We start from the raw sequence: 144,179 nt of genomic DNA, 5'->3' as shown, positions 1-144,179 counted from the left end.
TTACAAATTATTAAAATGGACTCCTAGGGCACCTGGGTTGCTCAGTCAGTTGAGCGTCCAACTCTTGGTGTCAACTCAGATCATGAGCTCATGGTTCGTGAGTTCAAGCACTGTCAGTGCAGAGCTGGAGTGGAATTCTGTCTCTCCCTCCCTCTCTTTCTGCCCTCCCCCGCTCACTCTCTCTTTCAAAACTAAATTAACATTAAAAAAAACTTTTAAAAAATAAAATAAAATGACTTTATACTGGCGCCTGGCTGGCTCAGTCAGTTGAGTACCCAACTCTTGATTTCAGTTCAGGTTATGATCTCATGGTTCATGAGATCAAGCCCCACATTGGGCTATGTGCTGACAGTTTGATGCCAGCTTAAGATTCTCTCTCCCCCTCTCTCTCTGCCCCTCCCCTACTTGCACACATGCACTCTCTCTCAAAATAAATAAATAAACTTTGATGGGGCGCCTGGGTGGCGCAGTCGGTTAAGCGTCCGACTTCAGCCAGGTCACGATCTCACGGTCCGTGAGTTCGAGCCCCGCGTCAGGCTCTGGGCTGATGGCTCAGAGCCTGGAGCCTGTTTCCGATTCTGTGTCTCCCTCTCTCTCTGCCCCTCCCCCGTTCATGCTCTGTCTCTCTCTGTCCCAAAAATAAATAAACGTTCAAAAAAAAATTAAAAAATAACTAACTAAATAAATAAATAAATAAATAAACTTTGAAATAAAAAATAAAGTAAAATAGGGGGACCTGGGTACTCAGTCGGTTAAGCATCCAACTTTGGCTCAGGTCATGGTTTCACAGTTCATGAGTTCAAGCCCTCCATTGGGCTCTTTGCTGTCAGCATGGAACCTGGAGCCTGCTTGAGATCCTCTGTCTCCCTCTCTCTCTCTCTCTGCCCCTACCCCACTTGCTCTTGCACACTGTCTCTAAAAAATAAACATTAATAATAATAATAATAATAGATAAAATAAAATGGGTTTATACATTTAGAGGTATAAACTTACTTTATTTACAAGGTAAATAAGTCATGGGGATGAAAAGTACAGTATAGAGATTATAGTCAGTAAGATGGGAGTGGTGTTGTTTAATGACAGAAGATGACTACACTTATGGTGAGCACTGAGTAATGTATAGAATTGTTGAGTCATTATGTTGTATACCTGAAACTAATATAATAATGTATGTTAATTATACTTCAATAAAAATGAATAAATAAGTAAAAGAATTATGTTAGACTCTTAACAATGATAGGTAGATACACACATACATAAAAAGATACATAGATACATAAATACATAAGTAAATAGATAAAATGGCTTTCTACATACACCATAATCCAAATCCATGGGAGTAAGCTAAAAATTAAAAGGGAATTATTATTTGTTTATAGTGAGGACCAGCATTGAGCTGGATGTTCAGTGAGATCTGTTACCTCAATAAAATTTTACAAGCCACAATGACACAGGTGGTTGCCCCACTCTATATCCCTTCTACAGCTGAGAAAACTGAGGTTTCTTGGCTTAAGTAATTTTTCCCCAAGTCACACAACTTGTAAGAGGTGAAGTTTGGGATTGCCTAGCTAGGTTTATTTGACTCCACAACTCGTTAAAACATGATTCGCTATACTTGCAATTTTGTTTGTGAGTTTTCATTGTTAGTTGGAGCCTAGCACAATCCATGAAACACAATCCATCCAAAAACATGGTTTTTGGGGAACGAATGTTGACTCTATAATCCGTGATCAAACTGGTTCACCAGAAACCCACAGCAGCTAGAATAGTGCCTAGCACACAGTAAATGGCCCATAAATATCTGTTGTTAGTAGACTACTCCCCCAACATATTAGCCCAACATGCTGCTACAGCTAAAAGGACCAACAGGTTCAAATGTTTGGTCTAGAAGGATACCGGAAACCATGAATAAAGCAGAAATAGCATATCCTTAACACAACAGGCTATGTGCTATTCACCATGCATTGTGGCTGGCCCTGCGAGGCTTTATCTCCCTCCACTCTCTACCTGCATAGAGAAGTGAAGGAACTGGAGAAAATTCAGAGTTGAAAGTGCTTTTGTGAGTGAACAACCTTAGACTATGGACTCTTCAGGGATCCTGGGTGGCTCAGGCAGTTAAGCGTCCGACTCTTGATTTCGGCTCAGGTCATGATCTCACGATGGTGGAATCAAGCCCCACATCAGGCTCCACACTGGGCATGGAGCCTGCTTAAGAAACTCTACCTCTCCTTCTGCCCCTCTCCTCATTCACACTCTCCTTCTCCCCACCCCCCCCAAAAAAAGACTATGGACTCTTCAGTCTCCAATGCTCTCTTCTCAGTCATCATTGTCTCAGCCAATCAACAGAGTTGCTACTTTTTCAATCCATGGTTTGTCTCTAGTCAGAAAGCTACCAGATGATCTCCAAGGCAATGTTTGTGTTCAAACATTCCAAAAAGCTAAGCTGAAAAAAGGCAATTGTGCTTGACATGACACTTACACTGATTCAAATATACACTGAATTAGATCACCACAATCTAATTTTAGAATATTTCCAATGTCCCTCAAAGAAACCCTATACACATTTGGAGTCTTCCTGGTCCCTGTTTAGCCATCCCCTTCTCCAGGCATGGATTTGTATAGATGATAGATAGCTAGCAAGCTAGATAGAGATTCATTTATTACATATATGTGTTATGTATGTAATGTACTACATGTATAATTTGTTATGTATACACTACCTATATATTATATATTATATATTATATATTATATATTATATATATACACAGTTGACAAACAACATGGGGGTTAGGGGTACTCATCACCCACTCAATAAAAAAATCTGGGTATAACTTTTGACTCCCTCAAAACTTAACCACTGATAGCCTGTTGACCAAAAGCCTTACTGATAACATAAACAATTGATTAACACATATTTTATATATTATATATTATATACTGAATTCTTACACTAAAGTAAGCTAGAGAAAATAAAATGTTGTTAGGAAAAGCATAAAGAAGAGAAAGTACATTTAGAGTACTATACTGTATCGAAAAAAAATCCATGTGTGAGTGGATCTGCCCAATTCAATCTTGTGTTCTTCAAGGGTCAACCCTATATTTTCCAGAGAAACAAAGTCAATAGTATATATGGAATGATGTAGAATATATGATATTTACATATATAAGGATATATATTATATGGCATATACAAGGATATATATCCAACATATTGAAATATACATTATATGAAACATATATTAAGATGTAGATGTTTCTCCAACTGGTAATATTTCTCTGAAGAACTCTGGCTAATATACCAATCTTTCCCCTGAACTGATTCATTGTCTGATTCCTGTGTCTTAGGCTGGATTTCTCAGGAAAGACTTCTGGGACTCAGATATATGTGGGCAAGTCAAGGAAGCAGCATACCTTGCTCAGGCAGCTTTCTTGGTCTGACATCAATTCCCAGAGAGCGACTTCCCTGTGAGTTATCAGCAACATTCCTGGCAGCTTGGAGAATGAGGGCCCTGTCTTGAAGGGGGAAATTGGGCAGCATACGACAGCATCCACTCTACCTTAAATGTTCCCATGTTCGCCAAATCAATGTGAAATTTGAAGATGTTTTGACTAAATCAATCGAGAGATAAAAGTCATCCTTTGTAGTCTGTGAAGAGGTCTTCCTTAGCTGTCTAAGAGCTCTAGCAAGCAAAGCTGAACAAGAAACAAAGAAAATTCGTCCTTGCTAAGGGACAAAAGAATTGTACAGCAACTGGCAAGGGCACGGAGAAGCTAGTGTTTAGATATTAAAAGAAAATCTTTACTTACACAAAACACTGGCAGTCAAAATGGAGTCTCACACACAAACACAGGCAGGCTGACAGACTGACAGAAAGACCAGTCGTTCTCAAGGCAAACATCTTAAGTTACAGCAGCTCTTGGCTTATTTATTTTCCCCATTAGGTAGTGCATTCAAAGGACCTTCATGTGATACACTGAAGATCAAAGTACATTTTTTCAGAGGAGAAAAAAAAAAAACCCAGAAAGGACCAACTATTCCAAATATACATATGTTCTGAGTTGTGAATATTTTCCATCCTTTGTTGTAGGAAAATAAGTTGAAGACAGGAAAGAACTAGGTGATAGAATCAATTGTGTACATATCTTTGTCAAGAGAGGACGACGCCAGATTCAGCACAATGTGAGCCTGTCTGGAAGCCGAAGCTTTCAGAATGTAAAATAATCAGTGACTCCCTTGCTGGCTATATCGTCTGCTGCTATTACATTTGAGACATTTGTAAAAGTCAATTTTCTTTTAAAGAAAAACAATAGCATATTGTGATTTCTAGATACCAAAGCATTTTCATGGTCTCAACCTTTTCTTTTTTTAGCCACACACAAGAGCTTTTTCTTGCAGAAAGTCCTATTTCCCCTTCTATTTCAAATATAGTATAGATTAAAGGGCCTCTTCTACATTACACTCGTGCTCCCACGAAAAGAAAAATCACACATTACATTCTTGAAAATTCCCCAATAGAAAAGTATTCTAATGTACATTTAGCAGCACAGTTCAACACATATTGATTATTGGCCTTCTGTGTGTCAGATATTACGGTAGGCACTGAGGCTATACTCATTGGCTAAGACACAGTTCTTTTACATATATATATACACACATTTATTTATTTATTTATTTAGAGGGTGGGGAGGGGCAGAGGAAGAGGGAGAAAATCCCAAGAAGTCTCCAAGCTGTCAGCGCAAAGCTCGACGCAGGGCTCAAACTCGTGAACTGTGAGATCATGACCTAAGTCAAAATCAAGAGTCAGGCACTCAACGGACTGAGCCACCCAGGTGCCCCAAGATACAGTTCTTACTTTCAAAACATGAGGAAGACAGGCAGCCCCAATGCTTGGTGGGAAGTTTCAAGATAGCACATAAAGGACCGCTCTCATGACGCCGTGGAAGCCGCCTGCCCGGTCCTGGGGAGGGAGTTAGAGGACAAGGTAAGGTTTCATGGAAGAAATGGCACATGAGCCTAGTCTTAGAGGCTGAGCAGCAGTGATGCATGGGATTCATGAAGCAGGGATGCATGAAGAATCCCAGGAAGGACCTTCTAGGTTTGGGGAATTGTAACCACAGGCCCCTCCTTGTTACTGTCGTTCAAAGAAAGGACAGGGTGGGAGGAGGTGAACTGGAGATGTGGGCAGAAGACAATCGTGGAGGGCTTTGAATGCCACATTAAGGAGCTTAGAGTCATTAAAGAGGATCACAGCCAGATCTGCTTTTAAACCAGTCCTTCAGGCAGCCGCACGGAGGAAGAATTTAAAGGATACAATACAGAATCAGAGAGACCAGCAAGGTAGTTCTTACAGTCCAGGCAAGAGATGGTGAGAGCCAACCAACTTCATTAGGCAGGGGCACTTGGGAGCCAGACAAAAGGGCAAATGTGACAACAATTTTCGAAGCATTAGGAGGACTGGATTACTGACAGGTTTCAGGAGTGAGGGACAGGGAGAAATTAAGGGTGGTTCCCAGGTCTCCGGATTGGGCAACTGGGTGGAAGGATGGATGCACAGGCTGTTGGACAGTCAGAATTCAAGGGAGTAGATAACAGAACAAAAGGATAAGGAGTTTGATTCTAGGTATCTTGAATTTGAGGAATAGTTAGATGTAGATGTGTCTAAATCTTTAAAGAGAAGTCTGAGCTGAGCATGAACTTGGGACTCATTCTCATTTTCAAGCATTTTAAGGGTATGGATTTTTGTCTATTGTTATGTGTTTTATTCACTGCTCTATAACCAGCCCCTGGACCAGTGCACACCATAAGTAACTATCAGGTGAACAGCAGTAAGTTTATGGGAGTGAGGGAATTGTTTAGGTAGAAATGCAGACTAATAAGTCGCCAGAGGACACACATGGTCACATTGAAACAGATATTCATTGGGCATCTCCACTTCTCACACTGCCAACACCAACTTTATATTTCTTTTTTTTTTTTCAACGTTTTTTATTTATTTTTGGGACAGAGAGAGACAGAGCATGAACGGGGGAGGGGCAGAGAGAGAGGGAGACACAGAATCGGAAACAGGCTCCAGGCTCCGAGCCATCAGCCCAGAGCCTGATGCAGGGCTCGAACTCCCGGACCACGAGATCGTGACCTGGCTGAAGTCGGACGCTTAACCGACTGCGCCACCCAGGCGCCCCTATATTTCAAGTTTAGAAGAAACTACAAAGGAATTGCCAGTTAAAATTACACATCATAATTTCAGTGCTTACTGGGGCACCTGGGTGGCTCAGTCATTTGGGCGTCTGACTCTTGATTTCAGCTCAGGTCATGATCCCACGGTCATGGGATTCAGCCCCACATTGGGCTCATGGAGCCTGATTAAGATTCTCTCTCCCTCTCCTCTGCCCCTCCCCACATGCTCTCCCCTGCCCGCACACGCACACACACTCTCTCTCAAAATTAAAATTAATAAAAAATTTTAAAAAATAATTTCAGGGGCGCCTGGGTGGCGCAGTCGGTTAAGCGTCCGACTTCAGCCAGGTCACGATCTCGCGGTCCGTGAGTTCGAGCCCCGCGTCAGGCTCTGGGCTGATGGCTCAGAGCCTGGAGCCTGTTTCCGATTCTGTGTCTCCCTCTCTCTGCCCCTCCCCCATTCATGCCCTGTCTCTCTCTGTCCCAAAAATAAATAAACGTTGAAAAAAAATTTTAAAAAATAATAATAATTTCAGTACTTCCCGTCATGCAATTACTTCCAGAGTACTAAAGCACAAGAAAAGCGTTTTCTTAATCTACAGTGGGGAGACAAATCCATTTTATGTATTTCAACTGATATTTATGAGCTAACGTGGATATTACAAATGGATGAGAAATGCACACAAGCCCTTGCAAACACAAACTCCTAGTGTTTCATCTAATTTTTAAAAACTTGGAAAGAACAAATTATATAATAATAAAAATGAACAGTTTGGTTTCCAGATCTATGTATTCGTGCCAGCTCAAGAAATCTACTTAGGTGGCACCTGGGTGGCTCAGTTGGTTAAGCGTCTGATTCTTGGTTTTGATCTCCATTTCGTGAGTTCGAGCCCCGCGTCAGGCTCTGTGCTGGCAGCGTAGGGCCTACTTGGGATTCTCTCTCTCCCTCTCTCTCAGCCCCTCCCCAACTTGTGTGCACACTCTCTCTCTCTCTCTCAAAATAAATAAATAAACTTAAAAAAAAAAAACCTCCATTTAGAAGACTCAAATGCACTTCAAAATTATTATGTTGAAGAGCGAATTTATGATCTTGCCCCCAACTCCTGGTGAATGGCACCATCGTGCATGCAGAAACACAAGTCAGAAAACTGGGAGCCATCTCCCACACCTCCCTCCCTCCTGCTTGTCATAGCTACACTATCCCCAAGTCCTGTCAGCTTCACATCTTACCTACCTCTAGAACCAAGTCACTTTCTCCCCCGTCACTCCACGCTACTCCAAGGAACTGCCATCTGCCCCCTGGACTTCCCCCACAGCCTAGTAATTCTCCATCCCTCCCTGTATTGTCTCTGACCTTCCCTCCCGCCACCCCGATGTATTTGGTGCCAATCTGAGTATTTCTGTTTTTTCAAAACACAAACCTGTCACATTTCCCTCCTATATGAAGCCCTTCATTGGCTTCCCAAGGCTCACCCAATAAGGACAGATCTCCTTAAATGACTTAGAAAGCCTTCAAAACACAGCCTCAGCCTCTCTCTCCAATCTCAACTGGCCCACTGCCCACACTTGCTCTGGACTCAGACTTTCCTTCAGAATCTAATTACACCATCCCCCTCCTACCCCAGGGTCTTTGCACTTGCTATTCTCTCCATTTGGAACATTCTCAGCCCCCACTCTGTAACCTAACCCATTTGGGCCTTGGTAACCCTACTCTCCTTCATGTCTCAGCACAAACATTCCTTCCTCAGCCTAGGTCAGATTCCACTATTAGGGGATTTCACGGAACTCTACTGCTATTCGTCAGAACACGTGTCACTTTATAACTATACACATTCTTCACTATATAATTATACATTCATTTGTTTAATTAAATAATATCTGTTTGTTGGACCATAAGTCTTATGTCTGTTTCTATTTTTTTAAATTTTTTTAAATGTTTATTTATTTTTGAGAGAGAGCGAGCACGTGAGCACGAGAAGGGCAGAGAGAGAGGGAGACACAGAATCTGAAGCAGTCTCCAAGCTCTGAGCTGTCAGCACAGAGCCCCACGCGGGGCTTGAACCCACGGATCATGAGATCATGACCTGAGCCGAAGTCGGACATTTAACCAACTGAGCCACCCAGAAGCCTTCATATCAGTTTCTTGAACCCTATTATACACCCAGCTCCTAGGTCAGTGCTTGGTACATAGTAGCTGCTAATAAATATCCACTGAAGTAATAAATGCATGAATGAGTAGGTCTGTGCATTTTTCTCTACAATGTCTACTTTGGATATTTGGGAGGATTGGGAATTATTAACCAAAAAATATCTCCCAAAACATAAGTACCACATGTTTTTGCACCTACCTCAGTTATTATACAAGCTATGACCACACCTATTCCTTGACAAAAACATTTATTTATTGGTGATTCATCTGATTTAACCTTTCAAGTTGAAGTGAAAAACTAGATCAATACTCATGTAAGAATGTCAGAGTCCCTCCCCTTAAACATTCTGTCACTAAAAAGACGGAATCAATGAGAAATGGCAAATCAAAAGCTAATTCATTCCCTCCTTTACCATAATACATAATATGGACACTTTTTAAAGTCAAAATAAAACAAAAATATTTTTTAATGTTGCTTTGAACAATCCATATAACTTTATGGAAAGTTAATCAGGATATTGCTGGTTAAATATAGAATTTTAAAAGTGTTAGGCAAGCTTTGTAAATATGTTTTAAAGAACCCATACCTTAGTCAGTGTTTCACATGGTTGTTTTCTCAGCCATAGTGGGAGCAGGACTCACTGATCTTTTTATTGCCAAGGGCTCAGGCCCACATGCTCACCACCCACTAGCAATAAATGCTCCTGGAATAAATAACTGCCAGTTTCAAAACTTTCATTAAATGCTTCCTCTTTTTTCAAAAATAACTAGAAGGCATTCAGTTCAAAACAGTGTCCAGAGATTGAATCTTCAGTGTTTATATTTATTATTTTTCCTATCTTCCTCAAAAAAAAAAAAGATACTGTGTTTAATCAGAGAGAGAGTTGTGATGTTTTTCGCACCACCTTCTAAGGTCAAAGCTGCCTGACAACAGATAACTCTGTCGCAAGGTAAGAAAGATGGCAAATCGAACATCAAGAATTACTATGTCAAGAGAACAAATCTGGAAGAGATGGGTAGTCTTTTCACTGCAGCAGCCCCTGGAGAGTTGCCCTTTAGATCAGTTGTGCTAATTAAGAAGAAGAAAAAAAAAAACAATTTATGACTCAATTGTTTAAAAGGCCTCAAATTCTGCTGGCAAGAAGGTTTCTTGTAGAAATTTGGGGACCTGGACCTGTATAAATAGGCATGACTGAGTCCAACATTGACAACGAAAGTCTTTCCTCATGTTCAAGGTGAATGTCTTAATGTATGTTTCCCCAGAAGCAACTCTGAGGAAGGATTTGGGTACAAATAGCTTATTTAGGAGTGGCAAGTGGAGAAGTGCAGTAGAGAGAAACAGAAGGGAAGACAGCCAACAAAAGGTCCATTATCAAGAAAGTCATCCCTGTGTATTACTGGAACTCAGTCCCACTGGGGAATTCCAGAGCCAGGCAGATTCTAATTTATTCCAGTCAAAAGGCAGGAGATCTGGGGTATGTATACACCAGTCTGACCTTACTAGAAGGCTACCTCCAGAGTTGTTCATTCCTCAGCTTCTCCAGCCTGCTGTGAGGGCAACAGAGCAGGTTTGGTGGCCAGAGGAAGCCCTCTGGCAGAGATAATGCAGCTACCAACAGTTGGATTGGGCTAGCATGTGCTACTGGGGTAGGGACAGAGGATAGAGCAGGGGCACCCGTTCATAGCATCTGCCACGCTGTTGAATGGTACAGAAATAATTCCTATGCCTTGAGTGCTTGCTCTGGGCAGAGTCCTTTACATTTATGATTTCGTTTTCCAAAGCACAGCAGCCCTGGGAGGTAGATATTATGATAATTTTACAACTAAAGGGAGAGGGTAGGAACGTCTCCAAGGTCATGCACTAATGTACCGCTCCAAAGTCTAAGTTCCGAACCACTACCCTATGCTGGAAGGATTATCCCTGCACCTCAATAAATATACACATACCACCCATTCCTACACCGTGGAATTCACGCAAGACCAGAGTATCCTTCCTAACCGTCGGGCCATTGCACTCTTTGCCTTTACTGGTTCTTTCACGTTGGCATCGAGAGCTGTGCCAATTATTCAACAGTCAGTTGACCAAATACAGGACAACTTTGTGCAGGGTAGCGGAGCTCTATGGGCCTTTCACTGAAACTTCCAAATGAACATTCCGTGTGGCCAAGTGCTCAGCGAGAAAGAAGGTCTAATGAATCTGCATGGCGTATGACTAAAAGCAGCGCCTGAACCACCCGAGCTTGAATACAATTATAAGGGGGTCGTCCCAGTGCTCAGGGCACAAAGTAACTGTTATCTGAAGTTGGAAAGGAATTTCCTGAAATAGCTGGTAATTGTACAATGAATCACATCATAAATGCTTCCTATCCCCCAGTCCCTGATCATGACGACAAAATTGGACCAGTTAGGGCACTGATCTAGACCATGAAATTATTTTCAGAGGCTTTCCCTCCAACAGAGAAAAATCCATGTACCTAAAATAGCCTCCCTTTAATAGACTGTTACAGTAATAAAGGGGTTTATTTGATGGAACTTGCTGTGTATACTCAAAGTGAATTTGAACCAACCAAATTTCCATCCTCCTGAGAAAGTATGATAATAACTTCCTATGCATTTATGCATTAAAGTCATAGCATTTTTATTTTGTTTTGGGAAAAAAGTTGAATTATTCAGAAGTTATACTTCTAACTTCTCAGAATCCTCACTTTTTCTTTTATAATTGCTTAAAGAATCTACCTAAATTCTTTGACTCTATGGAAAGCCCACTACTAAGAAAAAAATAATAATCTGTCCCATAATCCTTTTTAAAACTACAAAACTATTAAAAAACAACTAAAAAGGTAATCGCATCCAATACAAGATCAAATGTTTAGGAGAAGCAGGAGCTAGGAGCTCAGCTGACACAAGGAATCTTCCAGGTTCTGCCTGATGCTGTTAACTTTCTCTGTCATGCAAAGTTTCTACCACGGTTTGCATTCTCTGGAGGCCAAAAAAAAAAAAAAAGTGTGAACGGAGCCCACTGTTTGCGACAATTAATTACTAGAAGTGTTACTGTAGAAAGGCATCTGGAACAACTTGAAAATCAAATTAGATCATGAAACATTAGGGTCTTCTGAATTCCAGCTGATAAGGAGTCCCCTGAGATCACCTCTTCTAGAGGGAATTTGGTTTGTTCTTTTAACATAGACGTTGTAAAAAGGCCAGTGTGTAGTAGCATGAAAGAACATTTTAGCTACCCTTGGGAGGAAACCACCAAAACGTGGCCTTAGGAATGACTGTTTCATAAATGCAGTGGTGGGGACTCCTGAGGTCTCTGTGATGTCCTCTCCCATTTAACCAACGACCATCTCCTTTTCTCCCAGCCACAGCAGGCTTCCTTTAGAGACACACTCTTCTGAATACTAATTCAAACACACTGTGGTTCATGCTCATATGTAAAGGATGCCCTTTCTCTACTAAAATGTTCTCCTCCATAAAGCAGTGGAATAGCTCTAATTTTGAGACGAACTGGCTAGGCTTCACATGAAATAATAACTCCTAACTCATAAAAACTCAATCAGAAAAATAAATGTGGATGAAGAGTTTGTGGTATAGGGAAAATCGCGAGGTATTGGCATCGCCATCATCAATGTTGTCGTCTTGATTGTGACTTGTGCCAGCCAAATACATCACCTGTGCATATCAGCACAGATGTGGCCATAAAAGCACTAGGCTGTGCTAAAAAAGATGCTAAGAAATAAGAGACTCATTTTTTTAAAAAATGAGTGAGGGTAAAGCTGCAGTTTATCTCATACCTAAAGAAAAGCAACTCCCTATCTTCAAGCTCAGCAGATAAAAGATAACGCAAAAAATTAGAAACTATGTACATTGATATGGAAAGGAATATTTAAAATTTTTTTAATGTACAAGATAGAGCAGAAGTTTGATACATTACCTTTTGTATAAAAAGGGGGCATATATGTATACAGGCTTAATTATATTTAAAAAAATCCGGAGCCCCTGGGTGGCTCAGTCAGTCACCTGACTTCAGCTCAGGTCGTGATCTCACAGTTCATGGGTTCAAGCCCCACATTGGGCTCTGTGCTGACAGCTCAGAGACTGGAGCCTGCTTCAGATTCTGTGCCTCCCTTTCTCTATGCCCCTCCCCCGCTTGCGCTCTGTCTCTCTCTCTGTCTCTAAAAAGTAAGCATTAATAATAATAATAAAAATAAAAATAAAAAATTTTTAAGAGATAAAATCCTAAAATGACGTCTGCCTCTGCAGGTAATTTGGAGAATTTGAAGTCAAGAGTAGAACAAGGACACTTTTCATTCTCTCTATATACCCTTTCATGCTGCTTGGCTTTTTATCGTGTCCATATATCTCTTCTTTTTAAATACTGAATGTTTGGAAATGTACAGCCTGTTTAGAAAGCAGGAGCAGAGGGGTGTCTGGGAGCATCAGTTGGTTAGGCATCCAACTCTTGATGTTGGCTCAGGTCATGATCTCATGGTTCGGTTCTTGAGCTCAAGCACCGAGTCGGGCTCTCTGATGACATCATGGAGACTGCTTGGGAATCTCTCTGCCCCTCCCCCCCCCCCAAATAGATAAACTTAAAAAAAAAAGAAATTCCTTATTATAAAAAAAAAAGAAAGCAGGAGCAGAGAAGCAGAAAATCCAACCTCACACATGTTAGAGTTCCAAAAATTACACAGATTAGAAAGAATAAGTGGCATGGAATTAGTATTCATCTTAGGGAAAATTAAGACCTTGATAAGACACTAATTTGGGAGGGTTGGTGAGAGGCAGAATACTGGTTCCCCACATCCTAATCCTGAGATTAATAATTGATTAATATGTTACGTTACCTGGAAAAAAGAGACATTGCCAATGTAATTAAGTTAAGGGTCTGGAGATGGCGAGTTTATCTCTTGGGTGGGTGAGTGATGGGAGAATGAAGCTTAACCCTGCAGGGAAACTCTGGGCACCAAACACAAGCCTCGGAATTATCCAACCCAAGCTGAAATAGCGGGGTGTTGATGCACCGTCCTCCGGCATTCTGTCTGAAACAGACGCCGCTTTGATCTGCTACGTGGGTGGGGGTGAGGGTGGGGTTTGATTCCTGGGCGCTGTGGGGCAGTGTGGGTTTGGTTCCTGGGAGGGAGAAGAATCTTCAGGCACAGTACTATGATCTGTTTCTACTCACAACACTTCTGATACAAAATGTGTGCGGTTTCCCCGCCAAGCAAGTCTCTCATTCTCCATGGACACTAACTGGGTGTCCTACAAGTTGATTCAGTTTTGACCCTAACTACCCAGAATTAGCACAGACCCCACAGGTTAAGGGCCCAGCCCCACAGGATTGCTCCCCACTTCAGAAGCCAACCACAAGTAGTGGGTCCCCAGGTCATGCACACCTTTGTGAGGGGTTCCTACAGCCCTATCCTCAATTTGTTATAATGACTCTCAGGACCCAGGAAACTGTTTTACTTACTGTTTCCAATTTATTATAAAGAATAAAAATGAACAGCCAGGTGAAGAGGTACATATGGAAAGGTCCAGAAGGGTCTGGAGTACGGGCGTTTCTATTCCCATGGAGTTGGCACATGGATATGTTCACCAACTCAGAAGCTCCCCAAACCCCCACACTTAGGGGTTTTGTAGAGCTTCCATCACATAGGCACATTTGATTACATCACTGACAGTTGGTGAGTGAACTCAGTCCCCAGTCCCTCTCCTCTCCTCGCAGGCTGTAAAAAGTTACTGATACAAATGAAGGCAGGGAGGCGGGTGGTCCAAAACTTCCAGCCTTCTGATCACAGGGTTGGTTCCTCTGGCAACCAGCCCCCTCCCTAATGCCCTCCTGGGGCCCACGGAGAGTCAGCTCATTAGCATAAACTCAGGTGTGACTGAATGGGGCTTATTATAAGACATTCTTCTCACCACTGTCACTCAGAAAATTCCAAGCGTTCTAAAAGCTCTTGTGCAAAGTCCAAATATGCTCCAGTACAATATCACACGCAGAGATGCAGATTCTAGCAGCTGGAAACTGAAGAACACGCTGATGAGTCATGGAGGTACGACGGAGCACTGCTGGCAACGACTCTTTAAAAATTTTTTTTTAATGTTTATTTATTTTTGAGAGAGAGAGCGCACGCGTGCACTTTTGCGCACGAGCAGGGAGCAACAGAGAGAAAGGGAGACAGAGAATTCGAAGCAGGCTCCATATTGTCAGTACAAAGCTGGATGCGGGGCTCGAAACCACAAACCATGAGATCGTGACCTGAGTCGAAAGCAAGAGTTGAGCACTTAACGGACTGAGCCACCCAGCCTCCCCTCCTGGCATCCATTTCTGAGGTCAATGTAGTGACCTACCAACCATCACTGGGTGTCTCTGGCAGATACCTGTGGATGGTTCCTAACATTTCTGGGGCTGCATCTGACCAGGAGCTTTGTTTATGCTTTTACAAGTTGTGACAGCGGGATCCGTGGAAAGCAACACAGGAAATAAAAGAGTTAAAAAAAAAGGGTGAATGTTGAGGCCAGAACAGCAGTGGCAAACACGAGGTCCCTGTGCTGTCATCCCACTCATAGAAAACACTACTGATCAGTTATGTCACTCTCCTCTTTGACCTGAACTGACTCAAAGTACTCTTCAACATCAGATGATTGGAAGCCACTCACAGACTATCAAATTTGGCTCTTAAATTTTTAGCTACAAACTTACCTAAAACAACACACACGTATTATTTTATTGTCTGTAGATTAGAAGTCTAACTCAAGTCTCACGGGGCTAAAATTTAGTGTCAGCAGGGTTGTGTTTCTTTCTCTAGACTCTGGAGAAAATCTGTTTACCTGCCTTCTCCAGCTCTTGGAAGCTGCCCATAATCCTTGACTTGTGGCCCCTTCCTCCAAAGCCAGCAATGGCAGGTGAGGTCCTTCCCAAATGGCATTTGACCTCTTCTGTCCCCCTCTTCTGCTTTTAAAGACTCCAGTTTGGACCCACCCATCCAAAAAATCCAGGATAAACTCCCCATCTCAAGGCCCTAACTTAATTACATTAGCAATGTCTCTTTTTTCCAGAGAATGTAACATATTCACAAGTTCACAGAATTAGTATATGGACCTCTTCGGGGAACCAATATTCTCCCACAAAATCCTCCCCCCCCCAGTGGTGTTTTATCAGTGTCTTAAGTTTTCTTAAAATGAATCCAGATTCTATGCCATCTCACTTATTCTTTCTAATCTTCATAATTTTTGGAACTCTAACGTTCATAAAGTGGCACAAAATTTTTACCAAAGCTGTTCTGGGTGAGTAGGCAGAAATACTCTAAAGGTTTGTTAGCTATACATTGTGAAGACTAATTCAAATCGTAAAGTCATCTAAGTGTTTGAAGTCGACAGAACTCCCTCAAATAATGCAGATTGGATCAGAATCTATCTTCTAAAATCAGCTTTATTATGGGGCGCCTGGGTGGCTCAGTTGGTTAAGCATCCGACTTCAGCTCAGGTCACGATCTTGCGTTTTGCCAGTTCGAGCCCCGTGCTGGGCTCTGGCTGACAGCTAGGAGACTGCAGCTGCTTCAGTTTCTGTATCTCCCTGTGTCTCTGCCCCTCCCCTGCTCATGCTCTGTCTCTCTCTACCTCTCAAAAATAGATAAATGTTAAAAAAAAATTTAAAGAAAATAAAATAAATAAAAAACAAAATTAGCTTTATTATGGAGGAACTGACACCAGCAAACACTGGCTCGACCAAAACTCATATTGATGAACATGTAAATATCTTTGAGCGTACAAAGAGATATTCGCACACCCATGTTCATGTAAGTGTGATCAGTAATAGCCCAAAGGTAGAAGCACCCCAAGTGTCCATCAGTGGATGCATGGATAAACAAAATGTGGTAAATCCATACAATGGAATACCATTCAGCCTTAAAAAGGTATGAAATTATCACAGGTTACAACACAGATGAACCTTGAGGATATTACGTTAAGTGAGATAAGCCAGTCACAAAAGAACAAATACCGTTTGATTCCACTTAGATGGGATACCTAGAAGAGCCAAATTCGTAGAGACAAGAAGTCAAATGGTGGTATCTAGGGACTTGGAGGAGAGGGGATAAGGAGTTAGTGTTTCATGGGCACAGAGTTTCTGTTTCACAAGATGAAAAGAGCTCTGGGGATGGATGGTGTGATAGTCGCGCGTCAGTGTGAATGTACTTCATGCCACTGAACCAAATACTTAAAAACGGCTAAAATGGCACGTTTTAGGTTATGTGTACTTTACCACACTTTTAACAATGAAGATCTTTAAAAAGTGTTTAAATATCTGTAAGCCTAATTGTTTTAAAAATTGTTTACAAAACGGTTGCAAGGTTTCCCATGATAATATGAGAATACAGAAAAGTTCTTTCCTACGAGCAGACGCTTTTCAGCAACGCAGAAACTGGAGAGTGAGATTTACATACACTTCCAATGCCTAACAGTCTGGAGAAAAGCTATTACCGCATTGCCTCCACCAACTCCTTTGTCCTTTGCACAGGAAGTTACAAAGCCCCAGAAAGTCCTAGAGTTTTGTTTTATTTTGTTTTGTTTTAACCTACAGGCTCTGTGGTGCAATACCCAGGCAGCGATTATTGGTGTCTGGGCATGAGCACAGGTGAGAAAGTACGTCACCCAGGGGAAGCACCTGGGGTTAGGGCTTCCAGTCAGTGAGCAGGCACTGAGTTAGACAAGGCTGTGGATGGACATTGATAGGAAGGTGCTGGCAGCTAGGCTGGGCATTCACCTTCCTTCAGAAAGTGATGGGACCGATTGAAGGTTTTTGGCATAGGGCTTGCTTGAAAAACCTGTGCCTGAGGAATGGGATTTTGTCATCATGCATGAGAACCAGCTGGAAGACTATTATAATAGTCGTTGGAGAAGTCCTGAGTGCCGGGGGGCCAAGAGGCACCTATGAGGGAAGAGAATGAGCATGAGCTAAAGGACAGCGGGAGGGGTGGTGGGGTGGAGGGAGCCATGCGACTGCTTGAATGGGGGTAGGGAGTAAGCCGGCCAAGAGAAAAGAATAAAAACAGGAGTGTACATAGAGTGCCAGGCATGGACGGACATTGATGCCTTTTGGGTGGGGGATGGGATGGAGAGGAGTGATATTTTGGCTAGAGCATGACAACTGAGATAGAGATTATAAAAGTCCTGAGTTATAAAGGAATTGAAGGACCAGAACGTGTGGCCATACAGCACCCACACCCCTGCGTGACCAAACTCTGTCTGCTGGAGCTCAGTAGCTGCCGGTCCTTCTGGACAGGACGCAGCAGTTTGCAACACTATCACTCCCTAGTGTTTCCCCTAGAGAAGCTTGTGTTTCTCTGTCCACTTAATTTATTATATTTTTTACCACTCAAAAATATTTGATTTTTTGGGTTAAAATATGTCTTTTTCCCCCCCTCTTGTTGACTGAATTTCCTACTTCTCTTAAAAGAGCTTCCTTGATGGGGCACCTGGGTGGCTCAGTCAGTTGGGCATCTGACTTCGGCTCAGGTCATGATCTCGTGGTCAGCGAGTTCGAGCCCCGCGTCAGGCTCTGTGCTGACAGCTCAGAGCCTGGAGCTTGTTTCAGATTCTGTGTCTCCCTCTCTCTCTCTGACCCTCCCCTGTTCATGCTGTCTCTCCCTGTCTCAAAAATAAAATAAACATTAAAAAAAAAAAAAGAGCTTCCTTGGGGCGCCTGGGTGGCTCAGTCGGTTAAGCACTGGACTTGAGCTCAGGTCATGATCTCATGGCTCAGGAGTTGAAGCCCGGCATTGGGCTCTGTGCTACTGTCCCTACCTACCAGCTCCTGGTAACCACTGTTCTGCTCTGTTTCTAGGAGTTCCACTGTTATTTATTTATTTTTTTAGATTCCACATATAAGTGCTACTATGCAGTTTTTGTCTTTCTTTGGCTATTTTACTTAGGATAATGCCTTCAAGATCTGCCTATGTCCCGCATAGCAAGATTTCTTTCTTCTTAATTTTTTTTTTTTTTTTTTTTTTTTTTTAGAGAGAGAGCATAAGTGGGGCTGGGGGTAGAAGGATAGAGAGACAGACAGACAGACAGACAGAATCTCAAGCAGGCTCCATGCTCTGTGCAGACCCAGATGCAGGGCTCAATCCCACAACCTTGGGATCATGCATGACCTGAGCAGAAATCAAGAGTTGGACACTCAACGGACTGAAACACCCAGGCACCACTTTTATTTTATTATTTTATTTTATTTTATTTTATTTTATTTTATTTTATTTTATGTAGAGAGAGATTTCCTTCTTTTTAAAAGCTGAATAATAATACTCCATTGCTTATATATATACCACATTTTCCTGATACATTCATCCATTAACAGATATTTAGGCTGTTTCCATACTTTGGCTATTGTGAATTATGCTGTAACAACCATGGGGATAGCACAGATGTCTCTTCAAGATAGTGATTTCATTTCCTTTGGACATATACCTAGAAGTAGGATTGCTGGATTATATGGTAGTTCTACCTTTAATTCCTTGAGGAATCCCCACACTACTTTCCACAGTGGCTGCACTAGCTTGCATTCCCACCAACAGTGCCCGAAGGTTGCATTTTCTCCCCATCCTCTTCAGCACTTGTTATGTCTTGCCTTTTTGAAAATAGCCATCCCAACCCCTCACACATAGGTGATATCTCATTGTGGTTCTGATTTTCATTTCAACAGGTACAAATTTTACATGCTTAAACAAATGTTTAATGTTTATTTTATTTATTTTGAGAGAGAAAGAGAGTGCACATACACAGGTGAGCAAGGGGGGGTGGGCAGAGAGAGAAGGAGAGAGGACCCCAAGCATGCACGGCACTGTCTGCCAAGCCCGATGTAGGGCTTAAACTCAAGAACTGTGAGATCGTGACCTGAGTCCAAATCAAGAGTCGGACACTTAACCGACTGAGCTACCTAGGTGCCCCTAAATTTTGCATGCTTAAAAAAATGTTTTTAGGGGTGCCTGGGTGGCTCAGTCGGTTGAACATTCGACTTCGGCTCAGGTCATGATCTTGTGGATCGTGAGTTTGAGCCCCACATCAGGCTCTGTGCTGACAGCTCAGGGTCTGGAGCCTGCTTCACATTCTGTGTCTCCCTCTCTGCCCCTCCCCCACTTGCACTCTGTCTCTCTCTCCAAAATAAATAAACATTAACAAAAAAATTTTTTAACGGTTTTAAATTTCTGCCACTTGCTCATGCAAAGTTTTAAAACATGGTAACTAGGAAGAATTTTAAGAAATCATCATTTAAACATCTTGAAGAGACCATTATTTAAACCTTACTCAGAGTCATTTTAGGCATAAAAGCTGACATTAAAAGTGGTATTCATGGAAGGCAGTCCAGGTTTCTCAGTCAAACATTGAAAAGGTTTCATTTGGAAGTTTTATACAAATTTCATATATAATGTTTTCCCTAAATTTTTATTTATTTATCTAGTTACTTATCTTTGTTATAATTGCATAACATAAAAAGATGTAAAAATTCCAAGCCCCCCACAGATAGGTGCCTTCACATCTCCGCCAGTTTATTCCATTGTGTTGTACCAATTCTTTCTATGTGCATCATGGCATAAAAACGTTGGAAAGCACTAGAAACACCAGAAAAGAGAGTATCAAGAAGTGATTGGTGGGGCCAGATAGAATTGTATGTCTGCAGAAGAGGTGGGGGGCAGGGATATGAGTGGAACACTCAGTGGTGGGTGGGCTGGTAGCCTGTTTCAAATCATGAAGGTTAAACAGAAGTGTTCACCTGTATAAGCAAATAATGAACTGCAATCCATAAGCTGCTTTCTCCTTGGCTTCCTCCAGGCCAATGCTTGTTTGTAACTGAATATTTCTTAAGCAGTCTGTCTATCATTTTACCCATAGCTAAGTCACTTCTTAATAAAACATCCTATCAACATGCAAATTCACAAGGGAAGAGAGTTGAGGTCGCCATTTTATGGATTTTTACTATTACTCACATTTAGAACCCCTCATAGTGTTTATAGTAAATTAATAACATTGCCTTACATACAAAGAATAACTGAAATGTCATTGTAAGATGATCGCATCAAAGAGTTGGTTGACTTATATAATGCAGCGTGTTTTTTTTTAATCCAGGTTTGAGCCCATAAAGTGCCATCAACTACACACATTTCCTGACTTTCAGCTTGTATAGCCTCATTCCCCTGGAAAAGATTGCTTGGGTTTCTAGTCTTTACCTAGGGTATCATGTTGATACAGGAAAAGCATGAAGGTGGTAGCTCAGAGCTTAGCCAAGTCGGGGTCCAGAAATAAGGACTTCTAAGAATAGGGTTTTCTTTCAGGTGCTTCTGGCTCTCCCCCTCCCCCACCCCCCAAGAATGCCCTTTTTCTCTTCCTTTGACCCGGTCAATAACCCTCTTCCTTTTCTCAGCATCCCCCTCCCTAGACCCTGCCCTCTCAGGAGACAGGGCTCAGACTCACATTCCCTGTGCTCCTGGGTCCTACACCAGTCATGTTATTCTACAGTTAATTGTTCTTCTTCATACCCTGTTCTGCTATGAGTTTGTCTAGGACCAGGATAATGTCTTTTTTTTAATGTTTTTATTATGAAATAGATCATGCATTCGAAAGTATATTTGTCACCTGTATGTACATTTTAAAGAACAATAATAAAATGAAATTTTTTTACAATTTCTTTCAGTAGGCTCCATGCCCAAGGTGGGACTTGAACTCACTCACGACCCTGAGATCAAGAGTCGTGTGCTCTACTGACTGAGGCAGGTAAGCACCCCAAAGTGAATCATTTTTGAAGCTTCCCAATCCCTTTGCCTCCTGCACCCCTAGAGGTAACCACTTCCCTGAGAGGGTTTGTCAAGCTCTTGCTTTTCTAGGTACTACCTGGTTTTGACCTTTGTATAAATGGAATTTATGTATGCATTTTTATGAGAATTGCATCTGACCTAGGTATTTCACCCAAGATAACGTTTGTAAGATTCATCCTTGTTGCTCTAAGGTAGATAGGTCTCGTTTATTTTCACCTCTTGGTAGAATTCCATTGTGTGATTTCTCCATAGTTTACCTTTTCTACTTTGATGGACATTTTAGTCATGTCCATTTTATGCTATCACAAACGATGATGCTATGAACATTCTTTTTTTTTTTTTTTAATTTTTTTTTTCAACGTTTATTTATCTTTGGGACAGAGAGAGACAGAGCATGAACGGGGGAGGGGCAGAGAGAGAGGGAGACACAGAATCGGAAACAGGCTCCAGGCTCTGAGCCAGCAGCCCAGAGCCTGACGTGGGGCTCGAACTCCCGGACCGCGAGATCGTGACCTGGCTGAAGTCGGACGCTTAACCGACTGCGCCACCCAGGCGCCCCACTATGAACATTCTTGAATGCACCTCCAGGGCCTCATCTTTCTCGTAGAGATATATCTAGGAATGGGATTCAATCTTTCTAGGGGATGCCAAATTATTTTCCAAAAGCAATTTTCCAGCCTGCACTCCAACCAGTGGTGCCCCAAAGTTCCCACTATTCACAGTCTTGGTTAAACTTGATATGGTCAGACTTTTAATTTTTTGACCAATCTGATGGATATGAGATAGTATTTCATGGCGTTTTTAAGGAAGATGGCTTTTTCATTCCCCAATTCCCAGCACCCAACAGAAGACTCTGCAGCAGGAGCTCACAAATCTGTTATCTGATGAATCAACAGCAACAATGCAAGGTGACAAGTGCCAGTAGAGACGAGAATGTTAAGAACATATTTGTAAATCTTTCTGCGTATCAGGATCACCCAGGTATCCTTTTATTTTCTCATTGACATTTTATATGAAAAACTTCAAATATACAGCAAAATTGGAAGGATTTTACAGTGAATACCCAACCTGGATCCTACCATTAGCATTTTACCACACTTTCTCTAAGGAGTTTCTTTTGAAGAATGTCGCTTCCCCAGGGCTGAGACTCTGATTCTATAGCTCTGGGATGGGAGCAAAGAATCTCGTTTTGTTTCTTCGTTTCTGTTTTTAAACTCCCCAGGTGATTCTGATGAGCAGCCAGCCTTAGAAACCACTGCCTGAAGGAACTTGCAGCAATAAATAAAGAAGACAGATTTATAATTAGCCTAACAGGGCTCATTCTTTGTGGGGGGATTAGAGTTCTGCTGTGTGCCTAAAGCCATTTTCCTAGACCACCAGCATTCCTCGGAAATGTGTCACCCCATGTCAGATTGGCGGAGGTGTGTGCAGGTTCCTGGGAAGTGGTGGGTCAGGTCCTCCTCGCCCCAGAAGCCAAAAAGCACCCAGGTCCTGTCCACCCTGTTCCCCTCTCTGATAGTTGCAGGAACTTGCCCTTCAGATCCAAGCCAGCTCCTTTCAACGTTTGGGTGTTTTTAGGGGCTGAACTATATACCCCCCAAATTCCTGTGTTGAAGCTCTAACCAGTACCCCAGAATGAGACTGTGTTTGGAGTTAAGGTCTTTAAAGAGGTAATTAAATTAAAATGAGGTCCCGTATGATGGGTCCCAATCCAATATGACTGATGTCTTCACAAGAAGAGGAAATTTGGGCACAGACACGCACAGAGGGAAGACTACGTGATGACCTAAGAAGACGCCAAAGAGAAAGGCCCCAAAGAAACCAACCTGGACAAGACATTGATATTGGACTTCCAGCCTCTGGGACTGCGAGAAGATAAATCTGTTGTTTAAGCCACCCAGTCTGTGGTACTTGGTTATGGCAGCCCTAGCAATCTGATACAGGTGTAGATGGGAAGGCTCCAAGCGTGGGGTCAGATGGCAGGGCAGGCAGACCCAGGCTCCCACTCCCTTCTCCCACAAAACAGGCCTCCATCAACAACTGGCCATGGTTGCAGGAGAAGGTGCCACTGGCCCCAGGGCCCTCCCCACGGGGCTGCTGGGAAACAGAACGTACCTTCACTCCAGGCCCTTGTTCCTCAGAGGGGTCTACCCCACAAACACAAGGAGGAGAACTGTCTATACGTAGGAGGGGTCTTCAGAGCTACCAACAGTCCCGCCTGCGGCTGACTGGCCCCCCAGAGCACAGCACCGTGACAGGGCTCAAGAACGTTTCACCCCTTACACCTCAACCCTTCCCCCTGAAAGCTCACCCACACGGAGCCTTGATTCACACAAACTCACTCACAGCGTGAAAAATGAACTGTGGCTCATGCCCCCAGATTTTGAAGCATGTAGCTTAGGTAAATGCATTTCGGTTCTGTGCCTCTTCCCACCAGTCTCAATCATGACAAATGATGAATTCTGAGTAGCAATAATGCCAATTGTGTAAAACAGCCCTTTGTGTCAGACAGAGGCTGTTTGTTTGTTTGTTTGTTTGTTTTGTATATACCACATTTAATATCTCTTTTAGTCTTCCTAGGTACAGTTAGAACCTCATGGTAACTTTTCGGACCTGCTTGATTGCAATCAGCTGTTTCTCCTGGCCCTGACCCACCAGCCACCACCGTCACCCTCCCCACCAGCCAGCCTGGCCACACCTGCCTCCCACAGTTTAAAAATCTCCTTTGGCAGTTCATTTCTTACCACATTCTCCCTTGGCAAGGCTTGTACCCTGCAGGTCTTGTACATAGGGGATTGTCATCAGGAGTCCTAAGTGGACTCTCTACACGAGCCCTACATGAGCCTCTCCACTCAGTAATGGGGTCCCCTGGAGCCTTTGGTTTCACACTTTGCAGATCTCACCCCACCCCTTTTGTTTCTAAACTGTTTGTTTGGATTCTTCTATTCTGCAATCCCGTTTTACTTCTTGTTGCTGTTTAAACAATTCTCCTTTTACTATTTCAGCATACTCAGCACTGCTATTCAATTGCTCACTCGGTCTCCTAATTCTAACCAACACCTTTAAATATTCCTTACTCCTCCAGGCTTCAAAGCCCCCCGCTCTTCAAGTTGGCTTGGCTGTGGGTATCTTCCTGACAGGAAGGAGGCAGAAGGTGGGGGTGGCTTATTTCAGAATTGGGATCCCTACACTGAACAAAATTGCTTTTTATGAGAGCTTGATCTGTCTATCCAGGATCAAAGAATGGCTGCACCTGAGGTGACTGTGTGCAAGAGTGGTGGATAGCTTCTTAGATATGGACAAATGTTTCTTCTGAACCCTCAATCAGTCATCTGAAGCATTCCAGTCGCTGGAGGTTGCTCTGAGGGAGGGATTGAGTGAACATGTTTGGCACCCACTTTTAGCGGGAGCCAGGAAAGAGGGGAACACACAGTGAAGAATGTGTCTGGGAGCACCTGGGTGGCTCAGTCAGTTAAATGTCCGACTCTTGATTTGGGCTCAGGTCATGATCTCAGTTTGTGTGATCGAGCCCTGTGTTGGGCTCTGCACTGACAGTGTGGAGCCTGCTTGAGATTCTCTCTCTCCCTCTCACCCTGCCCCTTTCCTTCTCTCTCTCTCTCAAAATAAATAAATTTTTAAAAAGTTACAATGCAGGCATTAAAAACTAAAGAATATGTCTGTGTGCATACATATGTGTGTGTGTGTGTGTGTGTGTGTGTGTGTGTGTGTAAGTAACAAGGTTAACAACTTAATCTCAAGTAGCGACAGATAGTCACAAAGGCAGAGCCAGGGATGACCTTGCCCATCAACAGATTTGATTACGCCCATGTGATTTGTTTCAGACCTGTTTCAAGAAGTCCCTCTGTTATCTCCTCTTTTGATGTGTCCTTAATGTTCCCTCTGGTCCTGCCTTAATGCCCTCAAATCTCCAACTTTAGAATTACTTCTCTGGATATAGGACCACAAGTCCAAGTTAACTTGCAAAAATATTGCCTAGTAGCCTTGTCAACCATTAACACCTTGATGCCAATTGGCTTATCAGACTCACAGGCTAGAGCTGAACTCTGTTGCCTGGAAGCCTTGTCAGTCATTGACACCTCCATACCAAGTGGGTTATCAGACTGGACAGTGCTAGAGCTGGTTTTGCAGGAAGGGATGGGGCACAAACAACTTTAGAAGGGTGGAGGCAGCTGTTTGGTGACAAAGAGCCTGCCCTGGTGGGGAGTCTCAGAGAAATGCCAGAAGGTAACAACATATGGGGCTCTGGGCCCTGCAGAACACACATATTTCAGACTTGATGATTTAACATTTCTAGCATCTAGGAGTAGAGGGAAGAGGGGGGCAGCACCGAGATTATTTTCAAAGGCTGATTTCAGAGGAAGGAAAAGACGGGCAGGGAGTTCTCCTGCTCTTGGGAGAAAGGATTTCCAGTGAGTTCCCTCCTTGCTGACCTTTTAGGTTCCAACACCACAGGCTTTCTCTCCCTGTTTCTTTACATCACCACTGGCCAATTCGAACTATTTACACTCAAACTGTCTTTGCTCCAATTATAAAGCATTTGACTGAAATAGAACATAATATGAACACATTCAGTATGAACTAATGGATGTAAGACCACAAAATCTGGGTAGCTCTGTAATCTCCCTGTTCTGCACTATAAAGGGGGACAGGAGGCTCACGCAGCTTCAGGGCTCTTCCCTGCACAGACCCCGTCCAAAGCCAAGGACTGTTATTTTGTGTTTGTAATTTTGAGTCCCTAAAGAAGCACCCCCCATCCCAAACTGCATAAGCTCAGGCCCCACCAAACGTGGACCCACCCCTGATTATCAGACTTGGCCACATGCTCAAGGACCATGTGGCCAAGTGTGCTTGCTGAGGGTGGGGAGAGGGGCTCATTTTAATGAGGAAAGGCAAACTTCACAAGGTCTGCTGGAATTTCTCTGCAAAATTAGCATACCTAGTGACTTGATATTGTGGACCTTTTAAATATCCTTTGCTAAGCTGTTTCTCTTTTTTCTTATTCCCCACCCCCCTTTCTCTTTCAAATTCTAGACTACTCTATTTGGGGACATATTTATATCTTCCTCTTCCTCACCCCACCCAAGTTTATAGGAGGTTCTGAATAGAGTCTTTTGATATGACACCAAAATGTAGTGTTTCCGAGTGAAACGTTGGTGGGTTTGTTTTTCCAATTATTATGACTCTTAGGATTCCTGCTCAGCTTGGATAAATGGATAATATCTATTTAAGACCATTTTTTACTTAAGTCAATTGGTATGAAGTGACTTTCTGGACCAGCCTAATTCACAGGGCTGCCCAGCATTCCAATGCTTAATTACCTAGTGCGTCTCAAACAGAAGCACTCTGGAAACTTAAATAACCCTGTTAAAGAATGGAATATCATCTTTGGGACAAGGAGACTTGTCCTAGGGACCTAGGGACCTAGGAGACAACTGTGACTCCTAGGTTGGTTGTATGCTTTTTTTTTTTTTTTTAATAACACCACACACACACACACACACACACACACACACACACACAAACACACACCCCTCCCTAATCACACTGTCAGCCCAGAATGAGGTGAGAAAAGGCTGGTTTTACCTAAAGGGCAGCTAGTTAACTCTTTATATTTTCAAGAAATTATCTTACCCTCCCCCTCATCTGTAATTCATCTATATTCATAATGTGGACCATTTAAAATAGCACCTTTCATCTGTGTGTGAAACACAAGTGTAGCCTGCAGGTTTGAGCAGATGAAATGTTAAACACTGTAGCAGGGTCTCTCCGGAATAGGACTTTCCATTTAGGGCAAGAGGCTGAGAGCCCTTCCGCATGGAGGCACTTCCGTCTAACCCCATCACCCAAGCTTGCCTCGTTTGGGAAAGCAGCGTGGGTGGGAGCATTTGGGTGGCATACCCCAAAAACCACAGTAATTGGAAGGGGAAAAAAGCAAATATCAATTAGTAATTCCTCAGCCAGCTACCAATCTTGGTTTCCAAGGGACTCCACCTTGGGCTCTTCAGAAGCAGCAGCTTCCCAGGGACCTCGGACAGAAACGACGCGAATCTACATACATCTTGGTGCGCTGAACATTTCCCCAAGGGAGGCTCTTGTTATCTGCCCGGCTTCCCTGGCTCTCTGCCTCCCTGTCAGCCTGTGGGCCTGTCAACCAGAATGATCCCAGCTTCTCAGGGCTTCCGTGGGAATGCGAGCAGGAAACGGCTTTGAGAATTGAGGACAGGCAAGGTGGTGGTGTTCGGCCGCGCTCTGGGCACCCCGCATTTCCCGGAGCGCTGGGGATGCTGCAGTGAGCTTCCCCGCTCCCCTAGCAACCCCCGCCCCCGGGTTCGGGCAAGTGGCTAAAAGTTAGCAAATAAGGTGGGGGTGGGGGCAGAGCACAAGGTGGGGAAGGCGAGGTGGCGAGCCGAGACCCCCCGCCCAGCGGCCCCCCGCAGACAGGGCCGCGGGGGGCGGGGAGGGGGCGGCCGGGGCTCGCAGGAGCTCGCGCGGCTGGGCGCCTCCCAGGAAGGCGGGGAGGGGAGCGCCTGTTTACCCAGGAGGGCTGTGCTGATAGCACGTTCCTCGAGTTTACTTTGCTTTCCTTGAGTTTATTGTAAAGGGGTAAAGTTTTCGGATCTGTCACGTGACCCTGACAGGTCCTGCCTATGGCGCGGCAGACCACCCACGCCGAGGGCCATGGAACTGCTTAATAGAAACAGGCTTGTAATTGTGAGTCCGCGCTGCACTCCGCCGAAAGCCTCCGGCGGCCCAGCGCGCCGGGGTTTTTACACTTTCCGTTCCTTTTGTAAAGACGGAGGAGGAGGAGGAGAAGACGAAGACGAAGACGAAGAAAAAGACGACGACAGGGAAGACAAAGAGACCCGCAGCGACAAGGCTAGGGGGAGACGAGGGAAGACGGGGAGAAGACGGAGGAGCGGAGGACCAGGAAAGGGGGGCGAGGGGAAAAAAGGAATTGATGTGAAATCCAAGCCCAGCGTCCGCGCCATCGGCACCCGCGCTCCGGGCAGGGCTTGACGGCCGGCTATGGTGAGTGCAGCCGGCGCGGCCGCCGCCGCCGCCACCGCCGCCTTGCCCTCGCGCCGCGTGCTTCCCCGGGGCCGCGGGGTTGCGGGGCCGGGCGCCCCGCGCGGCGGACAGAGGGCAGGGCGCCGGGCGGCAGGGTGGGGGGCGGCGCGCCGGGGCCGCGGGGCTGGGTGGGCTGCGCCGCCGGGGCGCGGGAGCGCCGGTCCGCGTCTCCACGCTCGCTCGCTCGCTCCGGGCCCCCGCCCCCCGAGGCCGGCCCCGCAGAGCGGGGCGGGGGCCGACGGCCACGGCGGGCCTGGCCGGAGAACGGCTCCGGGGGGAGTTCTCACGGAGGGGGTCGCCTGGGATCCCATTTTCACGCTTGAAAGGGTCGCCACCTTGGCTTCCGCTCCGCAGCCTGCTGGTGGCTCCCGACTCGCCAGCGGAGGCAGAGCTGGGTCGGAAGGGCTGGTGCGGAGAGTGACAGCGCCGGGGGGAGGGTGCGGGCCGGGAGCGCGCGCGCACCGGACCTAGTCCTCTCGTCTCGGAGGCGCTGGTGGAGACCTGCTGGAGGGCACGGGCGCACGCTCCCGCACCCACACCCGGACGCCTGGAGTGCGACACCCTGGGCTAGGAGAGAAGCACCTTAAAATCCCGGAGCTCACACATTCCCCCCTCCTTCCGCCGTAGGTGGGAAAAAGGGCCAGAGGTGCTTTTCTGAGTTCAGGAAGGGGGCACGGGTGGGAGAGAGGTACGTGTTGACTCTTGCGCCCACGGAATCGGGCGTTCTGGTGCCTGCCACCCATTAGAGAGGTCGCCGGCTAGCCGGGTGCTGAGTGTGGCCTCAGGGGAGTCCTGAAGTGGGGTGGGCTGATTCAAACCCCTTTAGACCCGATGCCACACTGGGCCCACAGGACCTCCAGAGACTGTACCTCTGGGATGACATGTGCTATGCCTCCAGGTATTTAAGTTCATGCTAAAAACGACTCCTAGTGTGTGGATGAGCAATCAGTCCAAAGTTTTCAGATGTCAATTTACAACACCTAAGAAGAACCATATGGATTGTTGTCTATGGAAGACACCCAGAGACCAATCTTTTCCTAGACCTGGGAGAGAAGACTACTTTCTTCCGCTTTTACCCTCCCCGGGGAGGGGAAATCTAAAAGGACTAGACAGAAATAAAGACCCACAATGGGTGGCTCTAAATTTTAATAATTGTGTAACTGAGGTCTTGAACTACAATAGTGCTTTTTCAGGACTATTGCATTCTGTGTGTGTTCCGTTTTTGTTTTGTTTTTCCTCCAGTAGTTCAACATGCAATTAATTGCCTCCACAAAGAAAGACAATGCTTTTTGGTGTTATCCTTTGTTACTGTAACTTATTATTTCTGGGTGGTACCTCAGGATAAATTGTTGCCCCAGGTGCATTGTGCACCCATGTTGTAAAACAAGGGGCTTTCAATTGAGTTTGTGTGTGTTCAGTTGTCACCCAGCTTCCTTCCACAAGGCTGTAAAATGCCTTTGAGTCCAAGACCTTTTTATATTAAAATGTTGAATCAAGGTGGACACCAATAGACCCATTCTCAATTTGGGGTATTAGCTTCATTTCAAACTCACTGTGAGAAGTGTATCTAATTTCTGGTTATAATCTAGTCCTAATCTAACAAGCTATTTGAATAGGAGTTCACACCATTTGGAATGATTTTGTGAGGGGGGGGAGGCTGTTTTTACAAATTGTCTTCAACTTTCTACAGATAGCAGCAAAACACTATGGATTAAAATATCTGTCTTCCCTGTTTTTATCCTCATTCCTCTCTCTCTCTCTCTCTCTCTCTCTCTCTCTCTCTCTCACACACACACACACACACACACACACCTTTTATTTTCTCCCGCCTCTGCCACAGTGTATAAAGCCCTATTGAGACATGTAGGCGTGATGTGTAAACCGGATTAGCAGTATGAAAGAAAGACACACAATAAGCTGGAATTGTTTTACTTCCCTTTCATTTCTCATGCCTATATCTCTAATAAATTTGTTGCTCCAGCAGTGGGTCAAAGGGATCATGTTGCTCAGCTTCTTTTTCATGCAAGACCCAATGGCAGAGATCACTGAAATGAATGGTGTGCCTTCTGCCAAATGCAAAGCTTGATACAGATATATTAGATGGGGAGATAGAGATGAGGCAAGAGAGAGATGGAGAAAAAAATGTTCAAAGTCTGGGTCTTTCCAGAATACATCTCTATCCACTGGAGCAATGTGGGTAAGAAGATACTTGAGAAGGGGGGAATCAATACAAGGATCAATGCTGTGTTTTCTTTCAAGTTCATTGTAGGCTCTGGACATTTTCTCTGCTGCATAAAGTCTAATTCCCCTTTTCAAACTAGTATTTGAACCTGGAGTAATAAATGTGGATATTTCTGGGATCTTCTCAGGACATCTCCCCTCTGCCACCCCACCCCAGGCTCACTACAGACTCAAAAAATGCCAGTGTTCCTGGGTTTGTGCTGTAGACCCCTCATTTACTCCTTTGTGGAATTGGGAGCAGCTTCCCATTAAAGGAGATCAGGGGTAATTAGCAGCATTATTTTGACAAGTTGGCTAGAGCTGTTCCCTTTCCTCCAGTCCTGGGGAGGGGGGAATAGGGGAGGAAACAGAAGGTAGAAGGGGAAGGGGAGGGGAGTCATACTTAGGGGTTTCACATTCTGTGGCTGCTGAGTCTTTTTTTTCACTCCCACCCCTGAAACCTTTTAGACTCATTTTCTACCATCACCTTTTAAATAAATACAAAAACTGCCAATGAGAAAATAATAAGGCATTCTTAGGGAGCCAAGAAAATGTGGTGGATGGTGGCATACTTGCTCAAATAGAATAGACTAGTTATCCAAGGTACCTGCTTTGAACTGTTCAGGCTCTGGCCCATCACTCACATCTTGCACCCTGGGCTCCCCACCCAGAAACAGACATTACATCAAATCCCCAGTTCCTCTCCCCATCCCAGCCTCTCAACAGGCATACTGTGGGACTTAATATAATACTTGCACTTCTTTGCATTTGAAAAGAATATTAAACTCAGGCAAAATTATAACATGGCCCAGAGATCAATTGACTGGAATACATTTACCCCTTTATTCATTTCTACTCTGCAAAAACTAGCTAAATCACACTAGATTTTAAAGACCCATTTAGTTGCATCTGAGTAACCAGTGAAAAGTCAAATCTCACTATGGTTTCTCATTACTCAGCCAAGTCCACAATTGCTTATCATTGCAATGTCCAGATACAAAGGGCAGATATTTCATTTCCCAGTGTTATCACTTGGATAATTGGATGTCAATTTTGAGATGTGTGTGGTGTGGCCATGGATATTTGAAGTATTGGAATGGAGAAGGGAAAATATGAAGGATTCAGATTTTAAAAGTTTAAGAATATCTGTTTGAAAACTACAGACTCCTATGAAGTCTTGGATAGCGATGGGGAGACCCAAATGACAATTGATAGATTGAGACGATACATTCCCCTTTACTTGGAAAGGGGAAAGACAGCACTCAACTGTTGCTCCAAAGAGGGCCAGCAACTCCTGCTGGTTGAAAAGGCCCCAAGCTCTCACTTATCTGGTAACTCTCAGGAGGGGAGCCACCCTGCAGAAAGGCCAAAAGGGACTGTCTTCCTAGCAGACACCTTCCCAGGCCTGGCTGCTTCAGCCAGCCTCATTTCAGGTCTGGAGAATCCTTATGGCTAGTTGAAGTTAACAAACCCGGTGTGGCACAGCAGTCCCCTGCACAGGGCATGCATATTAAAGCCGACAACGCTTACAAATGTAAATAAGGGCAGATTGATTAGGAACAACATTATCGCTGGGAATGTCGCACTCGCATGCATCAGCAATGAGGCAAATTGGGGGCAGCCTCAGCCCTGACCACCCAAGTCGAGCAGGCTTTTACACTGGCTCCTCTTCCCTTTCTTAAAACGTTACAGAAACAAGGCCAATTAGATCCTCAAAGTAATTCATCTCTGTGTATGAAAAAAGCAGACCACAGGGGAAGCGGCGGGTGGGGGTGGGGAGATTAAGATAGCGCTTGTTAGAGCCCAGGCTGGGGACTGCGTCCTGGAACCGATGGGTAGAATTTACAGGCCTGGACTATTGTCTGAGATGCTGAAAAGTTAACCTATCAAACAGCGGGTGAGGAGGCTGAGGGCGCTGAAAACCCGGGAGATCAATGTTCAAAACGTTTAGGAATTAAGTCAAACTGAGGGAAATGAGCCCGAGTGGAAGAGGCTTTACCATTGAAATGGTGCACATGTAGAAGCAGTCAGAACAAGAGGATATGCAGCTGCGTGCAGAGAGTAATAAGTAACCATGATGTGTACATAGCCTATAATTTCAGTTTAGAATTCCATAATCCAAGTGGCTATACTAAAATTGCTATAAATAAAAGATTAGGAGGCACAACTAATGTTCTGGTCTCAAACGCTGTAAAGGAATTTGAAAAGACAAACATAGCAATAGCAACCTATGGCTACATGATCACCTTGCTACATACACACAGCACGACTCAAATATCAAAAGACTGACATGTAAAACTAGGGGCACAACCCCCAACTCGCTGAAAAATAATTTCCAGCGGCAAGCACTTAAGAGTTTGACTTGAAACGTCTGCAGAACCAGTCAGTAAAAAAAGTTAGAATGAATCACCTTTCCTGCTTTATGTTCTTTATCAAAGATCAGGATATCGCTTCAAGATTAAACTTGCTATGTGTCGAGCCCAATCTTCCTGCGATATTATATTTTAAGGTAGTGTCATTTTAATTGCACGGTGCTTGCCTTCCCTTCTGGATTTTAGCAGCCCTCCCAGAGCTGCGCACAAAATCACGTGCTCCTTCAAAGTTTTGAGTTTTGAATTTCCGCGCTAGCCGAGTGCTCCGGTCCTCCTGTTGATCTCGAAAACATCCTCAAGACACTTTTACTGTCTTTGTCTCTATTCTACGAGCCACCCTATTCCGCCCAGGGTCCCCCACACGTTCCGCCGGTTTGGGATTCAGGAGACAGGGCCTCCCACTGACACCAGGACGGAGAAAAAGCTAGAAGGAAGGTGGTGAGGCTGGGTAGGGAGGAGAAAGGGTTCACGTGAAAGAGGAAAAAGAAAGGACAAGGGAAAGGAGGGAGGGGGAAACCGCCAAAGAGGAAGGAAGAGAGCGGGGAGGGCTGCCGACAAGCCCCCCGCAGGAACCGCGTGGGCCGCCCGGGTGGCCGGCGCGCCCCGCTGCAGTCCCCTTCGGGCAGGGGCCGCGGACGCCCGGCAGCTGAATGGGAAGGGAACCCGTGCGCTCGGCCATTGGCCGGCTGCAGGGAGGCCGCGCGGACATTGGGCAACGTAAGGGGGCCGGACCGCCTTCAGGAATGTACTACGGCGCGTTCGGCACGTCCGTCCGCGCCGGCGGGGTGCGAGCCTCGTCTGGGCTCCCGGGAGGCCGCGCTGGAGACTTGGAGTCCGCCCGGCTCGAGCCAAGCGCACCGACTTCCCTACCTGCTCCGCCTGGGCCGCGCGGGGAGTCCCGGAGCTCGGGTGCGCGCGCAGGCGGAGGCACGCGCGCGCCTAGGCCTCCCGGCAGCCGAGTGCGCGCCGTGCTGGCCCGGCCCTGAGTCACGTGGCCGCATGGGCTCCGCCTTCTCCCTGCTCCTCCCCCTTTCCCTCCATCTGGGTTTCTTTCTTTCCTTTCCTCTCCTTTCTTTCTTCTTTTTTTTCAATGAACACACACCGTGTGCATCTTAAAGCCACACTGCTCCAATTCACTGCTGCGGTCGGCTTCTAGCTGCCGCGGGGTCCCCCTCTGCAGTTCAACCACGTTTTTAAAAAAGAAAAATACTAAAAGGAAGCAGAATCGAATTTGCGGGGTCTGGTCCCTATCTCAAGGAGGAATTTAATAACTTGCAAACTTAAGAAAAGCAAATTACACTCTTCAAAAATTCTATTTTTCAATAAAAAGCGGAACTGTGTAGATAGTTTAATTTGTCCATGGCCCCAGGATCTACTTCAGAGGGTCGCGTGTTTTCCTCCCCAACGGGAAGCGAATCCCCGGGATGTCTCGGTGACACTGGCCGCAGTGTCCTGACAAGTCCTCGCAATCAGCGCACAATTTGTTTCGAATGAATCCAACATCAAAGCCTTTATTCTCCCCAACGTCACGCTATTATTAAATATAACAGGATGCGTACCAATTTTTGAAAAAAATAATAAAACTTTAAAAACAGACTTTAAACAAAGGCACATGAGTAATAAAAGAGGGGCGTCCAAACGAACCCCAAATAGTCAGGAAAACTTTTTTCTCTTAAGGAAACAGTTCCGTTGCTCCGGATTGTTAAAAAGATTCTGTTGTTTCTCTTTTGCATATGTCATATTAAAGATTCAAATAAAAACGCCTCTGCCTCCACAAGACTACTTCGGTGTCTGGATTCCACGTTTTTAAAACACTGACTCCTTCAAACGGCGACTGTGCTGCCGTGGGTTTTGGTGTGGGGTGGGGGGGAGGATTTTAAGAAAGGGTGGCTTTCCCCAACGTCCTTACTTTCCTCTTTAACTTTCCATTTTGTTTATCTTAATGCGAGGCGTTGTTCCCTGCGAGAGCCTAAGTCTTCTCTTTAGTTAGAAAAGAAAAGAGAGGAGAAAAAAAAAAATCTGGCACACACTGGCGCACTATCCACCACCCTGTCATTATTGGTGCAGGCCTGGGAATTCAAGCCGGACCTCCCAGTATTTGCTGCAGCTTGAGGCCAAGGTGCCTCTGAAAGGGTTTTCTTTGAGGAATTTCAGAAATTGTTTAAGCGCTTAAAAAAATATTACATTTCCCCCCGTGTCTATCGCGAGGCAAATGCTCGTGGATGTGTGTGTGTGAGAGAGTGTGTGTGCGCGCGCAAAAGGCGTCTTACAAAAAGAAGACACTGTTGAAAAGAAAAGAAATAAGAAAGAAAAGGGAGGGGGGAGCATTCCTTAATGGAAGTATTGCATGCGAGAAGGTTGGCGCTCTCGGAGGCTCCCCCCGAAGCCGGGGATGCACACACTGGGGTTGCCTACCTGGGTGGTCTCTCTACTTTGGTGAGCTGTTGCTAAGCAGCTAATAATAGTCATGTTTGCTGAGTAATTTCTGCCCTCCGCGAGCCAATCGCGTCGCAGAAACCCAAGCCATCTGACAGCCCCGGGGGCGGGAGCTCCAGCCTTTTTCTCTTTCGCTCGGTCTCTCCCCCTCCACCCCCTCCCCTCCTCCTCCTCTTTCTCCAAATGGAGAGAGTTCTTTTTTTTCTTCTTCCATCTCATCTATTGAATCAAGGAGCTGCTGCGGCCGCTGCCCGCTGCACACACACAGAGCGGAGTCCCCAGGTCCCGGGAGCGAGAGAGGCGCGCTGCACTGGGGCAGAATGGTCCAGCGGGTCGGCGAGGAGCACAAGAAAGCAGAGTCCGGGACCGAACAGCCACCGCGAACCCAGCAGCCAGAGCCCGAGCAGCCCGAGCAGCAGCTTCAGGAGCCGCCACCGCCAGCAGCAGCCGCCGCGGGAGCAGCGGCGACGGCGGCTGCCCCGGCCCGGCAGCGCTGAGACCCGCCGGGCACCTACGGACCCTGCGGCAGTGGCTCTGCGCTTACCCTCCGCGGCCGCTCGGGCGACCCGGGAGGCGCCGAGGGAGACTGCGAGGCCGGCGGGAGCGGCGGGGATTTGCTGGCGCTTTCTGCAGTGAAGGGGTCGCGGCGCGGGGCGGGGGGCGGGTAGGGGGAGTTGGGGACCGCGAGGAGCTCCGCGCGAGCGCCCGAAGGACAGGCTGGCTCCGCGCGCCGGCTCTCGCCTTCCCGAGAACTGGATGTGGGCAGCGGCGGCCGCAGGGACCTCGGGACCCCCGCGCAATGTGGCAATGGATGGCGCAGGGTCTGACTCCCCGGCAGCGGCTGCGGCCGCAGCGGCAGCAGCGCCCGCCGTGTGAGCAGCAGCGGCAACAGCAGCAGCAGCAGCAGCAGGTCTGTCAACCCCAGCCCGAACAGCCGGCGGCCAGCAGCGTCCTCGCCAGCCGAGCGCCCGGGCGCGCCGGGAGCCCGCAGCGGCGGCGGCAACAGCGCGCCGGGCCGCCCGGGAAGCCTCGGTTCCCGCGGCGGCGGCGGCGGCGGCGGCGGCGGCGGCGGCGGCGGCAACATGGCCTCGGCTGGTAACGCCGCGGAGCCCCAGGACCGCGGCGGCGGCGGCAGCTGCAGCGGGGCCCCGGGCCGGCCGGCCGGCGGCGGGAGGCGCAGACGGACCGGGGGGCTGCGCCGCAACGCCGCGCTGGACCGGGACTATCTGCACCGGCCCAGCTACTGCGACGCCGCCTTCGCTCTGGAGCAGATTTCCAAGGTGCATTTCAGACTCTCTCCTCTCCTCCCACTCTCTCTTCCCTCCTCTTCCTCTTTGGGATCGCCCCCGACACACACACACATACACACACACACACACACACACACACACACACACACACACACACCTCTCCAGGAAAAGCAGCAGACAAGTGGGGATTGAAAAATTCAAACCCTCCCTCCGGTCCTAGGAGGAAAGGGCTGTCTGAGGTCCGCAGGGGGTGGAGGGTGTGTGTGTGTGTGTGTGTGTGTGTGTGTGTGTGTGTGTGTGTGTGTGTGCACGCGCCCTCCCCGGCAAGCCTTTTCCGGAGCACTGGAAAGCGGTCCACAGAGGACCACCTCGAGGGCGGCCTCAGCGCGGCACAGCCCAGTGCCCCCAGCCCCGTAGCCCCCTGCTCCCGCGCCCCTGCCCCTATTTGCAACCTAAACCCCTGTAATGCTGCCACATTTCTTAACATCTTGGAGGGGGAGGCGGAGTGGAGAGAGGCGGAGAGAGGAAGGGGGGGGGGAGGGAGCCGAAATAAAGGTGGTTTCCTCTTTTGGCAGCTGGTTTTGCTTTTGTTGAACATGAGATCTCTACCCCCTTAAAAATTATCCTTGGAAGAGGGCATCTCCCCTCTTCCTTTTTAGTTTTTGAGCCACCTCTTCTCAGAGCCTGAGGGGAAAGGGAAAGTTGTAAACAAATTGCCACCTTAAATCCGCGGTACTTGTCTGCCAAGCGGCCGGGTTCATTGTGTTTACGAGGCTCGCTGAAATGTGTGGAATCCAGGGAAGGCGAGCACCCAGACGGGGGCCCGCCGGGGCAGCGGCCAGCGCCGGGGAAACGCCGCCGCCGGGAGCAGCCAGCGCCCAGCCAGGACCCCCGCCTGCGCCGGCCTGGGCCCTTACCCTGTGCACTTGGCTACTTTTTACGTTTAACCAGATGGGAAGGGAGAGGAGGGAAAGATCCATGTGGCTGCCCTCTTCCGATCACAAATGTTGTCGTAAGTTGCAGATGGCTGCCCCACTTCCTAATTCAGCTCACACAGCGTCTCCCAACGCTATGGAAATGCGTCGCGAGTGAGCTCCGGCGGCCGCGCTCACCACGTGGATCCCCACTTACTACCACGCGGGGCGGGGGTCAGGCTCGGGGAGCCCGCAATACATTGTTCCCAGAGCGCGCTCGTCCCCCAGCCCCCATCCCTGCCGGGGCACCCCGAGAGGGGTAAAAGATGGGGCTTGACTTGCGGGGAAGGGACCCTTGGTTTGCTGGTTCTTAAATGGTGGGCTCCATCGCAGACATTGAGCAGCCCCTCCCTTCCCGGCTCCGGGGTGAATATTGCCTGTGATGAGTGACTTCTCTCCTCTCTGCCTCGGCTTCCCTTCCCCCTGTTCTTGCAGCCCTTCTCCCCAACGCCCCCAAGACACCTTCGGGGATGTTGCGCGGGTCGAGCGGGGGGTTGCCCCTGCTGTCGCCAAGGTGCAGCTCCCACGCTGCAGCCCCACTTTGATTTATGTCCAGGCGCCCCCCACGCCGCTTGCCTTACCCGGGGCCAGCCTGGGTTCCAGTCCCGAGGGCACCCCCCACCCACGGGTGTCGCGGGATCCGCGGGCGGGTGCGCGCAAGCGGGCGTGGGCGCGCGGGCCGCGACTCCCCGGCGCTCACTCCTCCCTTCTGCTTCATCCTCAGGGGAAAGCTACTGGCCGGAAAGCGCCGCTGTGGCTGAGAGCGAAGTTTCAGAGACTCTTGTTTAAACTGGGTTGTTACATTCAAAAAAACTGCGGCAAGTTCTTGGTTGTGGGCCTCCTCATATTTGGGGCCTTCGCTGTGGGATTAAAGGCAGCTAATCTCGAGACCAACGTGGAAGAGCTGTGGGTGGAAGGTAAGAGACCTAGCGCCCGCCTCAGCGCCCTCTCGTCCCCCAGCCCAGGCCCCCTTCCCGTCCTCCTTCCAACTGATAAAGATATTTGCCAGCGTACACCTAGAGCTTTTCTGTGGCGAGCGAGAACCCCCTGCCCGCACCAGGGGGAATTGTTTATTGTTTGGGCGCCTGGCTGGGAGCCAGGCCCGCCCGACAAAGGCCGCGCTGTAATCTACTCGGGGCGCTGCGCTTTGCTAGGTGTTGTGGGAGAGAGTGGCGAGGGCGGGCCGGCGGGGGCGCCAGGCCCCTCCACGGGACGGACCACTCCGCGCGGCCGGGGACCCCTGGGGCCTGCCGCCGCCGCTGCTCGCCTCCGCCGCGCCGGAGACGCGGTCGCAGGAAGGCCTCTCGGCTCCTGGCTCTCTTCCTCGGCGTCCTTCCCTCCCCCACCCCCACCCACCACGTCCAAAGAGAAAGAAGGGGGGGGCAGAGAGAGGCCACCCCTCCGGCTGGAGGGAGTGCGCGCGCCCCCGGCGGCCGTGGCCGCCGCGCCGCGGAGGGCGGGGGGCGGGCGCAGCGCGGGCCTGCGGAGGCGGCGGCGTGTGTGGTCCTGTTTTTGGACAGCTTTCAACTCTGGGGGAAAAAAACATTTGTCTCAAGGTACAAAAAAAAAAAGTGGGGGTGGGGAGGAAAGGAGTTGAAAAAAAAACAGTAAAGCATAGACTGGAACGCATGTTTGCAAAGTAGATTAATGTTTCCTCGCGGGTGGGGGCTTTTTAAATGGTATGATTTGGGGGTAAGGCTGCGTTTTGCAGGCGGAAAGAAATGAGTTTTAAGAACGCGGGTTTGGAGGGCGGGGCCACGCGGGAGCTCTCCAAGGCTTTCTGCCAGTGTTTTATACACATTCCTCAATTTGGGGGTTCTCGAAGTGTTTTTTTTAAGCAGTTGTAAATTTAAAATAGATCTCCCCCCCCCCCCCCGAAACATTTTACATTCTTTTGGTCGCACGGCTTTTTTTGTTTCGGGTGGGGGGGGGGATGTTATTGGTGGTTGTTTTTTAATTATTTTCTGGAAAGTAACAGATTTGCTATTTGGAAACATTTAACCCCTAAACACTGCCTTGGATATCTCTGGCAATAGGATGGGAAGGAAGGATTGAGGTAATTATGCAGATTTTTCAGAACAATATCTTGAGCATTCCTAGGGAAAGCTACCTAACCCAAAATTTGGAAGCCTAAGAGTTATATGTGTAATTACGTGAATGATTCCTTTTAGGATGCTGAGAACTAACCTTGGAGAATATTTTGTTAACTATGCCTTGTTTATGAAGATTCAGCTCTCTGTGTTGCAAGCATATGGTGGAGTCTTTAATTGAGAAGTGACAATTAAAATAATAGTCCAAATAATTAAGGCCAGAAAACATTCTTGCTTTAAGTAGCTTGATAATTAATACAAAAGTATTCTTTGGATTGAATCCATGGGGTAATTTACCTCAGTTGAGCACTTCAGCATCATTGGTAGATAAAAGAAGGGTTTTATTGAACACCTATGATATCTTAACACCAAGCTTACTGAGCACCAATAATGTCCCCAGCACGTGTTAGGTACTGTAAGGGTCACTGAAGTCTGTGAGACACTCTCTGTGCACAAATCCACTCACTTACAAAATACTAGAGTTGAATGGGCTTGCAGTAAATTTGAGCTCACGGTTGAAGTGGGCCATGAAAGTCAAATGGGGAAAAAAGCTTCTGCGGAAGTGAGGCAAATTAGGGTGACCTGGAGAGAGAGAGAAGGAGAGAGGGAGTTCTGCACAAGAGCTCAGAAAGGGGGTCAAGCAAAGCCCAAGTGAGTGGAGGCCCCTAGTGTAGTGGGAATAGGGTGCCGTGGCTCATGTGTGCCCTGGAGCGCAGGGCTGTAGTTCAGAAATGATGTGATTGGCTAGGCTGTGGGGAGCTGGACGAAACAAGGGATGAGCAGAGGGGCCTCCCAGCTCTGTCCATATGTTCACACTGCACCACTAAGACCAATGAATTTGCTAAGTATCAGTGATGATGACAAAAGATAATTTTTTGCTGTTTTGAGCAAGACTTTTAGGTAGACCTTTAATACATGTAAAGAGAAGTGATGCGATTTATTTTCTTAACATTGTATATTTCTGGAAGCAACTGTGTTTCTGCATTACACACTTCATTTCAAGTCCTGAAAGGAGGAACATGATTAGGGGCAGTCTCCCTGAGCTGCCGCTTAGTGAGACAGTATTAAGGAGTGATACCTCAGACACTCAGGACTCAGTTTGCCAACTTTGGGCCTCTGAGTTTTGGTATTTTCAGCGTGGCTCACAAGTTCTTTAAGCAAATGTTATTTTACTTAATGCTATCACTTGTTGAGCAACTGCCATTACTGTTTATTATCTATTATCACATGCCTTACAACTCAATAAAGTAGCCATCTATTATATTTATTTTTATAACATGATAGTGTATGTGGTATTTCTGCATGTAATAGCTGAATTCTTGTTCCATTTTACAATGGCAAAATGTCCACTTTGCCTACTAATGATTTAAGTCAACTTGGCCTCTTGATTTGTTGATTTGTCATCACTCATTCATTCATTCATTCATTGGGTATTAGATTCTTCCCGGTAGAAGAAGCAATAGTTTCATAAATGTGAGTAAACCCCACCAGGGATCCCATGAGGCCACCATACCATCTTATAATTTTAACATAAACTCAAAGAAGAGGTAACAGTGAGGAGGTCTGTTTATGATGTAGTGAGCTTGGTGTTCATATCAGCAATAAATAGTGTAAGCATTTGTTTTCAGGAGTTGGAATTTCCTGCTGTCCTACACTGTAGCAGATTAAAATGAACAGCAACTCAGAATTTAGGTTAATTTGTACTTTAATCTCTTTGATAAATTCTTCATCACTATCAGCACAAGAAGTCTGTTAGATGGTTGTTTTCTTAATGGAGACTGTAAATGTTCTGAACATAAACATGGGTGCTTACTACTCTAAATAAACCAAATGAATAGAGATTGTGTATTTCCCTAGTTAAAAAGCAACAGACTGAGAAAGCATAAGAGATTTTAAGGGGAGGGGAATGCTGAGGGACAGCTTGGAAAAATGCTATTTCCTTTGTGATATTTAAAAATATGACCTACCACACACACTACATAGATAAATATACAAAGGCAACTAGAGATACATATATCTACATACCTACACACGAATACATATTATATACCAGGTGATTCCTGCACAATATGTGGGGTTAGGTGCGCCAACCCCTCCACAATTAAAAATCCGTGTATAACTTTGACTCTCCAAAAACTTAACTACTAACAGCCTGTGTTGACTGGAAGCCTTACTAATAACATAAATAGTCAATCAACACATATTTTGAATGTTACACACATCATTTACTGTATTCTTACAATAAAATAAGTTAGAGAAAAGAAAATGTTATTACAAAAATCAAGAGGAAGAAAATATATAGATATGGTAGAGTATTTATATCCCCAAAAAATCTGCATATAAGTAGACCTGCACAGTTCAAACCTGTGTTGTTCATATATCTCCACTTATATTTGTATTTGTGTGTACACATAGACTTACTACATCTATCTTTGTATCTGCCAAGATAATTGTTATCTTTTTAATATTGCCAGCAAATTAAAGGGATCCACTTGATAGGCTACATCACTGATTTGACTTTCATGCTTTTAACATGCTGGGGAAATGTGGTTTTATAAGGACAGTTTGAATACATTGGCCACAATGTGCAGACCAATATAAGCTAGATAAGTAAGATTCTGTCCTATTTTTATCTCATTGGTGATAAGAATTTTTTGATTCTCTTGTTAAAATGTTCGTACAACGATTGCTGTCATCATTGTAACAGCAACCAGTTTCTTTTAAGAAACTCAACATACATTAGATGTTAGCTTAGGTCTCAGGGTTAGAGTATTTGCAAGTCAGAAATACCAAATTTAGCTCACTTGTGAATAGAGTCATGAGGTTTAGTAAAAGAATATGTGGAATGATGTTGTGGACATCTGCTGCTACTGAAGCACATGCCAGTGGCGGCAAGGTCCGGGAGAGACTAATTGTTATTTAAAAATAAAAATATTCGGGGCACCTGGGTGGCTCAGACAGTTGAGAGTCTAACTTTGGCTCAGGTCATGATCTCACCGCTTGTGAGTTTGAGCCCTGCATTGGACTCTGTGCTGACAGCTCAGAGCCTGGAGCCTGCCTCAGATTTTGTGTCTCCGTCTCTCTGTCGCTCCTCTCCCCCCCCCCACAAATAAACAAACATTTTTTAAAAATTTTTTTAGGGGTGCCTGGGTGGCTCACTCGGTTGAGTGCCCAACTTCGGCTCAGGTCGTGATCTCACAGTCTGTGAGTTCGAGCTCTGAATCAGGCTCTGTGCTGACAACTCAGAGCCTGGAGCCTGTTTCGGATTCTGTGTCTCCCTCTCTCTCTGCCTCTCCCCCGCACATGCTCTGTCTCTCTCTGTCAATATTTATTTTTAAAAATTTTTTTTAACTTTTTAAATAAATAAAAATATTCAGCACATGTTCGCCATGTCTGCTCTGTGCCATGCATTGCATGAAGCTCCAGAGAGATGTTAGTGAAAGGCCACAGTCCCTGCCCTCAGGACCTCCACCCTGCAGGCACATAGACCACTGGCACTAGGGCAGGGACGCCTCCCAGGATCAGCCCTGACAGGGGTCTGAGCCAGGCACAGGGGCTGGAGAGGTGGGGGTGCTGCTGGGGCATTCCAGAACAGAGGAACAGCTCCTGCAAAGGCTCAGAGGCTGGGGGTGTGGCCTCCAGGAGAACTCCCAGTGCTTGACTCCAGTTGGGACATCCTGTCTGAGGCGGGGAGCCTTGGGGCCTGGAAGGCCCAGCTGCATGGCAGAATGGTTTCTGCTGTGTGCAGGGCATTCGGCTGAGGGGCTACCAGCTCTTCCTTTTAGTCATTCTTTGCCTGTCTCATTATCTGTACTAGCATATTTGGCCTCTGGTGCCCTCCCCGGGACTGGAGTGCTTCAGCTGGATTTCTCTCTGGGCACAGAAGGGAAATACTTTATTTTTAATCTTGCCCATTTCTCTGTTGGCTTTTCCTTTTTTGCTTAGCACCCATATCTTCCTGTCTCCCTTAATAGCTACTACCCCCCACTCCAACCCTCTCTCAGATGCAAGTTTGTTGTCACAACTCTCCAGTGGCAGAACATTCATTTATCTCTTTGAGATTTGTTTTTCCCCTCAAGCTTTGCCCAGCCCCTGGCATCCTTTACTGCAAAGGGTTATAACAGCCTTGAAATGAATCCATATTACATTGTGTTTGGTTATTAACATCAAAGGAAGAAGGCACAAGTTGTGACTCTGATTTTTTTTTGTTGTTAAGGAAAATTTAAAAGATGTTCTTAATGCCTGCTTGATGCTTATAAGTGCTCTCAAGTTTGTTTCTTGCTGGTATGATGGTTTCATTGTTCTTGGCTTGAACTCAGGCAGTTGTAGGAGATAAATGAGCTTCACCATCCTTTCTTTAAGTTTAGAGCAAGTTTTCTCACTCTTGACATTTTTCTGGATAATTCTGTGTTATGGGGGCTGCCCTAAGCACCCCAGGATGTTTAGCAGCATCTCTGAACTCTACCCACTAGATGCCAGTAGCAGCCTCCCAGTTGTGACAACCAAAGATGTTTCCAGTCGTTGCCAAATGTGGCGGGGGGAGCTGCACAAAATCACCCCAATTGAGAAGCACTGGTTTAGATAATAGATTCCAATTGGAAGACTCATGCTGTGCAAATGGAAGGCTTTTATTATGATGACATTGTGGCTGCAAATACATTGCCTTACATGCAAAGGAATTTTTTTTTTCTTTAAGATAATGTCCCCTCCCCATCTCCATATTTACTGATCTAGGTAACTAATTTTTTATGCTAATAATTTACGTTTTTTGTTTTTCTTAGAATTACGTTAAATATCAAATAAAATGCATGACAAGTTGACAGAGGGAGGGAGGCGGGGAAGACACTGTGTGGGTGGGGGCCAGCTATGCAAGGAAGAGAAAGCTTTCTATTAGAATAGATTTTCTTCAGGTAACTTAATTTTGAAGACAGACCTTGTTGCATTTCAAGAAGCGTAGGATGAAGGTTTTATTTAGCATGAAGGTGACTTTGTAAAAAGCAGGAAAAGACACCACTAAACTTAGTTCATATTGAAATAAGAGCTCCTTTTGGAAGCCCGCTCAGTACATTAGCTCTTCGGTGGTCTAGCTCTCCTCCAGATGTTCCTATGACAAACCGCTTTTCCCCGGGTGCCCTTTTGCAGCAGAACCAAAGGGATAGTGAGGGGCTGAGACCTTGAGCCCATATGGGCAATATGAGCTCTGATTTTACTGCCAGTTTCTGCTCTGCAGGGCTGTCAGTTTGGGTGCATTTCACAAGGAACAAGGGACACAAGACCTAATGAAATGCAGCGTATTCTCCTTGGTCCCCTAAGCACTTTGAAAAATTAAGAATATGTTTATTAGCTAGGTATTGATTAGATTGCAGTAGCAGGCGCACACATACAGGTGCAAGGAATTGTGGTTTTTCTTTTACATCAGGAGAAAAATAGCTGAAAAATTTACATCCAACAATAATTGCTTTAAAATACCAAATAGCCTCAGGTGCCTTCTCCCCCAGGGCAGCTGACCCTGGGAATCTTCCGTGTCTCTTTACTGCCTGCCACTCTTGACCCTGCCAAGGAGTGTAGAAGCCAGGTTGGGCAATGGGGTGTTTCAGATCCACGCACCGCCGCTTGGAGGCTCCAGAAGATGACAGCTTCCAGATGTACGAACCGCCGGATCCGTTTGTTTGGATTATGCACCACAGCTGATGGCGAGATTAACGCTGGCTGGACAAGCTATGGGAGATTTGTCTGGTTTCCACAATGCTGTGTTTATATTTCATTGGGATTTCTCCTTCAAAGCTGACCTCCCCATGACCCCCAGAGCTCTGTCCACTCAGGCCAAGCTGTAACTTGTCTGCCCTTCTTCTCGTGTTGGGGGGTCACAATTGTGCAGCGAAAGGGGCTGCTTTCATGGTTTACCACCCCCCACCCAGCTCCGTGCCAGCTGTTCACCCAGATTTAGCCCCAGAAAAGTACTCTTATTTTATGAGGGTGGGAGGTGGGGAGGTGGAGGGGGGTTTGATTTTAAAAGTCTTTTTGGCTTTTAAAACAAATATGGAAATGTTTTTAAAATACTTGAAAAAAATTTTAAATGTTTTATTTATTTTTGAGAGAGAGAGAGAGAGAGAGACCAAGTGCAAGTGGGGGAGAGGCAGAGAGAGGGAGGGAGACAATCCTTAGCGGTCTCCAAGCTGTCAGCAAAGAGCCTGACATGGGGCTCGAACTCACAAACCGTGACATCATGACCTGAGCTGAAGTTGGCCGCTTAACTGACTGAGCCACCCAGGTGCCCCTAAACTTACTTTAAAGGACACCATATCTAATAGGGGCTATTTTGCAGAAGTATAGTATTTGACTCAGCACTAGTGTGATACTATTTTGAAAAAAAGACATCCCTAAATAATCGCCATACCTGTGTGATTCTGTTATTATAACACTATTTCCTTTGCCCCTCACTGGCTCCCAGAACCTCTTCTCCCAACCCCCCTTTGCTCCCTCCCACCCTTCTTTCCCCCCACAGACTCCTAAACTGCCCTAATCATTTCTTCCCAGTAGATCTCTGGAGTTACTAGTGTGAAATCTGAAATGATAGTAAATCTGGTTAATCACAAACTGACAGGAGGGAATTAGAACATGTATTATTTCAAACCAGCTGTGGGAGATACCAAATCCCAAGCTGCCATTTGCATCCTTGAGGTTCTTGTCTTGGTAACGGGTGGTACCCGGACCTCACTCTCTGATTGGGTCTTGTCAGTAGAAGATGTACTTCCCCTGTTGAAGAGTCATGGCATACTATGGACTTTTGAAGTGCCTTAGAATTCATTGACAAATGGAGTGTTAAATAAGTCTTGGTCCCATGTGTTTAATGTGTTGTATGGAGTATGAAGAATTGGGCCCCTTAGCATTTCTTGAGATGGTAAGTGAAATGTAAGCCAATACATTCCAACCCAGGCACCATACTTCAGGCTTTGCATGGATGGAACTCTCACCAAAGGCAAAAGGAACATGGTGCTTGGGCATAGATGGAAGAGGACAGATTTCCTTATCCAAACTTTGCCGACTCTGCAGCATTAGATGGTCCATCCCACATGAGAGGTCCCAGAGAGCAGAGGGTTTTGCTCATGAAGGCACTTCCAGCAGTTCATACGGAGAAAGCTCCTTGGGATTTTCTTAGTGGGAAGCTTCCCTGACTACACAGGTACCATCAGGGTCATCAGGATATAAGCACTTTTATTACTTATTCTTTGCTTTAGAACTTTGAGTTTGGGCCCTTCATCATAAGACCTATTTATTGCATTTGTTTCTCTTAAACTGGATTTAGGATTGTGTTTTTCTTTAAATGGCCGTTTGTTTCCCTACATGTATGTATCTTTAGGTTTGACACAAATAATTTCATCTTCCAAAACAGTAGAATGCTGCATTGGGAAACTGCTTGACTGTCATAGAGATTTTTAGGAAAGATGCATCCTGTCCACAACCTTTCAAGACTCTGACTATTTTGTTGTATTTGGGTTCAGAGCATAGCTGGAAAAACAGCTGTCATGTGTTAGGGAAACTGTGTCGTTTGTGGGCAATAAGGCACCTGCTCATGAGTGACAAGTTAGTTGTTGGGGAGATTTATAATGTGGATGTAGGGCCCTATTTCTAGAAACCCAGTTGTGAGTTGACCCAGATAGTCCACACTGCATGTGGGTCCCAGAACACCACTGGCTATGAAGGTGAGGCTAGTGAGAAGCAAGTCTCCGTACCACAGCACAAGCTTGATTTATTCTCGTTAGGATAAATGAAAAGAAGCAGTAGATTTCCCCAATTTATCAGCCAACATAGTTTTCAGTTATTGATGAAACACGTACAAAAGCAAGCAAAAGGAACTGGAAGTAGGCTTTGTTAAGTCAGTGTGCATGATTTTTTTCCCCTTAAATCATTGCTTAAGGGCTTCTGGCCCCTAGCTCAGGAATCCTGCCCAAAAATGCCAGATGTATTACACAGTCAAGTACTGCAATGTAAACAGTGCTCTGTGCCATGAGGCAGGGTGGTCCATCTCCTATTAAAGAACGAGAGATTGAGAGGGAAAGAGAGGTAAGCCCTCTGCAGTGGCACAGTTGTGGTCGTGTTGTTTGTGTTTTTGGCTGCAGAGTCAAGATTTGGAAGTACAAAAACTTAGATGAATTAATACTTTTTACTGGCAAAGAAAAGCAGCTTGAATTGGGATGCCAAAGAGAGCACGATGTGGCTTGGATAATGTTGCTTCATTGGGTCAGATAAGTTTATAAAATGTTGGACCGAATGGGGAGGGGCTGATAGGAACGAAGCTGTTGTTTTCATAGCAGCATCTGTGAGCATCACCCTTTTCATCTGCTGTGAGCTCAATTGAAAGGTGAGTGAAGTAAGGCAGGGAGAGACCAGCTTCTTTCACCCCCCTCTCCCGTGTATAAGAACGCCTCCTGGCTTGGTGCACCTTCTGTGTGTAAACCTAAGAGGTATCACAAAGCTTCTCTGGTGTTTTGTAGCACTGGGGGGAGGGGTAGCCCAAGATCTATGTTGCAGAATAAACGGCCTTCCAGTTTGCTCCCAGTTCCTAGATTTCAGTAAAGCAGCTACTAATGATGTTCATTTGGAGGTAAGAGAGTAACTGGACGCTTTGAGCCACCCCTCCAAGTAGAACTTGTTTTACAGTGCTTCGGGCGACCCAAGGAAATTGGAACGCCTAGGCATTAGCTGTACATCCAAATAATCTAATACTAAGCAGTCCTTAGACTTACTAACTTTAGGATGTTTAAACATTAATATGAAGGTATTTTGGGAGTTAGGAGGAAATGGGGTTTCAGTTTAAATTTGGGGAGTTGTTAAAATAACTTGCAACCTGCGATAATATTATCCTGATTTTAGAAATCCATTCTGTAGAGTGATCTGAGAAAATTGCTTTTAGAAACAGGGATGGGAAACAGGCATTTTGAGATTCAGGAAAATGTAGGCTTCTTGACTCTGGCTCTCCCCCCACCTCCCTCCAGCACTTTTTTTTTTTCTGTTTTGAACTCTCCCATCTCCCCACCCCCATTCCCTGATTTCCTTTGCTCCTTTAGTGGGGAAACCAGGAAATTTCACAAAATAGACATAAATATCACACAGTGTCTTTTGAAATAAAAGCATTCTAAGAGAATAACAAAAGAATTTTCCCTAGCTGCCTAAGAAATTATTTCTTCTCTTACCTGACTTTTCTCCATGAGGTTCATACATTGTTGCACTAAGTTTAAAAATGATAAATATGATGCCATCATTTTAGGCTACACATGATCCAGACAAAAAAATTGCACGTTTAATATGTTGCTTAATTGCAAACAAAGCTTGCAATTTGAGAGAATTGGGATTAGGGCTAAATATCTATTAACTGCTCTTTCTAGAGATTTGGGGAATAGGATGACCCTTTTTTTTTCTTTTTTTTTTTTTTTAAATAGGCTACAGTTTCACATGGCTCCCAAAAGAAATCTCTCTCCCTTTTTGTTTCCCACACCAATTGATTTATCATTTTGCTTGCAAGCAGATCCAGAATGTTAGGGCAAGAACACACTCACTTTTTTCTCGTAACTTTTTTGTTGCGGACCGAAACCAGTTGACTTGAATAAATTTTTCTGAGGCCTGAATGTAGCCAGCAACGTGGAAAAATCTTGCCATTCAGGGCCGTCTGAATGTACATTTCAGCCACACAGTAAGCTGCATTGGTAGGCACTGGACTGCTAAATACAACCATTTTTCGCAGCAGCGAGTTAGACAGGTGATTAGCATAATTAGCACCGAGCAGCTATACATATGGTAATGCTGAGTGTGTAAATGCCAGCTGCGGTGTAAAATTTATGTCAGGGGTCGGCAGGGCTGTGCGAAAGTATTGTGTTCCAGCTGCAGGTCAGGGCCGCCAAAGCTTACCTCCTTTTCTCTTGTTGGTGAATACGCCAAACAGAAGAGAAAGACAGAAATATAACAGATACGGCTTTGATGGAACAGCCCAGTTCTGTGCAAGAAGGACTGTTCTATAAAACACACACATACACACACCCTTGCACACACTTGCAGAAATCCCGTTGCTTTCTCTACAAATGGTGTTTACTTCATGCAGGGTGCACGTAAGCGGCAGCCAGGATGCGGGTTTGGGGAGGTACAAGGACCAAGTGATTTTTCTGGGAGGAAAAGTTTCAGTCACTGAATTTTTACAAGGCGTTAAGAGTTGTTCTGTTTCTTTCCATCCTCTTGCTGACCGCCCCCCCCCCACTCCTGCCCACATTGTTTTCCTTCAAATTAAATGGGAACACCCCTACCTCCCCCACCCCCACCCCATGGGATAGGACTGTAATATAAGGTTCCAACAGCAAGACTCTCTTCCCAAATTGCTTGACTGGTTTTAGCAAAGGACTAGAAGTTCCTTTGTGTTGTTTTTCTGAGGCAGCTCTGCTCACCACTTCACTGCCACTATCAGACCCATGACATCCTTTATAGATAAGAAAAGAATCAGTAGGGCTCTTGCTGGAAAGGAGGACAGTCTTGAATGGTTCACACCCTTGGGAATGCATGATGGGGGAATTTATGGCTGTGACGAGTTCATGCATTTTCTCTGCTGTCCCCTCCCCTTTTTTTCAGTTGGTGGCTATAAGGAGCAGTGGTGGTGACAGAATATAGTTCACACCATGCTGACCTGGTGATGAAACTTCCTCGAGGCACCAGGGGGTCCTTATGCATCAGTCCCTAATCCAGCTAATCCTGATGGCAACAAAATCATGAAAGTGGCCCCCAGGGAGGGTGTGGGAGATAAAGCAGGCCAGCGTGATGTTCCTCAGGGCCCTGGGAGCCTGCCTGTGGAGGTGGGGACTCACATTGTCTTCTCCCCTGTGCGTGCTCAAGTAGGAGGCCGGTGCCAAGAGGCCCAGGCCGGATAATGGCAAGAAGACTGTTGAGAGCAGAGAGGTGATGTCAGCCCCACAGAAGCTGAGAGAAGGGAGCTGGGGTTAATGTTATGCAGCAGCCCGAATGCTGGGGTAGAGAGCCCGCAGCCCGGGCAGGCACTTGGCTTTTGTCGTGGTTGTGTTGTGTTCTGTTTTTATTTTTTGAGTGAAGAATTTAGGAGGCCTTAACTAAGGACTTAAAACTTGATAACAACACTGTCTTTGGTCCCTGGGTTCTGCTTCTTGGTCCAGCTTTGCCTCTGAACATGCTGCTCTGTGTCGAACCCTCCCAGGCTTGCTCAGCTCCTGCAAAAGGACAGGACTTGAGTTTGCATCTACTTGCTTATAGACTGGAGCACTCAGGTGAATCTTGGTAGCGCCTGGGACAGTTCCCAGTGGGGCAAGTGTGCAGTTAGGGATAGAGCAGATCTCCATCCCGTTCCAGCCTGCCGGAAGCCAGGAACATTCTTGAGTCCACAGGCTGTGGCTTCACTCGGCCTGTCTTTGAGGGGGCGGGGCCGGGGGGGGGCGGTTGACCGCAGCCCTCATTTGCCACAGCAGCAAGTGACCAAAGAAGAATGGGTCTCCTAACAGATGCAGTGTGATCTTGGGAGCTGCTGGCCCTGGAGAGAATACCAGGTGGGGGGAGCTGTGGCAGGCAGCAGGTCCGGTGTGGGCACAGTGCTGGGCTGACCTGATCGTGTCCGACAGGGTGAGCGGGCAGCTCCAGGGAAAGCCATTCAGAGAAGCAGCCTGGGCGGTAACAGATGGCACCACAAACAGCTGGTGTGGGGGCTTGTGGTGGGCACATGCTCAGGCCTGCTACCCCTTCTACCACGTTCCACCCTCCTCACCACCACCACCCCCCTCAAGCTGTCCCTGGGGAGGTGTGGGGATGTGTCCTGCTCTTGTCTTGTTTTTGTGGTTTTCACTCACTGGGCTCACTTCATGAAGGCAAATTCTCTTTGGGCTATCTGATTCTAGCATTTTCCCATGGCAACACCCAAGGGCACAATCCCACGAGGAGAAAAACAGCCCTGAAGCTTAAGCAGCAGTTGGCTAGTCATGAATAAAAGAGATGGCTGGAAGACTGACTAAAACTCACAGCTCAGGAGTTTTCAGCCAATTGCCCAAATTACGGAATCTTCATTTTTTTCAATTTAGAAAACGAGCTGGTGCTAATAATTTTGCAGTTACACCCTTTGGAGATTTGGAGTTTTTCACCCTCACAATAACTAATCGCAACATTGAAAGAAGGACCTGAAGTAACTAAAGGGGAAGAAAAAAAAATCTCTCTAGAGGCTGTTAGATAATTCATGGGATTAATCAAATGCAAATGCTCCGCTTGCATATACACAGACCCCATTTTCCTAATTGGACTCTGAGTGGGTACTTTTCAGGCTGAAAGGGTCATTTGTTTTGACTGATTGACTTTTTGAGGCTTTGGGGAGAATTAATATCTTATACAGATGACTGCCTGTTCCCAAGGCTCTGTATTGAGGCTGTTCATTCATTTATTCCTCTGACACACTGAGTGTGCGCATGCGCCTGGTGTGCCGAGATAAGTGGGCAGCGGGCGGTGCCTCCCTGAAAGGACTTGGAATTTACTGGGAAAAATACTTCGTTTGGTCCCTCAGATCACCTTTATGTGGATCACAATAAGCTTTTGCTAAAAGTTTTGTGCATGAATGCTGCAGCCGTTTATTAAGCTCTGTGCAAGGGCCATGCTGAAGAATGGTACAAGGTGGGAGAGCATCATGAGGGGAACATCTCTTGTCTACCATGGAATGGAACAGCACTGGCCCAGAGGTATGGACCCCTGGGTGGAATGGTTTCTCACCTGTGCTGGCCCTTCTTCACCTTGGAAAACCATAATGGTTTGATTTAGGGAGGAAAGGATCAGCAGAGCTTGAGCAAGAACTTCTTTGGGGAAGTGATGCTTTTTACCCCAGCTCTTTCAAAGAATTGGTTTAAGCCTCAGATTTCTGGAGAATTTGCAGGTAAAGAGGCCTAAAGCTGTGTACCCTAGTCTCTCTAACCCCCTCCTCCAAATCAGGCCCCTCTGGGGACCCCAAGGAAAATGGGGGGCTGTTACTGCCACCCATGAGGTTCTACTGAAAAAACTATCTCCTCACAGTGGCAGTAAACACTGTGGGAAGCAATGTTGTCCTTTAAGCAAAAATGCCAACCGTTGTCCTGTGTAATACTCTGGTGCAGGTGCATTCTAAAAGCTCTAGCTATGAGCTTGACACAGTCTGGTATATGGAATTCAGGACTTCTAAACTCCTATCCTCAACTAGTACTCAGAAGCCACAAGGCTCTCTCCAGGCAGTTGGACTAGGGTTGAGGGTCGGTTCTACCTCCTCTCAGCTGGGGGACCTTGGACAATTGCAGCTACTTTTCCTCTTCTGTAAAATAAGGGTGATGATACATGCCCTGTGATGAATAAGCAACCGAATGAGTGGATGAGTTCAGGGTTTGGGAAATTTCACAACACATTGTTAACACTCACACCAATTTATGAGGTTAGTAGTATCATTTTCATCCCATTTCATAGAGAAGGTTACTGAAGCCCAATTATGTCACAGGGACTCGTCCCAAATCTCAGTGCTGCCTTTCTGGTCCTGGTTCCCACCACCTGACTGTCCAGTCAGCTTGCCCCAGCTTGATGAGGGAACAGCACCGCACTGAGCAAAATATTTATAAACAGGTAAAGAATGAGTGGGAAATGGGTTTGCAGATGAAAAACATACACAAAAGCTATTTCGTGTCCCAGGATCCTGAGATAACATTTTTCATGAGTCTTGTTCAAAGAGTTTGATTGTTATTTTATTGTTAAAAGTTACTGCATTTGGAAGAAGGAAAAGAATATAAGAGGACTTTAGAATTTAATGAATATGCATGTTTTGTTTTGTTTGTGTTGAGCTTTTTAAGTCAGATCCCTACCAAGTAGCTTTCTTATTTTTCTCTTTTTGTCACATGGAAGTCTTTAATTATATGGGTTCTTTGCAGAAAAATTAAGTAGTAGTGATAACCCTCAAAAAGGGAAATGGGTAAATATTATCCATAAACCACCACACAGCAGTAGTGGCTGTTCACATGGCTGTCAGCATTCATACATCTACATCACAAATACTGGATCGTATGGTTCATTCTGCTCAGTAGTCGGAAATAATTATGCAGTATTTCATGAACGGATTGTTTTTTAAATAGAAAGGACCTTGACCTTGAACATGGGACAGAGAAGGGAGAAAAACCATCTCCCCCAGACTGCACCTGTAACTTCAGTCACTTGAAATGGGGTCTGTGGGGCTTCCTGCTGATGGAGCATCACGCTGATGTGTGATGAGGAAGACTCACAAGAAAAGGAACAGCTTTGGGCTGTCACCCCGTTGTGATTTAGGATAGGCATTTGCTAGGGTAGCAAAAATCAGGGGAGTCCATAAAGTTGCTCTGTCCAGAGAGGTTTCTGTTTCTGGTAGCTTGTTCCAGAGCACCTTGGGTGAATACTGATGTAAGACCATACGAACGCTGAGCAGCTTATGACACAGGTACACCCGAGAAGGAGCTAAGTCTACCAGTGCAACCAAATGAATGACATAATTATGGTCTCACCAAGCTCCAGCCACACTGGCCTCCTTTCTCTTCCTGCAGCAAGCCAGACATGAGGGCTTAACAGTTGCTGGTTCCTCTGCCCAGACACTGTCCCCCCCAGCTCATCAAAGTCAGCTTAAATGTTACTTCCATTTAGGTCTCCCCGGGCTACTCCATTTGAAGGGGGCTTCCCCCTTCCCCACCACCCGGTAACTATCCTGGCATTACCATCTGTGTTTCCTCCAAGGCACTTGTCATCCCATGAGATTATCCTATTGATTTGTTTGTCTACTGCTTGTGTGCTTCACTGGCCAGCAAGCCTTTTGGAGCAGAGAACGCACTGGTCTCACCCCGCATAGCACCCCGCTGTGTAGCACACAGTAGGCACCTTCATATGCTCGCTGGGTGAGTGTTAGGACTCTTTGTCAAGTAAAGCGGATGTCCACGAAACTTTTTAAAAAGTTACCAAATAGTTTTGCAAAAATAATAGATGGAATGTTAAATAAAATATGGCCATGTCGTATGTAAAACCGAATTAAACGCTACTGAAAAGTAGGATACAGCATAGGTGCTGGAGGCCATTCAGGGTTTTTGAACTCCAGTTGCTCAGTCTACCTATGATGAGAGTCTTGTCTTGGTTGAAAATGATTGTCACATTAGCAAAATATTACATTTATCACTAGAGCAAAGAAATGAAGGAAGAAAAAAATATTTTCAGTTGCAGAGACATGATAGACACCTTTATTAAAAAATATACATCTTTAAATATACATTTTAAAACATCTAAAAAGTGATACTATAAAACCCTTGAGGTACGTTTTATATCTTGTAGGAAATAGCATCATTTTTGAAAACCCCTGTAATAAAATAATTGCTCGAATGTGAGGTTGGTCTGGAAGATGTAGACAGTTCTTTTCAGGAGCATGAACCTTGCATTTGATCTCTATTTTTGTGTGCACTCGTCTCTTGGATCCTCACCTTATCGGTTATAGTTAGAGGCAGCTGCTATAAAGCAGGAGAGGTGGGAGGGAGTGTCTGTGGTCCCACTCTGTTGATGTTTGTTTTTACCTCATGGTTGAATTCACCTGAAGCTCTAAGCGTCAGGAAAAATAAAGGAAGTAGGACTTTGTAAGCAGAATGAGGGATCATGTGCTGTGCCAATGCTTCAGGAGCTGGTAGAAATATAAATGATTTATAGGTGTGGGATATTGATGTCATATAGCCAGGAAAAAGGAAGGAGTTGAGCTTTTTTTCAAAAAGGCTATTTGGAGATCTTGGCATGGCAGTCTGTAGCTTTTCAGAAGTGACCTCTGGACTAATAATTGGCTTTTTAGCCTCAAACAGCCTTTTTATCTCCAGAGAATGTGGATTGAGTCTAATTCAGTTCTCTAGTTAATTGCTTGAAATAATACATTGTGATTCCTGCCAGAAGGAGCCAGACCCTGCCTGCAGGCAGCTTTAGAAGAGCATCCTGAAAAGGCCTAGGACTTCATGTAAATTTATCCTTTGTTGCAAGTTTCCTATGTTTTCCTGTGGTCTTTCTTTAACTTCAAATTGATTGCAGTATCCTGGGCAATTCCCCAGGGCATTTGTCAAAGTTTTCTGCACAAGGAATCTTAATACTTTCTGTAACTGACTGATAATATCCTTCCCTCTGCCCCTCCCCATTTCTCCTTGCCCCTCCCTGCTCCTTCTTCCTCATCCTCCCCGTCCTCTCTCCTCTTGGACACACCCAACAGTATGTTGGGCCTCACCTCACAGTATTCCGCAGTGGCCTTGGCCATCTGCGTGGACCCACACACATGATCCTGCCAGTCTGTGAATCTGGACTAGCTTTCCTAATGAGGGCATTATTTGCTTTTTAGCCGGCCCCCTTGTTTATAAAATATGCCAAGAGAACTAAACAGCCCGCTGTTCCCAGTACTTCCTTACTTGCCCAAACCAAATGTTTATGTCCTTGAATGCTAAACTTGAAGAAAAAGGATTCCTCCTCGTGGGAAAGCTTACCATGATTGCTGAAAGCTCTTTCTACACTGTAGCTGAAGGCCTGTTTTCCAGTAAACATGAAACTTACCAGTGACTTTAGGAACTCTTCAGACTCACTGTTCAGACTCATCAGCTGGCCTTGGAGTGTGTGTGTGTGTGTAGGGAGGGGGAGAAGGGTAGGGCGTGCTGCTTGCTCTAGGATTGTCTCTCTCCTGCCCTCCTGGGCCCTTCTGGAACAGCCCCTTCCCTGTGACCATATTGGATCAAAGCATGCTCTCCAGAGCACTCCCAACTGCATCCCCCCACACCTACCCTGTTGGGAAGTGACACTCCCTCCCTCCCCACCCCCCCACCCCCCATACCTCCCAGCCAGGTCCAGCATTCTGAGCTTGGCTTATTCTAAAGCTATAGTTGAAATATAACCTAAGACCTGAGAAAGAAAACAAAAAGCGTACCTTGTTGCCCTCACCTGTAGCATGCCCCACTGTGGCCAGCCTCCTGGAGAGCCTGGTGCTACTGGGGCAAGGCTTCTGGGCTTGCAGCAGGTTCAGGATCCCTGGGGAGCTTCTGGAACACAGGCTGCCTGCTCACAGGCAACTCAGAACCTGGTACCTTTGTTTCCGGATGCTGACCAGGTGAGTCTGATAAAGCCAGGATCCAGAGACTGGCTGTCCTGGCCACAGCTGAGACATTTGGTTCCTCTCAAGTACATCTGATGTAAATCACATTATTTATCTTCTCCTGGCAAGTTTTCTGCCGAGCACACATTTGCCACCTTTCTTTGTTTCTTTTTCAACAGGGAGAAACATTTCCTTGTTACCTTTACTAGATTATTTAGGAGAAGAGTGTAAATTGAAGCCATTTATCTTGAAATGTGCTGCCGGGGCACATTGTTTACACAAGTGAAAGAAATTGTAACAGGGGTATTTGGTCTGGTCTGCAAGGAAAAGGTGTCTCATGTTTTCCTTCCCCTTCCCCCTTTATACGTATGGCACATTAGTTAGAAGGTGCACAAAGCACGTATGCATTAGGTTTGCATATGCAACAGACAGGACAGTTGTTCATGGCCTTAGTATTTTTTCCGTGTTTTTTTTTTTTAATTGGTGAAATGAACATTGCCAGTAATAATAAAGTGAACGTTATCCCCCAAACATCAGCCCTGCATTTTCATGACCAGAGATAATTTATCCTGTATCCTGTACCTCTTAGTGAGATAACAGAACATGAATTCACGGGGATATTTTTGTTCTAATTGAAACTTGTACATGTTTGTCAGTTGGCGGACGAGTAAGTCGCGAATTAAACTATACTCGCCAGAAGATTGGAGAGGAGGCTATGTTTAATCCTCAGCTCATGATTCAGACCCCGAAAGAAGAAGGTGCTAACGTCCTGACCACGGAAGCTCTCCGACAACACCTGGACTCCGCCCTCCAGGCCAGCAGAGTCCATGTGTATATGTACAACAGGTAAGGTGGCGGGAAGAAGCGGCTGGTTTTACTAAATAAGGTTGTGCTGGAAATATGCTTCCAGTGTTCAAGTAGTTTTCTGATAAGTGGGATTTTCTTAAATCTTGAATTTCATTTCTAGAGTTTGGTAACAGATCAAATATGTTATAATGTATTTTCACTAAGTATCTTGGCACTATATACCCAAATGAGTATGAGTTTTCAAGCAGCCATTTGGGTGGCTATACAGCCATTCTGAGGATCTTTCCTGCTTAAGATATTTTTGGAGCAGTTACATTTTGAATTGCCTTTAGTCAAAAAGACAGAAAAGAGGGGCATCTGGGTGGGGCTCAGTTGGTTAAGCGCCCGACTTCGGCTCAGGTCATGATCTCGTGGTTCGTGGGTTCAAGCCCTGCATCAGGCTCTATGCTGACAGCTCAGAGCCTGGAGCCTGCTTCGGATTCTGTCTCCCTCTCTCTCTGCCCCTATTCCACTCACGCTCTCTCTCTCAAAAATAAATAAACATGAATAAAAATTGAAAAGAATGAGAAAAATGAAAGACTTTACGTATGGTTACTTTGTATTCACTACAGATATTGACAGCATGTGTCACAAAGCATATAGCGGTTGAGTCACTATGGTGAATTCTTACTGACGGGTAGGCAGATATGGTGGAATTATAATACAGCCTCACAAAATATTTCCCTTTAGCTTCAAAACTAACTTAACAGTGCTGTGGGTATAATAAAAGCATATGAAGAGTTCTGGAACAAAATTGACAGTCCTTCTTCTCTATTTAAACAGTGCGTTATTCAGGGCAGGGACCACATCGTGTCCATTCTTCCACCCCCAGCATTTAGATCAGAATTTGTTGATTGACTAACTGCCTAGATTGATACATTTGAACTGGATCTTCTCCCTGAACTATTGGGATGACTGTCACTAAACCCTGTTTTCAGGGGACTGCTTACTCAGTTGGCATTTGCCTAACCCCAACCTGTCCCTCACCTCTTAACTGACTGGTTGATGACACAGTTTTTCACAGGGGAGGTGAGGAAGTGCCACTGTACACCTATTCAGAGGCCAGGGAGAGTGAAGGGAGAAAATAAAAGGAAAATCTGTACTTGTCCCTGCTACGGTAACCTCCACTCCCCATGGTCTTCACTGGATTGTCTCTAAGACCCATCTAGCTGGAGGCAGCACCCTAAGGTCCAGCGTGAGTCACATATCTTTGACATGCTCTTGTTTCCTCATCTGTAAAGTCAGTTACTGATCAAGTGTGGTCTATTATCCTCAGGAGGTTCTGAGAACGAGATATATAATGTATGAAAAGGAGGTATTCTAGCACTCTTGTCAAGCAAACTTGGCTAGTGAGCACATCCCCGATCTTATCAGCACATCCCTCCCATTCTGCAGTGGAAGCAACTCCCCAGGGCAGTTTTGCAGAACTTTCAAGTAGAGGCCCTGCTGGGAATTTGGAAATAAATAAGTTCCAGGGCCACTGAAAGCATGCTGTGACCCATTCTTAACACAGTGGGACCCTACCTTGAAGGACTTGTCACTTAGACACTTAAGGAGAAGATGTGAGTGTCTGTACAATGAAATTATATTCTTAATCTGAGATGGAACCAGAGAACTTTTATGTGTTGGAATGAGCTTTAAAGAACACCTAGTTAAACCCATCTCATTTTTTAGACGAGAAAACCAGGAATTAGATTAACTGGACCATTTGTCCAAGTTCATACAATTTTTAAACACTAGAGCCAGTTTTCAAACCCTTTCTTCTGGCTCCAAGCCCAGGGGCTTTTTTAAGGCACAGCCATGACCTCTCAAGCAAGTGTAAATGAGTTCACTGATCAAGTGATATTGACAACCTACTCAGGCTAGATGGTCTGTGTTGATGCTATGTGGAGTTCAATATAAACATACACATAGGTACATGAGTAGGTGGGTGGGTGGATGGGTGGGTGAGTGGATGGAAGGATGGATGGATAACTTGGACCCTGCATTAGGAGCCGATGGTCTAGCTAGAAAGAGGAAAGTATCACACCATAGATGGGCATGTACGAAGCCAAACACAGATACTCCCAAGTCCAGGTACTCCACTTATCAAACAGATCAGACCAGCAGTGTTCTGTGGTTCATGAGAAAGGGGTCATTTTCAATAGCCCTGGGCAAAAAAAAAAAAAAAAAAAAAAAAAAGCCTAGTAGGAAGGTGTGGCATTTCAGTGAGGACCCTGAGGGATAGATGCAAAGGTTCCACAGGGAAGAGGGCTAAGTCCAGAACATTCCTTTGGATGACCAATAAAAAAAAGAAAAAGGAGATGAATAAATAAATTAGAGCAATTTAGAGAGACTCAAAACAATTTTTTTCTCTTGGATTTCCCATCCCTATACTTTCCAAATTTCTTCTTTTTTCAAGTTAAACTCCCTGATACACTTGGAAAGGCATGTGCTTATAGAGCATTTTTCTAGAGATGTCAGAGTTCTTTAGTATTCTATAGGTAGATGATAGATAATAGAGATAATTGGTGATCAGTATATTTAATAACATTTCTATAGAACAAGAATAAAAAACTGTAAAGTAGGAAATCTGTCTACCTGGCAATGCTGTTTACAGCCTTCATGGTTCAGAGCAGAATTCGTTTGGACACTGTCTGTTAATAAGGACGTTAACTGCCAGTAAAAATAAGTCAGTTACGTTTTCCCACCTAAATATATGTTAATACATTATAAACCTTACTAATTAGTCTCCGTATTTTGAATTTGTGATAATTCAACTGAATTATCTGCCCTGAAGTTGTTCAGTGTATGTAGAAAAGCAGATAATGGCGTAAACAAGATTATTGGGAGAACGCTTAAGAAAACAGGACTTTTCAAGTACTTTGGTAGCATTCATTTACATAAACACCCACATGTTAATTACAATTGAGTATTATCTATTCATTAAATTAAGCTTGTTGAGTCTTTACTTGCCAAAAGTTGTGTTCGTTTTGACAGATACCTAAAAGTGATCAAAATTGCAGTTCTTTCTATATGTTCTGTTGTCCTGATTTTGCATGGATTTCCATACTTTATTACAGTGAGAAATGTTTGTCTCTCCTTTCTATTTTAACAGGCAGTGGAAATTGGAACATTTGTGCTACAAATCTGGAGAACTTATCACAGAAACAGGTTACATGGATCAGGTATATTTTCTTTTTTTGCATACAATTCTCAAAAATTCCTCAATGCTATGCATTAGCCTAATGTGTGGCCTATTTTTTTTTTTTTTAACTTTGACAGATAATAGAATATCTTTACCCTTGTTTAATTATTACACCTTTGGATTGCTTCTGGGAAGGGGCAAAGTTACAATCTGGGACAGCGTACCTACTGTAAGTGTGTGATATCATTTTCTGATGTCTGATTTCTGAACTTTAGAAGGTTTCTGTGATGTTACTTCATCATTGTTTATTCTGTTTCAGTTTTGAACAAGAAATAAAAACATTGAGATTCCATGGGCATGTTTTGAGTGAATAGTTGGGGGAGAGGGGACTTTAGCAGAATGTTTTTCCTCTTTTCAAAAAAAAAAAAGTTCTGAAGGCATCATTAAATTTCATTCACTTTTACCAACCTATTTATATGCAAATAAAATGCAAATTATTTCAGAGTATGTATGATTTTTAACTCTTTAATAAGATATTTGCAGTTTTGCTGACCAAGCCCTTCCATAGGTTTAGTTTATTTTTTAAGCAGAGAATTTATTAGTGCGTGCATGTCAGAATTAAACATATTGAGTTAAAGTTCAAGATCTTCCTGTGAAGTAAAATACTAACCTTTCTTTGGATCACATTAATGGCATTTAAGGGGGAAATCCGCTATCTTTGAAGGCCGTGGCAGGGGATGCTTCACAGTTTAGCAGTTGGATATTATACATACCACGTCATTTAAGGAATAATTGTTAATCAGTGTAGACATTTTCAGTTAATTATGCAAGAGTTCGTGCTTGGGTTATTGTTTCTGTCCTAGCTTGCACATATCTGCAAAAGCAATTTGCAGTGGCCATACCCTGACCTTCAGTGTACAGTTTTAGATGGGAAATAAGGGGTTTTGTGTTTTCTGGTTGGGAGATTCTGAATAATGACTTCAGCCTGGTTAAGCAGCTACAGTGTGGTTTGAACCACATAACAGGCAGCCAAAAGCCTTTCTGGTCTGTCAACAGCACAAATTCAAAAGTGAGTGTGGGGGGAAGTGGCCTTGATGGTGGTGATGGCAGAGGCAGCGGGGGGCTTTCGGGGTCGACTGCCAGGCTGTCAGAGAGAGCTCATAAGTATGGGATTATTAAAGGTAATGGAGATCAAATATTTTGATTGATGACATTTACAAAGCATTTATTAGGCTGGCAAGTGCTAATTTGACATTGTGATTCCTTCTCCCACCCCCCCCCCACCCCACCCCCCCCTAATTTTGGATCTCAGTCTTTTGCTAGGAAGTGCCCTTTGGCTAATTCTGTAGTAGGTATTAAATATGACATATCAGCCAGTACAGATTCTTTGATCGCTTCATTTACAAGCTCTCTGCTTGGCATTTTTGTTCATGAATTACTTTCCTGACTCAGGTTTGCATACAGATACACTGGAAAGGGGCATTTATTTTGTATGCCAGGGTCCCAGAATTGCAACACAACCAGAAAGCCTCATGCAATCCAGACACAATATATACAATATACGCCGTCTTGGAGGCTTGGAAAAGAGGCTTGGAAGCCTCCTTTCATGGTCTCGCCTCCTAATTTCTTTCACAGAGGTAAGCCTCCTTTGCAGTGGACAAACTTTGACCCTTTGGAATTCCTAGAAGAGTTAAAGAAAATAAACTATCAAGTGGACAGCTGGGAGGAAATGCTGAATAAGGCCCAAGTTGGTCATGGTTACATGGACCGGCCCTGCCTCAACCCGGCTGATCCAGACTGCCCTGCCACAGCTCCCAACAAAAATGCAACCAAAGTGAGTACAGTCCTCGATTCTTCCCTGAGAGAGAAAAACTTGATGTCTTTCCTCCATTTGGAGTTCTATTATTTTCATTTTTAAGATTTGATTCTCAACGACTTTTTTTGTCTATGGAGCTAAGTTTGTTTATAGAGCTAAATTTTGCTGTAAGATTTGCCATACGCCTCTCATTAGCCTTGTTATTAATGTTCTCTCTGAAACAAACAAGCCCTTAAAGCACTGGATTTTAACAAGGCATGTGACCTGCCTACTGATTCCCGTAATTATGTGGCTGTCTTTTTATTTTAGCCTCTTGATGTGGCCCTTGTTTTGAACGGTGGATGTCATGGATTATCCAGAAAGTATATGCACTGGCAGGAGGAACTGATTGTGGGTGGCACAGTCAAGAATAGCACTGGGAAGCTTGTCAGGTAATCCAACATATGGAGGAAAAATCCAAGCCGTCTATTTTTTGTCCTTTCCTCAGAAACCACTTCCCTTCTGACATCTGCAAGTGTATTTGCATTAATACCTAACTGTTATCCTAGCTAGCTGCCTGGTGTAATAGAATCTTAGGAAATATTACTGGACCAGACCAGCTTGAAAGAACACCTTGTAGGGAATTTTTCAAGAGGAGATTTGTTGTTTTCATTGAGACTCTAGTTAGTGACTACAGGTTTTTAGAAGACCTGTCAGGTAGAAGATCAGGACAAGTGTAAAGTGGGCAGAAAACATTGGTCATAGCCAGTGGGGTGAAATGCTGTGACAGCTAAACAAGAATGATCCTCTGTGCACTCACGGACTCTGCTCCGGCAAGCGTCAGGCTCTCCGTCTGAGATCTGTCCCTTGGGAGAGCCGTCGTCTGGGATTTCTGCACAGGCAAGCACGCAGCGCTGAGCCCAGCATATCTGGTCAAGCTATCTACTCCCCGACCCTTCCTGTTTCACTGAATAGAAACTGAGAAAGGAAATTGCCTATTAATTTAATTTTGGGGTATATCTGTAAAAGGTTTGTAAGGTTACACCTTTAATATGGTACATCAATCTATTAAATAAAATAACCATCAGGCCCTGTTTAATGGAAACATGTGCTCACATAGAAGGAGAGAATGGCCACAAGTGAGTTGGGGGTGCTTGTTTGTGATTCTAAGCTGTGAGAACTACTTCCTGGAAATGCTGATGTTGTGTCTTTACCACCCATCACAGTGCCCATGCCCTGCAGACCATGTTTCAGTTAATGACTCCCAAGCAAATGTATGAACATTTCAAGGGGTACGAGTATGTGTCACACATCAACTGGAACGAGGACAAGGCAGCAGCCATCCTGGAGGCTTGGCAGAGGACGTACGTGGAGGTAAATCGCCAGCATTCCGACGCCTACCTTTGATCTGGGTACAAACCCCTTAGTTACTAAATACTTCATTGTAGCAATGTTTTAAAAGATTTTTTTTTCATTAGAATTTATTTTCAAAGCAAATTGTCATTTTGGGTACTTGGTGGGATGGAAACTTTTCTTCCTTTCCTAGATAGACATTGAAAATCTTAATGTCTGGGTGATGCTAATTCTAATTGGGATGCCTGAAATATTCTGAGTAACCAGTTGTGAACTCCAGAACTAAGGCATAACAGTGTTTAAAACAACAACAACAACACTTGGTTAGCAAGAAAAGGTGTCTGGAAAACATTAGCAAGGCATAGAATCTATTCACAGCTGCAGTCCCCTTGGTTAGGTCATATGACAGGAGCTGGCCTTTGTTTCCCAAGCAGTGACCTCTGCTGAGCTGCATGTGACCTTTTAAAAATGGCCAGCAAACAAAGTGGGGAGGAGTCACCACAGGAATAAGTTGTTTTAGATTAGTGGGGAGCCGAGGGGACCCACAGATCAGTTGTACAGTGGCAGAGAGGTGAATAGGTGGAGTGAATAAAGCTTGGAGTGGGCTTCAAGGATTCTGGCTCACCATAGCACCAGATTCTCACCTGATTAGTAATGGCCTTCATTGTTCCAGGCCCAGGGTCATTTCATGTTAGTCCAAGTTCAAACCTGGATCATGTAGAACTCTTTAATGCATCAGAAAAAAGTGAGGGTTGAGTGGAGGGGGCATGTCCCCCAAGATCTGTGCTGTCAAAGCCCATTGAAGCTTTAATTCCATGTCGGACTTTATCCTTACGTTGTGACCACAGGTAGTTCATCAAAGTGTCGCCCCGAACTCCACACAGAAGGTGCTTTCCTTTACCACGACGACCCTGGACGACATCCTCAAGTCCTTCTCTGATGTCAGTGTCATCCGAGTGGCCAGTGGCTACTTACTGATGGTAACAGTCAATTCAGTTCTCCCGGGGGATGGGGCGGTTGGTTTGGTTTTTAGTTTTTATCTTTCCATGACCGCTCCTGCTTTTTAACTGCTCTTAACACACACGTGCATCCAAGACAGAGAGAGCTCTGCTTCATAACGGTTTCAAAAGTGGTCGTGTAAAGCGTTTTCTCCCATTTGTAGTTTGCCCATCTCTGACTCATATCATTTCATGTGATGTCTGTAATGTAAATTTTTTGTTGTTGTTGGATTCAGTAAGTTCTACTTTTTGATTTGGGGTGATGGGTGGGGGAAAACATTAGAATCCTTACACATTCTAATGTTTGGCTTTTGTTTTGTGTCTCCCCCCACCGCCCCCCATCCCCCCTTGTTCCTTCACCTGCCCCCCACCCTGTGGTTCTGCTCGCAGCTTGCCTATGCCTGTTTAACCATGCTGCGCTGGGACTGCTCCAAGTCCCAGGGTGCCGTGGGGCTGGCTGGCGTCCTGTTGGTTGCACTGTCAGTGGCTGCAGGATTGGGCCTGTGCTCATTGATCGGGATTTCCTTTAACGCTGCAACAACTCAGGTACTAAAGGAGACATCCATCCACTATTTATTGACAAACACCCCTTCCCAGGCTTAGCCCTGCGGCCTCCTATGTGTCCCTGTCACCTAAAGAGTCTTCCGTCCTTTGCCACCAAGATGCCACACTTCGGGGGAGGGGGCTGCTGCCTCAAAGTGGAGCTCTTGGCAGTGGGGGGGGGTGGGTCTGAGTGGGCCTGTTGCTTGGTTGAGGCACTTCACTTATCAGTGAAATTAAGACCATTTATTAGAGCCATGGTTCCCAAACTTAGGTGTTTGCTAGAGTCACCTGGAGGGCTTGGACGACTCAGACTGCCCGGCTCCACCCCCAGAGTTTCCAGTCATCACTTCTCAGTGATGCCGGTCCAGGGCTCATGCTCTGAGATCTGCTGCTTTCCATGAGTCAGATTCTTTCTCATTTATTAATTTTAAAAAATATAACGGAGCTTAGAAATAGAAATGCACAGGATCTCCTGTGCGCTAAAACAGCTCGATCTGGGGGATTTAAGCCTCAGAGAAAACTAGATTCAATGGTGTGAGCTGTCCTTTGGGGAGCTTGGTGGGGGGGGGGGGCTCTGGGGGTAATGTTTTCAAGGGCTCGGGAGTGGTCAGAATTGGGCTTCACACATCTGATCTGCTGCCCTTTGTTTTTGCCGCAGGTTTTGCCATTTCTTGCTCTTGGTGTTGGTGTGGATGATGTTTTCCTTCTGGCACATGCATTTAGTGAAACAGGACAGAATAAAAGAATCCCTTTTGAGGTAATAGAAAAGAAAAAGAAGAAAGCTTTGGGGACAGCCAAACTCCCCTCTGTTCTTGAGTTTTTGTCCTCTAATTTTCTGTAATCTGGCCCAATAAATATTTCAGTCCCAAGTCAGTGACGTGGTACTGGCTCTAAATAAGTAAAAGAAGTTAGAAGAATCTCAGAACACTTACTCTAAGGCCCAAATTTGCTTTTCTGTTTTGTGTGTGTGTGTGTGTGTGTGTGTGTGTGTGTGTGTGTGTGTGTGTCTCACTTTGTCCCCATCACACCCTCCCCCACACCTTTTTTTTTTTCAAGTGTATTTATTTTGAGAGAGAGCAATCGAGGGAGGGGCAGAGGGAGAGAAAGAGAGAAAGAATCCCAAGCAGGCTCCTCACCTTCAGCACACGGCCCAGTGTGGGGCTCCAACTCATTAACCTTGAGATCATGACCTGAGCTGAAATCAAGTGAGGACATTTAACTGACTGACCCACCCAGGTGCCCCTCCCCCACACCTTTTAAATCTGAAAATTTTACTTAAATCATTATCTTGCAGCTCTGTGCTTTGGATGTCAGAGCCGTGAACAACACATAACCATGTAGATAATCCTGAGAACTTTCTCAATGCCAGTGTTAGGGGGTAAGGCAGAGATCGCCCTTTCTTTCTTATACCCCAATGTCAGCATTATCGACTCTGCTGTCTTACTTTGTCATGTATGTAAATTGTTCACACGGTCTGTGCTCTGAGGGCACCCTGTCCTGTGCAGTTTTCAGCACTGTGGTTTCTCGTGCTCAGGACAGGACTGGGGAGTGCCTCAAGCGCACGGGAGCCAGCGTGGCCCTCACATCCATCAGCAATGTCACTGCCTTCTTCATGGCCGCATTGATCCCGATTCCCGCTCTGCGGGCGTTCTCTCTACAGGTGAGTCTCCAGTGATGAAACCTATGGTGAGCACCCCATGTTGACTTTTCTCCATTAACACGCTTCCAGTACTACTGTAGCATGTACCATATGGAGCTCGTGTGGGTGGGTGCTTCTTTAAGCCATAACCCTCACAGTCCCCCTGAAATACAGCCCAGGGTTCTTCCCTTCCTTTTAGTCCTGTAGCCCAGATGCCTGTGGCCTGGGTGTCCTCAAGACCTGGTGCCTTAGGGAGCGGCTCTTTCCTTTACAGTTAAACTAAAATGACACCGGAGCTGCTCCATATAGGGTGCCAGGAAGCCCCTGCTCCAGATATCCAGAAGTCCTCTGGTCTCATCCACAGTGCGGCCAGCTTCTGGCCATCCCTGCTTCGAAATCCCACTCGGTTTCTGTGCTTACCCCAACATGCCACCTTCTGTCTATTTCCCTAAAGCAGCCTCAACACAAGGCAGTTGTACAGAACACACTTCATTGACTATGAAGACGAGCTTGCAGTATAGACCAGGCTAGGCGATCACTTAGAATTGAACACATGGGGGTTATAATGGGTGCAGATCCTCCCCCACTCCTGCAGTCCAATCTACATATAACATTTTTTTTTTCTGAGAGAGAGAGAGAGAGAGAGAGAGGCAGAAGGAGAGGGGGAGAGAATCTTAAGCAAGCTGCACGTCCAGCGCAGAACCCTTCATGAGGCTCAATCTCACAACCATGCAATCATGACCTGAGTCAAAATCAAGAGTCTGATGCTTAACCTGCTGAGCCACCCAGGCGCCCCTGCATATAATTTTTGACTCTCCCCAAACTTAACTAATAGCGGCTGTTGACTGGAAGCCTTACTGATAACATAAACAGTCAATTAACACATATTTTATGTTCCGTGTGTTATATACCGTATTCTTACAGTAAAGTAAACTAGGAAAGGAAATGTTATTAAAATCCTAAGGAAGAGAAAGTACTTTTACAGTGCTGTAGTCTATTTATTGAAAATAGCCTCCAAGTGGACCTGTGTAGTTCCAACTTTAGTTGTTCAAGGGCCGGCTGTATTAGCTTCCACTGTGCAGATGTATTGGCCACCCTCTGCCTGCAGGGGGTTCATTGGTGGGCCCTTGCTTGCCACCTGTCTCCTAGTTCCCCCACAGTCTCTTCTGTCCTCTCCTCTGCCTTCTTTTGGTCTCCTCGTCCCCTCTCAGGCTGCACAAAAAGACTCAGAATTCCTTTCCCTTCCTTATGCGGAGCAGTTTGGCTCCTGCATTGTTCTCCTTCCAAACTAGGCCCTTTCAAAGCACCAAGATATTTTTTGAACAAAGAGCCAGCTTATGTGAACGGTAGGAATGGAGAGCTCCCTGGGCTGGGGCCACAGCAATGGTCCATTCTGTGCTTGGCCTGCAGTGCCGGTATCGCCCTTCAGCTGCTTGAAGCCCCCAGGGATCCGGAAATCGATCAGCACAGCAGGTGAAAGCTCACCGCCCAGTTTGAGATGTGGCCTTCCTGAGCCCGAGATGGTTTTGGGTTTTGATGTCTCAAAGACGTTATTGCAGTTTTGTGAATTAAATTCAAATTTTATCTTTCTTTTTCTCTTACAGTGTGATACGTAATTTATGAGATGGCCAGGTTTTTATAAAGGAAACTACCTTTGGTGTCACTTTTTAAGCCTTATTACGTCCGTCGTCTTCATGTTGCTTTACTCTTGTAAATCACCAAAAGGTGATTGTGACCAGGAAGAGAAACGGACAGATGATAAATTATGTTTCTCTTTATACTTTGTCAACACGCTTCGCTCTTCTGTAGTCTTCATATTTGAATTTCACTTCATTAATGGCTAATAAAGACCTAAGCAATACTGCATTTGGGATGCTAGACTTACTTAATATTTAGTGTAAGACAAGACATGGAAAAAGATTTTTATACCAGTCACTATGACCACCACCCCCAAAAGAAAAAGGGTTTATTACAAAAATATATATAAAAATAGAAGCAGTAAGTGAATTAATGAATAAAGGTAAGCCTTTAATGACCAAAGCACAGGAAAATGAAAATATAAGTGCTCAGTAATGTGGAAGATGAGGGAACATTGCCACTAAATTATGGGTGCAACCAAAGTTCTAGAATGCCTTTTTGCATGGGCATCTGCGCCCCTGCATTTTGTCTTCCGTTCTTATTACATATAGAGCAGATTCTAGTATTGAAAAATTGTTATACTCCTTGGACAGTGGGACCCTGTCTCCAACCTCTCTCCTTTTCTGCTTGCCTTTTTCTCACTGTTCTTTATTTCCGCTCTGCCTCACACTCCTTCTTTTCTTCTTGTGTGTGTCTCTCATTTTCTCCTCTCCTCTCTCAGTATACACTGATGATTCATCAAGACATACTCTCCTTTAATGATATCCTATGGTGTGGTGCTGAAAAGCTACATGAGTTGTCCTTACGTCTTTTAGAAAATCCAGTGCGCTAAATTCTCCCAAGGTAAGCACCTTACCAAGAAGAGAGGAGTACTGTGAGTTTTGTATTTCTATTCTGAGCCACTGGGGTACCACTTTAGAAAATTGAAGACTTCCAGGAGTCTTCATTTATTAAAGACTGGCTCCGCCATAGCACTGGCTCATGCTCTGTCAAAAAACTAACAAAAGCAAAGAAAAGGAAAGAAAAAAGAAGATAATGTAAAAAGAAAAGAGAGAGAATGTGTTTTGCAGTAGCCATCAGAAATTTACATCGGTTTCCTTTTAAATACACTGACATTCAAAATCGACCATTAGGTAGCTTCTTCTCTTTCTTTTAGTGAATAACATTAAGTTGTGCCTCTGGGTATTCATTTGTGTTTATATTTTCAGGATACTACAGATTAAGCCTCAAAAGAGAGAGCTCTACAGTGGTTCGGTCTAATAATAAGTCCATGTTAATTTAGGATTTTTCCCTATGGAAATTTTCCAATTGTCTAACTTTACAAAAATAAATAGAAAAATTTTCCCCAAAGAAACCATCTTAGACTTCCTTGTCAATGTCCATCCATCTGTCCAAATACCACCTCTGTGCCAGAAAGCAGTGGCTTTGGTAACCAGTGCCCCGCACTGGGCTTTGCTGGTAACTGAGTGGTGTTTGTTCTTCAGTGAAAACTCCCAGAACAGAATGTCTTATTGTTCCAGACAGTATGAGGGTTTCAATGAGGGCCCCCCCTAGGCAGGGCCCAGTTGTCTCCGTGTCGCAGCAGGGCCACCATGGGTGCGTTGCAGGGGGCAGGGTGGAACACGGAGGATGGGGACATTTCCCTTAAGCACCGGAATTAGAATCGATTGACAGTGCAAATCATCCCCATCATCTTTTCAGATTTTCTACAATTTCTTAAACTCCCCCTTGGCTCCAGCGATGACACGTGTCCCTTGCTGAGAGACCTTGCAGTTATTTATTTATTTATTTATTTATTTATTTATTTATTTATTTATTTATTTATTTATTTATACTATTTTAGTGCACTTGATTGAACAGGGCACTGAAACTGTGTCGTTTTCTTGTCAGAATATGTGCTACCTGTGTATGTAATATGCCACTTGACAGTAAGCATGGGCGAGATGCTACACTTTGGAGTTCTGGGGTTCTTCATTTCCCCCACAGACTCCTCCAGTGGATATGGCTGTTACCAGATGTGTTCCACAGTCACTGTGGAAGCATCGGTGTCATTTGGCCCAGAGCACCTGGGCCACTTGCGTTCCTCATCCTCAGGAACTTCTGTCCAGAGTGAGGCCCAGAGTGTTCAATCTGCATTCCACCCCTGAATTCTGAACATGCCTATCATAGAAAGAAAAGCTGAAGGGATTCCACCTCTGGGACTGAATTTTCCTGAAAAATCTCCTTGAGAATCAAATCCGTTCTTCCCAGCACCCCTGTGGTCAGATTGGTCAGGAGTCCTAACCCCGCCTGCATCCATCCCCTCAGGAGGTAACCAGGTGACAAGAACTCCCAGGTCTCAGGCTGAGGGCTTTGACATCAAGCCGGTATTTAAATTCTGTTTACTCCATAACCTGAGGCAGGTGACCATCCTCTGCACCTCGGACTCTCTGTTAGGTAATAGTGTCAACAGCAGTAATAATGGCTGACCTGGTTGCTGTGAAGACCGGATGAATCATGTGTTAATTCCCTGGTCTCTCATTACTCCCCCTTTTACTCCTTTCTCTTTCCCTCCACAGAATTTTACGTGTCCCCCTCAGACACCGCTTGTCAGTTTCCTCCACGTGGTACATCCTTCCTCCTTGCCCCCCAGAGTCCTATTTTTGTCTTCTACACCTCCCAAGTACCTGCCTTGACCACCCTCTGCCTGCCATCCCCACACGCACCCGCACCTGCACGTTCTTTCCTCCTCTGAGCTGCTCTGAAACCCTGTGCAAGCTTTTACTACTGTATATATCAGCCTGAATCATAATTTGTTTAAGGGTCTGGCTGTGTCGGTCCTTGGAGAGCACCAGGATTTTGTCTTCTCTTTTTGTCTTTAGTACCCAGCTCAGTACCTTGCCTTTTCTTTTTAAAGTATTTGCCTCTTGGATGAATCCTCCAGGCAAAATAGTGATTTGCTTATTAAAACAAGTCTGACCTTCCATACATTAGAGTGGTTAAGTCCACAGGTTTCATATGTTTTGAGTTGACGAGGAATCTCAAAGCAGACTAAGAAGAGAGAAGTTATGTAATTTTTAGCAGAAGACTTGATAATTTTTTGGTTTTGTAGACTTGACAGGAAATAAATTATTGAAGGTCCCTTTCCAGAACTTACACTTGCTCTCTCGCCTTGAGCATAAATTCACAATTACTATGAAAAGTTTTTTGCAAAGTTCTCTTCTAATTCTGTTAGGTATCAGCTATAATCAGTCAGGTTTTCTTTTCTCACCTGGAGATTTACCCAGTTGGAGAACGTTTTAGAACTAAGTAGTTCTTCAGAAAGCTTCCTAAGAATTTTTAATTTGCAAAAAATTTTCTGATGATTTCTTGGTTACTCAGCATTCCAGTTGCTTTTTTTTTCTTTATTGTGCTGCTTCTTTCCACGCTTTTCTGAAGGGGAGAGCCCTTTCAACTGTCCTCTGTTGACTTTCCCCTATTAACAGCCCAATTGTGTAATTTTTACTAGGTCAGCAGGAGATTTGCCAAAGCACTACAGAATCTAGCCCCATGTTTATTCTAGGTTATGGAGTGACTTTTGAATCTGTACTTATTTATTCTGCATACTATAATCACACGCAGGAATTTCTTTCTGCCTTACTCTCCTTGACCTTTTATGTTACTGTGCTCACATACCCCACAGGCTGCTCCAGAGGCTATTTGGAATGTGCCTATTAAAAACCTCAGGGGATGTGTTTGAAATTTTATTTCATGTTTTAAAGGTGACATTTTGATATACCCAATCCACTTTACATATAAATATTCTAAGTATAAAATCAGAGTTGCGTGAAACTCTTAGAAATGTTCTGAAAGGCGAATGTTTGTTTTAAATTAAAACATCTCAAGTATATTCTGTATTCTGCCTTTGTAAATTTGGTTTGGTTAGGTTGCTACCAAGACACTCATTTCATTCCTGTGTTTGTACATCATGGGTTCGTGAAATTCTAAGAGATGGAAAGGATCAGAACGATGGGGCCTGTTCTAGTCAGATGGTCTCTTAATGATGGAAGAGAAGCAAAATGATGAGAAACTCCAACATCTATTTCAACTTTCTTTCATTTCCTTACTGAAGTGTTTATAAAGATGATGTTTAATTTTTTTTAATTTTTTTAATGTTTGTTTATTTTTGGGAGAGAGAGACAGAGCATGAGCGGGGGAGGGGCAGAGAGCAAGGAAGACCCAGAATCCGAAGCAGGCTCCAGGCTCTGAGCTGTCAGCACAGAGCCCAATGTGGGGCTCGAACTCACAAACCGTGAGATCATGACCTCAGCCGAGGTCTAATGCTTAACTGACTGAGCCACACAGGTCGCCCAGAAAGATGTTGTTTAAAACATCTTTATTTTGGGGCGCCTGGGTGGCGCAGTCGGTTGAGCGTCCGACTTCAGCCAGGTCACGATCTCGCGGTCCGTGAGTTCGAGCCCCGCGTCAGGCTCTGGGCTGATGGCTCGGAGCCTGGAGCCTGTTTCCGATTCTGTGTCTCCCTCTCTCTCTGCCCCTCCCCCGTTCATGCTCTGTCTCTCTCTGTCCCAAAAATAAGTAAACGTTGAAAAAAAAATTAAAAAAAAAAAAACATCTTTATTTTCAGAGCAGTCCTCTGGCATATTGGTGACCTCTGCTTTTTTTTTTTTTCCCTGCTTCTAGGCGGCTGTAGTAGTGGTATTCAATTTTGCTATGGTTCTGCTAATTTTTCCTGCAATTCTCAGCATGGATTTGTATCGACGGGAAGACAGGAGATTGGATATTTTCTGCTGTTTTACAAGGTACAATTTCTGGCTGCTGTGACTTTTATTTGTTGGGTACAAAGTGGTAGGGTTTAGAGAGGTCTTTAGTCTGTGGACTTGGAAGAAAATGTAATCAACAGGGCTTGTACCAGCGTGATGGAGGCAGAGGAGATAATGGACAGAGGATGCTTTTTTAGGGATATCGAAAGACTGGGGCTCTCCCCGCCCCCTCTGCCCCGCCCCTGCCAACAGAAGACGCAATCACAGCCCCAGGGTTGTGATGTGCATGGCCATTATTTCTCCTGTGGATCAGTTTTGCTGATTATCAGGAGTGTGTCATATCTGTATGGATTCAGGCAGAACAAAGGTTTGAAAACCAACCATCCAGAAAAAATACAGCCCTTTGGGTGTTGTGGGATTGGGGGGGGTGTTTTGGGGCAGTTTTTAGGAATTATGCTTTGAAGGGGTTCATCAGCGTGTAACTTGATTTTGTCAGCCAAATTCAGGTTCAGCCATCCATTTGGCTTCCTTTGACTTACTAGTGTCTATGTCCAGATGGTTAAATCAGGTGACATGTGTGAAGTTGAGCAGTACGATATTTTCCTCCTAAATCAGAGCTATGTAAAATGGATCTTGTCAGTCATTGGCAAAAATGAAAGCACTTTGTTTCCCTGTTTCAGTTATACCACTGCAACATATTTTTCCCTCTCAGCCCCTGCGTCAGCAGAGTGATTCAGGTTGAACCTCAGGCCTACACGGAGACTCACGATAACACCCGCTACAGCCCCCCGCCCCCCTACAGCAGCCACAGCTTCACCCACGAAACCCAGATCACCATGCAGTCCACAGTACAGCTTCGCACAGAGTACGACCCCCACACGCATGTGTACTATACCACTGCTGAACCACGCTCTGAGATCTCCGTGCAGCCCGTCACCATGACCCAGGATACCCTCAGTTGCCAGAGCCCCGAGAGCACCAGCTCCACGAGGGATCTGCTTTCCCAGTTCTCGGACTCCAGCCTTCACTGCCTTGAGCCCCCCTGCACCAAGTGGACACTTTCATCTTTTGCCGAGAAACACTATGCTCCTTTTCTCTTGAAACCAAAAGCCAAGGTAATCTACCAAAACAGAAGATTCTTGTCTTCAAGAAATGGCAAAACAGTCTCCTTTGGAATTCATCAGGTTGCTTCTTTGGGTGTCGCTTCTTTCAGGCCTTCTAAAGAGTCCATCCATTTAGCATGTGAGGCCATTTTAATGAGCTCATCTTCTACAGCAGTGAATCTCTATGCAGCAAGTGCTTCTGTGAATTTAGTTCAACTTCTTACATTATAAACATTTCATTCTTCATGAGCTTATTTTTAAAATATGCTTACTATGATTACTTGTTTTTCCCTGCGGGAGAATGACCCCTACATGCTGCATCCAGGCCATTGTGGTGATAAAAGTGAGGTCTAAACCAAACAGCTTGCTTTTGTTGAGGGAGAGTCGATCCCATCCTCTGACTCTGATCTTGTGCCTTTTACTGTGTTACAGGTCGTGGTGATCTTCCTTTTCCTGGGCTTGCTGGGGGTCAGCCTTTATGGGACCACCCGAGTGCGCGATGGGCTGGACCTTACAGACATTGTGCCTCGGGAAACCAGAGAATATGACTTTATTGCTGCACAGTTCAAATACTTTTCTTTCTACAACATGTATATAGTCACCCAGAAAGCAGACTACCCAAATATCCAGCACTTACTCTACGACCTTCACAAGAGTTTCAGCAGCGTGAAGTATGTCATGTTGGAAGAAAATAAACAGCTTCCCAAAATGTGGCTGCACTACTTCAGAGACTGGCTTCAAGGTAAGGTACTGCTAGAGGGCGTTCGCCCTTTGTAAACTCACCCTTTGGCCCTTGGTGTGTTCAGCGTCCACAAGTTCCCTTTGTTCGCTTAATTAAAGTGTTAGATTATAATGTAACACTGACGTGTTTCATTGACTCCTAAGTGTTGCTTAAAATTCTTATATAGACTGTTTCTGGGGCAGCCTCCCAAATCTGGCTTTCACCTATTAAATGATGCAAACAGTTCACACGGGTGACTCAGGAACTTCTGTAAGAATTTATGGGTGCACATTAGAAAATGGGAAAGTATGTTATAAAATAGGGAGCTGGGTGCTTCTAGTGCTCTTTTTTGGATGGTGGTCAGTTGGATGACCAAGTGAAATCAGAGTGATGGAATTTCTAGACTGACTTCTTGTCAGATTATGGCTTACTATTCCAGCGGATTTTGCATCATTGGTGAATATAATGTAAAACTCCATATTTTGACCATCTTTTGATTTGGCGTATGAAATAAACTTATCAGTGCTTAACCACATCTCACAGTACTTCATACTGTAATAATGAGTCAAATTCTGCTGTAAAATGCCTTTCTTACTTCTTACCTTGTTCTTAGAAACATTTCTAGGAAACGGTAGTCAGCTGAAGAAAAAAAATGGCTTAAATATGCTCCTAACTGCTGACTGAATATGAATGTATTCAGTGATTCAAAGAACATCTGTTCATTTATTCCGTGTTGACACATGCAAAGTGAAGTGGGGAATCAAGATAATTATCCACACAATTCAAGCAAAAATGCTTTTACTGAAATACCCAAATAATTATGGCCCCAACATTTTTTGGCTTAAGTTATCCAAATGACTGTCTTAATTTCCCACTTAATTAGGCTTGTTTAAACACAGATTTGAGTGCCTTTTTTGGTCTTAAGTCAATACACTTGTATGTAAAGATTAAGCAGCCAATTTCCCTGTGAGTTTGCATGGAATGGTAAACAACTTGAGTTTGATTGAAAATTCTTCAGTACAGTTTTTCTGGCCTTGACTTCTGTTCTTACAGTTTTGTTCATACGTGTATACCAGATTTGACCTCTTTTTTTGAGGAAGGCAAAGAGAACCACATGATCTTAATACTGTTTTTTAACATGCTCTGAGATTAACTCAAATTTGTTCCAAGTCTTATTTTTGACAGTAGTTTGGGAGGTAGTGTTTTTCAGATAATGGGTCAAAACAGGACCAGACAGTTGAGAGATTCCCTGCTTTTCATTTTTCCTCCATTGGCCAAAGACATGCAAATAGCTTGCCACGAATGACAAAAGAGTGCACTGCCAGTATCTGAGCAAAGGAGGCTTGTTGTAGAATTGATTTCAGTGTCTTCAGCCATTCCTTTGGAAGCTCAATATGGCATGTTAGGCGGAGCTTGGGAAGAGGGCAGAGGGGTATTGTCTGCAGGCAGTGCTGAGGGCTAACCTTTTTATAGCGTATTGTAAATTATCCCTATGCTTTCATCCATTTAAAGACCTAAAGCAGTTGGACTTGATAATCACACTTTTTGAAAGGTGCCATTGAATCATGTTCTGATTGCTAAGTGAACAGCACCCACCTAAACCAAGTGAGACCTGTTCATGCTCCCAAGTCAGGGTCCCAGCCAGCTCTAGAACTCTGCTTGTGACTCTTAGGAGGTCCCGCAGAGAGCACTGGACACAGAATGGCCAGATAATGGGACACTTGGGTTGCCTAGATACTTTTCAGGCCTGTCAAGTGGTTGATTGGGTCTTTGGACACTTCCTGCAAGGAATCAGCTCTCCTTGAATCGTTCAGAACTTACTGTGCGATTGTTAAGTGTTGGGAACCTTGTTGGTTTTTAGTGGAATTATCACTAAAAACCATGTCGTGCTGTTAATCTTTATCGACATTCCAGTAGTTTGGGAGGAGTAGTTAACTCATACAAAATACATGATGGTAATACCACATGTTATCTTTAAATGCACGTGCAAGGAAGGCTAAGTTGCAGGTAAAAACCACACTGTACATCATGTCCGAGTGGTGTTCGTTTATATTTCACACTGAATTATGCAGATAAAATTTAAATTAATGTTTTCTTTTTAAGGTTCCATATCAAGGAGAAATTGACAATTGGGATAATTAGCTCAAAACTCTCACTAGAAAATGAAATTTAGTATAAAATTTAAAATGAGACAGGTTCTAGCTGAAACTTTTACGTTTTGCTATAAGATGGCAGTGGAGACAAAATCCGTGTGCCTCGTTTTGTGTATAGAATCATATGTTATACATGCATCTTAGGCCAACTCATTGTTACTCAAGCTTTTTAGTAATTAGTCAGAAAATAAAATAATCTGAGTATACGGACTTAACTTTTCTATGAGGTCAGTGACTAGTTCTCATTGGTGTTTGTACTCCCAAATAGAGTGAATGGCATGGGGAGGCCGGCAGCATGGATGATGAGTCGAGCTGAGTTGCCGACAGGGTTGACCTCCCCAAATCCAATCTCTCTTACTTTGGTTCACTGTAGGGTGTCCCCAGATCCTTAGTGCATAAGTATCTTAAACTTACACTCAGATTTTTGGAACGCCCTGTTTGCCACTACACATCATCGGTGCCCACGAGAACTCTGCTGATCTTATTCCTGCCTTCAGCAAATAACTTCCTGAGCACCTTACTGTGTTCAGGGCAACTTAGAGCATCCACGGTTCAAGCCAACCTTGGAACTCTGGATCCTGCTGCCTGGATCCAAAGCTTAGCTCCAGCCCTGGCCTGCTAGGTGGCCTTCATCAAGTTGCTTTCCAAGCCTCAGATGAGGAAACTGAGTGGAACCATAATGCTAACAGGGCTGTCTCATGAGGTGGTTGTAAGAATTACATGAGCAGTGATCAGTGTAAAATGCGAGACAGCTCAGTGCTCACTGAGCAAGAGTGGCTCCCTAGGATTAAAGGATCAAGAGGGAAAGGGTTAAAGTACCACACAGGCCATGAAGTGATGAAGTTTCTATTAAGGTGAGGAAAACAGACCAGGTCTCTTTTCTGGGGAGAGGAGGGGTTGTTTTTCCTCTCCTGTTTATTTTTTTTCAAAAACAAAAAAAGGCTTTAGGTAATAAAATAACATCTGTTCCATACAGCTTGTTGTGTGCATGCCTCACTGTGAAAAACAGTCTGTGTGAGAGTTGGGAGCGCGGCTGCTCCGGTGGTCCCCCCCGCCCACCGCTCCTCCACACTGGGCCTTCTTTCACCACCGAGCCCACGGGCCTCATCCCCACATTGTTCATGTAAAAACAATGCCCACAGCAATGTCAGCAGGAAGGTTTAAAGAGAGAGACAGGGAGACAGGGCCCTGTGCCGCCCTCTCACCCTACTTCATACCCCAAGAGCTTAATTATTTTGAGCACTAAGGGAGCCGGTATTTTGGGGGGTGGTGTCTTTGAAGTCACTCGAGGCATGTCGTGAAATGAAAGGAACCCTTCTCCCTTCTTACTGGCCATGTCTAACCCGTGCATACGCAGCTTGTTCAAAAGATGTGGTTTCCTGAGCTGCCGGGGCTGGGGAGTTCTACTTGGGAGGGGATTTGGGGGAAGCAGGGCAGTGGGAAGGAGGTGGGGTGTCAGGGGGGTGTGGTGGGGGGAGAGTGTGTGCACACGGGATCACTCAGCCCCTAAGGCCGGGTCACCAGGGCCCTGTTTTCTCTTCCAGCACGCTTATCTCTTTACAGCTGTAGCCAAACCATCAGGTCTGTAATGATGGTTTTGATTACAGAGGCCAAGCACAGCTGTGTGTGGTGGGCTGGTGGGCTCGCCCATCCCCCACCCCCAGAAAGCCCTTTCCTTCCCCTCCCTGTGCTTGCGGTTTGTCATCTGTTCTCACAGAGCCCCCTTGTATTGGCCTGTGGCTTCCTGTTCTCAATCTGATCCAAATTTACCCCGTGAGGCATTTCCCTGCGCACACAGGCGCACCCGAGATCCCTCCCCTCCCCCTCCTCCACACCCCCCTTCTGAGGAAGGGTGGCAAAGAGGAACAGTCGAGAGTGAATAGGTGTTGGCTGTGATCTTTACACAACCTGGCAGCCGATCCCACAGCTTGTATTAGCTCCACAAGTCGAACAGATGGAACAAATTGACAGAATCGTGTTCACTCACCCTGGGCTCGAGAAGCAGCTGAGTTGCTGTTTGAAGTTGGGAGTTTGAATGCGTTTTTCCTTCTCTGAGTGTACTGAAGAACCCACGGCTTCAGCACCTGACCGTGGCATGAAGTGGCCAATGAGCCCATGCGTCGTCCTCACCCAGCCAGCCGGCTCTCCCAAGCTCGCTCTCTCGCTTTCTTTCCAAATAGCCATGGGGGAGAAGCAGGGGTTTCTTTTTTTATGTAAAGGTAAAACACGTATATTTGATTCCCAGAAATGACTATTCCCCTCTTCCGCCTTTGAAGCAGGGATTGTTAGCAACCTGAAGTTCACTCATGAAAGGTCTAACAGTGTCACTTGAACTTGATATAGGAAAACAAGTAGAACAGAGAGTCTTTGAGGTTGACGTCAAGTACTTCCTTGTCCTGCTCAGCGTCCTCAGCCCATCCCATGGATCGTTTTGGTTAAGAAGTGTAATGTGTTATACACGTTTGCCTTTTCTAGGACTTCAGGATGCATTTGACAGTGACTGGGAAACTGGGAAAATCATGCCAAACAATTACAAAAATGGATCCGATGATGGAGTCCTTGCCTACAAACTCCTGGTGCAAACCGGCAGCCGTGATAAACCCATCGACATCAGTCAGGTACTCTCATGGCCTGACACCCTGGGGGTTTCAGAGGGCATCGTTGAGCAGAGCTTTGGGGAAGCTGCTGTACTGAAAACTGTTCGACAGCCTACCATCCCAGCCTGCGCTGTCTGGAGACCTGAGGCATCAGGGGCTGAGAGAATACTGAATTGGCTCTAACTCACTTCATCCCATCAGCTAACTGTGTGACCGCAGGCAGAGTGCCTCGCTCTGCTCCTCTGTCAAGTGGGGACAAGTGTGTTACCCTCCGTCGGGGGCAGTTGTTCTAACCAAGGACCCTCAAGGCAGTGCAGGCTCTTTCGGATCCTAGAAAAGCTGTGTTGTACTGTTCTCTTTTGAAAATAGTACTTGTTACCATGTTGGTCGTTATATTTCGACTTGGAGGGCTGGTAGCAGTCATTTGAATGAGCAGGATTTGGGGCGGATGTGTAAGTTAGGAGACCAGAGAGGTTACTAGAGGGGAGGATTGGTTGCATTCAACTCCTGGGGTCACCCTGGCCCAGCAGGTAGAGGAAGAGGCTAGGCATGTGGCTCTATGGTGAGGCAAACAGAAATGACGGCTGTTGGACCCTGAGCGCACCCACTGCTCTGATCACCCCGCTAGCTAATAGGAGCTGTTTCAATTTGGCGATCGTATTCTGCGACTGCATCTGCACTTTCGGTGATGCCTGCATCCCTGCATATCCCTTTTGATTCCTCGGGCGTGTTGGGAGTGTGTTCGGACCCTTCAGATTTCACATGAGTCCAGCATTACTACCGGCTCTCCCGGATCCCATTCCCTCTGCTGCTTGCAGCTTACTTGCTTCCCTCAGGCAGAAAACCGTCATGCTAATGATCTTCCCAGCAGCTCTGTTTATTGTCTCCCCTTTTTTGCTGGCATTAAAGGTGACAGATTTACAAAGTACATTGTTCAGAGTTATTATGGAGTGTGAACTTGGTGCTTTATGGCCGCATGCAGCAGGCTGTCAGGTTTGACAAGGATGTGGGCAGAGGAGCCTGTCGGAGAGATAGCAGGGGGATGCCCAGGGGCTGGGCCAGGCTTTAGGGACCAGGGACAGGGAGGAGCAAACTTGCTTGGGCCAGGCCCCCGGATATCACTTCCTCTGCCTGGGAGGGAGAAAAGCGTGCTGCGTGCACGGAGGCCACGAGCTGTGCTATGTAATTCCAGAGACGGCTTGAAGACATGCAGTTGTTACATATCCCGGGGATTAATTGAATCCAGACCCCTGAAATTTCGTTTTCTCGCTCTACTCTTTCTTCCTTCACTCTTTCTCTATTAACTGCTGTCACTGGTGTTTTTCATTTTGTTAAGAAGGCCCAAAGCATTGGAATCAGGCCTGCACCTAAAGTAAACAGGAACAATATATTTGTGTGTTTGTGTATGTGTGTCTCTCTCACAGTGTTTTCACCTAAGCAAAGCCCACAGGACCTAGTATTTGCCATGCCCGGGATGGGGCATGCTAAGCGTGACCACATCCCTCAGAAATCAGGTTACCCAGAAAGAGCGGAGCCATGCACAACCCCTTCCACTCTCTGGCGATGGGCATTTTGTGAATACACAGGTCATAGGAGGCTAGTGTTAGCAAAATTTATACAGATGTTGTTTTATTTTTATAGCTCTCCTCCATTTACTGGGTGGCATTTCCTTCAGTGTTAACAGCAGAGGTTAACTGCACACAGACGTGTATGGGGATTCTTGCCAGGTTTTTTTTCCCCTTCCCCTCCTATAAATATGTTTCTCCAGATTGTTCATTCTCTGCCTTGGCTGCAGACAGTCTTTTAGCATTCAGATTTAATTGGTTCAGTCAATTCCTGGACCATCTGCAGAACTGTGTGTGTGTTATAAACACACCGATTACTGCACCCTCTGATAAGTGCGTTTTGAAAGAAAGCAAAGGTGCTCTGATGGGATTTTCTACATGTTCAAAGAAGGGGCATTCTAGTCATTATTGCAAATGCTGGGGCAGGGTTCTGCTCCCCCCACCCCTCCAGGGAGGAGTATGTTTACCTCCAGCCCCATTCTGAAGGACCCCTGTTCTTCCCGTTTCGCAGTTGACCAAACGGCGCCTGGTGGATGCAGACGGCATCATCAACCCCAGTGCTTTCTACATCTATCTGACCGCCTGGGTCAGCAATGACCCCGTGGCTTATGCCGCCTCCCAGGCCAACATCCGGCCTCACCGTCCTGAGTGGGTGCACGACAAAGCTGACTACATGCCGGAAACCAGGCTCAGAAGTAAGTAGCCCTCCAGTGGGGCCCGCCGGCAAAGGGCCTTACCCTGCTCTCCGAAGCTCTGTCATGGCCCTCATCTGCTGACGCTACCCAGGGTTCAAAAGTGTAAACAGAACAATATATTTCTTTGAGTTTAAAACTCTGGGAGACGCATGAGGATGTGTAATGGGATACAACCCGTGCTCTGTCACGTTGGGAAGTGAGAGCGCCTAACCTCCGTTTGTAGCTTGCACTCTAGGATGTCCACCAGGCAGCTCTCTTTAATGCCAGCTGTTCCATGTGAAAGCTGGGGACGCCTCCAGGTTGAGTGGTATTTTACTATTGCAGAGTTTTATCGCTGGGGATTATATGTTTATCTTTACTTTGTCAACTCTGGAGTTGAAGGGATTTTTGGCAAGTTGGGTCATTCCTATAAGCCACCAAGCACCTGTATTCTGTCAAATCTGTTGAAACTGGAGCAGAATAGTTCTGTTCACAGCAGCATCCTCTTCCTTTCCTCTCTCAGCCGCGACCTGGAGAGGTGGTCCCATACGGATTTAATTTGCATTTATGTTTAGAGGCGTTAGTAGCTTATACCTTGGATATGAGGCCGAGGGAGGATGTGACAAAGAAGACCGGTCCCTTTGCAGACATGGCTGGAGAGGAAGCGGGTTGTGCTTCTCTGTATCTAAACCCCAGAGCCTTGTGGCAAGCAGCCAAGGCTTGTGTTAATGAAAATTTATAGTTGAGATTATAATAGGGCAAATCATGTTTAGCAAGTCAACTGAATGACCCCAAAGGGTCTGGAACACACAACGGCAGTAACTAAATGCTTGTTGTGTGAGGATTTCTTCCCCTGCTGCTGAAGACTTAGCATTGCATTAAAAAAGAAGCATGGAAGGTTTAAGTGTGTTAGATCACTAAAAGGATAAGAAAGTTAAGCGTTTTTCTCAGTAAAGCATGACTTTCGAGTTATTTTGTTCACATAAGTGATTGAGTAAAACAGTTTGAACTTCGTATTTTCTCTTGTGTCAGTTGAACAAAAAAAATGCTCCCGCCATTGAATTCTTACAAAAGTGACTGCTTCTAGAAGATTAAAATCAAAGGTTAAATAAATACACAGATCCTGGGCTCCTCCTCTCCCCAAGCAAACTAAAAAAAAAAAAAAAAAATCAAATGTTGATTATTAAAACCTTTTTGAACCAAAGATTAAAACTGTACAGGCCCGAAGACTGCCCTCGGTAGCTCGTTAGGGGAGAAGTGCAGTGAGGGACTCTGTTGCACAGTTCCCTGTCTGTTCGTTGTCGTGGCGGAGAATGCGGGATACAGATCTGGGGATGGCCGCCAGCAGGGTTTGCCACGTCTCTTCCATGCCTGGGGCATGCCTGTTGACCAGAGCCTTCAGCCACAGCCCCTTCCCCCTGTCTTGTCTGTCCAGTCCCAGCAGCGGAGCCCATTGAATACGCTCAGTTCCCTTTCTACCTCAACGGCTTGCGGGACACCTCAGACTTCGTGGAAGCAATCGAAAAGGTCAGAACCATCTGCAACAACTACACGAGCCTGGGGCTCTCCAGCTACCCCAACGGCTACCCCTTCCTCTTCTGGGAGCAGTACATCGGCCTCCGCCACTGGCTCCTGCTATCCATCAGCGTGGTGCTGGCCTGCACGTTCCTCGTGTGCGCCGTCTTCCTCCTGAACCCCTGGACGGCCGGGATCATTGTGAGTTCATTCAGAGGGTTTTTGGGGAAGTCGGATTCCTTTCAGCCTAGCTCTTGCTGCAGCCGGGAAGTTGTGTTTATGTCTGGGCCTCTGGAGGAGGGTATAGATTGCATCATTCTTACTATATTTATTCTGCTGGAGGTGGCGAGGTTCGTGGTTAGGTAGTAGAGCCTTTAATGGCCTTCATCTTGTGTCCCTTCTCCTACAACTTTAAACTTTCCATGTAAAGATAGGGGAGTTTTTAAACACATGTTCTATAACAGCTCCTAGCATTTATTAAACACAAACACTCTGAGCATTTATTAAATACAAATGTAATTAATTTTTTTTTAATTTTTTTTTTTTTTACTTAAAGGGCCTTTTTGTGACTATATCCCAGACCTAACATAGAGAAGATTCTTCTAAAACAGGGGAGGGGGAGTAATTAGAGAAATTAGGACCAGGGGTACAGAGGTAAAATGGGTTTTGAGATGGTTTTGTGGGTGGTATGTGTTTCAAACATTGAAGGATAATGATGAACTAGTATTGCTGACCGATTTTTTGGCATCCTTCTTCCAAGTATAATACTCTCAGATTTGAAGTAAGTTTCATAGAGAGTCTAATAAAATCATGGCAGTGTTTAAATTCCATGAACTGTGGTATAGACTTCAAAATGCCAAAATTATAAAAACAGAGACCAGGGCTGGTTTCTGTACCATAAGTCTGTGCAGCAGGTATGTTAAAAGGTAAATGTTTAGTCTGCAGGGGTTTTCATGGTACTTAAGCAATTGATGTTGTACATCTTTCATTAGCTTACTAAAAGAAAGCAAAGGAAACTTTTATCGTACTTGCTCCCCACCCCCGCCACCACTGTCCACTGCCCCACCCCCAACAAGGAAAGACCATTCACTCCTTGTCTTCCGCCTGGGGAAAGTTTACCATTTTATTTGGATTTTCTCCCCTTTGACTCAAGAAACTCCAGTGTCTACCTCACAGATTTTCTTTCCATCTCTGCGCAAATTTTTACAAGGCAGATGGAAGGCAAATTAAAGCTTTTCCTTGGATTTAACTGTCTGCTGTGTTCACCCGCCTCTCTCCTCATTTCTTCAAAGTGAAGGCGCCTGTAACCTGACCCATGTCAGCTGACCAGAAGGTCCTCTTTTTCCCTAGCCATCCTCTCTTAACCCATGGGCTCTCCAAACAAAAGCAAGGCTGCCTTTGCGTAAAAGAACTTTTATTCACCCGTCCTGTCTGCTTTCTTTAGGATGCAGGGTATAGAAACCCAAAACACTAACGTTTCAACTCTGTTGTAAGTTTGGAAGGACACTTTCTGATGATTAAGATCAAAACAGAAGGAGATACCTTGTTTTAAACTGTATTAGATTTGTAGCTAGTGACGAGTCCATGTTTGTGTAATTCTTATATGCCTCAAATGGAATAATTGTCATTTTTTTTTCACTTTCTAGAGCAGGTGTGTTGGAAAAACAATTCATGGTAGAATACTAAGCGTTGCCTCTATGTACTCCTTGTACAAGCTGATGTCCCAAAGCAGCTGTCCCAAAACTGTCCCAAAATCTCCCTTGTCAGCAGGGACACGGTGAATTAGAAAGTAAAGGCAGGTGTCCAAGTTAAAGCAAGTCAGCGCCTGCCTTCTGTCTGGGTCCCAGGTGTTTGTCCATGCCCCACCTGCAGCGAGCCCCTTCCTCCTTTGTCTTCAGCACCTCCAGTGTGTGTGTGTGCCCATCCACTCATGCTGTGCATCTTCCTGAAGGTGACGGTCCTGGCTTTGATGACGGTCGAACTCTTTGGAATGATGGGCCTCATTGGAATCAAGCTGAGTGCTGTGCCTGTGGTCATCCTGATCGCTTCCGTGGGCATCGGAGTGGAGTTCACCGTTCACGTTGCTCTGGTATGGTGGACCTCTTCACTGAGAACTTTGTGAAGAGGCAGCGTGTTTCCTCTCGCTCTCGTAGTCTCCCAAGTTGGAAACCTTTCCATTTTCTCCAGTGTCAAGAACACACATAATGACATGTCCTAGTGAAGAGGCTTCAGAGCACAGGCAGTCCTGTGCTGGGACAGGCTGAAATCTAGGCGGTGTCCTTCCCCACTGGGAAGGAGGGAGGCCCACTAAGGAGAAGGGCACGGAAGGTGAAAGAATACTGGGCCAGGTCAGCGTGGGCCAGGAAGGATTCTGCTTATTTTGCTTATTTGGTGCCCTTAGTGTCAGGTCCATAAGTTGTCACCTTGGTTCCTAAGTTCCATGCTGTGAGTGTGTGTGTGTGTGTGCGTGCGTGTGTGTGTGTGCGCACGCGCACGCACACACACACGAATATACATGGGTAAAGTGAGACCACACTCATAGGCCTGGCAGGGATGGCGTGACTGAGGGTGAGGCAGGTCAGCAGCCAAGGAGATACCCTGGGGCCGATAAGGCAGAGGAACTCCTTCTCCCAGCTAAGCCCACCCAGTTCCTTCAACCTCCCGGCCTCCAAATTCATGAAAGCAGAAAGTAAGAGAACTGGGGTTGTTCTCAATGGCATTTCTCCTCACTCTCTCATTCTGTGCCTAGTCCCGTGAATGGTTTGTTAGAGGAAGTTAAATGTCAGGGTCTTTAATCCAAGAGGCAAACCAATTGTGTATATTTCTCAGAAAATGATTCAAAAGCCTCCTAGCAGTGTGTGAGTTCCGTGCACACTCGCACTTATTACACCCTCATCCTTGGGGTTATTGATAGGTGCTCGATAAATAGTTGCTGACTGAGTAAATACTCATGTTTGGAATGCCCTACCTAGGAAACCTAGCATTGAGCTTGGGTCAAAGTCCTTTTGGCCTTGCTTTCTCAGTCACTAGCATTGATTTTCTTTGGGCTCAACACGTGGCATATGCATGTGTATATGTGTGCACATCTGCACATATGCTGTGTCTTGTACCTTCTTAGTTTCTCCACAGGAGTCTTTCAGGGCCATTTTTATGCACTTTGGAGACTGTAAACTTTTGTGTTTCAAAAAAAAAAGTTTTGTTGAGGTTGTCCTGTTTTTCCTCAGTGTATAAGGAACAGCTGATAATACAGAAGCAATATTCTCTAAATTTGGAGCCTACCCAAATTTTTTTCCTCCATTGATCTGAGAGGAGGGAAAGGGTATTTTTTTTATGTAATGTTTATTTATTTATTTTTGAGAGAGAGAGAGAGAGAGAGAGAGAGAGAGAGAGAGAGACAGTGACAGAGAATGAACAGGGAAGGGGCAGAGAGAGAGAGGGAGACACAGAATCGGAAGCAGGCTCCAGGCTCTGAGCTGTTAGCACAGAGCCTGACACAGGGCTCGAACCCACAAACCATGAGATCGTGACCTGAGCTGAAGTCCGATGCTTAACAGACTGAGCCACCCAGGCACCCCTGAGAGGGGATTTTTTTTAAAAAGAAGAGCCCACTAACCTAGAGCTTAGAATGTAAATAATTCTTAGTATCATTTCTTCAAAAAGGAGAAAACCTTGAGAGTTAAGAATCCACCAGTCATTTTATTCTGATGTGAATGAAAATCACCTTTTTAAAAAAACTTTGGTAGCTAGCAATGCAAATAAGAGCATTCTAGAACAGGTTGTTACAGTAAAAATGAAAACTGCAGCCTTCAAACTGTTGTGGCACCCTGGGCCTCACACGTGAGGTAGTGTGAACATAAATGTCCATACCGGTGCTGGGTAAACAATTGAGGAATGCTTCTACCAGTTGTATAGGTTTAATTCCAAGAATTTAAGGACTCTCAAGAGCCAACTCAGCTTTGCGAGCAGTAACCCCCCGCTCAGTGCTGGTAGCCCACACTTTCATTGAGACACTCTCTACACTCAGGATATGGTGTTCCTACCTGATCCTGTATGTGAAGATCTATTTAAAGCAGGCAGTTACTGCTCTTCCAAGGTGTGTAAAATGATGGAATAAGGTTGGTGAGGAGCACTCTTCAGGGAATCAGTGGTTCCTGTCAGTTAGCTATTCCCACAGCCTAAGTTGTACATGAGATGATAAAACCCTGCTTGACCCCTGTGGCCTCATGGCCCAAGTATGGCACAAAATAACATGTTTCCAAACCATCTTGTTGCTTTTCTCCCAAAAGAAGAAAGGTAATTGTGTTGACCCTAAAGTCAGCCCCACTCTGAAAGAGCAGATACACTTTAGAGAAAGTATGGACACTCATAGCACATTTTTGTAAACGTTTCTTTCTCCCTCTGCTCAGAAGAACAACCTTAGTGTTCTTCCACAGGCTACCCAAGGGATGGGAATGCCCCCAGTGTGTTATAGACCTTGATTTATTTTTTTAATTTTTTTTAACGTGTATTTATTTTTGAGACAGAGAGAGACAGAGCATGAACGGGGGAGGGGCAGAGAGAGAGGGAGACACAGAATCGGAAGCAGGCTCCAGGCTCTGAGCCGTCAGCACAGAGCCCAACGCGGGGCTCGAACTCACAGACTGCGAGATCGTGACCTGAGTTGAAGTCGGACGCTTAACCAACTGAGCCACCCAGGCGCCCCTAGACCTTGATTTTTAAGGGGCTGTGACCTGCAGTGTGCCCGAGCTGTCTCATTTCAGCATGTCCCAGGGCAGCCCTTAACTTTCAGGCAAAGAAAGGACTTGTGCCAGCCTCAGTCCTCTCTGTTGGGGCCCCGCTGAAAGGCCAGGCAGGGTATAACAGTAACTGACTCACGTTAAAATGGTCCTGGGTCACACTGTCAAGCCAATAGTCTAATTGGTGTCAACAGCATTCTTGACCTAGCAGAGCTTTAGGAAGGTAAAGGAGGTGGGGATATAACCACATGGAGTTAAAATAAGCTTTAATTTCTTTTTTTTTTAATTTTTTTAATGTTTATTCATTTTTGAGAGAGAGAGAGAGAGTATGAATGGGTGAGGGGCAGGGAGAGAGAGGGAGACACAGAACTTGAAGAAGGCTCCAGGCTCTGAGCTGTCAGCACAGAGCCCGACACGGGGCTCAAACCCACGAACCGCGAGATCATGACCTGAGTTGAAGTCAGATGCTCAACCGACTGAGCCACACAGGCTCCCCAAAATTGGCTTGAATTTCAAGTCCTGTATTTTTCTTGTGATACTTCCAAGGTGTTTAGAGAACACAGCAACAGAAATGCCACGTCATCCACGAGGAAATACGTACTTAGCACCCAGTTGCATGCAACCCTCAACTAAGCCTACTCGGAAGTAAGATCTTGACCTGCCACAAAATCAGAAAGAATGCTGTCATTCTCACACCACAGCTCTCCCATGTGAATGCTGTGTGCTCATTCAGGTTGGGGGGGGGGGGTGGGAACCAAGGGGAGTAGCAGTGAATAAAGGGACATTTTGCTCCTTTTTGTATAGTTTTGGTTTGGTTTTTAATTTAAAGTAAATATGCTTTCTGTCTTTTTTTGTCGTTGTTCAAGATTTGCGTCAATATCAAATATGATGCAATATCATGAACAGGTCATTTTAGCGTAAGCCTAGATTTAGGTACCTGAGCAGCCCGGATTAAGTAGCCCAGGAGCTAAATGGGAAGCTGTGAGGAGGTCCGTACAGGTCCATACAGACCAATTAAAACAGCTTGTATGTAGCATGTTGGACCAAGCTGACCATGGACCAGGCCCAGTCCGGGCATCTGCTCACCCCACGTCTTCTCCTTGCACAGGCCTTCCTAACAGCCATTGGTGATAAGAACCGCAGGGCCGTGCTTGCCCTGGAGCACATGTTTGCACCTGTCCTGGACGGCGCTGTCTCCACTCTGCTGGGAGTACTCATGCTGGCAGGATCTGAGTTTGATTTCATTGTCAGGTAAGCAGAAGGGGAGAGAATCCTTATTTTTAAGAATTGTTACCACTGTTAGGATCTCTGTTGCTTACTTCCTTGTGTGTCCGGTAGACAGCAGCATGTCTTCATTGTGACTCTACTTTCCTTCCCCCTAGACTGATGGAGGTATAACTGACAAATCAGAATCGTAGTGTCTAAGGTATACAGCATGATGTTTTGATATGCCAACCAGTACATTGTGAAATGATTACCACAGTCTGTGACTCCACTTTCTCTTGCATTTATTAACTCAGAGATATGCTGAAAGGTATAAGGAAAAGGTCTTTTTTAGAGGCCTTTTAGGGAACATCTTGGGGAGAAGAGACGGAGAGTCTGTGGCCAGCAGCAAAGACAGCTCCACAGCTTGAAACCAGAGGGCCACCCAGCACCCCGGCGTTGACCTGGGTTCCCCTCAACTGCCCAATTTTGACCTTGACTTCTCTTCCGAAACTATAGAAAACTTAAAAATACCTGAAATTGTCACCTACATTTTATTCTTTCGGGAAGCAAAGGTGGCATGCCCAGATTTCACATTCAAGTTCTCACTAAGGTTTAGGGAGTCTTGGGTATGTGACTCTGGTGCCATGTGTTTGAAATCCAGGCCTAGTTTGGATACTTCTCCTTGGAACCCAAGGCAGGCAGTTTCTGGTAGATTTACGAAGAATGCGAGTTTGTGAGGTAGAAAAGGAGAGCCAAGGTTTCCTTCTGAAAAAAACTTGACAACTGCAGGGAAAGACCATTTTCTTGTCTGAAGAGCCTCCACAGCATCGTAAAGTAGCTACTCTTGGATGTGACAGTGCTGCTCTGTGGAGGGACAAGGCCAGAATCATCAATAAGTGAAAGGCCAGAATTAGAACCGTGGTAAAGCAGAACCAAATGTGAGACATGACTGCATTGTTTGGGATGCTTCAAATAATCTGGAGAGAGAATAGAAAAAGGCTTTCTTGGTGTGCATGCCTGTAATAGGTCTTTGATTTTCAAGTAAAAAGAAGAGGGTGTAAAGTTTCAGCCCAAGTTCCCTTATTACAGAAAAAAGATCTATCCATTGGTCTGTGGCATACCCCATAACCCGTTGGGCAGTTCGGCAACAGAGAGTTAGCCTTCCTTGAAGGAGTGCCGGAGTTTACTGTGTGTAGTTTAGTACAGGGTAAATGAAGAGGTAAAATAGCTCTTGCATCGTGGACCAGTACTTCTCACACCACAGAGTGCTTATGAATCATCCAAGGCTCTCTGCAAATGCAGGTCGGATTGCACTGGGTGCAGGGAGCGTGTAGAGTGGGACTGGCATTTCCAGCCAGCTCCCAGGTGATAACCCAGGCTGCCAGTCTTCTCTGCACACACTGTTAATCACCTAACAAGCCAATTAGTACATTCTTGTTTGCCAATACCAGGTAGATAGATGTATGCCTAAATTAGATCAAGGTTTTGGCCTGAGTTTTATTTTCAGCTCTTAACTTCACTTTGGCTTTTCCTTTATTTCCTTAGCACACACATATTCAGGCATTAGTAGATGTTTCTTTATGGTATAAAACCCCTGTGTCAAGCAGAGTTTCTTCTGTGTTTTTCCTCACTCCACACAATGCAGTTACAAGCACCTCAGTGCCATTTTACACAACGAATAATGTGGACCCCAACGGCCTCCATGTAGCTTACAGTCTCTGGGGGGAGAGAGAGTTCATGGCACTTCAGAACCATGAGAAACACTGAGTGTGATGGGGTCTCAGAGAATCTAACTCAGCCCTGTGGGGACACTAAGTGAGACACAGAGGGGAAACGTAGCCAGAATTAGAGCAACCAGCTGGGAACCACGATGGAGGGCAGAATCCGAGCTCTCATCCAACCCATAGCTTCCTGTTCTCTCCCAGAGATATCAGGGTTCTTGTTTCAAGCACTTAAAAGGGCTTCCCATTTTCTAGAACTGGATGGATTAACCTGATAAAGCCCTCACTGAGGTCAACTAAATGAGCAGACATTGTATACGCTAAGCCGTCAGAAATCTAATTGGTCTGTTTATTCTACAGTTAGATGGATGGGATGCAAATGTCTTAATGCCTGCTGCTGATATATGCTTCAGCCTAAAGTTCCAGCAGTTTACATTAGAGCAAGACATTGGCGGCTTGGTTTTTACTAATGCAGTTCAGAAGTTTCTAGTGTTTACAATAGCTGCAAGGTATTTGTGTTTTTATAGGGAATCTCTCTCCTTTCATCTAATGTCGAAACATATATAGTCATGGCAAAGTTTGGTGCCTGTTCTGTTTTATGATCAAGAGGACCCTTAACAGATAGATATCTTGCCCTCCCTCTTCCCAGAACATCCTGAGCTCTCCGCCCCCCACCGCAGCCCCTCCTTGCAGCAAAATCGCCCTACACTTAGTTCCAGAAATGCACGTTTGCGTGGAGCCCACTCCCTCCAGCTGTGTGGAGTGTCCTCCAGCAGCTCTCCCGGGCTGACAGGTTTACCTTGGTATTCATGAAGGATCCCAGACCTTAGCCCTCAATGGTGGGAAAGCAGGGCCACTTGCGCACTCTCCCCTTCTTCATGGTGCTGCGGCCTTTATGTTTGAATTGGCTGACGCAAAACAAGAGTATTCAGAGATGCTAAATTGTTCAACAAAAGCTTGGCCCGCAGAGCAGCCCCCTCATTGTGGACCGCCCTCCCCCACACAGAATGGGCAGCGTTTTCTCTGCAGAAAGCTGGTTCTTGTGTTCTAAAAAGGTTGCAATTGGAGCTGTTTGGTAAAACTGGAACTCACAGAATTCTAGGCAGAAAGTTGTGATTAATGAAAGCCCAGGGAAAGCCTTACCTGATACGCTAGAGACTTAATTAGAGATTCTGCTCTAAGATGCTGAAGCATTTCACAGTGGATTAGCTGCCTGCAGAAGTGGGCTGCTTTTCCTCCTGAGCTAAATTGTTTAAATTCTACACCCTTCACTTCATTTGTTTGCTTCTGCTGGGTTTTCACGGACGGGGCCCCTCTGCATTGTATTTGTGCTTCCAATCTGCTCAGCCATTCAGCTCACATTCCATATTTTTGTGTTTGTGTAACACATTCATAAATAACATTACATGCCAGGAGATTTCAGCAAATTAACAAACTAATTTTTCTCTCTTCCCTTCACGAACTAACACTTCGGGTTGTGGAATGTAGTCCTCGAGAGTCACGAGGTAAAAAGAGAAAAAAAACTAATGTCGTGCTGAACCACAGTCTTTTAAACTGTGTGGGTTTTGTTAATTTGGGGTTTTGATGCGCTGTGTAATATTTGGGCACGTGAAGGCTTGCTGCTCTTACTTTTGCCACAGTGAATGTTCCTGTGTCCCTTTTATCTTCAAGGTATTTCTTTGCTGTCCTGGCAATCCTAACAATCCTGGGTGTTCTCAATGGACTGGTTTTGCTTCCAGTCCTGCTGTCCTTCTTTGGACCGTATCCTGAGGTCAGTAATTATGCCGGGCTGTAATGGACAGTCCCCAGGCCACCTGAATGCTGTCTTTCCTTGTGTCACTGTTCGTTTAGATCTTTAGGCAGACCCACATTGCCGATTGTTTACTTTTTCAAAATATTTCAGTAATTATGAAATGTTTTTCATAGAAAAACTATGGCTTTTTTCCTCTTCAATTTAGCAGTTTGGGAGATGCAGGACTAGTTTTGTTTGGGTTTTTTAAACCAACTGATTGGCGGCCTGAGTCGTGTAGTTCGGTATCAGTGAAGCATTTTCCACTCAAGATGAATATCTGGGCTTGAATCAAAGGAAGAGGGGCACAGCCTGCCTTTCCAAAGTGTAAAAGCAGAGGGCAGCTCTTTTGCTCCAGCTGTCAGGCCTGATGGTCCTCGAGGTGGCAGAGTGGGGGAGGGGATAGCAGGAGAGGCTGGGGCAGTCGGGGGATGGGTGCAGAGACCCCTGAACAAATACTGTGCTTTGCACTTTAACTGTGACCAGCAGGTAAATGGATGATCACACTTTTAACATGGAATCTCCTTCAATAGGTGTCTCCAGCCAATGGGCTGAACCGACTGCCCACCCCTTCCCCTGAGCCGCCCCCCAGCGTGGTCCGGTTTTCCGTGCCCCCTGGTCATGCAAACAATGGGTCCGATTCCTCTGACTCAGAGTACAGTTCTCAGACGACAGTGTCGGGCATCAGCGAAGAGCTTCGGCACTACGAGGCCCAGCAGGGCACCAGGGGCCCTGCCCACCAAGTGATCGTGGAAGCCACAGAAAACCCCGTGTTTGCCCGCTCTACAGTAAGTCACCCTAGAGGCCAGCCCCTGCCTCCTCTATGCAGCAAATCCCAGACAGATAGGATTTAAAAATAAAGTATAGGTTAGGTAGAATCCTATGAAATTGCCAATCTTTGACTCCAACTATAAAAACATGAGTTGCGTGTGGTTCTATCTCATATAGATTGAAAAGGGCAGGGGCCAGTAACAGTAGCTACAAAAAGCATTGGTATGTGTCTTGTTTGGGCTAAGTATAATTTGAGTTTAAGGGCCAGAGGTAAAGCATGCTTTGCTTTTTTTTTTTTTTTTAAGCCATATATCATTTTAGAATAATACTTTTTGTTTTTAATGTAGTGGTATTTTTATTGCCAACAGAATGATTTTTTTTTCCTCTCACTTCTGTTACTTTTAATTGCCCTTGGTACAAAATTATTTCAATTATTAATGTCCAAGATTTAACCAGAAGGAGCTGGAGGGAGCAGAGAAGCTTAGCCTTCAGTAATTCAGGACAGCCATAAGCAGCCTGGGAGCCCCTTCTCGGAGGCTCTAAGAGCCGCAGCCATGCTCCCTAGGATGTCCTTAGCCCCCCAGGCCTAGAGCACAGCACACAAAACCCGAGAAAGGTTCTAAGGCGCGTGCTGCTCCAACTCAGGGCCTCCTGCTGTCCCTCCAGGAAATGGGTATTCCAGTCCCAGGCCAGAGCAGCCCTTCCATGAAAGAGAGAGAGGCCAACCAAATAACCTAAATTTTCCTCCTCTTACCCCCCGTGACGATGCCTGCTGAGCTGCAGTGTGAATCTGGTTTTGTTCAGCGGGAGCCTAAAAATAGGTACAAGCTGAACGACTTTGAAGTTGGTCACGGTCCTTTTGATTGATGTGGCCACTGTGTTGCTCCATGCTTTGTATAGAGACCCAGAAACCAGATTCCTAACAACCGGACAGAGCAGCACTGCCCCATGGAACTTTCTGCGATGATGGAAATGCTCCCTCAGTGCTTGCCAGTATAGTAGCCACTCACCACATGTGGCTGTTGAGCACTTGAGATGTGGCTAGTGCCACGAAGGGACTGAATTTGGAATTGTTAATTTAAATGCAAATAGGCCTATGCTCCTAATGGCTACCGCCCTCAACAGCATAGGTATAGACAGTCCTGCCGACGTGCTGCATTTGCGCGAGCCGGAGCCAGATGCTCAGCAGTTCACAAAGAGGACGAGCTTGGGATCTGACTGTGCGGCACAGGGTGGAGTGGCAAACCGACAGGGGGGCAGCCCGGGTGCTCTCCGACCACAGCCCTGCATTTATGGGCAGCAGCTGTATGTGTCTGGCCAGCTGTGCTACAGAAAGCCTAGACATAGGGTCCAAATAAGGCCTCTGCCACGTCGTGGAGGTTCTAAAAGAACAAGTTTTTCTTTTGTGGGTGGAAGGCCCAGTTGGCTCCCGGGGGCCTCTCCCAGCCATTTGTGGGGCTGACTGAGCACTTGGTGAAGAGCTGTGTGTGGGTGGCCGGCGGGAACCGGAGCCAAGAAGGGAAGGCTGGGAGCGGCGGGGGGCGATGCCCCGCCTGGGGTTAGCACCCCGCCTGTTTTAACCTGCCCTCGCCCTCTGCAGGTGGTCCATCCCGAAGCGAGACATCACCCACCCTCAAACCCTCGACAGCATCCCCACCTGGACTCAGAGTCCCTGCCTCCAGGACGGCCGGGCCAGCAGCCCCGGAGAGAACCCCCCAGAGAAGGCTCACGGCCACCCCCCTACAGACCGCGCAGAGACGCTTTTGAAATTTCTACTGACGGGCATTCTGGCCCTAGCAATAGGGACCGTGCGGGCCCCCGGGGAGCCCGTTCTAACAACCCTCGGCACCCAGCATTCACTGCCATGGGCAGCTCTGCGCCCAGCTACTGCCAGCCCATCACCACTGTGACGGCCTCGGCGTCCGTGACTGTTGCCGTGCACCCGCCACCTGCCCCCGGGCCCGGGTCCGGTCGGAACCCCCGAGGGGGTCTCTGCCCGGGCTACGGGGACTACTCTGAGACTGACCACGGGCTGTTTGAGGACCCCCACGTGCCTTTTAACGTCCGGTGCGAGAGGAGGGATTCCAAGGTGGAAGTCATAGAGCTGCAGGACGTGGAATGTGAGGAGAGGCCCCGGGGCAGGAGCTCCAACTGAGGTATGTGCGGCTGGTGGGTGGGCCTCGGCAGCAATGGAGGGGCACCCAGGGGCACGGAGGGCAGAGCTCCCTGGGAGTTCTTTAGGCTGCATCCTTGGGGAGCCCCTGGGCATTGGTATGTCCCACACTGAGCCCCAGTGACCTCTCATCTCCCTGGCAAGGATGCCATGTCCAAGCTTTGCCATCCTCGGGAACCCGTGGAGCCCCAAACTGGGTGTCTCACCTCGCTGCTCACCTGTTGAGGGTTAGTGCAAGTTAACAAAGACGCTAACAGCTGCACCTTTCACCTGGTTTTCAGGCTTTATAAAGCCCCACCACAGGTATGTATGCCACACATACAGCTCGATGCGTCGGTTACACAGTGAACACATCCGTGTCGCCAGGCCCCAGATCAGCCTCTCATGCCCTCCAGCCAGCACCCCCAGCCTGAGTTCTAATACCACTGAGCAGTTTGCCTACTTCTGTGCTTTCTGAATATACAGACTCGTATACCCATTGCTTAGTTTGACTTCCTTTTTTTTCTTTCAAAGGGTGAGTAAAATCTGAAGCAAAGAGGCCAAAGATTGGAAGCCCCCCCCAACCCCCCCGAACTGCTTGAAGAGAACTGCTAAGAGTTATACAGATGTGCGCACCGGGAGAGCAGTTCAGTGTTACTGTAACCGACTGTATTATTTTGTGAAATAGTTCTATAAATATTTAAGAGGTGTACACATATGTAATATACGAAGGAACCGATGTAAAGTAGTGCGATCTGGGCTCTCTCCACTCCTACCCCCCGAGTGGGCGGTGGGGAGGCCACAGCGGGGCCCCTCCTGATTTGTACATTGGTCTCTGTGCCACAACCAAGCTTAACTTAGTCTTAAATTTCAGCATATGTTGCTGCTGCTTAAATATTGTATAATTTACTTGTATAATTCTATGCAAATATTGCTTATGAAATAGGATTATTTTGTAAAGGTTTCTGTTTAAAATATTTTAAATTTGCATATCACAACCCTGTGGTAGTATGAAATGTTACTGTTAACTTTCAAACACGCTATGCGTGATAATTTTGTTGTTTAATGAGCAGATATGAAGAAAGTACGTTAACCCCGGTGGCTTCTCCAGGTGTAGTTGGATGCGATTCTGTTTGGCTGTGCGTGTGAACACGTGTGTGGTTTCCCGATGTACTGTACTGTGATTTTTTTTTCTTTTTTTGTTTCTTTTTACTGTCTGTAACCCTTCGTGGGCTCCGCCCTAGTTAGGCTGGAAGAGTCAGGATATCTTTATTGCTTGGTGCTGGTGGAAAGCTAGCCCTGAATGTCGCCTTATCCCTCTGCCCGACTTGCTTCAGGTACAGGGCATCTCTTATGATCATTGGCTGCTATCCAGACACTCCTAGTTCATGCCTCAGAGGAGATGGGCTCCGCTGTGTGGGTCATTGTGGTGGACGTTGGAACCTCAGGGTTTAGAGCTAACATCTGTTCATCTTCATTGGTGTTAAAGAGTTCTAGAACATGCTTAGTGGTGAGCCTCACCTGAGCCATGAATGTTACTCTAGAGTAGGCAGCATCATTGTACCTCTCGTGACACACACACACACACACACACACACACACACACACACACGCCCACACACCCTCAAACGTTCAAGAGCAGATTGGAAATCTTTTGGAGACAATGATCCTGCTATGAGTGGAAAAACCTGTTGATTCTGGGTCCACAATAAACCTGGAGGTGATGTTTTGAGTTCCTACAATTTAAACTCCCCTCTTCCTAAATTGCACAGTTGGTGGGGCTTTCTAGATCTCTTTGTATCTTCTTTAAAAATAAGTAGTGAGCATCCAGTGTGGTGGTATGGAGTCGGAAGTTCTACAGGATGAGAGCTTCAGAAGGATCCTTCTCAGTGCGTTAATGTTAACATTATGAGTACACGCTTCCTAAATAAACTGTGTCCCTCCTCTCAACCTTATTAGTGTTCTTTCAATGTGACATTGATCGAAGAGCAGGGAGATGTTAATTGCATACACCCCACTGAAGAATGTATACGGAGGCAGATCTGTCAACCAGGCATTATTTTTAAAGATTTGCTTCTGTATCGATTCTGTTGTCTTGCTTTGAGGTTTGGTCCTCCTCAGCTCTTAGCCAGAGACCAGCAACTGTCGGGGAAGCAGTGGATACCCGGACTAAGCTACTGTAGGAGCACAAAAATGGCAGCTTCCATTGTGCCCTCCTGTTTTACACGGAAAATCTCAGTCAAAAGTCAATGGGCTCCCAGTAGTACCGAGCAGTATAGTGACCTCAGACCCTAAAACTTGCCACAAAACTGTAAGATACTAATTGTAAGCCACCTGTGGCCGCCAGGTGTGTGTGTTAATGTGCCAGGGGCCCCGACGGGCCCACATCTACTGTTTGGTGCCTCTGTCAGCCACACTGTCTGTCCACCTAATAGCCAGCTCTGCTCAGAAAACTTACGTCCTGCGTTCAGGAGAGAGATGATGCAAAATTCTGAGGTCTGCTTCCCTCTGGCTCGTGGCATGCCCTCCTCGCTCCTTTCCTGAGCCCAGCTTGTGTGGCGCATGACAGTTTGCACAGCCCTGCTTTCTGCACAGTGTAGAACTTTCTCCCGTAGTCACATTGGCAAAGGGAGAACTCGGGGGCTGGCAGGCAACTAGAATTTCTCTCTCTCTCTCTCTCTCTCTCTCTCTCTCTCTCTCTCTCTTTCTTTAAAATAGTTTTATTTTGTCTGTCTTGTTTGTTCATTTGGATGTTTTAATTTTTTTTAAATCTTTGCTGATATTTATAATTTTGTATCATAAGAATGTTTTCCTACAGTATTTGTCATGCCAGTTTATAACAAAAAATGCAGGGATTTTATTTCTATTGGAAACACTATTACAGCTATGTTTTACTTTTGAACAGAATTTTTATTTGTATAGAGTGCTTACTAATGTTAAATAGTTCAGAGTATATAACATCTTCATTAAAGACTCATGGTAGGTTTTAGTGTAAGGAGTTTAAAGGAAATAAATATTCAAACTGGGTCTCATTGTCTGCCAATTTTGGCAGAAATGGGTTTGTGTCATTTCAATTACAAAGATAAAAGTATGCCATATAATTTATTTATATGAAAATTTATTTTTGTAGTGTACATAGTAGTCATCAAGTCTTTTGACAGAAGTATATTTTTAAAGAATTTATATGTGATGAATCCATGATGTCTGGAACTTTGCTGAGACATGAGTGGGGCATGCTTTTCATTGTAAAGTACAGCAAGGAAAAGAAAATGCTTAACAGTGTTAAGAGAGTGAGATGGAGTAAATATTCATGCAATTGTGAAATGTGTATTAGTTACCATTTGTGACCTAGTGTGGTTCTCATTTTAAACCTTGGAAGGCAAAAATGTACAAACTCTCTAAATATTAATGTTCAAACACTGATAGAAATTCTAACATGAATAAAAAATAATATAACTTGTTGGTTATGTCTTTGTTTATGGAATGTTTTTTATTACAGTGTTTTATGTAGGCAGCACATCAGGCCATCATAAACTTTGTTGATTTGTCTTAGTAACATTGCTAAAGAATCCTTTCTTGCTCTACCTCATGGAGGCATTGTTGATATATGAAAAGTTCTAGGTTTTTATTTTCTGAAACCGAGAAAGTTCCTCAATTACCATTCAAAGGGATCCCCTCCTCATCACTTAACATCTTTGTATGTGATGCCTAATAATTAGAGGGAACATTTATAAAGATAAATTTGATGACTATTAAAATAAATGGAGGTGCCATACTTAAATAGGAGGGCTGATGATACGGGGCTGATTGAACCTGATCTAGAATGTTTTCTTCTGAATGTTTATATGATTACATCCCATCTTTACTAGAGCCATGGAGAAAAATAAGACCAGGAATATCATAGCGATCTGAAAGCAAAGAGCAGTGGGGAAGAACTCAAGACCCAAACTGTTACAAACACATGGTGAGAGGTCGGCAAACTGCAGTCCATGGGCCTCCTCCTGTTTTTGTAAAAATTTATTAGAAGACAGACACACCCATTGACCTACAGATTGTCTGCCTATGGCCTCTTTCCAGCTACAGTAACAGAGTTGAGTAGTTGTGACACAGTGTACAGCCTACAAAGCCTAAAATAATTTACCGAGTGGCCCTTGAGAAAGAGTTTGCCGATCCATTTTAAGATAGGGTCATCCTAGGCTGATGATACTCAAGAGGGGCTCATGGATCGGCAGCACTGGAGTGTCTTGGAAGTTTTCTAGAAAAGCAGAACTTTCACTGCCACCCCAGACCTACTGAGTCCTGGGAGTGAGGCCAGGAATTGTGCTTTAACCAGCTGTCCATAGTTCTGATGAACGAGCAGAGGCAATCCCTAAATTCCTTCCAGCTGAATGTGACCGTGGTTCTATTATTCGACTCAGGCTACACAACCAATGCAGGCCAGATCTGAAAACAGCATAGACATCCCAACTCCTCTGGGTGGTCTTTCCACAAAAACGCATGTTCATCCCCGGGAAACGGTGGAGGAGACCTGTCAACTGCATTTGTGTCTGGGAGGCCAGAGAGAGGAATTCCTTTTTGGTGCTCTACTACTGTGGGGCAGGACGGACCTCAGTGGAGGGTGTAGGCCTCAGACCCTCATCCACCCTTCCTGCCGAGAGGGTTACGGGTGACCAACTCTGACTTGGGCAATTCTCTTGAAACCCTGGAGCTTCTTTTTCCTCATCCGTATATAAACTAAAGATAACGCATATCCTTTACAGACATCTGAAGGTCAAAAGTTGTGATGGTTGTGATGAGGTCTGGCCCAGAGGGGACAGTAAGAGTCAACTGAAAGAATTGGAACCTCTGTGGACCCTACATTGAATAAGATGCTTGGGTAATACAATGTCTTCCTTGATAGATGCTTTATCTTAAAAAAAAAAAAGTCATAAAGTGTTAAGCAGGATTTTCTATCTTACAACCTCATCTTCCTACCATGGGTCTAATCAGCAATCTGTTCCTAAAGCCCTTCAGTGGTAAATTTCATACATAATGCTCATTTGGTTCATTCAAAAGTCATGAGGAGTTGGTACTCCCTAAAACTGGCATGGAAAATATTAATTGCATTAATTGGAATTCAAATTGAGAGACGCTTTCTTTTAGACATGTTTTATACCACCAAATGCCCATTCATTACCATCCAATTTTATATTCTTTTAAAATTACATATACCTAACTAAGTAAGCTAATTTAGTTTTTCATGTTGGCCTAGGGAGAAGTTTTTAATCAGATTTGTGTCCCAAAATCCACCATATTTATTCAGGACTTAGGTAAACATAAGGCCCCATTATTTTTGGCACGATGGGCATATTTAACAGCTTTGGGAATGCTGCATGCTGCTAAATTTCGGGCAGCAGCCACGTTGATGTAAAGGCAGGTGTTTCATTTTTGGTAACTGGCATCTGACCTCCCAAAAGGAGAAGAGGAGATGGCCTATTAATCATCCAAAAAGAATATTTGCCAAGTTTTAATTACTTTTAATGAAGGTTGCACCTAATGAGAACACGCCTAGAACATGAATCTGTTTAATCGTTCACATTAGAGCCCGTTGGATGCCATTTTCTGCCTCAGTTCCCTGCTGGGAAATTACAACTGCCATTACAGGGGTCTTGAAGGGACATTCCGGTGTGTTAGGAACTCGGTAGACCTCAGGAAAACGGAGGGAGCCAGGGGTCTCTGTTCCATGAAGAAGTGATCAGTAGAGATGACCCAAATTAAGTTTGGCCTGGCCAAAGCATGGGCATTCTACATGGCAGGGTGTTTTTTATCATTGATTCCCACCAACTCTTTAGGAATTTCTTTTCCTGGGGCAAAGAGAACAAGCCTTTCAACTGAGAGGGAGCCTGTGCCCTGACAATGAGACCCCCCCCCCCCCCCCCGCCCAGGAAGCGGTGTAATCTAGAAGAGGCAACCACAGCCATATCTTTCTCAAAGTCAACCAACCCCTTTACATTCCTTTTTCCTGGAGTGTGTTCTCTTCATTCATCTGCTTCCTATTTACAGGACTCAAGACTGAGGACATAGGAGTGTGATGTAAGTTATTGATGAGGCAAAAAGGAAAAAAAAAAGGCAAAATAAGAGTTCACACTAAAGCAAGCCCAGAAAATACCTCTGTCAATAGTACCATCTTTGTACACAGTGGACAACAGCTTGTGTTCTCATGGAAAAGGGGGTGGGGGTAAGAACCGGTTTTATTTTTATAAAGAGAAAAATCACGTAGATGGAGGAGAAATTGATGAGCAAGTTCTGACTGGTGAGTTATTATAGGAGGATTGCAGCCTGAAGCCCACACTAAGATGCCAAAAGAATAATCTTTGTAATTACAAATTTCAATCAGCAGCAGCAGTGGGTAGACTCCTGGTGAGAGCCTCTTTTGCAGCAAGAGGAGAAGCAAGATGAGGCAGGAATGGAGAAAGGCAGGAGGCCCTCTGCTTCGCAGTGGGAGAGAAAACACCTATCAGAGGGCACACAGCCAGATGTCCAGAGTGAGGCCAATACCGTGGAAAAGGCCAAAGTGCCACCCAAACTAGGAAAAGACCGTCAAAATGAGGAAGGGGCATGACAAAAGAGAGGAATAGAACACCGAGATACAAAGATCTTCAAAACGTCCACGGGCTGCAAGGGCACTTGCCAGCCCATAATACTTCCATTGTGACCAAAGCGTCAATGAACACACCTGGCCCTTCCATCCGATGGATGCTTTTTCTTTTTTTATTCAGCTCCCACCTTACATGGAATCATGGAAGGTTATCATGAATCATGAGAATTTGTCATGGATCATGGAAGGCTAAAGCCATAGGAGTCCTTACCCTCTGGGACTGGAAAAATCTGGAGAAGTGATATGACATTCTTAACATTAGGCAATGCCTTCAGTAGTCAAGTCAGGCTTCGGCCCTAGATCTGGTGCGGTCTGATGTTCTTATTCTCTCCTATTGCCTTCATTTCCCAGCCATTTGTTTTACGTGTTATTTTCAAAGGTATGGGTCCTGCTACACAACCACACAACTACTACAGCAGAAGAGCTTCTGGACACCTCGGCTCCCATGTGTGTGCCCGATCCTGTGCACAGAGAGTATATGTCTGCACTGAAGGCAAACAGCTGCAATGGACAAAGCAATTAGCAAATCTCTGAATTATCCTTCTGATTACACTTAAATTCCAAAAGCTAATTGGCTAAAATGTTCCTCCTTAATTAGAAGCAATTAATATGTGAAGCTAGGTTTGCATTTCACAAGAGAGTTTGCATTTCATGATTGAAATCTCATAGTTCATTTACTAATGGTCTCTAATGGCTCGTAATCATAAGGCACACACAATTAGGGTGGGATTTTCAAAGTGTAAGTAAGGGAGGATGGCTGGATTTATGACCCATTCTTCCACTGCTCAGGACATAGCCCGCATCCACCTGGGACTACAAAACACACATCATGCCTGCACACGCTAGCCCAAACACACCCACACATGTAACAAGTCCCGACCTGCCAACTTTGACCCCTTCCGAATTTCCTCCCCTCTCTCTTGTCCTCTTTCCCCTGAGAAGGCTTGTCTTGTCTCCCTTACTTGGTCAAGTCAGACTCTCAACAGCAACGCCAAGAGAAGTCTGGATAGAGTACAGATAGATGCTACTGGTGGAGGCCCAGCCTGGGGAGCAGTAATACTGGTATTCTTGCTCGGCATGTGTCAGGCCATTGGTTATTTCACCAAACCCGATACATATGACATTGACAGAGACTCCGAGTGCACAGCGAAATAGGGGAAATAGAGAAGGAAGAGATAAAGCAGGGAGCTGAGGAGGGAATGAAGCCACAGAGACATGAGGAATGACTGTGGTGAGTTAAGAAAGAGAAGACAGAGGGGCACCTGGGTGGTTCAGTCATCATCTCACGGTTCCTGAGTTTGAGCCCTGCATCGGGCTCCATGCTGACAGAGCCTGGAGCCTGCTTCGGATTCTGTGTCTCCCTCTCTCTCCGCCCCTCCCTAGCTTGTACTCTCTCTCTCGCTCTCAAAAATAAATAAACATTAAAAAAAAAAAAGAAAGAAAGAGAAGACAGAGGCAAAGCCTGAGTCAGAAGTGTCATCTGAGGAGTAGAGGCCATGATAGGAGTCCCTCACCCACACCAAAGTAATTTCCTGAGAATAGTGGTGAATCTGAAACCAAGAGAGAAGACAGAGAATAAAAGAACAGTTCCTTTGTTGTATGTGTTCGTTGTTTCCTCTTCCTTTTACTTTCCAAAATCTTAGAGTGAGAGATGTAGTGTAGGCCAACTACAGCCTATAGGCCAAATGCAGACTGTCACTTGTCTTTGTAAGTAAAGTTTTATTGGAACACAGACATGTTCATTCACTTTTCTATTGTCTATGGCTACTTTCATGCCACAGTGGCAGAGCTAAGCAGTTGTCACGGAGACCACGGAGCCTATGAAGCCTAAAATATTCCTCTGTGGCCATTTAGAAAAAGCTTGATTTAGAATATAACGCCTCCATATCAAATCAGATGTCCACTCTGACCACTGGACAGACAACGATGTCAATCCTTGCTATTCCTCAAACAGGCCAGGCACTATTTTGCTTCAGGACATTTGCACTTACTCTTCACCCCACCAGGACTGGACATTTTGTCTCCCAGACAGACACAGGCTCAGTCCCTCATCCAATTCAGTCTTTGTGGAAACGTCACCTTCTCAGGGGGTCCCTGCCATCCAGTTTAAAACTGCAAATACACTCCGCACCTCTCCCCCAGCACACCTCTCTCCCTCTTGTGCCTAATTTTCTCCACACCATTTGGTATTTCCTAATATCCTCTATATTTTGCCAACTTATCTGTTTATTGTCTTTCTTACCCTAATAGAATGTTAGCTCTTTGAGGACAGGGATGTTTGGCTCTGGTGTTTCCTACTGTATCCCTGAAGACTAGAACCATGTAAGTACAGTATTTGTTAAGAGAATGAACCCTACAAAGTACCTACTGTAATTACTCCCATTTTATGGATGAGAAAACTAAGTCCCTATGGGGTTACGAGACTTGCTAGAAATTGTAATGCAAGTAATGGACTTCTGAGCCTCCAGGCTTAAGTATGACCAGTGGGAACTCTTTCCACTGCTACCTTTTGCCTCTACTGTGCATTCTTTCCACGACTAGTGACTGAGCCTAGTACCCTATCTAGATCCAGGCACCATTCCAGATTCTGGGTAGGATAAAAAGAGTAACAGGGCCACAGTCCCTGATACAAAGAACTTTAGACTCTATTTCTATTTCCCTACGAATATATATAAATATAATGACACATATACGTGCATTTTTGTTTTGTTTTACTGTACTTTTTATTACAGAAAATGTCAAGTACACAAATATAGCATAGGATAATGAACCCCCATGTATCCAGTTCCAACAACTGGTAACATTTCCCCACTTCCGTTTTGTCTGTCCTCCTCCAATTTCTCATTGTTTACTGGAGTACTTTAACACAAATCCCAGACATCATCCCATTTCACCTACAGATACTTCATTACGAATCTCTAACCAAGAAGGATTTCTTTATTATTGAAGTATAGTTGACACGCAACGTTACATCAATTTCAGGTGTACAAAACAGTGATTTGACAACTGTATATATTATGCTATGCTCACTACTTGCTAGCTACTGTCTGTCACCATACAACTATATTACAATACCATTGACTCTATTCCCTATGCTGTACCTTTCATCCATGTGACTTATTCATTTCATAACTGAAAGCCCATACCTCCCACCCCACCAGTTTTACCCAACCCCCTCCCTCTCTCCTTCTCTGGCAAACTAACCACCCTGCTATTATTACACCAAACAGAATTGCCAATAATTCCTTTAAGTCACAGAATACCCAATTCATACTAGAGCCCCCTGATTGTCCCAAAGTTGACTTGTGCATGTGTGTGTGTGTGTATTTATTTTCTCATATGTTTTCATGCAAACCTTCCCATAATTATTCAAAATAAAACAAAAAAAGGTGGAGTGCCTGGCTGGCTCAGTCAGTAGAGCATGCATATGGCTCTTGATCTTGGGGTCACAAGTTTGAGCTCCATGCTGGGTGTAGAGATTACTTAAATAAATAAACTTTAAAAAAAAAAACAAAAAAAGGAAACAAATGGTTTTTTTCAATTTTAGAATGAAATATGTTAGATAAATGAACATAGATATACAACCAAATATAATATATAATATGATACATCATTTTTAAAAAAGGAATAAATCAAGCAAAATGGGACCCAAGGGATGAATAGATCAGGAAAGATGTCATGAAGGAGATGGCATTCAAATTTGCCCTTGAGAGATAGGATTTCAGTAGGTAGAGATTGCAGGAATGACATTATCAATAAAAGAAACAGGCTGAGCTAAGTCCCAGAAGATAAGAAATTGAGGGTGTGTCTGAAAAATGAGAGGTCCATTTTGTTGGAGCAGATGTCATCCATGAGCTATGGTTCTCAGAGTGTTGTCCTAGGACTAGTGGCTTCAGCATGACCTGGGAAATTGCTGGAAATGTAAACTCACGGCAAACCCCCACCCCCACCCCAAGCTCCACTAAATCATAATCTTTGGGTTGGAGACCCAGGAATCTGTTGTAAGAAGCTGTCCAGGTGATCCTTTTCTTTCTTTCTTTTTCTTTCTTTTTTTCTTTTTCTTTCTTTTTTCTTTCTTTCTTTCTTTTTTATTTTAAAGTTGTATTTGTTTAAGTAATCTCTATACCCAACCTGGGGCTTGAACTCACAACTCTGAGATCAATGGTTGTGCTCTTTCAACTAAGCCAGACAGGTGCCCCTTTCCAGGTGATTCTTAAGCTCCCAAAGGTTTAGGAAGGGCACATGTAGGACACATGGGAAGAAAGTGACCTTAAAAGCTAGCCTACAGATAATGGCCTTATCTGTTTGCCCTCTGGAAAAGTGTTAAACAGTTACCTGATTGTGCCTGTGTTTCAAAGCTCTGAAGGATGGGTGAGAGGTACAGAAATAGAACCTTGAAGCAAGGAAAGCATAGGAAGCTATTGCAGTGGCTGTAAAATGGAAGTATAGCAGCAATCCATTGTTTGTGTCTCCCAACATCCCTTTACTTGTTGGGTTCCCATAACCCAATTTTCATCTGGAGGAACCATCCCTTTCCTGACCCTCAGCCTACTCACTGCAGGTACAGTTGTCCAGGGTCCAGGGTTTATCATTGACTCAGACTATCCAATAAGTGCATAATTACTTGGCCACAGTGGTTGGTTCAAGGACGGGAGCAGGAACCAATTAGGATCTGTTAGATGTTGTGAGACTTCATCTGAAACTTGTAAGAGTAGATGTGCTTTGAGATGTGCTACCCAATGGGAAACATGCACCCATCTTGTGAGTGGTGTGGAAGACCGCGTTTCTGAGAAAGGAGCCAGTACAGTGGAAGAAGGCACAGTCAAGGAAATAAGACGATGAAGTCAAAACTGCTTCCATCATTTGAACCCTGGATCAAGCTCTACCTAAAGCTCAACATTTTCAGTTCTGAAAGGCTTTGTGGTCTGGCCAACTGGAGGCAGGGTTTTTTGTCCTGAATGACCTAAACTTAGCATGGCATTGGGCTTGATGAAGGGAGCCACAGATTCACAGGACACTGACTTGGGATTGTCACTAAGAGAAGAGATTGAGGAAGCCAAACGTGATTGACATTGTTGCAGGTTGGATTCCATGAGAAGCAGACTCTGAGAAGGACATGTGTGGGGGCGGGGGGTGGGGGGAATGTTCACTGGAGACAGTGAAAGAAGCAAACACTGAGCAGAGGGAGAAGTTGAACTGCCACACAGCTGGTCCTATGGGGACTGAGATGGCCCTTCAGAGTTGGATCAAATTATAGCAAGGAGGCCAGAGCTCTACACTCTCACATTGACCAGTCACTGGATATAGGCTGCCTCCAGAAAAGGGGCATAATATTGGGCCAGGTGTCTTTCTTCCACCAAGTGCAACTCCCAAAGAGAGACTGAGCTGAGCCATCAGCCACCAACAACCCCACAGCTGGGAAAGAGTGCTGAATCTGGGTGCGGAAAGAGCAGCCCAGCATTCATGACATCCAGGTTTCCTGCCCTAGTGTGCAGCTGTGAGGACAGGAATGCCTGCAGTTGAAATGAGGGAGGGAGGAGGAGTTGATGCATCTGGGAGAGGGTGGAGGCAGTTTTGAACTGGTTTAAACCTCTGTTTAAACATTTAAGGAGATGTTCCCAGAGGTCCAGACTGACATCCATCTGGGGAGCACTGGAATAGAAAGCAGAGTTGACAAGCACCTGCCAAGAGAGATTGGAGGTTGAAAGGGAGGAGGATGGAGACTGAGGAGTTCCCCATTTAGGGAGAAAGGAGAAGAAAAGGAAACTATGAAGGGAGAAATGAGGAGCAGTTAAAGAGGTAGCAGATTCAGGCAGTGCTGCAAATTCCAAGATAGTCATACTAATAGCAAATACAAATATTCCCTCCGTGCCAGGCTGTGATCATTTGTGGGCAAGGAACTTAAGGTGGTGGCAGACGAGTTGGGTGGGGGTTAATCAGTTGATGAGCAATTAAATTAAGGAAAGAATCTGGAATCTGGGCATAGGACAAGTGTACTTGAAGCATGTGTATTGGCTGACTAAAGTTGTCAGAAACAAGAGTATGTTTTCTGCATAAATTTTCTCTCTACTCTGTTTTCATTTAATAGCTTTATTGGGATAGAATTCACATACCATACAATTCACTCATTTAAAGTGTACAAGTCAATGGTTTTTAGTGTATTCACAGAGTTGCACAACCATCACCATGGTCAACTTTAGCACATTTTTGCCTCCTTTTGGCTGTGACTCCTCTAGAGCCTTCCCATCCCCCTCAGCCCTGAGTAACCATTAACGTATTGTCTGCTCTGTTTTGAACATTTCCTATGAATGGAATCATATAGCATGTGGTCTTTTGTGGCTGGCTTCTTTCACTTAGCGTAGTGTTTTCAAGGTTCCTCTGGGTATTAGTAATCTTCACTCCTTTTTATGGTCAAATAAGATTCCACTGCATGGCTATACCATGTTTGTTTGTTTGTTTGTTTGTTTGTTTGTTTGTTTTTATCATCAGCCAGCTGATGGACATTTGCGTCCTGTTCATTATCTCCTAAAAATATTCATGTACCAATTTTTGTATGGACATCTTTTTTCATTTCTCCTGGGTACTGCTGGGTCATGCGGGATATCTGTTTGTTTAATCATTTGAGGAGACATTTATAGGAAGATTGGGAGTGTTTCCCATCCAAAAATGCATGATAATAATAAAACCAAACATATGACCATCCTAAGGAATGACAACCTCTGAGATTCCAAATCTTCAGTCCTAAAGAGATAACCCCATTTGGTCACAGGGTAGCCATGAATTTAGCTGTTTCCCCACCCTTTCCTGTCACCACCTGTTCTGGGGGTGGGACGAGTAAAAGAAGAATAGAACAGGCCCTTTGATCCTAATAATGTACATATTTTACTTGCAAAGAGTATTATGCTGCTTATGATAGAGTCTGGAGTTGGAGTCAATCTATCCAGTAGATGCCCTAATCTTTTTAAGTTCCTCTGTGGGAGCTGGGAGGGAGTAAATGATGCATGATACTGTGTATCAGATGAGAAAGGGATACTAAATGGCAGGTCAGGTTAAACTTCGGGAAGAGGTAAGCAGAACCTAGAAATTCAGAAGCATGAAGGGTCATTGTGAACTGGCAGGGTCATTTTGGTATTTCTGTGGGAGGCAGGACTGGTTTTTGAGGTCACCGATCTGGCAGAGCTATTGGCACCCTATGAATAAATGTTCGGATCAGATGGGAGTAGAGAGAGTGTCCAAAATAGAGCTGACATATTTGCCAGGTGCTGGGCTTTACATTCCCTCTCTTAGGTAACCCTTAGAGCCAGCCTAGTGTGAAACCGTAAGTCCAATCACGCAATTAATTATACTAAGGCTCAGAGAGTCTGTCAGTTAGGGTCCAACAAGAGAGGCAGAGCCAATAAAAGACATGACAGATAGATGATAGATAGATGGGTAGTTAGGTAGAGACACAGGCGGATTTATTACAAGAAATTGGCTTATGCAGCTGTGGGGACTGGCTAAGCAAGTCCAAGGTCCTCCTTAGGGAGGACAGGAAGGGAAGATAGTGATCAGGCTGGAACCCCAGAGGCACGAGCTGAAGAGAATCTCTAAACTCAAGGAAAGCCTGTACCCTCTGTGGAAGGCCTTACAACTGATGGGTCAGGCCCACTCATGATAATCTCCTTTTTTTTTTTTTTATGTTTATTTATATTTGAGACAGAGAGAGACAGAGCATGAACAGGGGAGGGGCAGAGAGAGGGAGACACAGAATCGGAAACAAGCTCCAGGCTCTGAGCTGTCAGCACAGAGCCCGACGTGGGGCTCGAACTCACGGACCGTGAGATCATGACCTGAGCTGAAGTCAGACACTTAACCGACCAAGCCACCCAGGCGCCCCGATAATCTCCTTTTTAATCAACTTAAAGGTGATCGATTAGGCATTGTAATCACAGCTGTAATATTCCTTCACAGCCGCACCCACGTTAGTGTTTCATTAAATACTAAGAGAAGGTGTGTGCATGTTACAAAAAGGCCACTGCTTCCTTTCCAACCCCCCAATTCTCAAAGGAGAATAACCCAAGCAGAAACTAATGAAAGAGAATGCTGGGGACTGTAGTTGAGCCTTTACAAGGAGACACCTCAGAAGTCACCACAGAAAGGTTAAGGAACTCTGTTGTCTCCATTATGAAGAACAGAATCCATTCTTACTGGTTTAAGCCAAAAGAGATTTCCTACAAGGTAACAAATGATTGAAAATAGTAACAATTACTTAAAAGGCTGGAGAAAAAAACTGGGAGCTGTGTTCTGAGAAGCACTGCCAAAGCCACAGAGGCAGACTACCAAGAGGGTTTCTGCTTCTTTTAGGATCAAGAAGCTGGGGCACCTGGGTGGCTCAGTTGATAAGCATCCAATTCTTGATTTCTGCTCAGGTCATGCTCTCACAGGTTCATGAGTTTGAGCCCTCATCTGGCTCCTCCCCACATATGACTGTGCAGAGCCTGCTTGGAATTCTCTCACCCTCTCTCTCTGCCCCTCCTGCACATGATCTCTCTCACAAAATAAACACATAAATTAAAAAAAAAAAAAAAAAAAAAGGTTTTAAATAAGATCAAGAAGCCACCAGTGAAACCGGCCAGTTCTTGACAGCTCTTGACTGAAGCCGCCACAACCATGCTGCCCAGGAAAAACACCAGAAGCAACACAAATATGTCCCCAGACTCACTTCTGCTTTCTGTCTTCTTTGCACCAGATGGGTGAGACTAAATCAGATCCTAACTCCTGGCTGCGAGGGGGCCTGGGAAATGCTTTCAGTTCCTCACCTCTGAGATGTAAGATGGATGTTAGGCATCAATCCACCACAATAATATACAAGGTCCTCCAGCCATTAGAGAGCAAAGCCAGTATCCATGACAGGCTCTTAACCCCCACAGTGCACTTCCCATGATCCAGAATGGTCTTTCCTCCCTTTTCAGATTTGGGACTTTTTTTCTGGGCCTTGTCTAGAGATATTCCTGGTCTTTACTATCTAAATTTGCATTCACCTATTATAGACAGTTTTCATTGTTGTCATTGGCTGCAGACTTCTCTGAAACCACCTATCCAGGAGCAAATAAAAACAACCCACTGTGTTTCTACCTGCTCGCATGGCCTCAGGCACTGGGTGAGGCTGCGATTATGTGGAACCCTCTCTTCCTGAGCCAGTCACTCCAAAATCTTCTGTTTATGGAAGCTAGCAAAGGGGTCACTGGGCAATTAAACCTAGTGGTCTTAGTGATACTTGGAATGAGAAGAAGCATTTGGGAAACAAACAAACAAACAAACAAACAAAAACCCTTCTGGCAACAGTGTAAGGAGAATCAGGTCTTCTTGGATCTTCTATTTGTGTCCTTTTTGTGTCCTGGTCATATCACCCCAAAACTCCTGAATAAATTCCAGTGAACACACCTAGGCTAGCTAGGTGGGCAGTTCATGAATGAGGAAAGATTTACACATGGGTCAGTATGAAATTTAGTTCCTTTGTAGCCATGAGGAATTCAGAAATAGACATTTTAAGGTCTCTAGAGAGAACCAAATCAGCATTCCTGGCAAATATCCCCAATATCAAAGTTCTAGGTAAATGATACATAACTCCATGAATCTAAGCAAAGAGATTTTTCTGGCACAATTGTACAACTTCTTTCTGGGGAGGAATCTCCACAGTAAGTCTTTGTTTAAGGGAAATAACCTTGCTTCATGTGGCTTGTTCAGTAAATACCACACGTATATAATTTGGCTGTATACATATGAGGACTGATAAGTCACACAGCAAGACCTATGTACATATTTATTTGGAACAAGTTGATTTTCTGTAAGATCAGAAAAATCTTTGTGGGTCTGAAGAGATTATATGTTTACTGACACTGAAAAAACTTCGTGGTCAGTTAAAAAGCAGATTACTGGGGCGCCTGAGAGACTCGGTTGGTTAAGACCTGACTTTGGCTCAGGTCATGATCCTGAGTTTGAGCCCCTCATCGGACTCTGTGCTGACAGTGTGGAGTCTGCTTGGGATTCTCTCTCTCTCCCTTTCTCCCTGTCCCTGCCACCTGCCCCCCACCCCCCTCCGCTCTCTCAAAATAAACAACAAATAAACTTAAAAAAAAAAAAGGAGATTACAGGGGTGCCTGGGTGACTCAGTCCGTTAAGCGCCGGACTTCAGCTCAGGTCATGATCTCACCATTCCTGAGTTCAAGCCTTGCGTCGGGCTCTGTGCTGACAGCTCAGAGCCTGGAGCCTGTTTCAGATTCTGGGTGTCCCTCTTGCACTTTGCCCCTCCCCCGCTCTCTCTCTCTCTCTCTCTCTCTCAAAAATAATAAAATAAACATTAAAAAAAAATTTAATAAAAAAGATTACAAAAAAGTATATACATTATAATCCTTTTTCTGAAAAAAAGTATCTTGACAGTAGAGGCAAAGTCAGAGAGGGAGTACGTTTTCATGATGTGATTCTTACAAATAGTTTTCAATATTATTTATTGATATTAATGTAATATTATTTAATAATTATTATGTCATTACTTAATGTGTTGCCTTATTCATTGTTTCTTCTGTTATGTCACTTCAGTGTATCATTGTTTCAGGTGATTTTATGTTTTGTGTGAATCTGTATGTCTTAATTACTCTGCAAAAAACAGCTTTCATGTTATGAAGAGAGACCTTATTATTTTCCTTCCTCCCTTGCTTTCCCTCTTCTGTCCCTCTCCCCCACCCACCCATCTTTCCTGTTTTCCCCTTTCAAACTAGCATTTTGAAAACTAGCTTTCTTCAGGGATTGCTCACAAGAACCCATGGATCATCATGGAAGCAAGGAGCCTCCTAGAACTTCGTGATGACCACAGACCTGCTCTGGGAGAAACGAAGGCAGCCTGGCCCCTGGGAGATGCTGTGAGGCAGGGCCGGGCTGGGGTCTGCCATCAGACAAAGGGACCGCAGCACATGGGAGGCGAGCAGATGCCAACAGACAGCTTTTGTGAGTCCCTTCATGTTAATTAACTTTTGTGAGAACTTTCATGTTAATTAACTTTGCTTGAGCTTTCCCTGGACTTGAAAGCTTTGGAGTGGTTTGTTTTTGCAAAATGCTTTGACTCCAGGGAGAGCCGCTTCAAGAGAGAAAAAAGGAAAAACAAAAAGAAAGAAAGGGAAAATTTTTAAGTGGGGTTTTACTTACCAGGAAATTTCTACCCTTGGCTCCGTCTCTCCCCTCCCCCTGCAAGGACTGACTCAACCATCAGAGAGAATTTTAATGGCCTTTTTCTTTCCCTAAAAAATAAACCAGAACCAGACTTCCATGCAGTAAGAACTAGCTTTGCCTCACCCAGGCGAAGACAGGTGTGTGTGTGTGTGTGTGCACGTGTGTGTGTGTGTGTGTGTGTGTGTGTGTGTGTGTTAAAGGAAGCAATTTCAAAGTATGAAGAACTTTGGCCTAATTTATTTCAAGCTAGAGAAAAAGGAAAACAGAGCTAGATTTGTGAAGGCCAGTTCTGTAGGTGAATAACTTGCCCATCCACAAAGTGGCAGGACCCGGGTGAGAGACAGGTGGTGGTTTCATTCTTAGTGTTTCCAAGATTTTATGTGACAGAATGGGACGGTAGAAGCTAACAGGGGCCAAGTAAAAAGAGAAAGTGCTGGAAAGTGGAAGATCTAGTCATCCGTCTAGTTATTAATAAAGTCTACACAACATCAAACTACTGACTTTTCTTCCTTCCTTTTATTATGAACATGTTCAAACACATAGAAAAACAAAGTTGAAAGAATCAGATACTCACAATCTATATTCTATAATGAAAATTTTGCTCTATTTGCTTTTTTTTTGTTTTTAAGAGAGAGAGGGAGAGGAAAAGAGAATCTCAAGGAGGCTCCAAGCCCAGTGCGGAGTCAGACGCAGGGCTCCACACAGGGCTCGATCTCACAACCCAGAGTGACATGGTGAGATCATGACCTGAGCCAAAATCAAGAGTCAGACTCTTAATCAACTGAGCCACCCAAATGCCTCTGTTCCATCTGCTTTTATCATGTATGAAATCACCCATCCATCCCTCTCACATGTCCATCAGGCCATCTTATTCTATAAGATTCTGAAGTTGCTGACATTGGTATTCTTCACCTGTAAGCACTTCAGCGTGCACCTATTAATTAGAATTCAATATTTGTTTATGGTTTGTGGAATTTTTTAGATAAAATTTACATACGGAGGAATGAATATATCTTAAGTGGACCTTTTGATGAATTTTAACCAAAGCATACAATTTGTCTTTTTTAAAAAAGTGATTTCAAATTTTAAAAAAAAGTTGCAAGAATAATACAAAGACCTCTCATTTGCCCTTTTCCCAAATTCACTACTTTATTTTTAACTAGTCACGAGTAAGTTGCATATGTCATGTACCCTTACTTAATAATTTTGTGTACATTTCCTAAGAGCAAGTCTATTCTTTTATTTAGGAAGTTTGACTTTGATATTATACTTTTAATCTAAACTACAGTCCATATTCCAATTTTGACAGTGATCCCAATTCTTCCTAGCATTTTCCCCTCTAATACAGGTTCCCTTCCTCTGTGAATTATGGTTTTAAATTTATTGTGCCTTTCTTTATCTTGCTTAATGTTTTTTGGCTTAAATTCTACTTTGTTTTAAATCATAGTGATGATCCTTGAATTCTTATGGTTTCCATTAGCCTGATAAATCTTTGTCCTTCTCTGTATTTTTACTCTTTTTGATTCACTGTGTTTTAGGTGTGTCTTTTGTTTTTTAAATAATTTTTTAAGTTTATTTGCTTATTTTGAGAGAAAAAGAGAACAATCAGGAGAGGGGCAGAGAGAGAGGGAGAGAAAGAGAATCCCAAGTAAGCTCCCCTCCGTCAGGGCAGAGCCCTGTGTGGGGCTCAAACCCATGAACCACAAGATCGTGACCTGAGCCAAAATCAAGAGTCAGACACCCAACTGAGCCACCCAGGCGCCCCTAGGTGTGTCTTTTGATCACAGCATGGAGTTGGGTTTTGTTATATAAGCCAATTTGAAGAATTTTCACATATAGACAAGTTAAACCTATTCACATTTAACAAGATGACCTATGTTTGGTCTCAACTTTGTCATATTTTTAAAGTTGTATTTTTAAAGTTGTATTTGCTATGCTTCTTTCTCTATTAAGTCTATGATCTATATTAATTTTAAAGGTTTTTTGGTATTTAAGAATTTTTGTTCTAACCTTTTTTTTTAAGTCGGCTCTATGCGCAATGTGGGGCTTGAACTCACGACTGAGAGTTCCATGCTCTACTGACAGATCCAGCCAGGTGCCCCAAAGAATTTTTTATTCTAGTTATTACCTTTGTAGTTATACATTTTATAGTTTCCCTAACTCCATTTTTTTTTTGCTTATTCTCTTATTATCTGACTCCTCAGTGGTATCTTCTTACTCCCACTCACCACCATACATAACGATTTTATGCTGCTTTCCCCCTCTTTGACCTGTCTCCTTGCATTATTAGTTGTTTTCTTTCTACTTTGTCAGAACATATAATATTTATGCTTTCCACCCATATTTGCTCTCTAATTTACTCCCAGATCTGCAATTAACTATATTAAGTGTTCATCATTGGTTATTTGGCTTAAGTTTTCTCCATTACCACTTAGTTGGATGAAGTTCATTCTCTGCTATATTCTTCAGGAAGGGTATATGCAACAGTATTTATTCCACAGTTTGGATAGTCTAGGTGAGTATAAAATCTTTGACTAGCATTTTCTGTCCTTGAGCATCATGAAAATGCTGTTTCACTATTGCCTTACTTCGTATGTGGCTCATGAGAAGCCAATACCCTGCCTGATTTTCTAACCTGTAAGTAATTGGATCTTTTTGCCCAGAGGCTCTGAGGATGTCTTCTGTTTTTGTTTTTGTTTGTTTCTTTCTTTTGTTGTCTTAAAGTCTAATGGTTTTACTAGGATATGTCTTGGAGATAATTATCTCATATCAGTTTTCAAAGTTACACTGTCGTTGTATATGTAGACGGAAATGTTCTTTTATTTCCAGAAAATTGTCTTGGATGATAAATTTAAATACTAGTTCCATTACAATGTTTTGTTTGTTTCTTCAGAGATCACATTATCCATGCATTGGACCTTTGTTATTTGCCTTCCATTGTAGCCACTTTGTCTCAGGTCTTTTTAACCTCTTTATCTCATTTTAATTCTCTTGATTGTCTATTCCTTTTTGATATTCCTTAATAATTTTCACTGAAATTTATATTTCACTGGGATTGTAATTTATTCTTTTTTTTGTAATTTGTTCTTAATTTCTTAATAATTGCATTTTTTTCTTCAGTATCTTTCAATTAATTCATGTTGCCCTTCTTGTTTTACAACCATTTCTATTCTTAGGCGTTTAATTTCTTTAATTTTATGATTCGAGGATTTAAAAAAATCTATCTCTGGGGCACCTGGGTGGCTCAGTCGGTTAAGCTTCTGACTCTTGACTTTAGCTCAGGTCATGATCTCACAGTTGTGAGACTGAGCCTCATGTTGGGCTCTGCTCTGGGTGTGGAGCCTGCTTGGGATTCTCTCTCTCTCCCTCTTCCCTCTGCCCCTCCCCTGTTCACATTCTCTCTTTCTCTCCCTCAAATAAATAAATAAATGAATAAATAAATAAAATTTAAAAATCTATCTCCATGTACGTGTATTTGCTTTAGGATGCTTAATTCAGTTTAGAGAGTAGCGTTAAGTTTTCTTCTGCTTTGTGAATAGTTTTTGTGAGGAGAATTTTCATTAGCTCAAATGTCATGATTAACATGCTCTGTTTTCTTTTTATAACTGTCTCATAGGAAGTCTGCTTGATTTTTTTCAATTTCTAACTACTTGGGGGCAGTTATTTTATTCCAGTTTACTAAAGTGTATCTTCTTTAACAGATGATATTGACAGTTGTGGTGGTGGCGGGGTGGGGTGGAGAACTGGTGCAATAGTGTAGTGATAAATGTTTAACAACCAGATCTCCAGTGGAAGAAATAGTCTGAATTCTAACAGTTGCCAGTTTCTGTGGTGCATGTCCTCCCTCCATGGTGGATTTCAAACTACCAAAGGGATGTTGCTGAACACAGACTTGGGAAGAGATGCTGTCAGTCTTTGTGAGCCATTATATCTCCTGAACATCTTGTTTCTCTTTTATTTTTGCGTGATCTTTAACTTCCCCTCTCATTTCCTTCTTGTCCGTCTTGGCAACATCTTCAGGCACAATTCTCATTTTTCTGTTTGATTGTTTCCATGGAAGGAGCAATGTATCTTCAATGATGCCACTTCTGGTGCTGCTTATCTTAAGTTTCTCTGCTATAGCTGGTGCTTTGAATTATGAAGTCCCGGACATGTGTTCAGTATTTTGACACTTATTGTTGGACTCCTCAGGAGTGATTTTGCCTATGCTTCAACTGCATTTTTTCCCTCTCTTATTTTTTATGGGTCACTTAAGTCTTCTTTCTAACCACCACAGCAGTGGTGGGAGTATCCTGGAACTTGGTATTTATTTCTTTGTTTACATGTAATTTGAAGGTCAAGGAATTCTCTGTGTGTTAGTAATGCTGAGAGAGTGGGTCATGCATGGTTTTATTCGCACTTCTTAGTAATTTTATGTTTTGGGAAATAGATGTATAAGGATAGAAAGAGAGATTTGGATTCAGGCAGCCATCATTACCTCTCAGACATGAAGACTCTTTGGGCTTGACTTTTCATTACCAAATTCATTGACTCTTTCAAAGTCATGTTGATATAAAATGTGGGTTTTTCACTTTACCTCACTTCAGATGAGTTTAGCCCCTTAGACTAAGTCTGTGTGTCCCAGTAAGTAAACCATGATTTTAATAATCAGGCAGAATGTGAGTGGTGGAATCATCCCTACAATTCTGGGTCAGTGGGACTTGAAAATTGATCCAACCAAAACTTCAGATCGAGTCTCATCCAGCTGCTCATGTCAGCCTGACCCCAATGTGTACCAAGTAGGCAGAAATGCTTGACCTTTGATGGCACTAATAGAGGGGGAGAGAGTGAAATATGTCAAAATAATAGTAATTTAAAGCTATTTTGGGGGCACCTGGGTGGTTCATTCAGTTGAGCGTCAGACTCTTGATTTCGGCTCAGGTCATGATCTCAAGGTTCATGGGTTCAAGCTCCACATGGGGCTCTGCGCTGACAGTACAGAGCCTGCTTCAAATTCTCTCTCTCCTCCTCCCCCCGCATGTATGTGCACATGCATGTACTCTCTCTCTCACACACACAAAAATAAACATTTTTTAAAAAGCGCTATTTTTAATTTTGGTGTACAATGGAGTAAGGTAAGTCTTCAGTTACAAGCTGTTCAATGTTCCCATGGCTCTCAGTATTCACAAATGCATTTAATGTTCATTTGTTATTTAATCTCATCGCAACGTGTTCCACACATGAAGATTTATCCATCTTTGTGTTTACAATCTCTGTAAAAAAAAAAAAAGTCTGTGTGCAGGGATCCATGAGTAAATTTGTTGATTTGTTGACTTTATATTTTAAAAAGTTTTTTTGTTTTTGAGTGAGTGCCACATAGTCATAAAATCAGTAACTCAGCAAAACACATAGGTTACACCAAACAATTTATAGCACAGCCTACAACTCAATGTGCTCGCACACTAATTCACTCATTCATTCATTCAGTCCATCAACAAACATATTTTGAGCACAAGCTCAGGAACGGTTCTAAGGACTATAGGAAGAGGAAGTGACTCTGACATAGGCTCTAACCCGAGATAGTGGGACACTCAGTTCCTTGCTGCCTTTCTGCCTCCAATTTCGATTTCAACTGTGGGTACTTACTGTGTCTATGTAGCATTCAAGGACTTGAATAAAAAGATGGAAATTCTGAAACTGAAAGAGGGCAACACAAATCAGATGTCCATCCAAGGGATTTTTAAATGTATATATACATCTCCTTTGGATCTTCAACAATGTGATTTTCTTTGCAGAGATTGTCTTGCACATGATATAAGCCACTCTCAGTAAGCAGCTTGCTCTGAAGCAATCCATCATGCTCAACTCCTTCAATCTTGTAATTTTTCTTGCTCATGATACATTTATCAACAGAGCCCCTTAATTATACATGCCACTGCAGGGTCTTATTATGCAGCTCCAGCTTCCTTCACTGACTGGGTGAGGGAGACCCCATTCGATTTCCTAGTTTCATTGAAGTGGAGAAATGCTTCACTACCCCTCATCTTAAATGTACAGCTACAAAGCTCCCTTGCTTGAGTTGTATTAAAAGTTTATAAAGAAGCAAAATGATTAAAGCTGGAAGGGGTCCACTGGCTTTTGAGATTATGGATGATTTTTTTTATACTTCTCCATTTTTTCTAATTTTTTTTTAGTGCATGTGTATTGCTTTGTTCAAAACTGCACAAATTTATTTTAAATGCACACGCACTAAAAATTGCAAAGAAATATACCAAAATTATACAGTTGGAGAAATTTTTATATTCTGCATGCTTTTAGTATTTTTTAAATATTATTTTTAAAAATAGAACAATTATATACAAAAAGGAGCCCATGAACTACTTTAAAAATTTTTCTTTATGAAAGTCAATGAGCATTATAAAGCATACAATCTAGCATTTAGGTTCCCATTGTTTACATACTCTATTTCAGATAACCCTTCTTGATGAATGTAAAGATTTAATTTAAGACCTTCCCAGCCTTATTGACAGTTTTAATATTTTCAATACATCAGACTATTCACTGCATCCCTGAGGCTTTTGAAAAGCAAGCCTATCTCCCCTTCCCTCCAACACACACACGCACATGCACATACACACACACACACAGGCCACAGTGGTGATCTCTAGGTAGTAGAAATAAGATTTTGGTTTGTTTTTGGTTTTTGTTTATCTCTATTTTCTATTTTCTTCAGTGTTGCTTCCATATTAATAAACAGTTAAAAAAATAAATTGATCATGTAAATAACTGCCTCCCAGGCAATTAAATAAAACATTGCTCCATTTTCTTACCAACATTAATATTATCAGAAGTTTCCATTTCTAGAAATCTGGTGGGTAAGTAGTATTACCCAGAGTGATATTAATTTGCATTTCCTGATTATTAATAAAACAACCATAGGTATATTTATCTAGCTCTGCACAAAGTTTACACTGTCATAATTACACCACTAAAAAAATAAATTTATGATATATGGTAGAGTAGCATATCTAACCTTGATCTAAATCTGCCCTTAAATACAGTAGCCCTTGGGGCACCTTGGTGGCTTAGTGGGTTAGGCGACCTACTACAGCTCAGGTCATGATCTCGTGGTCTGTGAGTTCAGCCCGCGTCCGGCTTTGTGCTGACAGCTCAGAGCCTGGAGCCTGCTTCGGATTCTGTGTCTCCCTCTCTCTCTGCCCCTTCCCTGCTTGCTCTCTGTCTCTCTCTCTCTCTCTGTCTCTCTCTCTCTCAAAAATAATAAACATTAAAAAAAAGAACGGTAGCCTTTGAAACGTGGCTCGTTCAAATTGAGATGTGCTTTAAGTCTAAAATACACTTAAGTACAAAAGGCTTGGTACCAAAGAAGAATGAAAAACATTTGTTAATAATTGTTATATTGATTACATGTTGAAATGGTAATATTTTGAGTATATGGATTAAATAAATTACATTATTAAAATTAATCATACCTGTTTCTTTTTACTTTTTTAAGTGTGACTACTAGAAAATTTCAAATTACACAGATAGCTCACATTCTCTGGCTCATGTTATATTTCTCTTGGACAGCACTATTCTAGAATAGTCAATTTTTTTCTATTTTTTTAATATCAAAATTAATGTTATACATTTTCTAGAAACATTTCTACCTTGTAGTTTTCAAATGTATTAATGTAGAGTTGTTCATAATATTCTTTTATAACCTTATTTATTATTTATTTATTTATTTATTTATTTATTTATTTATTTTTGAGAATGAGAGAGAGAGAGAGCACCTACAGAAGGCACAAATAACAAAAATCAGGATTTTTATGAAGAAACATCTCTACAGATGCTGTAGACATGAAAAAGATTATAGGGGTGCCGGGGGAGAGGCAGAGGGAGAGGGAGAGAGAGAATCTTAAGCAGGTTTCCAACACAGAGCCTGACACAGGGCTCCACATGAGGCTCGATCACATCACTGTGAGATCACAATCTGAGCTGAAGTCAAGAGTTGATGCTTAACCGCCTGGGCCCCCCGGCACCCCTATAATCTTTTTCATGTCTACAGCATCTGTAGAGATGTTTCTTCATAAAATTCCTGATTTTTGTTATTTGTGCCTTCTGTCTTTTTTTCTTGAGCAGTCATGCCAGGGATTTGTAAATTATCAATCTTTTAAAAAAACCAACTTTTGATCTTATTGATCCTCATTTTATATGTCTGTTTTGAATTTCACTAACTTCTGCTCCTATATTTATGTCTTTCTTCATGCAAGCCTCTTCATGTTTACTTCACTGTTCTTTTTCAACTTCTTGAGAATGTATACTTCAGTTGTTTATTTTCAGACTTTTTTCTATTTTAATATGTTTTACATTCCCTATGTTTTAATATGTATTATTTTGTTCAGCTTACATATTTCCTAATTTCCACTGTTGTTTCTTATTTGACTCAATACATTTAGGAGTCTTTATCATCATTTCCAACCAAAGAGAAATTCTTTCTTTTTTTTTTATTTTTTTAATGTTTACTTATTTTTGACAGAGTGAGACAGAGCATGAGTGGGGGAGGGGCAGAGAGAGAGGGAGACACAGAATCCCAAGCAGGCTCCAGGCTCTGAGTTGTCAGCACAGAGCCCGACTCGGGGCTCGAACTCACAGACTGCAAGATCATGACCTGAGCCGAAGTCGGACACTCAACCAACTGAGCCACCCAGGCACCCCTAGAAATTATTTCTTTTAATTATTGATTTAACTTTTAGTGACAAATCTCCAACATAATTTCATTGTGGTCAAAGAATATTCCTCTGTAAAATTTATTGAGACTTGTTTTTATGCCTTACTAGATTGTCAATTTTTGTATGTCTCCAATTTGCTTGAAAAAGACTGTGTACTCTGCAGTTGCTGGGGACAGATTCCATATATAATTTAGGTTGAGTTTGTTGATCATGCTCAAATCTTATTTTTTTAAGATTTTACTTTTAAGTAATCTTTACACCCATCTTGGGGCTCAAACTTACAACCCTGGAATCAAGAGTTGCATGTTCTACTGACTGAGACAGCCCTTTGCTCTAATATTCTTTTAAAATTTTTTTTTTCAACGTTTATTTATTTTGGGGACAGAGAGAGACAGAGCATGAACAGGGGAGGGGCAGAGAGAGAGGGAGACACAGAATCGGAAACAGGCTCCAGGCTCTGAGCCATCAGCCCAGAGCCTGACGCGGGGCTCGAACTCACGGACCGCGAGATCGTGACCTGGCTGAAGTCGGACGCTCAACCGACTGCGCCACCCAGGCGCCCCCCTTTGCTCTAATATTCTATAGCATGATTTTTTTTCATCTGCTGAGAGATATGTTTTTAAATTTCCTCCCATGATTATGAGTGTGTACATTTCTTATTTCAGTTGCTAAATTTTAGTTAAATATATTGAGTCTATACTATTAAGCATTTCTAAATATAAAATTATTCTTGTAAGTCTAGTCTGTATCATTAGGAACTGGCTCCTCATCTCTCAGAGTGCCCTTTGCCTCAAAGTCCATTTTATCTAATATTCATAAAGCTACACCAGCTTTCTTTGGTTAATACTTGTATGGTATATGTTTTTCCATCCTTTATATGTGTCTCTCTTAAACAGCATATAGTTGAGTGTTTGTTTTAATATATGACAGACTGATAATTTTTTTCTCTTATCTGAAGAATTTAGTTCATTTATATTTATTATAATTATTGGCATATTTTCACTTAAATATACAACCTTATCATGTGTGTTCTGTTTATCCCACTTTTTCCTGCATATTTTACTGAAGTTTCTTCCATGTTTTTCTCATGGACTATTTTTACATCCCTCTCATTTTTCTTCTTTTGCTAGCTTAGACGTTATAGATGTTTCTATTTTATAGTTATATAAAAAATTACAATGAGCGTATTTAATTGATGAAAGATAAAGTTAATAAATACTATTCCAAGCTTTCTCCAGTGTTCCCGGTCTCAGTTAATGATAACTTCCATTTTCCAATTGTTCAGGCCTAAAACCTTGATCAGGGTTGGCTTTACAGGTTTGTGACCTATGCAGTCACACAGGGCCCCACAATAAAAGAGCAGTGAGATTGGTTTAGTGCCTGCTGTGGCTGTCTTGAAATTCTTTATAAATTTTGAAGAGGGAGCCCTGAATTTTTATTTTTCCCTGAGCCCTGAAGATTGTGTAACTAGTCATGACTTTAATATGTACTTGACTCTTCTTTTTCTTCATGCTTTACATCTATTCCATTATCAATTCCTATTGGCTTCACCACCTAAATATATCCACAACTTGACAGTTTCTCTCCACCCTCCTTCCCACTACCACCATCCTAGTCCAAGTCACAATCATCTTTTGACTGAACTAAGTAATCCTAAGCAACTAAGTAGTCCTCCTCAAACTCAAGTCAGATCACGTCAAACTCTCTGAAGCCTCCTTCTTACTCAGGGTAAACCTTACCAAGTCTTTATCATGACATAAAAGGCCCTACAGGATCTGATTTCCTATTTCTTTTCTCACTTCATTTCCTACTACTCTCCCTCTCTATTCAGATCCAGCCATGCTAGCATCCTTCTTGATCTTTGAGCCCTCTAGGCATGTTCCCAATTCAGAGCTTTTGCAGCTTTTCTTCTTTCTACATGGAATGCTCTATTCCTCTATCCACCATCCTCACGTACTCACCCCACCCCACACCCCAGATATCCACATAGCTTGCTTCTCAATTCTTTCAGATTGACTCAGCAGTCACCTCCTTTGTGCAAATTTACCTAGCTATCCCATCTGTAATTTAAAAGCCAAGACCCAATATTTTACATTCCCCTGTTCTGCTTTAGTTACTCCTATGCATATCACTTTACAAGATGAATTTTTTGCTTTTATTTCTTTTTCATTTTCTTTGTTCTAACTAGAGTGTAAGTAAGCTCTATAAAGGTAAGGGATTTGTCTGTTGATCATTACATTCCCAGTGCCGAGAACACTGCCAGATACATAAAAGAAGCTCAAAAACTTTTGTTGAACAAATGAATGAATGAATGAATGATAAGACCAAATTTGAACACTCTGACTTCATGAATTACTCCAATATATTATTGTTGCCTTATATTTTATTCTATTTATTCTTTTTAAAAAGTAGACATTATTGTTGTTTCTTTACCATCAGAATCCATTTAAATTTGCCTATATTTTTACCACTTTCTTTGCTCTTCATTCTCTCTTGCATTTTACACCTACCATCTATGATCAATTTTCTTATGCCTGAAATATATCCCTTAGAATTAAAGTTAATAAGTGTGTGCTTGTTATAAGATTTCTCAATTCTTTTCTCTAAAATTGTTTTTTTTCCCCTAGGTAATAGCTTCTTTCAGCACATCAAAAGTGTCATTTCTCTGACTTCTGACTTTCATTATTGCAGATGAGCTCTCAGTCTAACTATTAATCCATTGAAAGAAATTGTCTTGATTATTTAGTATGTGTGGTAGGTGGAAAATCACCCCCAAAAACATGTCCATGTCTTAGATCTCTGGAATGTGCCCTGTTACTTTATTTGGAAAAAGAATATTTGCATATGTAGTTAAATGAAGGATCTTGGGATGAGAAGATTGTCCTGGATTATTGGGTGGGCCCTAAATGCCACCACAAATTTTCTCATAAGAGAATGGCAAAGGGAGACTTGACATACACACAGGAGAGGAGGCAATCTGACTATGGAGACAGAGATTGAACTGATTTGTCTATCAGCCAAAGAACAACGAGTGGTGGTAGCCATCAAAAGCTAGAAAACTCAAGAAATAGCTTCTCCCCCATAGCCTCAAGAGGGAGCAGCCCCACTGACATCTTCATTTCAAACTTTTGGTCTCCAGAATTGTGAGATAATAAATTTTTGTTGTTTTATTATTTTTTAATTATAATTTATTGTCAAATTGACTAATATACAGTGTGTAAAGTGTGCTCTTGGTTTTGGGGGTCGATTCCCATGGTTCATCGCTTACAATACCCAGTGCTCATCCCAACAAGTGCCCTCCTCAATGCCCATCACCCATTTTCCCCTCTCCACCATCCCGCATCAACCCTCAGTTTATTCTGTTTTTAAGAGTTTTTATACTTTGCCTCCCTCCCTCTCTGTTTGTAGCTATTTTTCCCCCTTCTCTTCCCCCACGGTCCTCTGTTAAGTTTCTCAAGATCCACATATGAATGAAAATATATATCTATCTTTCTCTAACTTATTTCACTCAGCATAATACCTTCCAGTTCCATCCATGTTGCTGCAAATGGCATGATTTTATTCTTTCTCATTGCCAAGTAGTATTCCATTGTATATATAAACCACATCTTCTTTATGCATTCATCAGTTGATGGAGATTTAGACTCTTTCATTAATTTGGCTATTGTTGAAAGTGCTGCTATAAACATTGGGGTACCTGTGGCCCTATACTTCAGTAATCTTGTATCCTTTGGATAAATTCCTAATAGTTCTATTGCCAGGTCATAGAGTAGTTCTATTTTTAATTTTTTGAGGAACCTCCACACTGCTTTCCAGAGCGGTTGCACCATTTGCATTCCCACCAACAATGCAAAAATTTCCCGTTTCTCCACATCCTCGCCAGCACCTGTTGCTTCCTGATTTGTTCATTTTAGCCACTCTGATCAATGTGAGGTGGTATCTCAGTGTGGTTTTGATTTGTATTTCCATGATGATGAGTGACATTGAGCATCTTTTCATGTGCCTGTTGGCCATCTGGATGTCTTCCTTGGAAAAGTGTCTATTCATGTCTTCTGCTCATCTTCACTGGATTATTTGTTTTTCAGGTATTGAGTTCGGTAAGTTCTTTAGGGATTTTTGATACTAACCCTTTATCCAATATGTCATTTGCAAATATCTCTTCCCAACCCGTCAGTTGCCTTTTAGTTTTGTTGATTGTTTCCTTTGCAGTGAAGAAGCTTTTTATCTTGATAGGTCCCAACAGTTCATTTTTGTTTTTAATTCCCTTGCCTTTGGAGATGTGTCAAGCAAGAAATTGCCTGCTTTCTCCTTTAGGGTTTTGATGGTTTCCTGTCTCACATTTAGGTCTTTCATCCACTTTGAGTTTATTTTGTGTATGGTGTAAGAAAGTGGTCTAGTTTCATTCTTCTGCATGTTGCTGTCCAGTTCTCCCAGAACCATTTGCTAAAGAGGCTGTCTTCTTCCATTGAACACTCTTTTCTGCTTTGTAAAAGATTAGTTGGCCATACTTTTGTGGGTTTAATTCTGGGGTTTCTATTCTATTCCATTGGTCTATGTGTCTGTTTTTTGTGCCAATACCATGCTGTCTTGATGATTACAGCTTTGTAGTAGAGGCTAAAGTCTGGGATTGTGATGCCTCCCACTGTGATTTTCTTCTTCAATATTACTTTGGCTATTTAAGGTCTTTTGTGGTTCCATACAAATTTTAGGATTGTTTGTTCTAGCTTTGAGAAGAATGCCGGTGCAATTTTGATTGGGATTGCATTGAATGTGTAGATTGCTTTGGGTAGTATTGACATTTTAACAATATTTATTCTCCCAATCCATGAGCATGGGGTGTTTTTCCATTTCTTTGTGACTTCTTCAATTTCCTTCATAAGTTTTCTATAGTTTTTAGCATACAGATATTTTATATCTATTCCTAGGTATTTTATGGTTCTTGGTGCAATTGTAAGTGGGATCTGTTTATTTTCTTTCTGTTGCTTCATTATTGGCATATAAAAATGCAACCAATTTCTGAACATTGATTTTGTACCCTGTGACTTTGCTGAATTCATGTATCAGTTCTAGCAGCCCTTCAGTGGAGTCTTTTTGGGTTTTCCATGTAGAGTATCATGTCATCTGCCAAAAATGAAAGTTTGACTTCTTCTTTGACATTTTTTATGTCTTTTACTTCATTTTGTTGTCTGATTGCTGATTCTAGGACTTCCAACACTATGTTAAACAACAGTGGTGAGACTGGACATCCCTGTCGTGTTCGTGATCTCAGGGGGAAAGCTCTATTTTTCCCCATTGAGGATAATATTAGCTGTGGGCTCTTTATATATGGCTTTTATGATGTTTAAGTATGTTCCTTCTACCCCAGCTTTCTTGAGGGTTTTTATTAAGAAAGGATGTTGTACTTTGTCAAATGATTTTTCTGCATCTATTGACAGAATCATACAGTTCTTATCCTTTCTTTTACTAATGTGTTGTATCACATTGATTGATTTGTGAATATTGAACCAGCCTTGCAGCCCAGGAATGAATCCTGCTTGATCATGGGGAATAATTCTTTTTATATGCTGTTGAATTTGATTTGCTAGTATCTTGTTCAGAATATTTGCATCCATCTTCATCAGAGTTTTTGGCCTGTAGTTCTCCTTTTTTGTGGGTCTCTGTCTGGTTTGGGAATCAAGGTAATGCTGGCTTCATAGAATGAGTCCAGAAGTTTCCCTTCCATTTCTATTTTTTGGGGACAGCTTGAGAAGGATAAGTATGAACTCTGCTTTAAATGTCTGATAGAATTCCCCAAGGAAGCCATCTGGTCCAGGACTCTTTTTTGTTGGGAGATTTTTGATAACTGATTCAATTTCTTTACTAGTTATGGGTATGTTCAAATTTTCCATTCCTTCTCGTCTGAGTTTTGGTAGTGTGTGGATGTTTAGGAATTTGTCCATTTCTTCCAGGTTGTCCAGTTTGTTGGCATATAATTTTTCATAGTATTCCCTGATAATTGCTTGTATTTCTGAGGGCTTGGTTGTATTAAATACAGTTTCATTCATGATTTTATCTATTTGGGTCCTCTCTTTCTTTTTGAGAAGCCTGGCTAGAGGTTTATCAATTTTGTTTATTTTTTCAAAAAACCAACTCTGAGTTTCATTGATCTGCTCTACTGTTTTGTTTTCTTTTTCTTTTCTTTCTTTTTTTTTTTTTTTTGGATGCTATATTGTTTATTTCTGCTCTGATCTTTATTATTTCTCTTTATTATTCCTTATGCTGGGTTTGGAGTTTCTTTGCTGTTCTGCTTCTAGTTGCTTTAGGTGTGCTGTTAGATTTTATATTTGGGATTTTTCTTGTTCTTTGAAATAGGCCTGGATTGCAAGGTATTTTGCTCTTAAGACTGTATTTGCTGCATCCCAAAGGGTTTAGACTGTTGTGTTTTCATTTTCATTTGTTTCCATATATTTTTAATTTCTTTAATTGCCTGGTTGACCCATTCGTTCTTTAGTAAGATGTTCTTTAAACCTCCATGAATTTGGAGGTTTTCCAAACTTTTTATTGTGGTTGATTTTAAGTTTCATGGCATTGTGATCTGAAAGTGTGCATGGTATGCTCTCAATTCTTTTATATTTATTGAGGGATGTTTTGTGACCCAGTATGTGATCTATCTTGTAGAATGTTCCATGTGCTCTTGAGAAGAATGTGTATTCTGCTGCTTTAGGATGAAAAGTTCTAAATACATCTGTCAAGTCCATCTGGTCCAGTATATCATTCAGGGCCATTGTTCTTTATTGATTCTCTGTCTAGATGATCTGTCGATTGTTGTAAGTGGAGTATTAAAGTCCCCTGCAGTTACCACATTCTTACCAATAAATTGCTTATGTTTATGATTCCTTGCTTTATATATTTAGGTACTACTGAATTCGGTGCATAAACATTATAATCGTTAGCTCTTCTTGATGGATAGACCCAATAATTATGATATAATGCCCTTCTTCATCTCTTGCTACAGCCTTTAGTTTAAAATCTAGTTTGTCTGATGTAAGTATGGCTACTCCAGCTTTCTTTTGACTTCCAGTAGCATGATAGTTCTCCATCCCCTCAATTTCAATCTGAAGGTGTCCTCAGGTCTAAAATGGGTCTCTTGTAGAGAGCAAATAGATGGGTCTTTTTTTAATATATATATCCATTTTTATACCCTATGTCTTTTGATTGGAGCATTTAGTCTATTTATATTCAGTGTTATTATTGAAAGATATGGATTTAGAGTCATTGTGTTATCTGTAGGCTTCATGTTTGTAGGGATGTCTCTGGTCCTTTGTGGTCTCTTTGCAACATTCCACTCACAGAGTCTCCTTTAGGATCTCTTGTAGGTCTGCTTTAGTGGTGATGAACTTCTTCAGATTTTGTTTGGGAAAACCTTTATCTCTTCTCCTATTCTGAATGATAGGTTTGCTGGATAAAGGGTTCTTGGCTACATGTTTTTCTTATTCAGCACACTGAAACTTTCCTGCCACTCCTTTCTGGCTTGCCAAGAGAGTCAGTAGATAGGTCTGCTACTACCCTTATGTGTCTACACTTGTAGGTTAAGGCCCCATTTGCCCCTAGCTGCTTTCATAATACACTCATTCTGTCAGTTTCACTATGATATGTCATGTAGATCAATTCAAGTTATGTCTGAAGGGAGTTCTCTGTGCCTCCTAGATTTCAATGTCTGTTTCCTTGCCCAGATTGGGGAAGTTCTCAGCTATGATTTGTTCAAGTATACCTTCAGCGCCTTTCCCTCTCTCTTCTTCTTCTGGAACTTCTATGATACAGATATTATTTCATTTCATTGAGTCAGTTCTCTAATTCTCCCCTTGTGGCCCAGAATTTTTTTATCTTTCTTTTTCTCAGTGTTACCTTTTTCCATAATTTTATCTTCTATTTCACTTATTCTCCTCTCTGCCTCTTCAATCCTCACTGTCACTGCCTCTAGTTTATTTTGAACCTTATTTACAACATTTTAAAATTCATATGACTATTTTTTAGTTCCTTGATCTCTGCAGCAATTGATTCTTTTCTGTCTTCTATGCTCTTTTCAAGCCCAGCGATTAATCTTATGACTATTATTCCAAATTCTTGTTCAGTTATATATTTTTTTATCTGTTTTGATCAATTCTCTAGCTGTCATTTATTCCTGGAATTTCTTTTAAGGAGAATTCTTCTATTTCATCACTTTGGCTAGTTTTCTGTCCCTTAGTGTTTTAAAAGCTTGTTATGTGTCCTGCAACTGTGAGCACTACCATATAAAAGGGGGTCATACACTGTCCATGGCCTGGCCCTTCAGGATGTGTTTTTTGCAGTGTGTTACTTGCTCTCTGTTGTTGTGTCTTTGGTTGGTTGCTTTATCTCCCTACTTGTAGTGATGTTTTGGACCCTCCACCAGATGTGCTTTGATTTGTTCATTGAAGTAACCCTGGAAAGGAAAACAAACAAGCAAACAAAAACAAAAGCAAACACACAAACAAAAAAAACCCAAAAACAAAAAACCAGAAACACCAGCTGCAGCAAAACAACAGGGTGGAGGTGTTGTTGATGGAAGAGGCCTTATATGATACAAAAAGAGAAATGACAGGGGCAGGGAAAAGGAAAAGAAAAGAAAATTGAGCAGGCAAAGAAACTCTATCCAGAGAGTTAATGGCTTAATCCAGAGAAAGAGAGAGAGGAAAATAAAGGAGATATAGAACAGGTATAAAGGGAATAGATTAAATATGTCTGCTTAAACAAACCAACAACCAGAATAACCAGACTAGAGGAGGAAAGAAATATGAAAGAGAAAAGGAAGGGAAAAAAAATATATATATATATATACATATATACACACATATATATATGTATATACATAATATAATAAGAATTGTCCAGGAATTAAATCCAGAAAATGCAAAACCACTGGGTGCCTTGGAACCAGTGACAAAGCTGTTTGGGAGGAGAGGCTGTCTGGTTCATTAGCATCAATTCCTCTCCAGTAGATACCAGGCACAGAGGGGCATGGTTTGGTGTAGGCAGGTCCTGCCTTCCCTGTAGGCCTGCTGTCCATCCCCTGAGGCCCCACCTGGCGACATCCCAGTCTCTCCTCCACTAACCAGGTGTCCCAAACCACTCTGTTCAGGCTGTCCTCACTGTGCCACAGGCTCAAATGAGTTTTTCCCCGCTCCACTGACTCCTACACCTCCCTAGTGTTTGGCTGGGATTTAAACCCCGATGTCTTTAAGGGTCCTGCTCCATGTGCCCTGGTTGGGGGAAGTGCCACTCCTCGTCCATAAATGGTCTCCAGCTGGTGGGCACAGCAGTCTTTGTCTTTTGAACAGTTACATACCTCTTCCCACAGCACTCCAGTGAGGGGATCGCTTTCTCCCACTGTGGACTGTGTCTCTGAACTACTGAGCCCAGGGCTGGATCCCCTACTCCCCAGGTGTGCGAACTGGGCAGCTGGCCCCAGTCCAGAGGAAACCCCACAGAGATTGGATCTTTCTCCATCCTGGTCTGTGGCTTTTATCTTGTCCAAATACAGTCCTACACTTCCCCAGCCTCTCTTTCTCTTCCCTTTGTCTCTCCGCAGAAGGGGATCCCTCCCCTCCATTCTTACATGGCCCATTTTATCTCTCCCAGTTTGCACTCACCATATAAGGCCTGCCAGCTTGTCCCGGTGAGTCCCTGGAGGCATCTCTGTCACTCTTGGAATTCAAAGTCCTTTGGCCTCAACACTGCTATGTTTGAGAGACAAGGGAACTTTGGGTCCCCCTACTACTCTGCCATGTTGGATCCCCCTCCTTTGTTATTGTTTTAAGCCACTATATTAGTGATAATTTCTTACAGCAGCCACAGAAAATGAATACAGCATGTTTGAGGTTCAGTGTGCCTCTTAAATATGTGAATACATGTCTTTAGTCAGTTGTAGAAAATTCTTATCTGTTATCTTTTCAAATATTGCCTTTGCTATTTCTTTCTTTTTTCCTCTTTTGGAAATTAAATATATGTCAGATTTTTCTCAGTACATTAAGCTCTTACCTTCTTTTCTGTATTTTCCATTTTCATATTTTTTCTTTATGCTACATTTTGTTTTTGTTTTTGTTTTTTAATTTTTTTTAACGTTTATTTATTTTTGAGACAGAGAGAGACAGAGCACGAACGGGGGAGGGTCAGAGAGAGGGAGACACAGAATCCGAAACAGGCTTCAGGCTCCGAGCTGTCAGCACAGAGACTGACGCGGGGCTCGAACTCACAGACCGCGAGATCGTGACCTGAACCGAAGTCGGCCGCTCAACCAACTGAGCCACCCAGGCGCCCCTCTTTATGCTACATTTTGGATAATTTGTTCTGTTCTGTACTGCAGTTCATGGATTCTGTCTTCTAAAGCTAGTATTTTATTTACTGATTTTATTAAAGCATTTTTTACTTCAAAGAGTTTTGTTAGACTCATTTTTTACCTCAATATTTATTTATTTTTGACAGAGAGAGAGAGAGAGAGAGAGAGAGAGAGAAGGAGGGGCAGAGAGAGAGAGGGAGACAGAGGATTTGAAGCAGGCTCCATGCTGACAGCAGAGAGCCTGATCTGTGGCTTGAACTCACCAACCATGAGATCATGACCTGAGCCAAAGTTGGGCAGTTTAACCAATAGAGCCACCCAGGTGCCCCAACTCATTTTTGTATGTGTAACATGTTTCCTATGTTTTATAACTTCCTGTTCCATGCAGACAAATAAGTTGGCATCTAGAAGACCCTTTAAGCTAGATAACAGAGTTCCTAGGAGCCCAAAGGGTGCATGGTTCCACAACAGTTTGATGCGCCTAATTAACAATAACTCCAGAGAGAAAGATGTACCTCAAAAAGAACTGTGTTGTGACTTTTGCCACGGAGTGGAATGAAATACATAGAAATCTATAGTGCTTTTAAATTCATATTGGTTAAAGTGATGCCAGCTCAGACTAAAAGAGGAGATTGATGTTATGATCCTCATTTTCATAATAGGTTGTAAGATTTTAACTGGTACTGATGGTCCTCTCCCCACACCAATTCCACTATTCAGTCTATGTTTCCTTTTAATGGAGAGCTTACTTTCCAGGGTTATTTATCCAATGGACTGACCCAAATCTTTATTAACAGAAATGTAAGCCTTTTGTCTCACTGCACAGGGTTTCTGTGGTCTTCCACTAATTTTTTACCATCGAACATGGTCAAACCAGTAGATGGGTCTTCTGACTTTCACTCACACTCTTCCCTATTCCTGTTGTGTGACATAAACCCTATTCCCCTGGAAAATCAGAATAAATCAACCCATCCAATGCTTAATCTAACTTTTTCTTGATTACTTAGTGGTTATAGAAGCCTCAAATGATCAAGATGAAAGTCGTAGCTAACAATTAAGTGGTTGTGTACCCATTGGAAGCATTCCTTTCTTCAATATTAAGATTCTAAATCAAGAGACCCTAAAGTAGCAGAGCCAATAAACAAACTTTGCAAGTGACAATAAGGGAAAAAAATTGAAGTGGGTGATAAATATAATAGTGAGAGGTGTCATGCCTTCTTCCACTCATTAATTCTGGCAATGGGAGAAACCACACTATTGGTCATTGATTCCAAGTATATAATGTATCCCTTAAGATAACATGTCAACCTCATAAGATGTTGGTCACACACTCAATCTTTAATTGGCTATTTTGTTGTAAAGTGAAATGCTTTTGAATATGTGGGAAGTGAAACCTATTTCATTCTTCCATTGCCTTACTTCTTTATGGAGTGAGCTTCTTTGTCAAAAGCACAAAGATCATAAGGAATTCAGTAAGACCATGAATGCAATTGCTAGAAGAAACATGGTAGTTGGGAAGCAAATCCAAACCCAAAGTATGTATCTATTTAGACTCATAAGATGTTGGCCACACACTCAATCTTTGGCTATTTTGTTGTAAAGTGAAATGCTTTTGAATATGTGGGAAGTGAAACCTATTTCATTCTTCCATTGCCTTACTTCTTTATGGAGTGAGCTTCTTTGTCAAAAGCACAAAGATCATAAGGAATTCAGTAAGACCATGAATGCAATTGCTAGAAGAAACATGGTAGTTGGGAAGCAAATCCAAACCCAAAGTATGTATCTATTTAGACTCGTCAATTGTAACAAATGTACTCCTGTGATGGGGAATGCTATTTATGGGGGAGCTATGCTTCTGTGGAGGCAAGGAATACCTGAGAAATAGCTGTATCTTCTGCTCAATTTTGCTGTGATCCTGAAACTGAGCTAAAAAATAAAGTCTATTTAAAAAAAAAAAAAAGGTATCTACTTCATGATCATGCCCCCTTCTCTGTAACCAACTTGCCATGGGTCAGGCTGGCTTGTCCTCCCAGGCATAATTGACTGTTTGTTATTGGAAGGCTCCTAGTCATCAGCAGGCTATTAGTAGTTACATTTTCTGGAAATCAAAAGGAATGCAACATGGATGAATCTTAAAAATATTATGCTCAGTGAAAGAAGCCAGATTTCCAAAAACACTTTTTATATAAAATTCTAGAACTGGCAAAACATACTCAATTTATTGTGATTGAAATTAAATCAGTGGTTACTTTGAGAGTGTGGGGTGGGATAAACTAGGTAGCAGAACAAGGGAGCTTTCTGGTGGATAGAAATTTATTTATTTATTTATATTTATTTTAAGTTTATTTATTTTGAGAGAGAGAAAGCACAAGTGAGGCAGGGGAAGAGAGAGAGGGAGAGAGAATCCCAAGCAGACCCCCCATTGTCAGTGTGGATCCTGATGTGGGGCTCAAACTCACAAATGTGAGATCATGACCTGAGCCGAATTTAGACACTTAACTGACTGAGCCACCCAGGTGCCTTGGGGATAGATACTTTCTATATCTTACTCAGAGATATTAATTTGTTAAGTCCTGTGGAGAAATAAAGTTAAGATCTGTGCTTTTTACTGGATGTAAGTGACATCTCAATAAACTTAATACATGATATACGTATGTGTATGTATACAAATATATGTGTGTATGTGTATACGTATATCTGTTCTTTGTCCCACTCCTTTCCATTCCTCCTTTGAGAAGATATAAGATCTAGGATCTAGATAATACAGTCCCAGAGAAAGGAAATTCCAAGGCCCAGATGGAGAATAGAGGTCTGCAGGAGGGAATTCTCTAAATAATGGAACAGATAGATCCCTTCACAAGGAAGCCTTAGGACTTCTTGTGGAAAGTTGTACTGAGAGGCAGGTGTGGGAAAGAAAACTAAGGAAAAGAAAATGAAAGGCAATCATTAACTTCAAAAAGGAAAAGTAAGGAAACTACCATGATCAGAGTACTCTATAATACTCAGCTGAGGGTATGGGGCACCTGGGTGACTCAGTCGGTTAAGCGTCTGACTTTGGCTCAGGTCATGATCTTGCAGTTTGTGAGTTCAAGCCCCGCATTGGGCTCTGTGCTGACAGCTTGGAGCCTGGAGCCCGCTTTGGAATCTGTGACTCCCTCTCTCTCTGCCCCTCCCCTGCTAATGCTCTGTCTCTGTCTCTCAAAAAATAAACATTAAAAAAATTTTTTAAAAATACTCAGCTGAGGATAATATTTACATAATCATAATAATGTAAATACAACGTATTAACCAATCCTAAAATTTGTAACATAATTATATTGGGGGACAGAGGAGGGAAGGCTGAAGGGATGGATCCGCTACAGTAATACGAGGTGAGTAGATAAAATGGATGAATGAAAAGTAGGGTATACACATTAGAATTACATACATGTAAATGCCAGGAAAAAATAGCTTAAAAAGTTGAAAGTAGTTGCTCGGAGGAAAGGAATGGAGCATGAAGAAAGCAGGAAACACCGTGCTTTGGCACAAACTATTGACTATTATTTCTCTTTATGAATATTATACACATGCCACATTGATAAAATAATAATTACCTAAAAACTGTTGTGGACTTTAAATTGTATTTACAAGTAACATTAGCCTTTTCCAACTATAGAGTTCAACCTTCTAGGGATGTTTCTAGAGCAACTTGAAAACAAATCTGAAGCCATTTACTAAGTAAGGTAGTTTATTAATTCAAGAGGCTCTGGAGACACACACAACAGGCACTGCAATTTATCTTCACTCATTTATTTGTTTACTTGTTTCAGAGATTCAAACTGAAACCATATACACAAACAAACAAACAAAAACATTGAAAGCAGCTCAGCAGGAAGGAAGAAATGGGAACACTTAACCTCCCTGCTGTGAGTGGGAGTAAGGACGCTCTCTCCTTAGGCAATTTGCAGACTGGAAGATCCCTTTACCACCATCAACCAGTCGATTAAATAGGGTACTTCCTCAATTCTAAGATCATCCATTCTGATACCCAATATTAATTTAATAACAACTTTGAGTCAGGCAGAGGAGGGGTGACTGGCAAGCCTACTTTGGCATGAATTGCAAGATGCATGCCAGGTTCAGAAATACTAATATATGAAGACTGTGCATCTTTCAACTGAGGGAAACTTTAAATACCTTGTTTCTTGATTTTCCACATGTCCCATCTGGGGCCTATTGGTTTCAATATATACATATTTTTCAAATTTTATTTGAGAGAGAGAGAGCGAGAGAGAGAGAGCATGTATGAGCAGGGAAGAGGGGCAGGGGGAGAGAGAGAGTCCCAAGCAGGCACCATGCTCAGCATGGAGCCGAATGCAAGGTTCCATCCCACGACCCTGGGATCATGACCTGAGCCAAAATCAAAAGTCAGATGTTCAACCAACTGAGCCAGCCAGGCGCCCCTGGTTTCAGTATTTTTATACAGCTGTTTTACCGGAAGCAGTCTCCAGGGTCTAACTGAGGACCTTGCTCCCTCAGCTGTACTGTCAGCTGCCAACAGCTCTTGACAGAGTCCTTTCCTATGATTTGCCTTTGGCTCAGAAGAGACATTTTCCCCAAGTTCATGCCCCCTCCCCAGAACAGCTTGCATCGCAGAATGGTGGGGGAGGGGTGTGAAAGGCCTTTGAGCCCCAGAGCTGCCTGGGAGTTGGCTGAGGCCTTTGTTGAGACTGCCGGGCACCTCAGCTTCTCCCTCTGCCCAATCCTGCCTGGAGGATCCCCTCCATGCATGTAAATCCCGAGAACACTCCCCAACAGAGCACCAGTATGCAAATCCCTCAGAAACAGCTTCCTGGGAAGCCAACCTGGAACAAAGTCGAAGTCTAATTTCAGATTTTGGCCTCCTTTCATGCCGAAGGTAAGATTCTCTTGGCATGTAAGGTTTTTAGGCCTGAGGACATCATCCGTCTCAGTGTAAAAATGAAAGCATCATACCTGAAGCCTTGATTTACTTCCTAAGGCCCAGGGCTGGTGCTTTTCTGGGCCAAAGCCATTCTCTTAAGTTCCTGAAGATGTGACTCAGAGGCAGGCTACCATCCTGCTGTACCACTGAAGTGACAGAATCTGACTTCTGAAAATTACTGTCCCTGAGCCTTCATGTCCTTTTGTGTAAACTGAGGGTAAAAGAAAGAATTGCTGGAAAGCATTTAGCACAGGCCTAGTGTGTGGCAAGGGCTCACAGAGCATTCTTTCCCATTCCCAGTCATCCGCCCTCACCCATGAGGGCGATTTGCTCTCAACATCCTACATAAGGTCAGGGAAATGGGCTCAGCCTGGCTCAGAGAGGATGCCACTTGGGGGCTTCAGTTAGGGATAGAATCAACCGGACAAGCCTTCCAAGGTGCAGCAGGCCACGGAGGGTGCTGCCTGGGGTCTCACCCCAGCCCCGGGGAAAAGGCCACTGCATTCAGTGACCCAAGAGGCATTGAGGAGAGAGCTTAGGCTGCCTCTGGTTCCCTTGGGAACTGGAGGGGGTGTCCGGATGTGTCCCCTCTCTGCGTTCAGCTGGGAATGAGCTGGTGGAGTATTTTCCCCTCCAAGCAGAGAATTATCTGTTCCTCCCCCGCCCCTCCCCCACCTCCTGCCCCATCCACTCGCAGCTCACTGGTTCTCTGGGCAACCCCAGTTAGCAGTTTGGGCCTTTCTTCCTGCACACAATTGACATGGAGCTCCCGAATCTGTTCCATTCAAACATCACATGGAACACTCCGTTTTTGTCACTGAGCTTCTAGAAACGTGATCTTATCCAACCCAGGCAAAATGGAGCTGGCTTGTCTTCTCCCAGTGACGGTGTGTTTCCTCCCATGGCATGGCATTTTCTGTAACTTTTAGATTTAACATTTCAAATTATTTTTAATGGTGGCTCCTATAGATGCTAGCTTCTGGTTATTTTTTTTTCCCCAAATGCTGAAAGGTTTGATTCTTCCATCTATCCATCAACAAATCTCATTGAATGACGGTGCTCAGTGACCCAGGATGCCACCGGAGACAAAACAGACCATACATATTTTCTGGTCTCCCTGGAAAATTAGTGCAAACACTTTCATCACTGCAGAGAAGGAAAATATGCACGGGGAGGTGAAGATTTGCTTTTGTTTTGTCTTGTTTTGTTTTCCTAAGAAGAGACTTCCCCCTCATCCAAACAGTGAAATTCATATTGTTCTTATTTGTCTGCAAATTAACCAGTTAACTAGAATCCCTACATTCACTCATTTTTGCAAGCCAAGGCCCTTTTTTCTCTCCACCGCCTAGTCACACTTATTCTAGGATCACCGTCTTTCTCCCCTCCAGGACTGTTTGGAATTCATTCTGGTTTTGCCCTGCCGTGTTAAAAGTAACATTTAAAATATTTTAATTTGATTTCTTATCCCATCTGTCTTCCTTTTTTAACCCCATTTTAAAGAATCCCCTTTACTCTACGAACAGCCTGCTTTTAATTCGGTGGAAAACTGGTTGGATTGCACAGTCCCTTTTCTCTCTCCTGTTAGATTTTCCCTTTTATGAAAGATACAATCTAACCCTCTGGAAATGAAGCAGGAGGAGAAGCAGGGGCTCCTGGCCTCACTGCAGCCCTCACGTTGTGCTGTCTGGGAAGTCGTCCCCTCTGTTGGGTGGAGAGGACAATTAATCTCTTCCTACATGGAAGTGGTGCCTGAATGCTTTAAGATGAAAATGTTTGTGTACAGGGTGGTCTATTTAAAACAGTTCCCATATGATGCAATGCAACTTGAAAAGGAAACCCTTTCAGATGACTCACCCATTTAACAATAATAATTAGCATTGGAGAATCTTGTTTAGAACACTCAGAAGAAGAATAGTTTATGATTTCTTAAGAGTTCACACACTCCCTGGAGCTTCAATCAAGGCAGCGTATTAAAGTCTGACATTCATTTTCATTTGTAAAAATTTGGAGAAGAGGAGACCAGGTTTACCGACAATTCAAGAGAAAAGGACTTAGGGAATTTAGGAGACTTCAAATCCAGCTAAGCCATTAGGGCAACCTAGTTATTCAAACAGCCAATAAGATGTTGGGATGCATTAATAAAAGCATAACAAATGTCTCAAACAACAGAGGTGATGATCCCATTGTACTCTTTAATGGTCAGGCCATATTTGGGGTATTTTTTCAGTTATAGCTGATGAATTTTAAAATAGATATCAATAAACCAGAAAGCAGCCAAAGAGGACAGCCTGAAAAATGAAAGATCTAGAAACCATACAAAATAATCACTCCTAGATTAGCTAGGAGAACAAGGTTCAGAGTTAAACAGAATTGGGTTACAGGCCCAGCTCTATAAATTACTAGTTGTGACCTTGGACAACTCACTTAACCTTGCCTCCGTATTATCATCTATAAAAATGGGTATAATAATACCCAGGAATAAGATCATTCATGTATACCTGATGCCCGGTGCCTGGCATATAACATGTGCTCAATAAGTATTAGTATTATTGTTAACACTGACAACAAAAATCATCATTATGCTATTACTTTCTAGTTGTGTAACAATTTATATGTAACACATGAATTGACTTTGTATTATCATGTTTTCTAACATACACATGTAATATGAGTTGGGCACTGCTGTTCTCATTTTCAGAAGTAGAGAACCTCCTTGGCCCCAAGGATCCTTTCTTTTATGCTCAGCTGCCAAGCACCAATCGCCTATGCCGCTGCCATAAAGTCCTCACAGCCGGCACTAGCAGCTGACAAAGTGAAGCCACCATAAGTCTGAGGAGCGGCTGTGGACAGCCCCAGATGGAGAGTCACTGTGATCACAGAGCCTCTAGTCAACCTGGTCCTAAATGTCCACTGATGGATGAGTGGACAAAACAAATGTGGTATATACGTACAGTGGAATATTATTCAGCCTTAAAATTTAAGGAAATCCTGTAATATGTGACAACATTGGATGAACCTAGAACATAATGCTAAGAGAAATAAGCCAGTCACAGACAAATATGCATGATTACCTAAATTAATCAAACTCATGGAAGCAAAGAATAGAACTGTGGTTGCCAGGTGCTGAGAGGGGGGTGAAAATGGAGTTGCCAATCAATAGGTATAAAATTTCAGTTATGTAAGATGAATGAGTTCTAGAGATGTACCATACAATAATTGTGCCTATAGGTAACAATGCTGTATGGTACACTTAAAAAAAAACAGGTTAAGAGGGTCCATCTCATCTTAAATATTCTTACCACAAAAAATAGAGAGAGAGAGAGGGAGAGGTCTAGCCAGCAAGAAAAGGCAACTTCTTAAAGTGATATGTGTGTGTATGTGTGTGTGCACCCGTGCACATATGACAGAAAGAGAAAGAGAGAGATGAACTGATGTATCAGTTCAAATTATACCAGCATCCTTTTAGGTTGACCGAGGTCATATCAACACTCTGCCTTAAAATAGAACAAATAGGAGCACTGGGGTGGCTCAGTTGGTTAAACGTCCGACTCTTGATTTTGGCTCAGGTCATGATCTCACGGTTTGTGAGTTCTAGCCCTGAGTCAGGCTCACACTGACAGTGTGAAGCCTGCTTAGGATTCTCTCTCTCTCCCTCTCTCTCTCTCTCTTTCTCTTTGCTCCTCCCCTGCTTGCTCTCTCTCTCTCTCTCTCTCTCAAAATAAATAAATAAACTTAAAAAAATAAAATAAAATCAAGCAAACAGTATGGCAATGCCAGGAATAAAAATAGAGGCATTGAGAGTTAACCAACTGTTTTTTAAAAAAGTATTATGTATGTGAGTGTGTGTGTTCATGTTTGAAAGGAAAAATATTTTAGGGTTAATATTGGTTCTCTCTACTTAATAGATTAAAGGTATTTTTTCTGTTTGATCTCAACTGCACTTTCCAATTTTTAATTTTTTTTACAACGAATTTGTCTTACTGAATAATAAAGGACAAGTAAGACTTTCATGACGGTCTTGGCTATACTGATTCACAGAAACTAGAAATGCCCCAATTTCCAAAAGATGGCGAGTTGACAGAGCCTACGAGTGTCCATCCAATATCCATTGTCTCCTTGTCCCTTACCATCAGCCTGAGACTTTACATGGGTCAGCACTGGGCCCAGAAATCACTCACTTTCCTTTGCATCCTGGGCTGGTCACACAACCCACTTCTAATAGATAAGATGTGAGCAGAAGTCACTGGGTGGGTTTTAACTTTATTCGCCTGTAGCAATAGGAAGAGTTTGTATGAAACATGAATTCATGCATTTTTCCTACCTAAGAAAACTAAGACAGAACTAAAGATCGTGAAAGCCAGGTGGGCAAACACCTGGAAATAGCATATTGGACAGAATCCTTAGTAAGGTACAACCCCCCTTTGCCTTCATTGCAAAAATGTAGAACTGCGGTTAGACTCCACCATTTTGGGGGTCTTTTCAATTGATCTAGACAAAGCAGTGGTAGAAACCAAGGTAAAGGAGGCAGGTGAGGTGTGAGTCTTTTCCTCTCCTAAATTTGGTAATTCTGAATGTCACAAAGGTCCTTTGTTTCAGAACACTGTGTGTTCCAAGCAATTCCCGGAATTTTTTAAATGGCTTCCATTTTCCTGGAGGAGTAGCTTGTAATGATCTGCTTGGCTCTCTGCCTTTAACAGCCCTCTACTGGAGTCACTTAACCCCCAATTTGTAGATTCAGCCCTGCTCCCAACCCTGTCCTCAGGCGGAGGGAAGGTATGTCCACCCAGCCTCTCCTGCCTGTTTTTACTGGTCACCAGCTCATCTATGAAGAGCAAGAATCCCTGTTAGTCTCTGGCAGAGAAGGGCATTTACTCCTGGCTAGGAATGAAAAACAAAAGATGCATTTATTTTTAAATGTCTGTTTGTAAATCTAAAACAAAGGTGAAATCTTAGAAAAATAAGTACTCCCAAACACTTGGCAAGTATCAGCCCTCCTAGGTGGTCAAGGCGTTTAGTGCATGGGGACCTTCTGCTTCCAATTGGTCACAGGAGGCTTAGGGGATCCTTTAGGATTTATTCTAATTTTCCAGGAAATATCCCACTTAAAGGGAGAAAAAAATACTAAAAAAATAATCCCATGAAGCCTCCATTATACAGGCCTTAACATACAGCCTCTTCCTTTAAAAACTTGCACATTTCCATACTATCCTATTTTTATTCAGCACAGTCAAAACTGTGCTGCTTTTTTTTATAATTTAAAGAAAGTAATTTGATGAAATTTAACAGCCCTAATGAATTAAGCTGAGGAAAATGCAGAAGGCTTTAATAACAGCAAACCTATTGAAATGAAAGAGCCTATACATTGTTCTACTGACAGACTTACTAGCAGAGCAAACCAGATGTAGGTTGCCAAGGGAAGTTCAGCTTGTAAACTGTAAGAAAAGAATATATTGCCAGGCTCTGCTGGGCTCTGTTATTTCTTCATTAAAATGCACTGTCAATCAGGTTGAAAAGAAATGTCTAATTAACACCATAGGGCACCAAAAAATTTAGTGTCAGAAACTCAGCTGCTATCCCCCTTTACAACTGTATCTCTCTAAGCAACTCCATTCCTCTCTTTCAACCCTCCCCCAACAACAGAACCCCTCCCCCATATCCTACTTGCTTATGATCAAAAGCGTCAGAGAAATTGCAAAATGCATTGCATTACACAATTCCCTCTTTATAGCTGTGAACCAGCTAGAACTAAAGTTTCCAGCAACTTCTCTTCTTTGTATGCCTGGTATCCATGCAAAGACTCAAATACAATGGAACATAACGAAAACCAACAGTCCATCTTGAGATCTCTCCTTCCAAGATACAGAAGAATTAAAAGAGTTCTAGCCTGGCAGAGTCTAGTCCTGGCTTTACTACGAAGCCACTTGTGGGTCTTGGGGGATGTTCCTTCATAGTACTGAGCCTCAGTTTCACCATTCATAAAACAGAGGTAAGTAATAAAAGGTCTTGTCAGTCCATGTCAAGGATTGCTTCAAGGATCAAATGAGACAAGGTGTATACAAGGGCTTTGTAATATTTAAGGCACGATTATTGTTACCCCAGTGTCAGCAGAGTTGTCTGAAGTCCATATGTGTTTGGTTAGTAGGAGGCTTACTGCCTCCAGAAGGGTCATGGTCCCTCAGCTCTCCTCTGCTCACACATTGCTCATGCCCAGTGATGGGCACTCTTAGGGACTGAGTGGAAGCTGAGTTTGGAGGAAGTTCTAGAAAAAGGAAATACAAGAT

The 144,179-nt window shown here is 43.8% G+C and overlaps 1 protein-coding gene across 7 annotated transcripts; it reads left to right on the top strand.

Moving 5' to 3' along the window:
- The first annotated feature begins 27,755 nt into the window (after window positions 1–27,755).
- On the top strand, window positions 27,756–99,537 carry PTCH1 (patched 1). Of its 7 annotated transcripts, none has more exons than XM_045042471.1 (24): window positions 27,756–28,192; window positions 38,208–38,400; window positions 57,346–57,535; window positions 60,633–60,702; window positions 60,800–60,891; window positions 62,298–62,496; window positions 62,788–62,909; window positions 63,684–63,831; window positions 64,659–64,790; window positions 65,199–65,354; window positions 66,010–66,108; window positions 66,891–67,011; window positions 73,288–73,406; window positions 74,048–74,482; window positions 74,903–75,212; window positions 79,820–79,962; window positions 82,018–82,201; window positions 83,616–83,896; window positions 85,647–85,784; window positions 89,540–89,682; window positions 93,030–93,129; window positions 93,681–93,935; window positions 95,519–96,074; window positions 96,605–99,537. In XM_045042471.1, exons 1-23 carry the CDS (start codon window positions 28,190–28,192, stop codon window positions 96,071–96,073), a joined length of 4,188 nt encoding a protein of 1,395 aa, XP_044898406.1. In that variant the 5' UTR covers window positions 27,756–28,189; the 3' UTR covers window position 96,074; window positions 96,605–99,537. The 7 variants fall into 7 exon arrangements, with proteins under 7 accessions (XP_044898406.1, XP_044898405.1, XP_044898404.1 ...); XM_045042469.1 differs by lacking the exon at window positions 27,756–28,192 and adding an exon at window positions 36,236–36,539; XM_023242245.2 differs by lacking the exon at window positions 27,756–28,192 and adding an exon at window positions 36,239–36,539 and having other exon boundaries at window positions 66,886–67,011; window positions 74,080–74,482.
- Window positions 99,538–144,179: the final 44,642 nt, after the last annotated feature.

This window comes from Felis catus, chromosome D4, assembly GCF_018350175.1.
Source record: "Felis catus isolate Fca126 chromosome D4, F.catus_Fca126_mat1.0, whole genome shotgun sequence".
NCBI lineage: Eukaryota > Metazoa > Chordata > Mammalia > Carnivora > Felidae > Felis > Felis catus.
The sequence above is the reverse complement of the archived record's forward strand: the minus strand, read 5'-3'. Positions and strand labels throughout refer to the sequence as shown.

Coding starts and splice junctions, on each gene's coding strand:
- PTCH1 (XM_045042469.1), top strand. CDS start 36,342: ATGGCCTCGGCTGGTAACGCCGCGGAGCCCCAGGACCGCGGCGGCGGC. Junction 57,536..60,632: donor CATGTGTATATGTACAACAG/GTAAGGTGGCGG, acceptor CTATTTTAACAG/GCAGTGGAAATTGGAACATT. Junction 60,703..60,799: donor AAACAGGTTACATGGATCAG/GTATATTTTCTT, acceptor TAACTTTGACAG/ATAATAGAATATCTTTACCC.